A 144,179-nucleotide genomic window follows, 5' to 3' on the forward strand; every position below is an offset into this window, starting at 1 on the left:
CAGTTTCCACGGAGGACGCGCTAGCTGTGCAATGTCTGGACCCGGGGTGGACTACTCCTCTGTGCATCAGTTGTTGACATCTCTGCATTACTGACTTGTATACATGCGAGAGGAACGGCTACTGGCCTCACAATGGTCTGGACTCTCACATTATTAACCATATCCACTCTGCATCCATTGCACCTCACATTCATGTTTCGCTATAAGATGCTATTTTACACTTGATTTACGCCAATGATAAGAAAGTTTGTCGCTGCAATACTAAGTAGCCACCTCACTTTTATCTAAAGTTCCGTCGGAGATTGTTTTGAAGGGCTGAGCACATCGCTGTAATTATCATCACACTGGCGTGTGACGTGGTCACTGCCTGTGCAATGTGTGCCGCCATGCGCAGGTCAAAACAAACACTGTGATTAACCCTCATTCATTTATGGTAACACAATATTTTTTTAATTAATCACGTTAACGTTGACAGCCTACATAAGAGTTGTGTGGTTTTCTATTTACAAATTGCCGCACGCTCTAATCCAGAAAACGGCATAAACACAAGTTTTTAACATGTATTAAAGCAGGGGTCACCAACGCGGTGCCCGCGGGCACCAGGTCGCCCGTAAGGACCAGATGAGTAGCCCACTGGCCTGTTCTAAAAATAGCTCAAATAGCAGCACTTACCAATGAGCTGCCTCTATTTTTTACATTTTATTTATTTGCTAGAAAGCTGGTCTCGCTTTGCTCGACATTTTTAATTCTAAGAGAGACAAAACTCAAATAGAATTTGAAAATCCAAGAAAATATTTTAAAGACTTGGTCTTCACTAACTGACAAAGAAACAGATAACAGATTTGGTGTCCAGTTCAAAGTGTGACATGATTTATTTAAAAATTTGAGAGTTGACTTTTGTATTTTACGTGAGTTATTATTTGTACAAACATGGTGCAAAGTAATTCATGATTAGTGGCTAGCTAGTTAAAATGGGATATTGTGATTTCACAAGACTGTCTTAGAAGTGATCATTTGAAAATGTTCAATTTGAAAAATGTGCACTTAGAGAAAATATAAAAATAAAGTGTTGCATATTGATATTTATCTGTTTCTATATATATTTCTTGTGAGAAATTATTAAGATGATCAGTGTTTCCACAAAGATAAATATCATTAATTATTAATAATAACGTAGAGTTAAAGGTAAATTGAGCACATTGGCTATTTCTGGCAATTTATTTAAGTGTGTATCAAACTGGTAGCCCTTCACATTAATCAGTATCCAAGAAGTAGCTCTTGGTTTCAAAAAGGTTGGTGACCCCTGTATTAAAGTGACAAAAAAAGGACAGAGTGTCCTTTCGCTGGCAAGTGACTGGATTATGAGGGTCGACATCGGCAAACAGCTCTAGTTCCCCCGTGAGATCACCACCACTTCACTCCGCCCAGACATCGTGCTGTGGTCTGCTTCTACCAAGTCTGCCATGCTGATAGAGCTCACCATCCTCTGGGAGGAGGGAATCCAGGCAGCCTACGAGTGCAAAGCAGCCAAGTATGCAGAGCTGGCTGCTGAGTGCAGAGAGGCAGGCTGGTCCACTACCATCTACCCTTTGGAAGTAGGCTGTCGGGGCTTCGTGGGCACATCAACAACAAGGCTGCTCCGAGATATGGGAACGACTGGGGCTAAGCTCCAAAGGGAAACCAAGGCCCTTGCTGAGGAAGCAGAAAAGGGATGCTTCTGGTTGTGGCTGAGGAGGAGGGATAAGTACTGGGAGTCGAGGCAATAAGATGGGTCGGCTGCAGGGGGTGGCAGGGAGACGTCCCTGCCACCGCTCCACCACCAGGAGGTGTTCCAGGGTTAAAGAGAGCGAAACTCCAATGAGCGGTGGTCCCCGGCTGATGATCCTGCAGCTGACCCAAGGCGCTGTAGGAGGCGCGTCAGCCATACTTACCCAGCAGAAACAACATATCTGTACAATCAATTTTTATTAATGTCGTAATCAATGCCTGAGGCAATGCTAAGAAGATTTAGACAAACATAAAGAAACTACCAGGAAATGACACTATAAAAAGGAAGATAAGAGAGTTGCAAATAAATTGAAATCTAACATGATTCAAATGAGATTGAACAGCCCTAAACACATACTTTATTGACTCTTAAAACAATTTGGCCTGTAACTCCTGTCCAAAAATCCAACCTACAATGCCTCTGAATACTCCGGTTTTTAATATAAATGAAGTGTCTCAGTTATATGTAAATAGAGTTATCTGTGGGTTGAATAACTCAAATGTCAAGGACGTATTTTATATTGACACAATGTTTCTCAAAACTCATAAACAATTGCTCTTTGCTCCAATCACCAGCATCATTAATACATCTCTAATTGAAGGTACATTTCCAAACCCATGGAAAGCTACAGTTGTTACTACAATCTGTAAATCAGGAGACCCTGCAACAATCAATACCAACAGACCGATAAGCATTCTCCCTGCAGTTTCCAAAGTAACTGAAAAACTGGTGGCAGTCGCAGAGCAGTTCATTAAACTTTTGAATAAAAGTTCATACAACTTAAACCCAATGCAATTTGGCTTCAGAAAAAAAACATTCTACTGAGATGGCATGTTTTTTTGTGGAAAATTTAAAGTCTAAAATTGATAGCGGTGGTGTTAAAGGAGCTATTTTTCTTGACTTGAAGAAGTCGTTTAATACTGTGAAGTATCACATTTCATTAATTAAGCTGTATTATTTGAATTTGTGGGTAAATACATTGCAATGGAAAGTATCATATATTGTGCAGAGGAAACAATGTGTTAGAGTACACAGTACTACATCTGAAACGTCTGACTATGCTCTTGGTATACCGCAAGGTTAGGTTTTTGGACCATTTTTTTTCAGTCTGCACATTTTTTTACCTAAAAAAAATAGGTGTCCGTCAAACGTAAGTTTCCAAATGTATGCGGATGATGCTGTTGTGTATGTGCATGCAAAAACTAAATGCCAAGCTGCACATGATCTATCAACTGCTTTGTCCAAAGTATCAAACCAGTTGGATCTTTCTCATCTGCATCTTAATTTGTCAAAAACTGTTTGCATGTATTTTTCTATGAAGGCAAATACTAACATAACTCTTGATGTGTATATGTACATGGAACAAAGCTTGACATTTTAGAGGAGTTTAAATATCTAGGAATCATCATTGATTCACAGCTATGTTTTAGACAACAAGTAAAAAAACAACAACTGGGTAGTATATCTAAATGAAATGATCATGCCAGATATTACCTATACTGTGTAACAACTTGAGCATCGGCATGAAACTCCACATTAAAGCCTGTCAAAATTGCATACAAGCAAGCTCTAAAAGTCTGAGACCAAAACCCCAAGACACACCATCATTTTAACATCCTAAATACTAATGAATTGTTGAGTTGGGAAAATATAATAAATTATGCTGATGCTTCCTTAGTGTACCAGATTCTCCATTGACTATAGCTCCACCTCACGACACCTCTGTGTGTCACCAAAGTATCCACTGCATGCAGAAATGTGCGTAGGTTAAACATGAAGTTGGCGTTAGGCAACATTCCCACGTTCAGTTCACATGTCAACTCTGCCCTAAAAAAGGGCACACTCCAGGTTTTTGTTCGTACGCACACTTATTACATTAGGCCCCTGGTTATTTAAGGGAGAAGTGCTACGTTTAAATAATCCACAATAATGATTTTATTTTCCGTTAAAGAGGTCCTTCTCTAAATTTGTTCAAATCAAAAGACAGTAACTATAGTATCCCATTGGGATCCAATATAATTTTAAAAGCCCTTGAAATGAGCCCAAAAAGGTCCCTTTAAATTAAGCAATTAAAACTAATTATATACTGTAAATGGCAGCAAATTTTGTTCAGGAGATAATTGCAGTTCTGGCATGTTACGTTTTTGTGCCTTTATTTTGAAGAGCCCACTCTTATTCTGTTACTTCCTTTATTGCTGATACTTGACTTCCTGCTGCCGTTCTGTCTGACTTCAACAGCATACTCACGTTACTCCAGGACTGGTAAAACATGCTGACAAAGATATATTTATCATATTCTGTGTGAACATTTGTGAGAGGTTATTTTATTGTGCCTCGTGTTTGTGTTGTTTATATGTCACATTTAAGGAGAGTCACTCCGAGCTGTGTGTGGAAGCTAAGCTAACTAGCGGAGCAAACTTAGCGCCCTTGGAAGCGGAAGGAGGTAGGAGGAGACTAATGGTTTTATTTGTTGTAAAACAAGTGGTTCAATTCATTTAAAACAAACGGGAAAATGTCATTATTTTTATTTAAATAAGAGTTGTAACTTGTAATTAAGCTTAATACATGTGAAAATTCATTCTTTAAGTTTACTAAAAAGATTTGTTTATAAGTTTGAAAATGTAAACATGATTTATGTATTGTTTGTGGAAATATGGCATTTGTATTTTCTGTCCATCTTCATAGTTTTCACGGTGTCAAAATTGTGAGGAGAAAAGGAGGAGAGAATTAAAGTTGCACCAGTCGAAGCTCTCTGCATCTTGTGTCATTAATCCAAGTGGGCCGCTACATATACAACCTACAAGACTTCAGATTAAAAATATATAGTTTATACATTCAAATTAACACTTAATAGAGAAACATTTATGTCTGGCCCTGGCTCAACTCTTTTCCTTTTTATTTGTTTATTTGTATCATCGGTCAAACAGTATACGCCTTTGTCAAAACTGTTGTTACATTATTTGTCCACTAGATGTCAGTGACAATGCATGCCTTAATTTGTTCTGTTCTGTGAAGGGCTGATTGAGTCTAATGAAAACAAATATTTATAATACACCCATTTTCAATATTTAATCCGTCTTCTTAAGGTACGGGTGTCCAAATATTAAAAAAGATCAAAGAATGTGGGGGTATTTTGATATCTTTATTTTGCAAAAAGGCTAAAACAAATTCAATATGCTTGAAAGTTCTATATATTTAAAATGGAGAAAAAAAAACATCTTGTATCTGAGCTTAGTGTTATTGTTATCAACATTTCAACTGTTACTCTTTACATTGCACCTTTTTGCTTCCCCCCCCCCCCCCCAATTATTGTTGTTTTTGTTTTTAGTAGTGCTGTCAAACTATTAGTTTTTCAAACTCAGATTAATCATATTTTGATTTTTTTTAAATAGATTACATTTTATTAAAATATTGAGGTATTTTTTAAAGTCAATTTAAATGATGCGAGCAGGTAATTAACTACAAATAATGAATTATCTATTTACTTATTAAATTAATTTTATGAAATGTAATCATTTAAATCTTTCAGAAATGCTATAATTCAGATATGTTTCAGCCTATCCCAACTATACTTATAATTTTGTTGAAATTCACACTTTAGTCATGTCCCTCAGTTTTCACTCAGTGCTGTTATCCTAACACATATCCCCTCTCAAAAAGGGAAACCTCAACTGGAGGAGATAGAGAGAGTAGAGAGTAGAGAGATTGTATTATTCCGCACCTCTCCAGACCAGGGAAAGGACGAAAAAAATATTTGTTTATTTTTCAGTTTAGCTATAATATTTCAACCATTGTGGGGATGGGGGGCTAAAGTCCTAGCACACTCTTGTTACTTAAATTAATTTTTTATGTTATATGTTAATCTTTAATTTTTTTATTTCGTTAAATCACTGTAATGTGCTTCTTATTGTCAACATGCTATTAGTATAAATGCTATGTGGCTACAGTTCCTGTATTTGCTGAATCTATGCTAAAAACTCCCTCCTGTTCCTTTCAGTCCTGTTACCCAAATAAGTCATTTTCAGCCTCTTTGGAACCCTATATAAATAAAGCTTGCCTGCGCTTGGCCACTACATATTTTGAGTAGTTTATTATGTGTATTATCAGATTAAAAGTAAAAAACAAAAACAATTTAAGTTTATTTTGAGATGGACCGTTACAATAAGCAAATGATACAGATTTGATGGATTCACACAAAAACTAATCTCATCTGCTCCTGGCTCGGACGTATTTTAGAACCAATTATGACACAAAAAGTTACCCCACCCTGATCAAGATCTATTTCATCAACTACAGATTTGGAACATTGGACATGCCTGTAATGACAAAGGTTAAAATAGGTTTGCAATAAAAAAAATATAAGATTCATGAATTTAATGGCCACCAATGTTACCGGCTGGTAGTTTGCTGCAGTGACAAACTAAGTACTTTTTCACTTTCGATATAATACTGATATTGGACCTTTTAATATTGGCCGATTAAAATATTAAACAATATCAGCACAAATCATACGGCACACTTGTATTTTTTTGTCGTGTGAAATGTTAAAAAACGCTTGATTAATTTAGAAAAAATAAAGTATGAAAAACACTAACCCAGAGATGTCAAACGTACGGCCCGCGAACACGTTTAACCCGGCCCGCAGCCCGCAAGATGAATTCGTTAAGTATAAAAATGAGCTGCAATTTTTTAATAAAAGAAACTGCTGTTCTAAATGTGTCCACTGGATGTCACAATAGCAATTCAAATGTAACCCACATCAAACATCACACTGTTTAAAGATGACGTGTCAGCTGACTTTAAGCCCCTCTACATTGGCTGCAGATAATGCTGTAGCGATACACAATACCTTCTTTAATTATAAATTACCCACTCAAAGGGTAAAATAAAGAAACGTCAAGATGGCCATTATCTTTGAAGTTAGAGTTCCGTGCAGCGCTCGCATTTGGTTGATGGCGTAATGTGCACCCTGAACTCCATTGTAAATATGTGTGTTTCTTCATTTTTTGTTTGTTCTATTTTATTTTATGCTTAAATCTACCATGTTCACATTAGTTACATTTGTATATATATTACCTTGATTACGGCTATGGTCTCATTTTGATAATTGTTTTGTTTATGTTATAATTATATTTGAATGATAATAAATGAATGAGTGTGGATTTTACCAATGCGGCGGTTTGTAGAAACACCTGGTTACTTTTCCAAACACAATTTGAATGGTGAACATGCCAACATGAGAATGCAAAACACGAAGTCCTTAAAATTTAATGGCTTTGTAAAAACACTGAGACAAAGTCGAAGTTTATTGTGTTCTTTATTGAGTTTTTGAAACTGCACCATTTTTTCCCTCATAATTTTCAATTAACTTAAACTGCTTTGCTAAGAGGATTATTTGTAATATGTGCATTTTCAGAATGTGCTAGTTCTGTTTTTGGCCAAAGTAAGACAAAGAAAACAATTTCGAATTTGACTTTATTTTTAAATAATTTAGCCATGATTTTATCAGTCCGGTCCGAGTGGGAATAGATTTTCCTCCTTGCGGGCCCTAAGCTAAAAATAGTTTGACACCCCTGCACTAGCCTATTTGTTATTATCCATCTGGAATGGATTCATGTTCTCTTTAATCTTAAGTGGAGTGGTAATTGTTTTTGATGACACTAAGTTAATGCAATAAGTTGACTGAACCCTAGCGTAGGCCCCAGAGTCCACCCCACCAAAGGTAAGGTTACAGACAATAAATAAATGAACAAGTAGGCTAAATGTTTCAGTCATCGATAGTTTTACTCTCTCACCAAAAAGTTGTTGATGTTCTGGGCCCCTGTTCTGCTACTCCTACTCTTGGCCTCCTTTTCAACTCTTTTCTGGTGTCCGGACTTGTGTAATTTGGGGAGGGGGGGGGGCTTACCAACTAGGGCTGGGCAATATGGACCAAAACTCATATCCTGATATTTTGTGGCTGAATATCAATATACTATACAGTATATATCACAACATTTTTTTTTCTGAAACGTGAAATTAGACAAAGTCAAACCCAAATATGCGTGTCGAGTTGTTTTATTGACACAAATACTTAACATGAGGAATTTTCTGGAAATGTTAATGTTTCATGCATAGACAGTTGCATGCACAGAAAAATATTAAAAAGCCTTAACCCAATCAGTCAATCAATCAATGTTTATTGATATAGCCCTAAATCCCAAGTGTCTCAAAGGGCTGCACAAGCCACAACCACATCCGCGGTACAGAGCCCACATAAGGGCAAGGAAAAACTCACAACCCCAATGGGACGTCTCTAGGGGAGACCGGATGCAATGGACGTCGAGTGGGTCTGACATAATATTGTGAAAGTCCAGTCCATAGTGGATTTAACATAATAGTGAGAGTCCAGTCCATAGTGGGGCCATCAGGAGACCATCTCGAGCGGAGACGGGTCAGCAGCGCAGAGATGTCCCCAACCGATAATTAACAATAATATAATAATATAGTAAAGTTTAACCTTCAATCTTCTTTAACACAAACCTTTTGCTATGCTCAAATCCTCAGCTAATACCAAAAACAGAAAATAATAAAATATAGAATAAAGTCCCTGGCTTAAGAGGACATCAGCAGCAACTTGAAAACACAAAACCAGTGAAGTTGGCACATTGTGTAATTCGTAAATAAAAACAGAATACATCCATCCATCCATTTTCTACCGCTTATTCCCTTCGGGGTCGCGGGGGGTGCTGGATACAATGATTTGCAAATCCTTTTCAACTTATATTCATTTGAATAGACGGCCAAGACAAGATTAATGTTCGAACTGAGAAACTTAATTTTGTTTTGCAAATAATCATTTACTTAGAATTTAATGGCAGCAACACATTGCAAAGAAGTTGGCTCAGGGGCATTTTTACCACTGTGTTACATGGCCTTTCCTTTTAACAACACTCAGTAAATGTTTGGGAACTGAGGAGACCAATTTTTTAAGCTTTTCAGATGATGTCGGTTTTTGATGCAGTACCGCCTGAGGGATCGAAGGTCACGGGCATTCAATGTTACGTGCAGTGATTTCTCCAGATTCTCTGAACCCTTTGATGATATTACAGACCTTAGATGGTGAAATCCCTAAATTCCTTGCAATAGCTCGTTGAGAAATGTTGTTCTTAAACTGTTCGACAATGTGCTCACGCATTTGTTCACAAAGTGGTGACCCTCGCCCCATCCTTGTTTGTGAATGACTGAGCATTTCATGGAAGCTGCTTTTATACCCAATCATGGCACCCACTTGTTCCCAATTAGCCTGTTCACCTGTGGGATGTTCCAAATAAGTGTTTGATGAGCATTTCAGTCTTTTTGTGCCAGCTTTTTTGAAACATGTTGCAGGCATCAAATTCTAAATGAGCTAATATTTGCAAAAAATAACAAAGTTTTCCAATTTGAGCGTTAAGTATCTTGTCTTTGCAGTCTATTCAATTTAATATAGATTGAAAAGGATTTGCAAATCATTGTATTCTGTTTTTATTTACAATGTGCCAACTTAACTGGTTTTGGGTTTTGTAATTTACCTTTGACAATAATGTTTTTTTTTAGCTCAACATATTTAAAAGACCCTTAACATTTTAAGCCATGACACCAAGCAGTCAACTGCAGGATGATGTGTGGTAATTGACAATATTTCCACTGCAGCTAAACACCCTTTCAGATTGTGTGTACATTTGTTGTGGCAATGCTTCTTGAGCTATTTGGGACTGAGTCTCTGTCAGGTTTTAAATCCGTTTGTTCATTTACCGTTGTCACTGAGAGCATGTCTACAGAATATGTATATATCCTGACCAATTTTCTCTCAGCAGCAGGTGATAGCTTGCGTTTTCTTCCTGATCGTGGCAGTGACAAAACTGTGCCATGCACTTTATACTTACGAAAAATTGTCTGCACAGTTGCTCTTGGGACCTTAAGCTGCTTTGAAATGGCTCCAAGTGACTTTCCTGACTTGTTCAAGTCCACGATTAATTTTTTCAGATCTGTACTGAGTTCCTTTGACTTTCCCATTGTCGCGTTTGTAACCAAGTCTAATAACTGCATCACGTGAGACCGATTTAACCTCTGAAGGCCCAAGCTGTTTGTTTACATGCTTTTTTTATTTCTATTTGCTATTTGGGCTTATTGGACCCTAATTAGAAAAAAAACTAAGAATCATCTTTTTATATGATGTACTTAGTCCATAAGTAACAAACGTGTACTTCATGTGTAGTGACATGCTAATTCTATTCCATTGTATATTATATACTCTTCTGACACCACCAGATATCAGTATACGTGTCCACATAAGGGCCATAAGACCCCAATTCAGTAGTGTAGACAATTTTGGAAATAAGAGCTAAAAGGTGCTGTCCACGCATGTGGCCACTCAGGCCTTTAGAGGTTAAATGGGCTTATAGAAGTCAAAGGGTGTCGTCAATCACAATCACTCAAATGAAGTTAAGAGGCCATGCCATCACCAAAATTGATAATATATGTTGCTGTATGTATACTTTTGACCCAGCAGATTTGGCCACATTTTCAGTAGATCCATAATAAATTCATAAAAGAACCAAACTTCATGAATGCTTTTTGTGACCAACAAGTATGTGCTCCAATCACTCTATCACAAAAAATAAGAGTTGTAGAAATTATTGGAAACTCAAGACAGCCATGACATTATGTTTTTTTACAAGTACATGTAAACTTTTGACCATGACTGTATTTACACTAAGTTTGAATTTTGGCAAAAAAAAAGTCTTCTCCGTCGTTTTCAAGTGCAACCATCTCTTATTAGAATCACTTAAATTGCAACTTGCCACGCGGCTGTCGCGAACGTGCGTGGCCCCGAGTGATGCCGAGTGTTGCCGAGTGTTGCCGAGGCTTGAGTCAAACAGACCCGATCGCTGGCAATACTGCTGAGTTTTTTTTTATTGTGAGTGAAATTAATGGAAACAATTAGAACACATATACGTGATTTCCCAGCAAAAACGGGAAGGTTGACATATATGCTTCACACTCTCCTCGTACTGGAGTTCGTGTCAAATGAGCACGACTCTTACCCCGCCTCAGTGCGTGCATGAGGAGCAATGACGCAACACCCAGCGCAGACAGAATGTACAGAGAGACTTTTGCGTCAAGACATTAAGGATTACCGGTGCTTATATCGGAATAGCGGCATTGTCTCAAGTACATTTCTCTTTCTGAAAATAAAAGCCCCGATCGTAACTGGAGTCAACTGGTGCTCACTTAATTCCGATTAGGAAGAACCGTGGGAGGAACGAACCGCAGTTAAGGGGCCAATGGGATTATTGAATTGATTGATTGATTGATTGATTGAGACTTTAATTAGTAGGTTGCACAGTGAAGTACATATTCCGTACAATTGACCACTAAATGGTAACACCCGAATAAGTTTTTCAACTTGTTTAAGTCGGGTCCACTTAAATTGATTCATGATACAGATATATACTATCAGATATATACTATCATCATAATACAGTCATCACACAAGATAATCACATTGAATTATTTACATTATTTACAATCCGGGGTGTGGAGGGGGCGGGGTGGGAGGGTAGGTTTGGTTGTTATCATCAGTCAAAAATGATTAAAGTTAGAATATTGTTTGACTGGTGGCTTTTTTTTAAAATTCGGATTCATTCGTATGAATATATATTAGTTCAATGTAAGCATAATCATTTTGTCGTAGCTATACTGGAGTCTGTGTGTGGGCCCTATAGCGGGCCGTGGAGCCTTGGAATTGTCTTCACCTTTCTCCCCTATACAACGGCCCTGATGGAGACTTAGTATGTGTAAGTAATATGCAACTATAGTTATGTGATACTTGTTTATACTGACAAATGTGTCGTTTTAGACTGCAATATTGTTCAGTATTTACACTTATACGCACTTCTCCATTTTTTTTTCCTGGTGCGCCCCATTTCGCGCCCCACTCTCCGCCGCGACTGTAACCAGTATCACTTGTCTATAAAATTGTTATAAGTACACCTTTTTAGACACGTACTAATGAGGGATGAAAATATTTGTAATATATGATGTATAATATTAAAATTGTGTACATGTTTGAAATACCTTTAGCATATCAGTATGTGGAATTAAATTAAGGAATGGATTAAGTAAAGAAGTTAAACAATGTGCTGATATGATCCAATTTATAAGAGGTTGTTCAAATTAATAGTGCCTACAAAGTACAAAGAAGAAGAATTATGAGAAATACCTTAAACCTTATAGAAAATTGTATGTTTATCATGACTGACTTAATTATCTTCTACAATAACTGCTGTATTAATCATTCACTGATGTAATTGTGCTACAAAAAAAGTCAGTAAATTAATGTATGTATTTTTAAACGCTCTGAAGTGGGAAAGGTGTAGGATTAAATAAGCTTTGCTTCTCCCTACTCCTTTTCGGACATGATGTAAAGAGAAATTATATGAAATTGTGTGATGTATTATGCTGTAAGTGTGTTCATGTTCGAAATAAACGAAAGAAATAAAGAAAACTCAACTTACCCCTGGATAACGTACTATATCCTCATTAACATGAAATACAAACACAAAAGGAAATAAATATACGTAGATAATCTTACAACAAAGAATATATGTTTTAATATTGTTGTTAAGTCTGTAACTGAAAGTATTGCCTGAAATAAAAATAACAAAATATTTAAATCCTAAACTGTAAATATTTTTTTGACCGACTTAAACCATTTGATTATGAAAAAATACATGTAATAAACTCATTAAATAATAATACATTCAAAATTGACCAGCAACATTAATTCAGGAGCACAATATATCAAACATTTTAACCTCCAAAACAAAAAGGGAAAAAAAACTAAAAATAATTTGTGACGATTTTTTATTTTCAAATCAAAGTGGAAATGTCTACAATGAGAACGTTATGTAGTGTACCGCTTTTCGAAGCGGGGTTTGAAGCATGATACTGATAAAGCATGTTCCCCAGGTGTGACCCTGGCCTTTCATTGTCTATTAAAAAAATACAATACCAGGTATTATTTGTCTAATTTTAAAAAGGTAGATTAAAAAATGTTTTTCAAAAAGTAATCCCTCCCCTACTCTTATATTCGACTTTGACACTTATATGTGTGCTTAGAAATACTTTGAATTAAACCCTTGCTTCACGGTGGCAGAGGGGTTAGTGCATCTGCCTCACAATACGAAGGTCCTGAGTAGTCTTGGGTTCAATCCCGGGCTCGGGATCTTTCTGTGTGGAGTTTGCATGTTCTCCCCGTGACTGCGTGGGTTCCCTCCGGGTACTCCGGCTTCCTCCCACCTCCAAAGACATGCACCTGGGGATAAGTTGATTGGCAACACTAAATTGGCCCTAGTGTGTGGATGTTGTCTGTCTATCTGTGTTGGCCCTGCGATGAGGTGGCGACTTGTCCAGGGTGTACCCCGCCTTCCGCTCGATTGTAGCTGAGATAGGCTCCAGCACCCCCCGCGACCCCAAAAAGGGAATAAGCGGTAGGAAATGGATGGATGGATTTATTGACTGTACAATTTTTGCCAATTTGACAAATATGTCACATCTGACTTCCCGTAGCAGTTTTAAGGCTAAAAGCCTGATAGAGAAATTGTTCTGACTTTGTTTTGCATACATCGATCAAATACATATACTAATAACACTGTAAATGTAACATTTGACACCCTAAACATGTTTGAAAATAGTTTTAATGATTTTTTTAAAAAAGCCTTTGGAAATGAGCCAGTTTACCTGACACACCGCCATTTTGGGGCAGATACAGTATGTCCTATAGGATAGTCACATGACAACCACTCCAAAATGTTTTTTTTTAGCCTGTTTTATAAAATTTGATTAACAAACTATAGTAAGAATATTTGAATCGTGATACATGACACCCAATTAAAACACAAGAAGGGTAAATGTCTTTAAAATGAGCAACAAACATTTTTATTTTGGACACGCTGCCATTTTGGGGTAGCTACATCCTGGGATAATCACATGACAACGATCCCAAAAATGTTGTATATTAGCTTGTTTGACTGAATGAATATAGTACGAATAATTGAATAGTGATTTTTGACACCTAATTAAAGCATACATTTGGTTAAATAGCTTTAAAATGTTCTTTAATGGCAAAGCTTTTGGAAATGAGCTAGCTTACCTGACACACATCCATTTTGGGGTAGAAATCTCCTGAGACCAACCAATCCTAAATATTTTTCTAGCTTGTTTCATTTATATGAATGGGTTGAACACATTATTTAAGAACATTTGATTTGTGACACTTGACACACAATTAAAGCATACGAATGGTTAAATATCTTCAAAATACCTAATTCACTGCCATTTTGGGGAGTCTATATCCTGGGATAGTCACATGACAACCACTCCCAAATATTGGTTTAGCTTGTTTACATGAATTTTTTTCGGAAATATAGTAAGGACATTTGAGTTATGATACCCAATTAAAACACAAGAAAGGTAAAATGTCTTTAAAATGAGCATAACAAATAGTTTTGGACACACTGCCATTTTGGGGAAGCTATATCCTGAGATAATCACATGATAACTATCCCCAAAATGTTTTTATATTAGCTTGTTTGACTGAATGGATATAGTATGAATAATTGAATAATGATTCTTGACACCTAATTAAAGCATAAGGTTGGTTAAATGGCGTTAAAATGTTCTTTAATGGCAAAGCTTTTGGAAATGAGCTGGCTTACCTGACACCCATCCATCTTGGGGTAGAAATCTCCTGAGACCACCAATACAATCCTACATATGTTTCCCATGTGTTTCATTTATATGAATGGGTTGAAAACATTGTTTAAGAACATTTGATTTGTGACACTTGACACACAATTAAAGCATACGAATGGTTAAATATCTTCAAAATACCTAATTCACTGCCATTTTGGGGAGTCTATATCCTGGGATAGTCACATGACAACCATTCTGAAATATTGGTTTAGCTTGTTTACATGAATTCTTTTCGGAAATATAGTAAGGACATTTGAGTTGTGGTACCTGACACCCAATTAAAACACAAGAAAGGTAAAATGTCTTTAAAATGAGCATAACAAATAGTTTTGGACACAATGCCATTTTGGGGAGGCTATATCCTGAGATAATCACATGATAACTATCCCCAAAATGTTTTTATATTAGCTTGTTTGACTGAATGATATAGTATGAATAATTGAATAATGATTATTGACACCTAATTAAAGCATACGGTTGGTTAAATGGCGTTAAAATGTTCTTTAATGGCAAAGCTTTTGGAAATGAGCTGGCTTACCTGACACACATCCATCTTGGGGTAGAAATCTCCTGAGACCACCAACCAATCCTAAATATGTTTCCAATTTGTTTCATTTATATGAATGGGTTTAAAAAAATGTTTAAGAACATTTGAATTGTGACACTTGACACACAATTAAAGCATACGAATGGTTAAATATCTTCAAAATACCTAATTTACTGCCATTTTGGGGAGTCTATATCCTGGGATAGTCACATGACAACCACTCCAAAATATTGGTTTAGCTTGTTTACATGACTTGATTTAGGAAACATAGTAAGAACATTTGAGTTGTGATTGTTGACACCAATATACACAGTTGTTCCATTAATTACACATCCATCCATCTTCTACCGCTTATTCCCTTCGGGGTTGCGGGGGGGGGGGGGGGGGGGGGGGGGGGGGGGCGCTGGAGCCTATCTCAGCTACAATCGGGCGGAAGGCGGGGTACACCCTGGACAATTCGCCACCTCATCGCAGGGCCAACACAGATAGACAGACAACATTCCCACTCACACACTAGGGCCAATTTAGTGTTGCCAATCTACCTATGCCCAGGTACATGTCTTTAGAGGTGGGAGGAAGCCGGAGTACCCGGAGAGAACCCATGCAGTCACAGGGAGAACATGCAAACTCCACACAGAAAGATCCCGAGGCCGGATTGAAGTCACGACTACTCAGGACCTTCGTATTGTGAGGCAGACGCACTAACCCCTTCCAACGTGCTGCCCCATTAATTACACAGTTTTATTGAAATCAAATATTCGTAAGTCAAGCGATTTTTTGTTTGTTTTGTTTTTTTCTCCAACTTTATAAGCCCTCTGGTGCTCGAAAAAAAAATTGCATATTTGTTCGGCGTTCATTGAGTTGGACGCTACAATGTGGATGGTGTGAGTTTGAGGGGTGAGGCAGACGGACGTGAGGCCCTGGCAAGCTGCTGCTCCACATTGTGACGGTTCAGAGGTGACAGTGTGCTACACCCCCACTTCTACTAATACCACCTGCTAATCCATCTACAGGATTACTGTCCACTGTAATCACTCATCCTCCCCACTGACACACCTCAGTTCACGCTGCAACTCCTGACTCATTACACACACACATGCATGTACATACAGTAAATCTTGCGTAAGATATTTATTTAGGTCATAGCTTTAAGTAAAGTAAAACATTATTTTTACACCCCATTGCTTGGAGCATGATATACCCCTAACTGGTACATCAACAACAGTTTATGTCGAGGGGCTAGAAATGTACCAACAAACATACGCACGGTAGCCTGGTGTTGAGCAGGTCGGCCTCACAGTCAATAGGCCGAGGAAATGTATTCATTTATTGTGGGAATGTCAAAGAATGAAAGAGTTATGGTTGAAAACAACAAAAGAAGCAATCACATTCCTAAATATAAACATCCCAATGACACTGCAAACTTGTATTCTTAGTGATCTGCATCAATTTCAAAGGGGCGGTATAGCTCGGTTGGTAGAGTGGCCGTGCCAGCAACTTGAGGGTTCCAGGTTCGATCCCCACTTCTGCCATCCTAGTCACTGCCGTTGTGTCCTTGGGCAAGACACTTTACCCACCTGCTCCCAGTGCCACCCACACTGGTTTAAATGTAACTTAGATATTGGGTTTCACTATGTAAAGCGCTTTGAGTCACTAGAGAAAAAGCGCTATATAAATGTAACTCACTTGACAATTTAGTAACGTGTCATCAAAGAGTAAAAATTAATTTCTTTCAATATGCATCATAACAAAAAGGGTAATATTAAAAAAATGGATAGATGTTGATAGTCCAACTCATACTGACTGGTATACATAAGCTATAGAAATGATATTAGTAGAAAAAACTTCATTTAGTTTAGATAATAATGAGTCATGTATTGGAGTACGGGATCCATTATTCAAATTGGTTTTAACTATTAAATGAACCTTAAATATGACTTATTTTATCTTTGTGGAAAATATTGGACACAATGTGTTGTCAAGTTTATGAGATTATTGTTTGCTTATTGTTCATTTTATACATGTTTTAATTTTATTTCTTATAAATGGCTGTGATGGCAATGTAATTGATGGGTTTCTAATCACAGCTATGTTGGAATTCTGATTAATATTGATGCTGTTGTTGATATTATTCATTTTTGTTTGACTACTTTTGGATTGTTTTGTGTCATGTTTGTGTCTCCTCTCAATTGCTCTGTTGATTGTTATTCTGAATGATGCTGGACCGGGTTTGTTTTTTTGTTGGACTGATTAATAAAAATAAAATAAATAAATAAAATAAAATAAAATAGGCTGAGGGTTTGAGTCTGTATAGAGATTGTGTGTTCTCTCTGTACTTGCGGGTTAGCCGAAGAGTACGGGCGGGTGTACTGCCCCTTTTAAAAGTAAATACAAGGCCAATATTGCCTATACTGATTATTGATACAGTGGTACCTGTACCAGGGGAGCTCAAAATAAAATTTTGCTGAGGGCCCCATTTTGCCATGGGTGGCCCTGGCAAGGCTATTTGTGTTTTTTTTTTAGCAATGTAGCTGTGTAATGTTTCCAGAAACATTTCTACACCATGTCTTTCTACACTGTGGAATCTACAGCCTGTGTGATGTACATAATGTAAGTGATCATTATTCCTGCTAATCAAACACTACTGTAAAAACTGAAAAATCATACTGTGTACGGTCAGTGCCCTTGGTTGGATTTTATCAATATGTTTTTTGCATACAAGGTGCAATTCTAAATTTTTTTTGACATAAGTGTTTTATTTAAGACAGAATATGTAAGTGTGTGCACTTTATTAATATCCTTGTTGGAGTTTTTTTTATGTATTTGCATACAACGTGCAATGCTAAAAAAAAATTTGACAGAAGTGTTTTATTTGAGACAGAATATGTAAGTGTGTGCACTTTACTAATATCCTTGTTAGAGTTTTTTTTATGTATTTGCATACAAGGTGCAATGCTACATTTTTGTCAGGGGGAAATTCTGTGCCTCACGGGGGTCCTGACAGAAAATAATAGAGAAGCACTGCCGTATAGTGGGGCACTCTGAGCTGCTGGTGGCACCTGGTTTGCACTGGGGAGATTAAGGCAGAGTGTGTGCGTGTGTGCTGGGTGAGTGATTGGGATTGACAGCCGCCTCTGTGCTGCTGGCTGGCCTGTAGATTTAGCCGACCTGCTTTAGACACTCTAATCTGGATTAAGTGCAGCAGTGTGTCAGTAGGGACGGAAAATGGGAGTCTCCATCTTCTGCCCCTTCACCTCCTTCTTCTTCTTCTGTCCTCTCACCTCAGACCTGTGGCTTCCTTCTCCTTTTAGACGCTGATGTCAAAGTGTGGCTTTATTGTATAAAACATGTAGTTGAGTGTCTTAAATGAACACAAGCTGCTCCGTTTACACATGCAATCCCTTACTTGCATCAATATGCTGCTTTTAGTCCATCTTTAGGGGGGAGGGCATGCCGACAAGGATTAGAAGAGCTCAGGCTTCTTCCCCACTTCCCCATTTGTTGCTGTATATGCAGAATGAGCTGTTCTACTTACAGTATGTACAGTCATCGTACACCTTAGTGCTGTAGCCATGTGTGTCCCAAGGAAATAAAATATATCAATGCATTATATAATTCACTCTATTTAAATAAGTTAGAAACATATTGGCCCAATAAAACATTCTGGTTTGATATCTTGCAACAATACACATTTTCCCATCTTTTTCACTTTTTATTTTAAGTGTGGAATTGTATCTTAAAAATTTTGCTGCATTTTGGACACCCCAGATATAACAACATATTGGTGTACAAAATATTGTGCCGTTAAAAAAAAAGTACACAGTATGATTAAAGTAACCTTTAAACTCAAAATTGACATTTTCCTGGTCAATCATTTGATTATCCTTGAAAATACGCACATCTGAACTACATCCCCAAACACACAATTTTTGCCCATAAAGGATTTCATGTAAATCCGATGAACAAATATATGAAAATACACCCAAAAATACAAACACAACACACATGTATGGGTCTTCAATATTTAGATAAAGGACCCCCAAACTGGTGGAGAGATGGATCGGGTACTCACATTTTCGGTGAGTGACGTCGCGTCCGGAAAAGTCTGCTGCCGCGACGAAGCTAAGTACTATCTTTCTATCTGTGTGCTTCTATTTGTTTTACAGCTCTCTTTATTCCTCCTCAAACATATTTAGTATAGTTTTATCAAACTTACAAAGCACTTACTCTCTTTCTCACCGCCTCTCTCACAGCTAGCTAGCTGCTAAGCTAAGAAAGCTAAGCTAGTCGCGATCCAAATGAACTATGCTCCGAAGGCGTCTGCACCCTCATGCTGCTGCTTAAAAGAAACAATGTGAGTATGGCTCCCTGCTCTTCGGGCACCGCTCTAATGGATAGGTTGGCCCTACTAAAGAAACGTGTTCGCCAATTAGAGCAGAGTCATTTTGTAACTTTAGACACAGCGGAAATGTTTGCTAGCTTCAGCTGTAGCGAGCTGACTAGCCCAGCTTGTAGCACCTCTAAGTGGCCTACAAGCCACGGTGAACCATTTGAGATGCATAATAGATTTAGCCCTTTAGCGAGTCCTACACCCCAGTCTACCGTACACCACACTTTAGTCATAGGGCATTCCATCACCCGGAACATACAGCTTAGTAAACCAGCCATAATTAAGTGTATTCCCGGGGCCCAAGCACCCGACATTGAAGCTAATCTTAGGGAGCTGACTCGCAACAGGTAGTAAACACGTACGACAGGCTAATCGCACCACTAGCTACGCGAACATAGTTGTATACGTCGGCTCCAATGACACTAGGATGAGACAATCAGAGATTACAAAGAGGAACAAAGCTAGGACTTGTAATCTCGCTAGAAAGATGTCTCGGCATCGAGTACCTGTCTCTGGCCCCCTGCCTGCGAGAGGCAATGATGAGAGGTATTGCAGATTAGTCTCGCTTATCAAGTGGCTGGCGAGATTATGGAGCAAACAGGGACTAACGTTTATTGATAATTGGCCCTCTTTCTGGGGAAAACCGGACTTGCTGAGGAGGGACGGCCTTCACCCTAACCGGGAAGGCGCCGTCACTCTCCCCAGAAATATAGACCACTATTTGAGTCAAGCTTGACTAACTACACTCGAGCAAGCTCTGACAGAGGCAATTACAGTGGCCTGGTTGGGTGAGGAGTCAGTTAAGCTAGAACTAACCAGCGCCGGTCTGGAAAATTCCTGTACACATAGCGTTTCTCGTGGAATAATACATAAGTCACATAATGTTTTTTCTACAGTGACTGTGCTAAAGGTGAACATGCATTCATGTACTACCATATGAATTCCTAGATTATTTAAGGCGCACTACAAAAAATAAACGTAACGGTATTAATATCCGTACTACGGATACCATTAACAAAAATGCCTCAAAACAGTACACTACCTATAATAGTAGAGCCCAACCCAAAACAGCAGGTACGGTGCCCAGGTAACAAGGGACCACCCGCCCCAAGCAGCCAGACCCGCCAGCGACAGGAGCCCCACCGTGCCATACACATAGACATGCTATAGACAGACATGCCCAGCAGAGGACAAGGCATGGGAGAAGCAGGGGAAAGCCAGCTCCTAAACCAGCGAGAGACCACACTCAAAACGGGCAGAAAGACGGGATGCCCTGCCCTCACCTTAGCCCTAAACTAAGTAATAAATATAAATCATTTGAGGTGCTTACTATGAGGTCTGTCACAGAGCTACCTCTATATCTGGCTGTTATCTATCGCCCCCCTGGACCCTATTTGGAATTTTTTCAGTGAATTTTAGAGCTTGTCGCTGATCTAGTGACGCACGCAGATAATATAATTATAATAAGGGATTTTAGTATCCATATGAATACCCCATCAGACCCTCTGTGCGTGGCACTCCAAACAATCATTGATTACTGTGGTCTTACACAAATAATAAATGAAGCCATGCATCGCAACGGTAATACGATAGACCTAGTGCATGTCCGGGGTGTCACCACCTCCAAAGTTATGATACTCCTGTACACTAAAGTAATGTCCGATCATTACGTTATAAAATTTAAAGTGTTGACTCATTGTCAACAAGCTACTAATAACCAATGCTCTAGCAGCCGCAACATTAATGCTGTCACAACTATGACTCCTGCTGGCATGCTGCCTCCGGTAATCGAAAAATCTAATATATGTTCATCCAAAATGTAAAAATGAGTGGTTATTTGTGTGACGACAAATTGAACCGGAAGCAGTATTTCGGCTTTAGTTTTTAGCATAACGGTAACATCTTTGTTCAGCAGGAGTCCTATTGTCGTTTTTAAAAAAGTGTCATTAAACAGTTGTCCAACTTTTGTTTAGGTAATGAAAATAGAAAAAATGGCTGAAACTTGTGTTTTGATTTGCAATTAAGAATTCAAAATAGAATGAACGGCCATAATGAGATGAATAACATATACTTTTCGAAAAGTTCAATACGTTTGTCATGATTCTTCCTTGTGCTTTGTAAACACTTGTAAACACTTGTAAACACTTGTAGTTTGAACAGTTGAATGCTTTGATGTGAATCATATTAGTACATTGGTTGACATTTTGGATTAATCCATTCCATAATTTAGTTCCACACACATACTGATGTACTAAAGGTTCTAAGCGTTGTACGTGCATACAAATGTTTACAGTTAAATTTTTCTCTAAAGTTATATTTATCCTCTTTTGTTGAGAAAAATTGTTTTACATTTTTGGGTAGCAAGTAGTTTGCTTTGTACATAATTTGAGCTGTTTGCAAAATCACCAAATAATTTAATTTCGATATTCTCGATTCAATAAGCAAAGGCTTTGTATGTTCTCTATATCCAACATTACGTATTATTCCAACTGATCTTTTTTGTAACACCGTTAGTGAATGAAGTGCACATTTGTTGTTGTTTCCCCATATTTCTACACAATAACTCAGATATGGTAACACTAGCGAGCAGTAGATAATATGAAGTGATTTTTGGTCTATAACATACTTTGCTTTATTTATTGCTACATTATGTTGTGTATTTTTAACATGAGTGTCACGGCGCATGCGCAATCCCGCCAGTCATGCAATCCCGCAAGTCATCTGCTACATGCGCAGCCGGCCCCTCCGCTAGAAGCGCGCCGGGACACGCACCTGCAGGCAATAATCAATCTGCGCACCTGGGTCTGATGAGAGCAGACAGCATAAAGACCAGCGGACCCAAAGTTCCAGTGCCGGAACGTAGTTCACTCTTTGTAGTGAGCATCTTGTCTCTGGCTTCCCTCTGCGTACTTGCTCCCTCTGTGCTTTCCTTGTGCCGTGTCTTATGTCCTCTGTGTTCCCCGTAGTGTTCCCTCTGTTGCCCGTGATCGAGCTGTGTGCCTCGACTTCCCACCGGATTTTGGACTGCCTCCCTCGGTCCTCGACCCCCGCTTGGACACGGACCTCGTCGCCTCTCTCCAGCCCCCGACCTCTCGCTTGCCTATGGACTGCCTTCTTGCCTTACCACTTTGGTCTGACGAAGGATTCATCTGTTGGATGAATCCTTTGCACATACAACAAACTCTGGTAACATTTACATTGTTAATTCTACACATCGTCTTGCACCATTCACGTAGAGTAGCATACACACCCCAACTATTCATCAGTATCAATGAACCTATTGAACTGCTGTGGTGTCGCCTCCTTTCCCCGCCGTACGTAACAGTGAGATTTTCAGGTCATTTCCTCATCTGTTATTACACCCAGTCATTTGATTTATTTTACTCTTTCAATGTCTACACTGCAAAAAGACAGTGTTCAAGAACAAGAAAAAAAATTACAAAAATTATGGGTATTTTACTTGAACTAAGCAAAATTATCTGCCAATAGAACAAAAAAATTTGGCTTGTCATGACTTTCCAAAACAAGTAAAATTAGCTAACCTCAATAACCCAAAAATACCTTAAAATAAGTATATTCTCACTAATAACAACTGTACTACTATATGAATACGTGTATTTTCTATTGTTTCATTGAAAATAAAACAACAAAGTCCATTTGGCTGTCATTTGTTTTAGTTATGAGACACAATTGTGTCAAAGTCACGATTTTTTTTTTCATGCTTGAAATAAGAAATGATTACTTTAAAAAAGTAGTTTTATACTTGTGAGTGTTGATGACACAGATTTGCAACAGTTGATATTCTAGTTTCAAGCATGTTTTACTCAATATAGGTCATCAAATCTCAGCAACAAGCTGTAATATCTTACTGAGATCATTTAGGACCAAAACATTTAAAACAAGTAAAACACTCTAACATAAAATCTGCTTAGTGAGAAGAATGATCTTATCAGACAGAAAATAAGCAAATATCACCCTTATTTGAGATATTTAATCTTATAAGATTTCAGTTTTTGCAGTGTACCTCGTCCATTTGTATTTGTGTTTGACTTTCGCTTCTAATGTTACCAAATAGCAATATTTTAGTTTTACTGAGATTTTTGTCAAACCATCTTTTAAATGTGTTCATTTCTTCTGTTATTATTTGTATTAGCTTCTGTGTGTTCTCTTCTGAATAAAACACAGTCGTGTCGTCAGCAAATAGCACTCATTTGAAGTTATTTGTAACTTTACAAATGTCTTTTATATAAAGATTTAACAATTTTGGTCCTAGTGTTGATCCCTGGGGTACGACATAAGATATCTTCAGCTCTGTAAACATGTGTTCGCTTTGCTTCACTTATTGCTTCCTCTTGGTTAAGTAGCTTCTTACCCAGTTCAAGACCTGCGCTCTGATACCGTTCTAATTTATTAATTAAGACAAGTTTGCATGTTCTCCCCGTGATTGCGTGGGTTCCCTCCGGGTACTACGGCTTCCTCCCACCTCCAAAGACATGCACCTGGGGATAGGTTGATTGGCAACACTAAATTGGCCCTAGTGTGTGAATGTTGTCTGTCTATCTGTGTTGGCCATGCGATGAGGTGGCGATTTGTCCAGGGTGTACCCCGCCTTCCGCCCGAATGCAGCTGAGATAGGCTCCAGCACCCCCCGCGACCCCATATGGGACAAGCGGTAGAAAATGGATGGAAGATAAGTCAATATTTAATTAATTCAATATTTATTTACTTTGTTTTACTTGATTAATTTCTTATGATACACTTATGTCACGGTTATTAGTGCTGTATGTACACAATTATTACATTTTTTTGTTATCCATGTCTTTTAAAGTTTGACATTTGTGTAGCCTCTGGGATGACATGATTACACCTGTTTGCATTTGCACACTATGTAAAACCAGCAAGTCTCTACCGTCTTTGAAGAGTGTCTGCGATCACTGTGTGTACTGGTATTGTTTGTGAAGAACATTCAAATAAAAAGATTTGTAAAAAACAAACAATTTAAACTCAATTGATTTATTATGTTTTACCTGAAAAGTAAGTATCGTATCTCCAGATAAAGGGAGGAAAGACCGAGCAAACCGTTCAGCGGTGAAGCAAGAAAGGAAGACCAAAGGAAAGCGTTGCCACCGAAAGACATGAAAAAGGACTGTGTTGAGCAGGGGTCCCCAAACTATGGCCCGCGGGCCGGATCCGGCCCACCAGCATCCAAAATCCGGCCCGCGGGAAGTCCCAAGTTTAAAAAAAGAAATCAATTAAAAAAATTATTGAGCTGTTTGGCCACAATACCCAGCAATATGTTTGGAGGAGAAAATGTGAGGCCTGTAATCCCAGGAACACCATTCCTACCGTCAAGCATGGTGGTGGTAGTATTATGCTCTGGGCCTGTTTTGCTGCCAAAGGAACTGGTGCTTTACAGCGAGTAAATAAGACAATGAAAAAGGAGGATAACCTCCAAATTCTTCAGGACAACCTAAAATCATTAGCCCGGAGGTTGGGTCTTGGGTGCAGTTGGGTGTTCCAACAGGACAATGACCCCAAACACACGTCAAAAGTGGTAAATGAATGGCTAAATCAGGCTCGAATTAAGGTTTTAGAATGGCCTTCCCAAAGTCCTGACTTAAACGTGTGGACAATGCTGAAGAAACAAGTCCATGTCAGAAAACCAACACATTTAGCTGAACTGCACCAATTTTGTCAAGAGGAGTGGTCAAAAAGTCAATCAGAAGCTTGCCAGAAGCTTGTGGATGGCAACCAAAAGCGCCTTATTGCAGTGAAACTTGCCAAGGGACATGTAACCAAATATTAACATTGCTGTATGTATACTTTTGACCCAGCAGACATTTTCAGTAGACCCATAATAAATTGATAAAAGAACCAAACTTCATGAATGTTTTTTGTGACCAACAAGTATGTGCTCCAATCACTCTATCACAAAAAAATAAGATCGTAGGAATTATTGGAAACTCAAGACAGCCACGACATTGTTCTTTACAAGTGTATGTAAACTTTTGATCGCAACTGTATGTATGTGTATATATATATATATATATATATATATATATATATATATATATATATATATATATATATATATATATATATATATATATATATATATATGTATGTGTACAGCCCGGCCCCCGGGCAAATGTAAAAAAACTAAGACTTTAGCAGGGGTGAGAGTTTAAGAAGGAGGGAAGTGAGCAGATTGATCCGTATAGCGATAGTTATGAAATTTATATGAGGTAGAAAAGGAGTAGGATTAAATAAGCTCTCCTTCATCCTACTCCTTTTCGGACATGTTGTAAAGAAACATGATAATATGAATACTGAAATTGTATACATGTTCGAAATACACTTCATTGGTTGCTTGGCTGTAAACATGTCCACACTGATGGTGAAGTACTGATGAGTTCCGACCATGTGCCCGCCAAACTGTTGCGTGACGTAACGTGCGCGTGTATCAGTGGGCGGGGCTTACCAGAGCTACCGTTTGCTTTCCTCTAATTAGCAGCCCGAGCGCGCCGGGGGACCACAGTGGAGCGTCCTGTGCACGGCGTGAAGGCACCCGGGGGCCTCATTCGCCTACCTGACATCTTCTACACACTTGAGGACGAAGAAGAAGAATTTTTGGGTGATGCTCGGCGCGCCATCTTGCTCCGAGCAGAGCAAAATAAGTGTTGGTTTTTTTGCAGTTTTTGTGAGTTGTCCCAAGGGGGAATCCACTCCTTCCTGGCGTCTCGGCTGAGGGTCCTCGGCTGTCATCCCGCACACAAGAGAGGACCTCAAAGTTTGCAGCCACGATGATGTCCTACATCAAACAACCGCATTACACCATGAACGGCTTAAATTTGCCCGGCCCTGGCATGGATATGCTGCACACCACTGTTGCTTATCCTTGTAAGTATAACTCCATTTTTTTCCCCATTCGTTTGTTTGTTTGAAATATTTTTGCGTAACTTTAGCGGGTAAAAAAAAGAGGCTGGCACGCACCACTGTCCCTAAATATACTTATTTAAATGTATTTACACTTTTTAGAAATTACACTAGTGACTCATGTTTAAACAGACAATAAGTTGTTTTGAGATAACTTTTTAATGTTCATATTCTAAAAATAGAGTTACTAAAAAGGTGCAAACGTGCGTAATGTAAGTTGATGCTGATAACACAGAGATGACATGCAGGCTGTTTTTACCCCCTTTAAATATATTTATAACTTGCAACCATACTGCATTGGTTTTAGGATATTTGAATACCCAATTGAAGTATACAAAATGTTATTGCTGTACGTAATACATTATAATTTCTTATGTGACTTAAGTGGATGTTTACATTTCTATAGACATAGAGCTATATCTGGGGTGTCAAAACTGGGGCTACAGACTATAAAAATCAATGTATGCAAGGGCCATTTTCATATTTTTCACTGTTTACTCTTGTATTTGTCTTTGTAAGTTGTTGTTTGTTTTAAATAGTCTTTTTAGAAAACTATCTGCATGCTGGAAGCGGCCCCCCGGGCCACAATTTTTTTTTTTTAAAAAGTAAATGTAAACGTTGGGGAAAAATCAGTATAGAAATCCAAAATGTAAGGAGAACAAGTTAAGCTGTTGAAATGTTTTTTGGTTTTTTTTTAGACATACATTTCGAAATTAAAAGTATTTTCTGCATTTAGTAAACAATTTTAATAAACACAAAAACACAAAAATTGGGGGGAAAATAGAGCCACAATTCAAAATATAAAGAGAAAAAGTTAAATTGCTTAGTTTTTTGTCTTTTGTCAAAATGCCCCTGGCATCTTTAGATTTTTCTGTATTTATTATTACAGTGTTTTATCAATTTAATTATAATATTTATTTTATATTCATATTTATTTATATGTTTAATATGTTTATAAATATATTTATTTAAGTATTTTTTAAATTTATTTATGATGACCTTTATGCTCAAGCGAATCTTGTGATTGTTATATTGGTAAAGCAGGGGTTGTTCAAAGCACAGCTCTGGAAGGCATGCACGGCCCACAGTTTTTTTATGGCTCCAGAATACTACAAAATAAAACAGCAACAATAGGCGAAAAAAGAGCTTTATAATGTGAAGAGAAAAAGTTAACTTGTCGAATTGGTTTCAGGCGTCTTTTTTTATTTTTTGCAAAAAATATATATCACCCCCCCCCCCCCCCCCCCCCCCCCATCTTTGGACGTTTTCAGTAATTATTCTTGTATTTTATCAATATTTTATCAATTTTGTATTTATTTATTCACTTTCATTTATTTATATTTATCAGAAATATATTTTATAATTTATGGTGACCTCTACGCCTAAGCTAGGTAATTGGCGTGGCTCGACTGGTAGGGCGGCCGTGCCAGAAATTTAAGGGTTGCAGGTTTAATTCCATCCTCCAATTCCGCCATCTTAATCAAGACACTTCACCCACCTTGCTCCCAGTTGCACCTAAGTGCTCAAAGCACAGCGCGGGGGCCATTTATGGTATACAGTTATTTTTTTATGGCCCTAAATTACTACAAAAAATGTCCCGAAAAAAACCTAAAATTCATCAGAGAACTGGTATTGAATTGATTAAGAAGCAACATAACCAACAGTAAGCAAAATGTGAAGCTAGGCAAACACACATATACAATGCTAAATATATCTTGTGGTGTACCCCAGGGATCAATACTGGGACCAAATTTGTTCAATCTGTATATAAACATTTGTAAAGTTACACAATACTTTAAGTTAGTATTATTTGCAGACAAAGTAACTGTGTTTCTTTTTGTAAGAGAGAACACACAGACGCTAATATAACTAATAACAGAATAAATGAACATATTAAAGAGATGGTTTGACAAAAACAGACTATCAAAAGTGCAAATAGGCAGAGTAGACAGTAATAGAGTAAAATAAACCAATTTAATAGGTACAATAATAGATGATACAATTAACTAGAGGCCCTGCGATGAGGTGGCGACTTGTCCAGGGTGTACCCCACATTCCACCTGAATGCAGCTGAGATAGGCTCCAGCACCCCCCACGACCCTGAAAGGGACAAGCGGTAGAAAATGGATGGATGGAAAATGAACTGGAAATTTCAACATAAGGTGGCAAGATGTACTTTCAGAATAAATCTAAATACTGTATGTTCTGTACCAAAAATCACTCCATATTCTCTACTGCTCGCGAGTGTTACCGTATCTGAGTTATTGTAAAGAAATATGGGGAAATAACTACAAAAGTACACTTTATTTACTAACAGTGTTACATTTCTTTAAAATTACAATCTTAATCATCTCATTATGTGAACTACAACTTATTTAACTATTTAATGAGAACATTGTTATTTATAATTATGGATTTAAAGTGTGAACAAATGACAACAGGAAGTGGACAAATGTGTCTAGTAATTATTATGAAATGGAAAATGGGTATATCATTAAATAAGCTTTGCTTCTTCCTACTCCTTTTTGGACATGTTGTATTGATAAACTTGAAATACTGTATGTAATGTGTCATATTGTACCTGTACAGTATGCATGTTCGAAATGAACCTAAACTATAACCATAATATAAAGACACAACATTAAACCGTTGATGTGAAAACCCAAAGCCGACATTAAGTTTTTCTCAGTATATTGGACTGGTTTTAGCCTTGTGATGCCCTCCGTCTCGTTTGTACTTATTGTAATATTTTATAAATTTAATTATAGTATTTATTTATGATTTCAGTTTGGACACCTCCACGCCTAAGCCAGTCTTGTCATCTCTATAGTGGTATTGCAGGAGTGTTCAAAGCACAACTAGCACAGTATTTATGGCCAGCAGCTAATTTTTCTTACTGGCCTTAGATAGAAAAAACCCAGCAAAAATGGTTTAAAAATTATAATCTCTTAACAAATGTGTTATTTATTGAATGACATACTAATTTACTTTACTTATTTGAAAGGAATGATTAAGTGGCTCAGATTATTATACGTCAAATCGTAAATTAGATGTGTATTTTTTCCTCCTCTCCCTAATTTCTACCTCCTCAGGCTAATTTTCAAGACATTCAGATGGCTTGGCATGAAAGCGAGACAAAACCTTCTCCCCACAACTTCGTCACTTGACTTGTTCTGAAACAAACACTGTGAGGTGTTTGGCAACCCCCCAGGACAAATAATCAGAATTTGACTCTGCAAACTAAACTTGAACTAGCAAAGGTTTTCACTTGGTCTCTCTCTCTCTTTCTCTCTCTCCCCCACCCCTATCTCTTTCACTCTCTCTCTCTCTCTGACACCTTGGGTAGAATATTTGTGTATAAAGAGCAAATAGTCCCCCAAAGCAAAGTCACCAGGTTATTTCCAACTGTCTTAATTGTTTCTGCTTCCGACAACAAAGTGTATACTTTCAATAACATCTTTCCTGCGGGGGGACTTTTGGTCATTCTTTGTGTACCCCAAAGTTGTATTTTATTTTATTTTTTTACTCTGCAGCCACACCGAGAAAGCAGCGGAGGGAGCGGACCACCTTCACCAGAACACAACTGGACATCCTGGAGGCTCTGTTTTCGAAGACCCGCTACCCAGACATCTTCATGAGGGAGGAAGTAGCGCTCAAGATCAACTTGCCAGAGTCACGTGTGCAGGTATATGGAAATATAGGTGACAGGAAGTGTGGCCAAATTGTGGCCCGGGGGGCTATCTGTGGCTCACAGCTTGTTTTATGTCGGCCCGCGGCATATTGAAGGCTACAAACATTAAATGAAAACACTTTGTACACTAATAATCCAGATCCAATACTATTTTCAATTTAGTGATGATCAATCTATGCGAAGACGTCTGAACATAAAGTCTAATAATCTAAATATTCCAATAGTATAATTACAATGAATAAATAAAACAGCAAGAATGGAGAAACAAAGAGCAAAAACTCTTATTTAAAAAAAAATACCCCGTGCATATTTTGATTTTGCTGTAATAATTATAGTATTTTTTTTATCAATGGTGAAAATAATCAAATAATAAAACCATTTTAAAAAATGGTAATAATAATGGTCTAGTATTAATATCCCCCCACCCCCCAAAAAAACAAAAAACATGTTTTCATCTACTGAATACAATTAAATCTGATAAATACTTGTAAAATATGTATTTATGTTGTCATTATCAGTGGGTACGGAAAGTATTCGGACCCCTTTTAAATGTATCACTTTTTGTTTCATTGAAACCATTTGCTAAAATCAAAAAAGTGCATTTTATTTCTCATTATTGTGCACTCAGTACCCCAATTTTGATAGAAAAAAACTGAAATGTAGACATTTTTGTAAATGTATTAAAAATTAAATCTAAAAAACACGTACATATTCGTATGTATTCAGACCCTTTGCTCAATACTTTGTTGATGCACTTTTGGCAGCAATTACAGCCTCAAGCCTTTTTGAATATGATGCTACAAGCTTGGTACACCTATCTTTGGGCAGTTTTGCCCATTCCTTTTTGCAGCACCTGTCAAGCTCCATCAGTTTGGATGGGAAGTGTTGCAAATCATATTTAACTACACAAATCAAAATACTGTAGAGTAAAATTAGTAAAATAAACAGAAAAGAGGAAATATTCAATTTTTTGTGTGTTTTATGCATGTTTTTAAATATTTGTATAGAGTATGCATTTTTGCTTATGTGTTCAGACATTGGGAACAATGATAGTCTAATTAAACACAGTACTAATCATAGTTAATTATTAATTTGATAATAAATTAAATAATTAATTATTATACAAATGATTACAGTAAATCATTAAAGGATAAACAATAATAAGTACAAAACTGCACAAAACTAAATATATTGAAATCAGTAATATAGACTTAAAAGAAGAAATATTTTTTAAATAATATTTATTGTGTGTTTTGTGTTTATTTATTACATTAACATTTTTAAATTTTTTCGTAATCATATATGCATTTTTGCCTACATGTCCAAACATTAGGGACACTGCTAGTCTAATTTATAATACTAGTTGATTCATAATCATTCAATCATTCAACAATAGATAAAATAATGATTTAATAAACAAATTATTACAATTAAATACCATGCTAGTCTAATTTGTAATACCAGTTGATTCATGAGTATTTAATAATTTGATAATAAATAAAATAATGAATTATTACACACATTATTACAACTAAATGCTAAAAAAAAAACAATTATAATTACAAATAGTTACATATATAAATCAAAATATACTAAAATGAATAAATATTCATTAATATAAGTAAGTATATGTATTAAGTTTTAAATATTTAATTTTTCATGACTGTATAGAATATTCATTTTTGCCTATGTGGGTCTGGGACAAAAAATAAATATAAATATATGATATAGATATTATTTTCTTATTAAGTTTTAGTTATGAAGTTATGAATATTTACTTTTTACTTATATTTACAAACTTAATCGCCGTAAAAACAATAAAGATTGTAATTTATATTGTTTTCTTATATCATGTAAAATACAATACCATTTTTTAGTATGTCATGTTTCTAAATAGTTTAACTGTCAGCTATTAGGTCTGGGAAGTCTGGATCACGCTCCTCATTTCACATTTCAACATATACAGAGCATGGCTTGAAGTACAAATGATTAACGTACAAGGAATAACAATATTTATATGACGGTCCTATTTGTGCGTCCAGGTGTGGTTCAAAAACCGCCGTGCCAAATGCCGCCAGCAGCAGCAGCAGAGCAATGGCCAGTCCAAACCCCGCCCCCCCAAGAAGAAGGCCTCGCCGGTGCAGGAGCCCACCATCCCAGATCCCGTCCCCAACCCGTCCGGCTCATTCAGCCCCTCGCCGGTCCAGGTAGGCCCCAGCCTGGCCCAGGGTTCCGGTGGCGGAAACACGGCCGTGTCCATCTGGAGCCCGGCCATCTCGCCCCTCCCTGATCCCCTGGCCTCCTCCACCGCCCCCTGCATGCAGAGGCCCTCACCATACCCCATGAGCTACGGCCAGCCGTCCGCCTACAGCCAAGGCTACGCCAGCACCACTTCTTACTTCACGGGTCTGGACTGCAGCGCCTACCTGTCCCCCATGCACTCGCAGTTGTCGGGGACCGGGGGCGCCCTCAGCCCCATCACCGTGCCCTCCATGGGGGGCTCCCTCAGCCAGTCACCGGCCTCACTTTCTTCACAGGGCTATAGCACCGCCTCCTCCTTGGGCTTCACCTCTGTTGACTGCCTGGACTACAAGGACCAGCAGGCCTGGAAACTGGGCTTCACCACAATGGACTGCCTGGACCATAAGGACCAAAACTCCTGGAAGTTCCAGGTCCTCTAGAGAAGCTACGCCTCTTGGCATGCGTATATTGTTAGTTGCCAGGCGTGCGGCTTTCTTGTTTGTATGAGTTTGATGTTACTTTAAAAGGCCGCCATTTTAGAGGAGACGTTCACCTGAATACATTTGGACAACAAACGCCTTTCAAGAGTTTGTAGAAAAAGACTGCACATAGAGACACAGCTCTATGCTATTTTATTTATTTTGACTTATTTCTTTGGTTTGATGTCATTTGCTTGATGTTCTTAAGCGTTTGTGTTCAGTACAGCCAGTGTTAGCATGTAGCGGACCTTCTGTTTTAGCTGTGTGTCATATTAAAGCCATTTATTCTGGACACGTTTGTGCACTGATAATCCTTCGGAGATTTTAAACCGTACAGTACACTCGGAGTGGTTATGTGCTGATAGACAAAATATTAGATACAGCGCAACATGTTCAACCAAATACTGATATCGATCCGATACAATATCAGCACAAATGATACATACGTTTTACTTATTTTGTAGTGTGGAACATTAGAAAAGGCTCGATCAGGTGGTATGTTGCAACTGCATGCTGGTTTTATTCAGATAGTCTAAAATGGACTGTAAATGCTACTAATTAGTTGTATTTACACTTCTGAGTCTCATTTGCAAGTACGATATGCACTCATTTCAGTTTGTCCTAGGTGTGTTGCCGTAGTCAGGAAGTAGTTTTTGCCATTAAGCTGAATTTACCAGTCTTGTCTTTTGTTGAAAGTGTACAATGTACAATCGCCAATGCTAATTAGTAGCATATAGTACAGTATAGTCAATGTAAATTAGCGTCGAGCTAAAGACATTTCTCTTATGCTGAAATGTCACTGAGAAGTTTTTTTGAATCTCATGTAAGGTACATACATGACAAACTTTTTTTTGTGTATGTTCAGTTTTACACTGTTTTGAAGTTAGGACTCTTAAAAGGCTCTCAAATTAAAGACAACCTGAAGAGACGATAGCGGGAACAGAACAGACTGCTTGTATCGGAGTTTTTATATCGGAGATTTTAGATAGAGCCTTATAGAAGCGGTCGACCATTTTTGCTGACATAAAATCTGAGACCCAAAGTGGTCTTTTCTATGAAAGTCGACCAACACATGGAGTCTAGGTCCCACGTGTTCTTTTTGTCACTAAAAAGGGCCCTTTTAAATTGACTTACATTTTTTTTTAAATGTTATCTATAGATTTTAAGTTAACAAAACCTCAATCTACAGTAGTATCTACACCAAATTACTATACATTGAAAAACGGTAACACTTCTATTTTTGTAGTTCAATTCTGGCGACTGAGCTGACAGTTTATTTTAATCATAAAATGTACGGCTTTATTTTTGTTTTTGTTTTGTAGATTGAAAAACAATACCACTGTTATTTTTATGGTAAAATTTTTGCGAATGAGCTGCCGTTATTTTTTTTCACCATAAAATTTACGGGTCGTTTTTACAGTGCTTTGTAAAATGGTGAAACATACCACTTTTATTTTGACAATAAAATTCTGCCAAGTGAGCTGGCAGGTTGTTTTTTTTTACTGTAAAAATTAATAGTTGTTTTTACAGTGCACTGTTGTAAATGGAACAACGATACCAATGTTATTTTTACTGTAATATTCTGATGATTGCGCTGGCAGTTAGTTTTTTAACTGTAGAATCTACAGATTGTTGTTTTTCTGTTCTGCATTTCTGTAAATAGAAAAACAGGACCACTTTTATTTTTACAGTAAAATTCTGGCGATTGAACTGACTGTTTTTTACGGTAAAAACTAATCTACAGTCGTTTGTTTTACAGCGCATAACTGTAAATACGAAAAACCACAATGTTATCGCATTTTTACGGTGAAATTCTGCCGATTGAACTGTCTATTTTTTACTGACTTGTTCGAGCGCTTTTGTCAACATAAACGGGCCTATGTTGGGCCACAAATTTTATGTCACAGATTCCTCAACTAACAAAGGTTCAAATGTTATTTTTAAGATTGTTCACCAGCGTAAAAAAGACTAGCGCAAATCATGGTCGACGTTATTTTACCGTTATTAGCGCAAATCATTGTCAGAGTTATTTTACCGCTTATGTTGACGCAGGTTAGTGGGACGTCAATTTATTCTGCTGTATAAAACTAATTTGCTTTGTCAGCTATAGCACACATGTTTTGTTCAGATAGCTTAGCATATATTTATAGCATAACATTGGATTGGTTTTACCATCTTTAAATGTGTTTAAAAAAAGGCCCCAACGTTTAGACTTGCTCGTACAGTTTGTGACATAGAAGCGCTTCCAGATTGAGGTGGACTTTAGTCATAAGGCTGGCATGGTGCTTCACTTGGTCCGTCTTGGTTATTTTAGTTGATCTCATTCTGGTAGTGTCCCAATCCTCTTAGCCTCCCTTCAGCAATGCCCTAAGTGAATTAGTTGGGATTATTGCCCTATCCTCCACTCTTTCTGTCTCTCATCCATCCTTGTCACCCCCTCGCCTTCCTTTCTTGGCCGGGATTTTTTTTTGCCTCCTTCCTTCTCGTCTATCTTTGGCTTTCCGTCATGTCCCATTTTAATGTCCGTTCTTCTGATTGCATGCTTTATATGTTAGCTGACTGCAATCTCATGCTTCCATTCATTTTTCATTTAATTTACCATATATCAAGCCCAGTGGTTTGTCTACTTTCAGTCCTTTACAACAATCCCATACTGCGAGTCGTAAAATTTGGTAATCCCGGCATGACCCCATTACTGCCACGCAATCATCAAATTCATACAAGAACATTGTTTGTGCTGTTATGTGTTCCATCCATCCTTACAGTTTTAATTGTTTGGAAATATTTCATATTACTTGTTTAAAAGGCATTGATCTGTTGTTCATTTAAAATATGACACATATATGGAGTAGCTGCAAACAGATACTTGATGTAACCTTGTGTTATATATAAATAATAAAAGCAATTTCTATTTGTTGCTTTGTAATACTTTGATGATAAACTGCAAGTAGAGAAGTGGAGAGGCAGCACTCCAAAGCACTCCACACTGACCTAATCCCACTCTGCGCACACTGTAATCCCACCGCCCTCCCTCCCTTTGGTGTGATTGGTTAATCCCTGCATCTGTGCATCCTGATTGGTTAACCTCTCAGAGAGGGCACAGCACATTTGTAATCCCACTGCCACCACACAGGGACAGACATTTGTGCTATAATCCCCAGGAGGAGCAGATGTGATGGGGGAGGGACGCTGCTGTGCATAACAGGAGGAACTTTGTGTGCGTGTGTGTGTGTGTGTGTGTGAGAAGCAGAGAATCATGTTGGAAAAACAACAACATGTATCTTTTGCACTATTAAACCCAGTTAATATCCTAAACTGTTTAAAATGTTCTCATTTGAATATTTCATCATCAAAAATGCATTAACATATCAATTTCTACTACTAGTCTTTCTTGGCTGGTTAGCAGTCACACTCAACTATAATACATTTTACAGGGTGTCACTAAAGTCTGGACACTATAAAAAAAAACAAAAAAACATAGCATTTTTTTGTTATATACATACACTATATTGCCAAAAGTATTTGGCCACCTGCCTTGACTCACATATGAACTTGAAGTGCCATCCCATTCCTAACACACAGGGTTCAATATGATGTCGCTCCACCTTTTGCAGCTATTACAGCTTCAACTCTTCTGGGAAGGCTGTCCACAAGGTTGCGGAGTGTGTAAAATTCTTCAAAAGCGCATTGGTGAGGTCACACACTGATGTTGGTCGAGAAGGCCTTGCTCTCAGTCTCCGTTCTAATTCATCCCAAAAGTGTTCTATCGGGTTCAGGTCAGGACTCTGTGCAGGCCAGTCAAGTTCATCAACACCAGACTCTGTCATCCATGTCTTTATGGACCTTGCTTTGTGCACTGGTGACAGTCATGTTGGAAGAGAAAGGGGCCCGCTTCAAACTGTTCCCACAAGGTTGGGAGCATGGAATTGTCCAATATGTTTTGGTATCATGGATCATTCAAAGTTCCTTTCAGTGGAACTAAGGGACCAAGCCCAACTCCTGAAAAACAACCCCACACCATAATTCCTCCTCCACCAAATTTCACACTCGGCACAATGCAGTCGGAAATGTTATGTTCTCCTGGCAACCTCCAAACCCAGAATATTTAGCAGCGAGGAAATTTCACGACTGGATTTGTTGCACAGGTGGCATCCGTCCCACGCTGGAAATCACAGAGCTCCTGAGCGCGACCCTTTCTTTCACAAATGTTTGTAGAAATCAGTCTCCATGCCTAAGTTCTTGATTTTATACACCTGTAGCCGGGCCAGGTGATTAGGACACCTGATTCTGATCATTTGGATGGGTGGCCAAATACTTTTGGCAATATAGTGTATAATATAAATACATACGAGAGAATTGGTAATTATTATTTTTATTATTTTGATTTTATTTTTTACGAAAGCACTTTATTTGTATCATTATATATAATATCCAAATGATGTAATTATTTATTTTATTTTATGTAATTACAATTACTTTCCAAATAATTAAATATTTTGTTTACTATTTCCCATTTTTTGAATTTATTATAAATTCAATTGAATGAAATTGGAATACAGGAATGTATGTTGGGCCTACTGTATATTGTTTGTATAAAGTATGTCCAAACATTAGGGACACCATGTAGATAATATAATAACATCAAAATAAAACAAAACATTTTGTATTCATTTAATGTATAATATACAGTGAATATATGCTACATAAATAACTTCATTTGAAAAATGCAATTAAAACAATATTCATTATCACATTTTTTCATCATATGTAATATTTTATTTATTTATTAAATGTTTTAAGCTATCTGCTTAAAATTATACTTTTCAAGAAAGGCATTATTTAATGAGTTATACATTCTATTAAGATTGTTGTGTGTATACGGTATGTCCACACGTTAGGGACACAATGTAGGCACGCAACAGTGCAAAATAATAACAACAACACAATCACATGTTATCCAATTAAAAATACATTTAAATATGTATTTAGTATATAATATTAATGAAAAATAAATAATTAATACATATTTGTTAGTCATTCAATGTATTTAATTATTTTAATGTCTTTTTTTGTTTTATTAATACAATTAAATATAATATTTTCATTTATTTACTAAGCGCTTTTATTTTTTAAATGATTTAATTTTAATTACTTTTAAGTGATTATGTATTTAATTTGCCACTTATCAATTCATTAGTTATTAAATCAATATACGTCCAGACTCCAGACTTTAGAGGCACACTGTTCACGAGCAATAGTGCAATATAATAACAACAATAATATGACAGGACTATGTAGAGTAAAGTATTTTACAAAAGAAAGTACACTCGTCACGATTAAGCAACATTAGAGTAGTCATTGTACAGCTTGTATAGCGGTATTTTATTTATCATATATGCAATAAAAAAATATTCTCTAAACAACTATGACACAAGTGATTATAGCAAGTTAATTGTGGTACTGACTGCATGAGTGCTGGGAAGCTGCGGTTCAGTGAGGGAAACATGGATTCCATTCCAACATACTGTGACACTCTGAAGCAGTCAACTGTCAGGTTTCCAACAAGACAAGGTACATAAGCTGAAGTTGATAAAGTGGTCAAGCATGTCTCCTCCACACCTGAACTAAATGTTTTTAATAAGAAAAGAATAGCTAAACATATACTTACTATTTTCATCATCAAGCTGAGACTATACTGCCACTTGCTGGCCAGTAGTGGTTCTGGACAGATGGAAGATTTTCCCTGGTGGCCCATGACTCATGATGAAATTGGAGAAAAGATCCTCCTCTCTGCTTCGGGCAATTGGGAAACACAAAAAAAGGAAGAATAAAATATTATTTTTATATAATCTTGGCATGCATATAATAACAGCGACGTGCAACATACAGTGACATCAATTCTGCCAAAAGCAGCTTTTTTAATGCAGCCAGTGAAGTGAAGTGAAGTGAATTATATTTATATAGCGCTTTTCTCTAGTGACTCAAAGCGCTTTACATAGTGAAACTCAATATCTAAGTTACATTTAAACCAGTGTGGGTGGCACTGGGAGCAGGTGGGTAAAGTGTCTTGCCCAAGGACACAACGGCAGTGACTAGGATGGCGGAAGCGGGGATCGAACCTGCAACCCTCAAGTTGCTGGCACGGCCATTTTACCAACCGCTCTACCAACCGAGCTATACTGCCCCAATCTGTTCTTTCGGTGAGTGTCAGATGTACCTAATGATATAACTGGCAAATCGATATAACTTTTTAGAAAGTTAATTTCGAAATAGATTGCTTGGCCTCCGGCCAAATTCTTTGAACCCAATGTGGTACCCGAGTCAAAAAGTTTGTGAATCCCTGTAATAAACGCTTGTTATTTTCGGCTTGCTTCTCTGTTTCCGCCATACTGTTTCATGTTTCCTGTTAGTGAACTTTATGATGATGACTAACTTTGAGTGCATCCTCATTTTAATGACTATCATGTTAATGTATATTTTTATCTGATCCTAATTATTCTGCCCTCTGTTGAAACAATTGCAATGGCCCAAGAAATAATAAAAACAGGTTTCTTGTCTACGGACTATTTAGTTTCAATTTTGTAAAACTGCAAAACAGATACAAGAAATATTTTAGTATTTGTATTCATGTACAGACGGAAAATGGCATTTTAACTAAACAATTTTAACAAACCGAACAGATATGGGCCTACTAGCGTATGACACAGCAGAGAAAAAGACGTTTTTTTACAAAAATGACCAAAGTAATAGCAGTAGAGTTCACAATAGGTTTAGGCACTTACAGATTATGCCTTGCCAAAGATTTCCTTAAGTAAAATACAAAGTGTTTGGATGTAAACACTTGCAGCGCTGCTTTCAAAATGGCTAAATTAGAGGGGTTCGGATTTTTATACATTTCCCACAATGCATTGCTATTGGCCATATTAGAAGGCTTTGCTTGTATTACGCCCATTGTTGCTGATCATTCAAGTAGTGATACTAATAATGCCGACAATGTGTGCGATTGTCAACTACCACAATTGAGGTGGGAGAGATATTACTAGCTTTTATCGCATTCCTATGCTGTTGCAAGTTTTGTTGATTCTATGTAACTTGTTTATGTGTGCTATGACTATGAGGGTTTTTTCCTTGGCCTCAGTCTGGACCCCCTCCCTGGTGTTCAGCCTTTGACTGAATATTTTTTTACTCTCGAAGAACTTTAATAGTAGTTGTATTGATTAAAAGTAGTACTCACTTCTTCCATCCGGACTTTAGCCTCCACATACAAAAAAATAAACCTGAAGCGACATGAGAACATCATTCCCCCAATTCTGCCTTACAGTAACAGTGGGCTGAGATGACATTATATTAGTTATCCGTGATTTTCCAGGGTGTCAAATTTGAGTCAGATAGTTTGAGAGTGCATTACTCTAGCCTGGCTTGACGACACGATGTCCACTCAGTTTATAAAGACAAACATCAACGTCACAAACCCATCCACAAACAAAACGGCCATAGCTTTATAGACTGTTATTATTTTTGAAAGGCCTTCAAGGTGGCTGGTTTGAAAAATTAAGTAATTCCCAAAGTCTGGGTATGAGACATCAGGGAAGATGTTGTGTTCTCGATTCCACCCAGACTTGTTGATCTTGTACGGATTCTTGCATCAAATTACGGCTGATTTCTCCGTATAACGACGGAGAGACTTCTTATCTAATGACTCACAGTATTTCTACATCGTATCACAGCATGTATCACATGTTTTTTTCCACTGAATAGTTCGGAAATATTATGAGTTGCGCAATCTTGAACGATGACGCTGAACATTCAATATGGCTTTTGGCAATGAATCCGAAGCCCGCTATAGTAACAAGACAACATCAACGGGTCCCTTTTCTGTAATAGAGGCCGACTCGCAGGCTCGGAGAGAGCCACATGTCCAGACAAGTGTCAAGGGGGTCGTAAGGAAGTTGCCTTTGAGCGATCACCCGCTGCCTTCGTCTTCTTTTGACATCACGGAGCAATGGCTGCAATATCTTCCTTAAAGTGGAGTCTCGTGGGATGAGATTTTAGAAGAATTATGACTCATGACGCAAAACACCCTTTAATGGAAACACCTACAAGTCGCAAATGTACTTTATTAAAATGTTTAAAATATTGCTTTTTTTTTTGCGAAAAACTGCAATGGAAACGCAGCTATGGATGACTTGCTTGTCTGGGGAGACACTGTGGAAGAGCACGATCACAAGCTGACGTTGTTGCTGGACAAAGCAAAGGGGAGCAACTTCAAACTTAACAAGAACAAAAGTGTCATCAGGACAAATGAAATCAAATACACTGGACACACTCTCAGCGCCAATGGACTGAGACCTGATGAGGAAAAGGTGAGACTGGTGACACAAATCCCAGCTCCACAAAACAAACAGGAACTGCAGAGGTTCATGGGGAGGATCTAGTATCTCCAAAAGTTCATTCCAAACCTGTCAGAGCACAGTGCTCCGTTAAAGAAGCTGCTTGAAGAGGAAGTTGATTGGCATTGGGAAGAAGCACAAAAAAGGAGTTTTGAGCACCTTAACAGCTGGTCACAAACGCTCCAACACTAAAATTTTAGTATGTGGACAAACCTGTGACATTGTCATTAGATGCCAGCTCAGAAGGCATAGGAGCAGTTATTCTGCAGGATCAACAACCGAGAGTCTGTGAGGCCCAGGTCACTCACAGACTGCCAGTGCAGGTATGCACAAATTAAGAAAGAGCTGCTTGCTATTGTTTATGGCTGTGAAAAGTTCCACCAATATTTGTATCAAAAAAATGTCTTGTTTGAGGGTGACCACAAAGTATTTTTAAAAACCCTTTCACTAGGCTCCCACGAGGCTTCAGAGGATGCTACTTAGACTACAAAGATACAGTCTTAAAGTCAACTAGTGGCCCGTTAAAGAACTTCATATTGCAGATGCATTGAGTCGAGCATTCCTCAATGAGCAGAAAGAAAGTCTGTTGGAGATGGTATTAGAAGTGAATATCAGAAGAAAAACTGCAGAAGTTCAGAAGAAGTCCCAGAAATGCAGTTGCTGAAAGACATTACGCTGCAGGGTTGGCCAAATGAAAAAAGTGCAGTATCGATCTCTTACCGATCTCTTACCGATCCCTTACCGATCTCTTTCATTTTAAAGGATCTTAGTTGCTACTGTGTGTGGATTATTTCTCTAAATTCCCAGAAATTGCAAAATTGAGAGACGCAACCTGTAGCAGCGTCATAGTCACTCTGAAATCAATGTTTGCAAGGCATGGCGTTCCTGATGTGGTCATCTCAGATAATGGTCCTCAGTATGCCAGTGCTGAGTTCAAAGACTTTGCAGGAAAATTTAAATTCAAACATAATATATCTAGCACTTGTCACACTCAGCCAAATGGTCAAGTAGAAAAGGACTGTACAGACAATCAAAAATCTACTGAAAAAATCAGAGAGTAACGGCAACTCCTACATTTCACTACTGGAGTATCGCAACACACCACTGGAAGGTGTGGGATTATCAACGGCACAGCTGCTGATGGGATGACATCCATCCATCCATTTTTCTACCGCTTGTCCCTTTTTGGGGTCGCAGGGGGTGCTGGAGCCAATCTCAGCTGCATTCGGGCGGTAGGCGGGGTACACCCTGGACAAGTCGCCACCTCATCACAGGGCCAACACAGATAGACAGACAACATACACACTCACATTCACACACTAGGGCGAATTTAGTGTTGCCAATCAACCTATCCCCAGGTGCATGTCTTTGGAGGTGGGAGGAAGCCGGAGCACCCGGAGGGAACCCACGCAGTCACGGGGAGAACATGCAAACTCCACACAGAAAGACCCCGATCCTGAGGATTGAACCCAGGACCTTCGTATTGTAAGGCACAAGCACTAAACCCTTGTGCCACCATCTTGACAGCTGAAAGGAAATCTCCCAACCTCCACCTCACTGTTTACACTAGAGGGAGCTGTTTGTGTACAAAGTCAGATAAGAAGGAAGCAAGAGAAGCTAAAACTTGTAATTTGACAGGCAAACTAGGAGACTCTCTGACCTGGAGGCAGGTGAAAATGTAAGGATGCAAAGAGAAGAGATGTGGCAGCCAGCTGTGGTCATTATGGAACATGAGCAGCCGAGATCGTTTATTGTCCGTAAACCAGACGAAAGACTGTACAGGAGAAGAACAAAACATCTGTGGAAAACAAAAGAAAAATTATTTCTTGCCACCAGTGATCCGGACATTTGCATAAACACTGGTTCAGATTCACACACAGGTAGTTATTGCAAAAGTTTAGCAGAGCACATAGTTAGTACAAACACTTGTGGGCAATCTGAAACATTCTCAAATTACACCAGATGTGGTATACAAGATAGAATACCTGCTAAATACAGAGAGGATGAGTAGTCACACAAAACAAAGGTTTAGTGTTAGTTTGTTTGAGTGTTGTGGTGACAGATATTTGTACTAACATTGTCATAATTTGTTTTATTTACACTAGCAGTTTGTAATAGTTTCAGGGACAAGCGGTAGAAAATGGATGGATGTATGGAATACTTATTTGGGTATTTGTTAAAAGAGAAAAATGTTTAAGCAGTTGGGCACAATTTTAAAGAATAAGCTAACTTGATCCTCATGCATAGTTAATGAAGAAAAAAAGATGCATAAAAAGAAGGATGTGATGTAATAGGTTTATAAACCTTACAGCAGGGGTCACCAACGCGGTGCCCGCGGGCACCAGGTAGCCCGTAAGGACCAGATGAGTAGCCCGCTGGCCTGTTCTAAAAATAGCTCAAATAGCAGCACTTACCAGTGAGGTGCCTCTAATTTTTAAATTGTATTTATTTACTAGCAAGCTGGTCTCGCTTTGCTCGACATTTTTAATTCTAAGAGAGACAAAACTCAAATAGAATTTGAAAATCCAAGAAAATATTTTGAAGACTCTGTCTTCACTAACTGACAAAGAAACAGATAACAGATTTGGTGTCCAGTTCAAAGTGTGACATGATTTATTTAAAAATTTGAGAGTTGACTTTTGTATTTTACATGAATTATTTGTACAAACATGGTGCAAAGTAATTCATGATTTGTTAAAAAATGTTAGTGGCTAGCTAGTTGAAATGGGATATTGTGATTTCACAAGACTGTCTTAGAAGTGATCATTTGAAAATGTTCAATTTGAAAAATGTGCACTTAGAGAAAATATAAAAATAAAGTGTTGCATATTTATATTTATCTGTTTCTATATATATATTTATTGTGAGAAATCGTTAAGATGATCAGTGTTTCCACAAAGATAAATATCATTAATTATTAATAATAACATATAGTTAAAGGTAAATTGAGCAAATTGGCTATTTCTGGCAATTTATTTAAGTGTGTATCAAACTGGTAGCCCCTGCGATGAGGTGCCGACTTGTCCAGGTTGTACCCCGCCTTCCGCCCGATTGTAGCTGAGATAGGATTCAAAGTCCCCCGCGACCCCAAAGGGAATAAGCGGTAGAAAATGGATGGATGGAAACTGGTAGCCCTTCGCATTAATCAGTACCCAAGAAGTAGCTCTTGGTTTCAAAAAGGTTGGTGAACCCTGCCTTACAGGTACCCGTAGAAGAGCTGGATTACGGCTGTCGCAAAAACGAGACTTGAGTAGGTGGTTGCATTACATGGCTGTAGGTTTTAGATGGTGAATAAAGACTTCTAAAAGATACTCGATCGTCACGCCTCTTATATACAACATTTACCACACTGTGAAACACTCCCTGTCACTTTTCATGGACAAACCCTAAAAATAAAAACAGCCAGGTGGTCTCCCTTTCATGCATTTTGAAAATGTTTAACTTTTTCACATTAACAGTTGTTGGCTACAAAAACTAAGTTGGCATTTTAGATGTGTGATAAAAACATCATTGTTTTCTGTATGATTTATGAGCGGTAATTATTAGCACCCATTGGTCTACGGTGCATCCGGAAAATATCCACGGCGCTTCACTTTTTCCACATTGTATTTTGTTACAGCCTTATTCCAAAATGGAATAAATTAATTGTTGTCCTCAATTGTATACACAAGACCCCATAATGACAATTCGATTTTTTTTTTTCATTTTGCAAATTTACCAAAAATAAAGCAGAATAGTTGAAAATGATTGCTTTTGATGCACTTTTGGCAGCAATTACAGCTTCAAGTATTTTTGAATACGGTTCCACATTACCCCATAATGACAATATGATTTTTTTTTTAATTCAGCAAATTTACTAAAAATAAAAAAACTACAACAAATCATATGTACATAATTATTCACAGCCTTTGCTCAATACTTTGTTGATGCACCTTTGTAATTATAGCCTCAAGTCTCTTGAATACGATGCCACAAGCTTGGCACACCAATCTTTGGGCAGTTTTGCCATTTCTCTTTACCCATTCTTCTTTGCTGCATCTCTCAAGCTCCATCAAGTTGGATGAGAAGTGTTGGTTTACATCCAGGATGTCTCTGTACATTGCTGCATTCATCTTTCTCTCTATCTTGACTAGTCTCCCAGTTCCTGCGGCTTAACAATATCCACACAGCACGATGCTGCCACCACCATGCTTCAATGTAGGGATGTTATTGGCCTGGTGATAAGCGGTGCGGGGTTTCTCCAAACATGACATCTGGCATTTTGTTTCTCATGGTCTGAGAGCCTTTCAGGTGCATTTTGGCACACATTTTACTAAGAAACGGCTTCCGTCTGGCCACTCTACTAAACAGGTCTGATTGGTGGATTGCTGCAGAGATGCTTGTCCTTCTGGAAGGTTCTCCTCTTTACACAGAGGAATGATGTGGTTCTGACAGTGACCATTGAGAGGTGCAGCAAAGAGGAATGGGTAAAGAGAAATGGCAAAACTGCCCAAAGATAGGTGTGCCAAGCTTGTGGCATCGTATTCAAAAAAACTTGAGACTATAATTGCTGCCAAAGGTGCATCAACAGGGCAGCGCGGTACATGTGCCTCACAATACGAAAGGTTGGGTTTGATCCCCGGGCTCGGGGTCTTTCTGTGTAGAGTTTGCATGTTCTCCCCGTGACTGCGTGGGTTCCCTTCGGGTACTCCGGTTTCGTCCCACCTCCAAAGACATGCACCTGGTGATAGGTTGATTGGCAACACTAAATTGGCCCTAGTGTGTGAATGTGAGTGTGAATGTTGTCTATCTATCTGTGTTGGCCCTGCGAAGAGATGGTGACTTGTCCAGGGTGTACTCCACATTCTGCCCGAGTGCAGCTGGGATAGGCTTGAACACCGCCGCGACCCTGAGAAAAACAAGCAGTAGAAAATGGCTGGGAAGACTTGTTCATCTGATCTTTTATTTTTAACAAATTAGCTAAAATGTCTAAAAAAAAAAAAGTTCACATTGTGATTATGGGGTATATTGTCTGTAGAATTATGAGGACAAAATATTCCATTTTGGAGTAAGTACGTAACATAACAAAATGTGGAAAAAATAAAGCGTTTTAAATACTTTCCGGATGCACTATACTGTAAATATATAGAAGGCACTTGCCATCGTTTTTAGGTGGCCTCCCTAATTTATTGGTTGTACCCTCCCTGTGCCCTCCTACCTCAACATAGTCTGGATCCGACCCTGTATTGCTGGAGGCTTTACTGTCTTTTTCAATATCATTGTTCACATAGTTTGATAAGACAAATGTTAATATGTGAAAACTGATCGAAATACGACAATCAAATTAATGAAATAACAACACTAGGGGATGGGCGGATTGTTCCAAATATTGACAGCGGTGCCAGTATCGGATCAACACTAACGTAACAAGATCCATATTTTTTAGTTATATTATAAGTTTATTGCCACAAATGTGTGTTTTTGTCAAGTTGATATTGCTAATTTTGATAGTGTTATATTTATATATTATATGTCCTGTGACTACCTGGCCCCCAGTCAGTTATAGGATTGGCTCCAGCTCAACAGACTGTCACCCTGTCCAAAATGTGGGCCGCAGAATATTGTCGAAATAAAATCACACAAAAAAACAACAAAAAAGTAAAAAACATAGAAAACTTTAAAGAAATCATGAAAAAAATATGTAATGTTATGAGAAAAAGATGATATTTTGATACTAATAATATAGTTTGTCACCAATGACACAAAGCTGACACAAATGTGTGTCTTTAAATACATATAATGTCTGTTTTTTACAAAATAACAAATACAAAAATGGCCCTCAGATGCTTTGACTTTTCAGTAAAGTATGCCCCTTGGTGGAAAAGGTTTGCAACGCTCTACCCCAGGGGTGTCAAACGTACGGCCCGCGGGCCGGATCTAGGCCCGCAAACAGCTTTTGTCCGGCCCGCGGGATGAGTTTGCCAAGTATAAAAATGAGCCGAAATTTTTGAATGAACGAAACAGCTGTTCTAAATGTGTCCACTGGATGTCGCAATAGCAATTATTTGTATCTTTGTAGGTTATGCTACATCCATCCATCCATTTTCTACCGCTTATTCCCTTTGGGGTTGCGGGGGGCGCTGGAGCCTAACTCAGCTACAATCGTATGTAAAAAAAAACAAAAAAACACATGATGTTAGTGCACCAGTCAAGGAAAATGAGCAAACTACATAAATAACATCCTGTAATTTTATTTTGATATATTTTTTTTTATCTTGATGGATTGAAAATTGAAGTGAAGTGAATTATATTTATATAGTGCTTTTCTCTAGTGACTCAAAGCACTTTTACATAGTGAAACCCAATATCTAAGTTACATTTAAACCAGTGTGGGTGGCACTGGGAGCAGGTGGGTAAAGTGTCTTGCCCAAGGACACAACGGCAGTGACTAGGATGGCGGAAGCGAGGATCAAACCTGGAGCCCTCAAGTTGCTGGCACGGCCACTCTACCAACCGAGCTATAATAAATTAACACCAATTAGTTGACTAATGAACATTATCACATAATTTATTCAGTATAAATAACGACAAATAAAGATAGAATACTAATAACCGCAACATGTAAGTGTAAAAAAACAAAAACAACAACATTATGATTTGTACATTTTCAGAATGTGCTTGTTCTATTTTTAAACAAAGAAAAGTATGGAGTTAAATTACTGCCAACGTCCTGCGTCTGTGGACTTTTGGCAGTAATTTAACTCCATAGAAAACAATCTGAAGTTGTCTTTATTTTTAAGTTATCGTGCCGTGATTTTACAAGTCCGGCCCACTTGGGAGTAGATTTTTCTCCATGTGGCCCCCAATCTAAAATGAGTTTGACACCCCTGCTCTACCCTAATGAGTCATAACGCCATTAAATACTACAATACATTTAATATGTATTTATTTGAATTAGGACAATGCATACTCATCAACATAGAGCAACAATGTAAATATGCTGGAGTTAGCACAATAGTTAATTTTCATCCGTTGTCCCAATAAGTTTAAGGTTCAAGGGTTTTATTCGTCACATGCAGAGTACACCACAGTGAAATGCTTTTTTCCATGCTCTTCAGATATTGCGTACAGTGGGATCCAAACACTAGTTGCTGAATCTAATAGACTAAATACAAAAAATACAACAATTTGAATAGCTCTGATGTACATTAATTACAAGACAATAAGTTGCACAATAAGTCCCAGTAGTTATGGTAGAAGTATCAGTACAAGTAAAAGTACAGTAGTCACATACAGTACCAGTGCAATATCAAATAGTATAACAGTATATACAGTATACACAGTATATACAGTATAGGAAGTTGTAAGTTATTCTTTCTTTGTACTTTTTTCGTCATTGTCTTTCCCTGCGTTCCATTCTGATTGTAATAAATGATCGACAGTGCAAAGTAAAAAGTATCGGTATATGTGATACCTGCACTTATTTGGTATCGGGTCGATACGAGAATTGCAGTATCGCCCCAGCCCGGCTGTGTGCTAGCAGTATCTGTGGGCGTGTTGACGGATAGCAGTGGCAGCTGACTCAATACTTGCCAAACTGCGGACTGTCCAGCTCACTACTTCCGTGACGCCCGACACGGTAAATCTATACGTTTGATCACTAATAAGCAATAGAGAACTAGAGAAGTTAGCTAAGTAAAAGCGTTAGTCCGATTCAACCGACAAGGTTGCGCCCCCGGCCAGTTAGCTATCTTATTAGCTTTGTGTTAGCTAAAATTAGCTACGAACGTCGCTGCTGTACGTCGGCTCCGTCCTCTATAACAACACTCTTAAACGGAAATATCTTTATAATGTTTTATCACGACCCACGTCGTGTGTTTCGCCATCGAGTTAATTTGATAAAACTAGACAACACAATATTAGTGACAACTTGACGACCCAGGACAAACGTTTACATCCTGGTAACATTTTGTAATGTGATACACATGTTTTAAAAACTTACTGTTGCCCGGTTTGAGAGCTTTTGGGGAGCCATAAACAAGTTATGCAACTACGCAAACTTTAAACAATTGTTCCGTCTTTGTATTCATGGGTGTGGCCGCGTTTTCCCCATCCAAGATATATTTTAATATTATAATGGCCGTGTCATATGCAGCATTGAACTGTAGTGGTGGCCAAAGTGCGGCCCGCCGGCTGTTTGTAGCTCGCAGCTTGTTTTCGATTGGCTCTTGGCACAATTTTTAAAAGTAGTTTGAATTTGTTTTGATAATATAATTAATATTATCAAAATAAATTCAAACTACTTTAATATTCGTCATCGGATGAGTATGACGATTCTCCTGGTAGGAGTGTATCCCTTTATGTAGGATGCCTGTGCGTGACTTTGTTTTACGTGGGGAGACTGGTGCACAGACAGTCACCACACGGTTTTTGACAGAATCGGGTCAGGGTCCAGTGGCATGGAGTCCAAGACGACTGGGGGCCCTTTTCTGCTGCAGCCTTCTTCCGCCATCGCAGCCGTTAGACTTAGACTTAGACTTCCTTTTTATTGTCATTCGAATTTGAACTTTACAGCACAAATAAGAATGACATTTCTTTACATAAGCTCATGGTAGTGCAGGATAAAAAAGCAATAAGGTGCATATATAAATAAATAAATATATACAAATAATATATAGATATATATATATATATATATATATAAAATATATAAATATATATAAATAAATAAATAGATTACTGTACAGATAAATATATTGCACTTTTTCCACATGCGTCCACGTTTATGGATGTATGTTATATTGTCTTTTTTATTCCAGCGAGTTAATCCATTTTGGGGGGATTTGAGGGTATAATTTAATTATCATGCGTTAAAGAGTCTTAAGGCTTAAGGGAAGAAGCTGTTACAGAACCTGGTGGTTCTGCTTCGAAGGCTGCGGAACCTCTTTCTAGAGTCCAACAGTGAAAACAGTCCTTGGTGGGGGTGGGAGGAGTCTTTGCAGATTTTCTGAGCCCTGGGCAGGCAGCGGCTTTTTGCGATCTCCTGGATAGGAGGAAGAGGAGTCCTGATGATCTTTTCCGCCGTCCTCACCACTCTCTGGAGAGACTTCCAGTGGTGAGGACGGCGGAAAAGATCATCAGGACGTTGTGGTAGTTCTTAAATCTACCGTCTTCCGCCTGCTCCGCCGTTGAGGTCTTCACCGTATCCCTGGCTAGGGGGCAGTCAGGTACTAGGCCTTTGCCAAGGGCCACCTGGGGTAACAGTAGTACAATAATGGAAATGTCAGTACCTTTGTCACATTTTAACACTGCCTCTGTACTGTTCGTGACGTGTCTTGAATTCATAGACTAGGACAGATGCGGCCATATTGCTAGCAGCTGCTCTTTGGCAGTAGGTTTTGCAGACTAATGGTGTTTGGTTGGTGTGAGTTTTTTAATCCAAACCAAAGCGAAACATAGGAGCTTCTCTTCTCACTTTTTTGATACCAATTCATCTTTGTGTTTTGTTGGCATATAGAGAACATATAAACCCTTTATTTATTAAATCACAATTGTTGAAATTCAACGATTTGGTGCATTTGCAAACAGCTAAAATGATGTATAAAGCAAACTATAACCTGCTGCCCAATAATGTACAACAATTCTTCTCAACAAAAAAGGAGAAACCTTAGAGGAAAATCTAATTTAAAACATTTGTATGCTCGTACAACACTTAAAACCTTTAGCATATCTGTATGTGGAATTAAATTATGGAATGGATTAACCAAATGTATTTAAAAAAAAGCACCAATATGATTCAGTTTATGAGACTGTTCAAACTACAAGTGTTCACAAAGTACACATAACAAGAATTATGATGAACATCTTGAACCCTTTTTTTAATTTTTTATTATTGAGACAAATATTATTAATGTATTTAATATTTGTTTGCTTACTATAGTATGTTATTTATTTGTTCACTGTTCTGTTACAGAGAACAAGGAAATTGGATACATTTGCGATGGTATGAAAAGGGGTAGGATTCAATAAGCTCTGCTTCTTCCTACACCTTTTCGGACATGCTGTAATGAAACAACTGGAGCTGTTTGATGCATTACATTGTATTGTATGCGTGTTCGAAAGAAACTGAATTAGAAACTGAAATGAACTGGTTTACCTTCCTTTTATGCTCTCTATCTGTTCTAGTAGCAGTACATTGTTGACATCAAAACTCCCGCCGGCTCTCGCTGTAAAATTATTTAATGTAACGTAAAAATGCTGCAGTTACATGAGCCACAGCCTAAACATTAACATTATTATATAAACAACAGAAAATTATATTGTACAAAAAATGTTTTATGTCGTAGTACTTCAGTATATCGCTGTAACACAAAGCTACGATATGGAAGTTGCCTTCATCTTAGCCTACCGTGACCAACATTTTGATTTAAATACGTTTTTGTGGGATGTTTGAATTGTGCATAAAGTTGCGTTTCCTCAAAATCGACAGGTCTATGACTAATTTTCAAAACATAAAATAATGACTTGCAAATATGGCCCAGGAATTAGTCCAAGATAACGTCTTTCAACCTTTTGTCACTTAATTGTGTCATTTCCAGCCACACTAAAATTGAATCTTAACTTAGGATGTCCCAATTCAATATTGATATTATTGGATATTTGTTCACCATCAGCATAACACATAACAGTGTTTCCCACAGGGCAGGCATCTATTTGTGGTGGTGTGGTAGGGGGGTGGCGGCGGCAGCGGCGATGACCAAGAAGAACGCGGAGTTGGAATATAATTACAACACTTTATGTACATATTTATTTACAGATTTGAACAATTAACATTAACAATCACTGAAATATATTTATTAATTGTGGTTCTTACAAAAAATATATCTTATAAAATATAAAAGCTAAAATGTCTCTTAAAGCTCTGCCCCTTTAATTAGTGCATACTAAATCATTTAACTTTAGCCTACTACTACAACCATATTATTTACCAGCAACACAAAGTGAAACAGAGGCTGAGGTGTATGTTTTGTCGTGGTCCTCTCTATAAGAATATAAATTAGGACCCTTTTCATGAGAAAAGTGCATTTCTGATCTGACCCTGCTTTATTTTTCAGTGTTTGCTGAGTCTCACCTGTTCCCTCCGCCCTAATTTTTCTACTTGCCCGACTTCTCAAATCTACTTGCCCCAATATTTTTACTTGTCCTGCCTAGGTTTTTTTCTGTCTGTGTAGTGCTCATGGCTTATATCTTACTAAAATCCTTCCCGTTGACTATTTACAACACTACACAGTATTTATTATTATTATTATCTATAATTACATTTAAATGGCATTGCATACATGTAAAATTAAATGCTATTTCACATTATTTGACCAGTAGCAGTTACACTCATCTGAACAGGTCAGCCATCTGTTTAAAGCCCGATCACAGTTGAAATCTTGAAATGAAGGGCCTTTAATGGCCAAAACATTAACCTGGACAACATTTTAACAGCTGGTTGGCTCAGATTTTATTATTTTCATTGCATTCACATGCTGCAGTGGACAGTGGACAATTTAGCTTCAGTATTAATGTAGTATTTGAAGCACCGTCTCCACGTGTGTTTATTGACGACAGGGTTATAACCTGGACACGTTAGCTCGTCGGTATGAAAACAGGTGATTGTTATTACGTCCCTCTGCCCCGGACCTCAAGTCAAACAGCGGCGGTGTTAATGAAGCAGCGTCAGGCTGCTCACCGTCAGTGAAACGCTCGGTGAAATCGCGGATTAACGTTAAATATATGACGAGCCGCGAGCGATGCAGCTATAACCTATCTACCATAACCTATATTACCCTCGTATTTTGATCCCGTCCGTCCGTCTTCGTCTTCTTCGTCTTCTTCTTCTGGCCCACCAGGTGAATTAAGTGCTATTGGCGAAGTTACAATGCATAGTAGGCTACCGCCACCTACTGCACCGGAGTTGTAACTACAAGGTACATTCACAGACAGTCCCATTGCTTTTATGAGCGGTAGAGCGAGTCAAAAGCCGAAAAATCAATTTGTGGCGGACGTAATTCTTTCGTGGCGGGCCGCCACAAATAAATGAATGTGTGGGAAACACTGCATAAGTACTGTATCACATTATATCGGCTTGCATGTAAAATCTCCGATACAAGCAGTACTGCAGTGTGTTTACTTGTGCAAAGCTGGACAGCCAGTTAACATCTTAATGTACTCCAATAAGCACACAAGGTTGGTCTTTCGTGTATTTAAGACACATCATTTACAAAAGGTAAACATGGTAGGCTACTAGGAACTAGCAGCTACACAACAGCTAAGCACACAACAGCACACAAGCTAGACATAGCTAATTAGTGTTCTCAATTGCAGTCTAAAACAGCACATTTGTCAATATAATATCATATAATTATGGCTGCATATTACTTTCAGATGCAAAGTTTCCAAGGCAGGAGGAGCATATTAGAAAGTATCCAGTAACACGTGTGCCGCATCATTCCGCTTATAAATAAATAAATTATTGTGGCCACTAGGAGTCGCCATAAAATAATTACCACTCCCCCACAATGTAAAAATGTCATAAGTCCATTCTAGATGGTTCATAATAAATAGGTTAGTATTTTGTATACCTATTCTCTTTAATTTTACCCGATCAAGCCATTTCTAACATTCCACACTACAATATAATAAAAGTATGTAAGACTATCATATCAGATCATAGGGCTGCATGATTCTGGCCAAAATAAAAATCAAGATTATTTTTATCAATTTTGAAATCACGATTATTTATTTGTAAAACATATTTTTATTGAACTTTGTATTTAAAAAAAAACTATGTGATCTGGGCTTTCATTTCAAAATGAAACTTAACATATCATTTATCAGTTATAAAATAGAATTTACAAAAGAAAAAGAGCTAACTCAAAATAAATATGCCATTGCAGAGTGCCATCTTAAAGTGCAAACAAGTGAAAGATTATGCACAAAACGCACATACTCCAATGAACACACTGTACTGCTCACAGTAGTATAGGACATGTATTTGCCAAATAAAACGGTATTACATTAATTATTTATGCGTGTCGGATGGATATGGGGTCCCTCGGTGCACGGTTGACGTTCCAGTAGTCTGTACGTCGGGTCTTTGCGCCGGTGGCGGGCGGACGGCTCTGTGAGCAACCTTAACTCTCTTTGGATTATTAGCTTCATGTCGCGGGCAAACAATGGCAGTTGAGGAAAGAAGGGAAGTGTTTTTAATGCTTAACCTGTCGTCACAACTCAAAAATGTGTTTAAATGTGCACACCAATGCAGATTTGCCGGGCATCTTGGTTTATACTTTCCGGGTTTGCGGGAACAAGCGGCTGGATTCCTAGAGAACGATGAGGCGTGCGGGCGTGTTCCGGGGTTAAAATGTGGGTCACTCTACGGGAGAGAAGGGCACCATTGTAATCATGCATTTATTTTTCGGAATATTTTTGGGAGCTACAGGTGGCCGGCAGTCACCCTCTCACTCACTCTTATTCGCTCACATGCGTCCACTGTCTTTCGGTTGCCCCCTGGTGGTTGGCTGACTGTTGTGGAGCCTGCTTATTAAATGTTAATATCGCCAGCAATCACCCTCATTTAATTGTTGTGGACAAAATCTTGATCACGATTAAAATTTGATTAATTGTGCAACCCTATCGGATCAATACCGGTATTAGCCAACATATAAGGCTCAAAATATCAGTGAATAAGCTGTTTTGGGACACCCCTACTTTACTAACTTTTACTAACTCAAACTTTAGCCTGGGAGGTAAAACATTTGTGTATATTTTGTACTTTGAAACATCGAACTGGCCAAAATCACATGGATCACAATTTAAACGTATTGTTTACTATTTCACTTCATATGCATGACATTAACATATGGTTTCTGCGTTTGTGTTTCACAGCTGACTGAAGATGTTTGCCAGAAAGTTAATTGGTGGCCTGATTAATGTCATCGGGTAATAACCTGCAAATATAAACTAATTCAAAAGCCAAAACATGCAGTTTGTAGTGTCAACTTCTCACTTTGATTTGATCATTGCAGGAACATCGACCCAGCCCAGTTTATTCCCTCTGATCCTGTGAGTGACAGCCATTTCATTTTGAACTCATTCTGCAAATTGCTGCACAGTTACTTCAGATGATATTAATGCATATCATGTTGCAGCCTCCACCCCGCAGACCTCTTGCATATGCCGAGCAGCATGAGAGTGATGAGGAGAAACAGTTCCGCAGGGTTTTCCAGCAGTTGGCTGGAGATGTGAGTGTGTTACTGATTACTATCCATTTGTTTCACTGTACTCATATCTACTCTACTCTTATTTACTGTATCAATTCGGGCTGCACAGTTCTGAGACTTTTATTGCAGTATATATAAATATGTTAAGTCAAGCTGGACAATATGTTTAAGTGGCTCTTACGCTTTTAAATGTTAAATAGAACCAAATTCAAGGCCATGATTAGGGAGGGTTGAATAGTGTTGCTTTAAGACATTACTTGCACAATAACCCCTTAGCTTTTCGGTCCGGTTCCTGCTGTTTACATCTTTGCCATTATGGTACTGAGTATTTATTCCTACAGTAGCCAAGCACAGGTTTTTGAGAAATCATACGTTTTTTTTCCAGTCTTACTCTGAAACAGTTAACATGTCCCACACAATCAACACCGTAACGCACCTGGGGATGTAACGACATCAAAATTACATATCACGGTTATTGTGACCAAAATTTTCACGGTTATCATTATTATCGCGGCCTTGTTAAATGTGCTCAAAAAGTAATTATACACATACTGAAATCTTCTAATCAAGTTTTATTTTAAAAAAAAAAATGGTAGAAAATGGATGGATGGAAAATCAAAAAAGACTGCTTTCTTGGCAGAAAAAACATAACATTTTGATTAAGCTTCATAAGAACCATATTATTTTTATTTGAGTGTTCAAATAAGTTAATCTTCTTCCATTTTTAGTTGTACACATTTTAAAATTGTTTTTGATAAATGCAAATTAGTTTAAGTCACTTTGCTTCATTTCCGGTTAATGTGACAACACACAAGTTCGCTTCCTGTAAAGGAGTAGGATCACATAAGCTTTGCTTCTTCCTACTCCTTTTCGGGCATGTTGTGAAGAGAAATGAAAAATATGTGATTTACCATCTTAAAACTGTATATTGTACATGTCCGTTATAAAGTTTGAAGACACCTCTTTCTGTCAAGTATAGATTGATCATTTTGTGCTAAGACATCGCAGCATTTATGTTCAATGTGAATATTCTATCTCAGTTGTTCAGACAGTAATATGTTTATACATGTTTAGATGGGAATGTGACGTTTTCTAATGGGGAAAGATGTTAATGTTTCTTATGTTCACGTTAGCATTTAAGGTAGCTAGCAAGCTAACGCTAGTCAGTACTTAAGTTTATCAGTATAGTTATCAATCACAGGTTTTTGCGAATTTTAATTCAATACGGTAATACTAACCGTGGGGAGTTTTACCTATTACCGTTTATTGATACATCCTTACTAACAGCACAGTAAGGGCAATGTCGCCTTATCTTAATGCTTTTATATATTTTATTAGTAGAGCTGTGCCGATCGATCTCTCACCGATCAGTATCAGACGATTTTCTTGAAAAAGTATGTGATCATCATTGCTGATTAATGGCTTTCAATGCCGATCACAAACGTTGTGCACTTCTTGCTACTATTGTAGTTATTTTTGTCACCCGGCTGACAAGCTAGCAGCTAATTATGTGTCTGCATACACAGTGTGGAGTTGCTCCCCTAAGTTCATAATAATCATCTCCATTATGGCAAATAAATATAAAAAGGCCAGCTTTCCATTTTGTTGGTGTGTACAAACGAATCGATTGATGACTGACCCTTGACTGCTTTAAAGAGACTGCAACCAGGACATTAAAACAGGTGTGCCAGCCTTTACTTAATTTGCAGCCCAAACTAGTTTTGTGAGTGATTAGTGCAGACAAGGCTTCTTTACCTTGTGACCTTTTTTGTTGACGATAACACACAACTGCTAGTGCAAGGAGGACCTTGGCTTACAAATGTTTATAATTCTCTAACCTTTAGTGTACATTGAACACTGCATGCACACGGGCACAATGTTTGTTTTATTTTTTGACAGGACATGGAAGTGAGCCCAACTGAACTGATGAACATTCTAAACAAAATCATTGGCAAACGTGAGTTCACATTGTCTTGTACAGTTTTGCACGCATTGTTACACTTTTTCGTTTTATCTCCTGCCCCACTCATTTTTTCTCTGTCTGTTGTAAAGCAAACTCGTATAGTATAATATTACACAGAGGAAAAATTCAATTTACAATCTCTCTGTTTCAGATGGAGACCTCAAGACGGATGGTTTTACAATTGAGTCTTGCAGGAGCATGGTGGCAGTCATGGATGTATCTTTCTATTGTTAGCGGGCTTATTTGTTGTGTTCCACAGATTGTTAATGTAGAACCCGTTTGATTCGTTCACGCTTTTGTCGACATGATATTTTGAACCCAAAGGGGTGATTTTCTATGAACAGGGTTTCCACTGGTCTTTAAAAAGCATTAGAAGTCATTAAATGGATTCTGTGAAAATTAAGGCCTTAAATGGCATTAAAAAGCATTACATTTGTTGTCCACAGGCATTAAGGAATGCAATACAATTGTAGGCCTGGGCTGATAGTCAATAAGTCAATAAATGGAACGATAAATGAAAATTACCTCAATAACTTTGCCGTCCTGAATAATTGCTACGTTTTCGTCTCTGGCTTTCAAACTGCATACAAGATGCATCACTCTGAGCACCTGAGCATGTTTATTCGACAGTAGAATGACATGAACAAAGTAAGCCTCTTTTTAGTCATCCACAATCTTTGTTTCGGTACGTGCAGGCAGGACCTACTTGCAATTCTCTACCACACATTTTCCTGTGTGTAGTAACGGTAGCGACACTGATTTTAATATTAGAGCTGGAAGTAATCATTTTGAAACAACGGTCACTTTTAAAGTATGCATTGCTTTGAAAATATAGAAAGAGAAGTTCATGAAGGTGGGCTGTGTCAACCTCTTAAATTGTCATAATAAACTGGCCAATCACAGTTCTTTTTTTTCCAGCTTTATTTGAACAATAATATGTACATTAAATTCAAACAATCGAAACTCAGAACAGAAGTAAACATGTCTCTATACATTTTTTCAAAATATGTACATAGAAAAATGTAAACAAAACTACCATAAGGAAAGAATACACAAAATGAACATGAAACATATGCAAGGGATAACAGAAGGCAACAAAAAAGTATTAATGTGTAAATATACATATATATATATCCATCCATCCATCCATCCATTTTCTACCGCTTATTCCCTTTTGGGGTCGCGAGGGGCGCTGGAGCCTATCTCAGCTACAATCGGGCGGAAGGCGGGATATATATATCTATATATAGATATATATATATATATATATAAACACATATACATACATATATGTATATATATAAACACATATATACATACATATATATACACATACATATACATACATATATGTATATATATATAAACACATATATACATACATATATACACACACATATATATATGTATATATATATATATATATATATATATATATGTGTGTATATATATATATATATATATATATATATATATATATATATATACAGGTAAAAGCCAGTAAATTAGAATATTTTGAAAAACTTGATTTATTTCAGTAATTGCATTCAAAAGGTGTAACTTGTACATTATATTTATTCGTTGCACACAGACTGATGCATTCAAATGTTTATTTCATTTAATTTTGATGATTTGAAGTGGCAACAAATGAAAATCCAAAATTCCGTGTGTCACAAAATTAGAATATTACTTAAGGCTAATACAAAAAAGGGATTTTTAGAAATGTTGGCCAACTGAAAAGTATGAAAATGAAAAATATGAGCATGTGCAATACTCAATACTTGGTTGGAGCTCCTTTTGCCTCAATTACTGCGTTAATGCGGCGTGGCATGGAGTCGATGAGTTTCTGGCACTGCTCAGGTGTTATGAGAGCCCAGGTTGCTCTGATAGTGGCCTTCAACTCTTCTGCGTTTTTGGGTCTGGCATTCTGCATCTTCCTTTTCACAATACCCCACAGATCTTCTATGGGGCTAAGGTCAGGGGAGTTGGCGGGCCAATTTAGAACAGAAATGCCATGGTCCGTAAACCAGGCACGGGTAGATTTTGCGCTGTGTGCAGGCACCAAGTCCTGTTGGAACTTGAAATCTCCATCTCCATAGAGCAGGTCAGCAGCAGGAAGCATGAAGTGCTCTAAAACTTGCTGGTAGACGGCTGCGTTGACCCTGGATCTCAGGAAACAGAGTGGACCGACACCAGCAGATGACATGGCACCCCAAACCATCACCCAACCATGCAAATTTTGCATTTCCTTTGGAAATCGAGGTCCCAGAGTCTGGAGGAAGACAGGAGAGGCACAGGATCCACGTTGCCTGAAGTCTAGTGTAAAGTTTCCACCATCAGTGATGGTTTGGGGTGCCATGTCATCTGCTGGTGTCGGTCCACTCTGTTTCCTGAGATCCAGGGTCAACGCAGCCGTCTACCAGCAAGTTTTAGAGCACTTCATGCTTCCTGCTGCTGACCTGCTCTATGGAGATGGAGATTTCAAGTTCCAACAGGACTTGGCGCCTGCACACAGCGCAAAATCTACCCGTGCCTGGTTTACGGACCATGGTACTTCTGTTCTAAATTGGCCCGCCAACTCCCCTGACCTTAGCCCCATAGAAAATCTGTGGGGTATTGTGAAAAGGAAGATGCAGAATGCCAGACCCAAAAACGCAGAAGAGTTGAAGGCCACTATCAGAGCAACCTGGGCTCTCATAACACCTGAGCAGTGCCAGAAACTCATCGACTCCATGCCACGCCGCATTAACGCAGTAATTGAGGCAAAAGGAGCTCCAACCAAGTATTGAGTATTGTACATGCTCATATTTTTCATTTTCATACTTTTCAGTTGGCCAACATTTCTAAAAATCCCTTTTTTGTATTAGCCTTAAGTAATATTCTAATTTTGTGACACACGGAATTTTGGATTTTCATTTGTTGCCACTTCAAATCATCAAAATTAAATGAAATAAACATTTGAATGCATCAGTCTGTGTGCAATGAATAAATATAATGTACAAGTTACACCTTTTGAATGCAATTACTGAAATAAATCAAGTTTTTCAAAATATTCTAATTTACTGGCTTTTACCTGTATATATATGTATATGTGTGTGTATATATATGTATGTATATATATAAATAAATGATAAATGGGTTGTACTTGTATAGCGCTTTTCTACCTTCAAGGTACTCAAAGCGCTTTTACACTACTTCCACATTTACCCATTCACACACTGGTGGAGGGAGCTGCCATGCAAGGCGCTAACCAGCACCCATCAGGAGCAAGGGTGAAGTGTCTTGCTCAGGACACAACAGACATGACGAGGTTGGTACTAGGTGGGGATTGAACCAGGGACCCTCGGGTCGCGCACGGCCACTCTTCCACTGCGCCACGCCGTCCCATATATATATATATATATATGTATGTATGTATGTATGTATGTATGTATGTATGTATGTATGTATGTATGTATGTATGTATGTATATATATATGTATATATACACGTGTGTGTATATATATATGTATGTGTGTGTGTGTGTGTGTGTATAAATGGATGGTATGGCAGGCCATCAAAAACACTTAACAAAACTCCCATAGCAGTTCTGTTAAAAAAAAAAAAAAAAGAGTATAAAATACCATGTGAAAACATATGAATCCAGGAAGGTAAACGTTATCAAATCTCTTATTATACCCACTCTTCTTATGTCAAGTGTGCATCTGCAATTAATTTAACTTATATTTTGGTTATGTTGACAATCACTTGTGTAGCCATTTTAAAGGAGATTACTCTTCGTAACCTTGACCTCTTAGTATCTTTGAATAGGCAAAGAAGTAAAGCTTAGTGTCGAGTGTTACAGGGTGAGGTACGCGGTCTGATATGCGCCTTAGGCAAATAGAGCAGAGAATGTGACTAACGCTGTTTCAAGTTGTTAACCTTAATGCTATTGTAGAGCGACAGCACTGGAAAACTTGGCTTCCATGAATTCAAACATCTCTGGAATAACATCAAAAAATGGCAGGCAAGTATAGCGCACTCGATGTATTTGTTGTGCATGGGTGTTTCCATTCTGCACTGCACTGCAGTTGCATTCCTGTGGTCATGTTTAATCCCTTACCAGTGAGTCATAGAAGAGAACCCTGTTGTTGAGCAACAATGTCAGCAGAGTTAGTCTTTCTAGAATGGCATTGTGCCAGTGTAGAGAGTATTTAAAGGAGAACAGCACTTTTTGAGGGAATTTTTGCCTATTGTTCACAGTCCTTATGAGTGACAAAAAGACAAAAATATTTTTTTTGCATTTTAATTTGTAATATTCGGCTCGTTCTAGGTGGCTAGCAATGCAGCTAATGGGATCAATCTATTTTGCCTCTAAATCACTTCGAAAATGCATCTAAAAACCGCTAACAATATCTCATTTACGTTTGTAACTTGTATAATAACCAAGCTGTAGCGACATTGTTATTGTAAGAGCAAACACTGAGGAACTCTTTTTCTAGTTTAGTAACACATTGCCTTGCGACAGCATGCTACGGCATTAGCCTTAAGCTAGCTACAGCAAGAGGTAAGCTAGATACCGCGTCAACAGCTGAATGGCTTTGGTTTTTGTAATGCACAACAATGCGATAGGACACCAATGTGTACTGACTAAAAAACATGAACAATCATATTACAGTATCTGTAAAGTATTAGCCCACATTTCATGTTTTGTTTGTACACAGCTAGCTTGACAGCATATGCACTGTAGTTGTAATAACGAGCAGGACGTGTTTGATGTATCATGATCAATATTATAGTGACTTACTCGATGGACAGTTGTTTGTTTGGTCAACTGGAAATGTGTTTCTTTTCATTTTGGATAATCTCGCCATTTCGGACGGCATAGCTTGGCTCCAAGCTCCACATTTACAGTGTCAAGTCAAGCCGACCCAACTCTCTCGGCTTCCGTCTACTCCAACGTTTCAAATTCTTTTAGTGCTCGCTTCTATAAGTTCATCCTCCGTATATTCAGATTCATAAAGATAATGTTGTGAATCCTCATTTGTCCAAAAATAGTTGTCTGTTACCAAGTCTGCCATGATTAAAACACACACACGCTTTGGTTCTGGGAATAGGAACACACTTTTGTTGCCGGATGTCGGAAGTGCACTGCTATCGAATCGGAAATAAATGCGTTGAAGAAAGAAGTTCTGGTAATGCTTATGACCAAAATACGGTAAATATTGAACATATTACATACTGTTATGAACGTGTCATAACATATACATTATATATAAAGACTTGCAGTGTGTACACAACAGATAGGGGGTTTTAAAGTTGTTTTAGAGGCTACAATGGTGACTCCCAGTAGTCGCATTTTGCAAGGTTTTTTTAATCGTCTTTAAAATGCTAAAAAAAAAATGTGTGTAGTCCCCCTAATGATTGTGAATGATAGGCAAAATTCCCCAAACAGTGCAGTTCCCCTTTACTACAATTAAATGTGTTTTAATTTCATGTACACAAAGTCCCATGATACTTTGAAACACATGCCATCCCTTTAACATACTAATAATAAAACAACGTTTGAAGGAATATTGGAATATTTAATCAAATTCTAAAAAATCATGTTCAGCAGCAGCATCCCTGTTAGTTTAATTGAGAACTACCGGTACTTTTTACAAATTTTTAAACATTTTAAATATATCTAAAACCACAATATTATTTTATCTTATTGTTTTTTCACCTTGAAAAGATACAGTAATGTGCCAAATTCTGTACCTGGATACTTCCAAAATCAACTTCCTCATGCTTGTTTTTTTCCAGGGAATATACAGGGACCATGATTCAGACGGCTCCGGTTATATTTGTGCACAGGAGCTGCCAGATGCTTTCAGAGCTGCTGGTGAGTTTAGATTCTGCCATATTGATATTTAAGAGTCTTGGAAATTGACTGATGTCAATTTTCATTAATTAATCTGTTCCAAAAGATCAGACTAGAACGTATTGGTATGAAAGCTGAAGCAATTTTCCCATTAAAACATAAGGTAAATTTGATTCCAGTAAGCTCTCCTTTATCGCTAGGAATTGGTAGGCCTGGGCCGATATTCGATAAGTCAATTAACCGACGATAAATGAAAATTAAAGTCGGTAAGTTTTCCAGCGTCAATAAATCGTCATGTGCATGCTTCAAGAACGTTCACGCTTTTCGTCGCTTTTAGCGGCTACGTGCGTTTGTAGCATAGCGGAATGAAAAGAAGGGGGTGAATGATCTTGTCCTCATTAAGTGCCTTTGACTCTTTGTTCAGTGATGTGCAACCTTGAGACCTCCGAATTCGGGAGATTTGGGGGGGGGGGGGGGGGGGTGTATATATTTTCAAGTATTTCTTATATATATATATCTTCATCCATCCATCCATTTTCTACCGCTTATTCACTTCGGGGGCGCTGGAGCCTATCTCAGCTGCAATCGGGCGGAAGGCATATATATATATATATATATATATATATATATACATATATATATATATACATATATACTGTGTATATATATTTATATATATATATGTATGTATATATATATATATATATATATATATATATTTAAAACCCGTTAATGAATGAGTGAGTATGTCCGATCGTCCACCGTGTTCAATGGAGAAGTCTGATCTACAAAATTTGTAGGCAGCATATCCCTTCCCCTTCGAACTGTCCTGGATGAACTGAAATTATTCATTATCATTTTGGAACTTGCAAGCATACGTCTTCTTCTTACTCGTCGTTGCCATGTCTCTTCTTCGTTTTTCTGCTTCGTCTCTGTTATGTTTTTGGACATTACTACTTCCCGTAGTTTTGAAGCAATGCATGATGGGAATCCGGATGTTGTGTGTCAGTGTATTAACGTGCCGGCTGGAGTAAACACACGCTGAGAAATAGTTCCGTGCCTGTCTACTTTATGGGTTATAGATAAACCTATGGATAACAGAGACATATATAATAGTCTCCTTTTCAGGTGAGAGAGGACGCTAAAGGCAGTGCCTTTAAGGCACGCCCCCAATATTGTTGTCCGAGTGGAAATCGGGAGAATGGTTGCCCTGAGAGATTTTCGGGAGGGGCACTGAAATTCAGGAGTGTCCCGGGAAAATCGGGAGGGTTGGCAAGTATGGATGTGGGCCGCAGGCGGGCTAGCATCAAAAAGTGCAACTAGTTAGCATTTAGCAGCTAACATGGACAAAATTGACACAAAACCAAATGCCACCACACCAGTGTAGGTATAGTTTACTTTAAATGTGCGCGACTACAACAACGGCCACTTAAAATACAACCACTCGACAGTCCATACTCACTTTGCACTCACTTTGCATTTGGTGAAGAAGCCAGGTGACAGGTCAGTGTAAACAAAACGGTGCAAAGTAGTGTGCGCTCACAGACGTACAGTACTTCGCGAAAGACATGCTGCCATTTAATAGCATTTTGTCAAAGTGCTGTCATGTTTGCCTATGACCTGTTAATACATTTGTTTAAACTGTATGTTTATTTTGTTACTTTAAACTTTTGTTTTTGAAGGTCCTAACTTGATTGTCAGGTCAGCAATGTACAACTCTGCCTCTGCCTACATGTTCAATATTGAAGGGCAACTTTGTTTCTCAATACTTTATTTAGCTATTTTATTTATTGTTATGATTGTGTATTTTTGAGCCCCGCTACACTTTCCTTAATATAGTTTATTAATTAATAAATTATTAATTAATTATATAAGTGCAAATGTTTGCTAACAAAGTATACTGTATTATTTGTTAGTTGTCTTTAACTTGGAGAATTTAACCTTTTCATTTCAATTACAACGTTAAAATACACAATAAATACAAGTTTATTGCATTTGAAAGGATATTCATGTATTATTATTATGTATTATCATTAAATCAATGGTTAATTTGGTCTCATAAATATAATGGCAATAATATCGTTTAAAGGCAATTATTTGTATGTCAATATATCAGCAAGCAGAGTTTGTTATTGGCACAGACCTATCCAGGCATGACCGTGTTAAATTAATTCCCGCAAAATACTAATTATTATTTATAAGTTGAATATTTCCACAACAGGCACATACAACATGTTTACAACCTTCTAAATAAGGGTTTTAACATCATGAGAGACTTCAAATAACACCTTCATTGTTACCTTTACACTTCATCCATCCATCCATCCATCTTCTTCCGCTTATCCGAGGTCGGGTCGCGGGGGCCGCAGCTTAAGCAGGGAAGCCCAGACTTCCCTCTCCCCAGCCACTTCGTCCAGCTCTTCCTGTGGGACCCCGAGGCGTTCCCAGGCCAGCTGGGAGACATAGTCTTCCCAACGTGTCCTGGGTCTTCCCCGCGGCCTCCTACCGGTCGGACGTGCCCTAAACACCTCCCTAGGGAGGCGTTCGGGTGGCATCCTGACCAGATGCCCGAACCACCTCATCTGGCTCCTCTCGATGTGGAGGAGTTCAAGTACCTTTACACTTGTTTTACCTAATATAGGAATACTGCCTGAAGCTGAGCCTCGATACTGATCAGCATGCTCTGATGGGTTTGGTCTCATCCAGTGACTAATACTGTAGTATTGATATTTTTAGGTAATTTAGCCATTTGTATGCTTGAAAATGCCTATTTTAAACCAGAAATAGGTATTATATGTGATGGTGAAAGCTGCAAACTTTGTGGCGAGGGAAGACTGCAATTCGTTCCAGACACCCCAAATTCATGTAGAAAACAATGTCAAATACTGTATTCATTAGGGGTGCACAATATTTGTCATGCCTATATAAGAATTTATGATAACCAATTCATAAAAAAAGGCTCCAATCAGGCGAGATTACCTGTACTTGGCTGTAGGTGTGTAAAGGTGAGCAAGTCAAGCGCTCCTTCTCTCCTACTCGCCATGCTGTAAGCCTGTCGTAAACTTCCTCTGAGCTTATTGTAAACATGTTGATCGTGTTGGACGTCTTCACTGATTTAGAGCAATAATTTTTGCTTACTGTTTGTACCAAATGTTCTCCAAACATTGCGCTAGAAAGGATTTGTCATCGTGCTTCAACACATCAAACCTTATCAGCCATTTGAAATGTCAATATCGCTGCAACGTTGTTTTGAAAGCTCAAAAAGACGCCTGCTGTTAAAGTAACTACCCCAAAACAAGCCACAAAGAAAGGTCTGGGGCGTATTTCTACCGCTGCAGTGTTTAAAAAGTACAACGGGGTTGCCAGTCTTTCTTATCTTCTGGTGTGCACAAACTACTTTAGAGTTAAATCTTTTTTTTTTTCAATAATAGGTTGAAATAAATGATCAGTTTTGGTTTTTAGAAGCAGAAAGGTATCCGTATCGATTTGGAAAAAAAATATTGTGCATCCCTATTACATAAACATGAGGAAGAAAATGTATAATTTAACATTTTATTTACTTTCACTTTTATTGAAAATTCTTCTTAGCAAAAAGAATGAGCTGTGAGTGAGTAGGGAAGGCGAAATCCATGCAAATGCCTTCATACTTTGCTGCAAGTTCTTTGTGAATTCAACAGGTTTCTCACCTTCTTAATAAAAGTGCTAGCAGACGCAACTTTTTTGGCCCCATGGCTGATTATTTTGCAGTCATACTCAATAAAAAAAACACAGACTGCGTGACCAAGGCGTGGGATTGTTTTTTTGGCCACTTGATTCTGTGGAATGGTACGCAAGTTTTGGTCATAGGATAATTTAGACGGTGTATGAAAACCAAGGCAACATTTTGTTGAAAAGTAAGGTGTTTGAAAACCGGTATGCCTGCCAAATAACAGTAATTACAAAAGCCTGTTAAAACAACATGGTTTGTTTCTTCCCAGCTTTCCTTTTGTGTTCTTTGATTTAATTTGAGTAAATGTCATTAAAAATAGTTCAAAGGAACCTGTGATGAATTATGTCTTTTCTGACTCATAAATGTTACAATGTTGGATACTGGTGTTAAACAATGCCAATGCATCAAATCATATGTTCATGCATTTTTGTCTGAGCTTGCACACAGTTTGAGATGCCTTTGTTTGCGGGTTTTTGCAGTCCGGCTACATTGTGACGTCACAGCGAGGTGGACGTACTTATTTAGACATTAAGTAAACCTCTCAGCTAGACCTCTGGAGAATAAAGTAATATTTTCATCTAATCGTGGCATGCACATAACACTGTCGTGCGACACGTCGTGACATAAATGCTGTTAAAAACAGCTTTTTTTATACAGGTCTCAATCCATCGGAGAGTGTGCAAGTTAACTTAATGTGACCAGGTGACTCCATATAATGTTTATAAAGTTTATTTTTGATGGTATCTAGGGGAAAAAAAATTGGCGACAACTTCAAGATATATATTTAACTGTGTACATTATCAAAATATAAATGATGATACTTATGGAGATAAGGGTGTAGTTTAATTTGCAGACAGACTCAAAAAACGGGTTATAAATGTGACTGTGCAGCAAAATTTACACACAATTTACATCAAAGCAAATCCAATTCATATGATCTAGAGTACAAGGAGGCGTTTACATTGTAGATTAAAATCATCATAAGACCCCTTTAAGCCAGTAAAACGGTCACAGTGTTAAAATGTTCGCCTTTTCTTCAGGGTTTCCTCTCAGTGAGCAGCTGTTCCAGATGCTAATTCGCAGATACAGTGACGAGAGCGGAAACATGGATTTCGACAACTACATAGGCTGTCTCGTAAGGCTGGATGCCATGTGTCGTAAGTTTTTATACCCGGCGTCACTGTGCTTTTCCATCGTGTGATCCCTGCGCTGAATGACTGATTTAGTTTTGACATTGTTCGTTTCATCTTACTCAGGTGCCTTTAAAACACTGGATAAGGATAACAATGGGACTATCAAAGTCAACGTTCAGGAGGTAATCAAAGCTTACTTTTGTTAACTATTTTTAGTTTGATCTGATACTCAAAGTTATCTCTGTATGCTTTTGTCTTTACAGTGGCTTCAACTGACCATGTATTCTTGAGTTCAGAAGAATATTCCTGCTTGGAATCTTTGTTTTTAGATGTTACTTCTATATACATTTTATGCACCTCTTATCAACTTCACTTTCTTTCTTTTTTTATTTCTCCCACTCATTTGTCTGTGAATGTTATTTTCAGATCAATGCATGATCACCAGAGCATTGCTCTGCAACAGCTGTGCCACACTACTAAGATATAAACAATGTAGTCAACCCAGGGAAGCACAAACAGTTTGCTGAAGACAACTTAGTTTGCCAATGTGATTGCGTGTTAAGTTTGTGCCACAATCACTTTTAATCTGCACCCAAGTCAAAATGAAATGTGAAGAGGGTGTCCAGTACATGCGGCATGGCGTAGTGGGTAGAGCAACTGTGCCAGAAACCTGAGGGTTGCAGGTTCGCTCCCCGCCTCTTACCATCCGAATATCGCTGCCGTTGTGTCCTTGGTCGGGACACTTCACCCTTTGCCCCCGGTGCCACTCACACCGGTGAATTGAATGATGAATAATAGGTGGTGGTCGGAGGGGCCGTTGGCGCAAATTGCAGCCACGCTTCCGTCAGTCTACCCCAGGGCAGCTGTGGCTATGAAAGTAGCTTACCACCACCAGGTGTGAATGAATGATGGGTTCTACATGTAAAGCGACTTTGGGTACTTAGAAAAGCGCTATATACCGGTAAATCCCAGGTATTATTACATGCACATGAATTTCATAAACACTGTAAAATGTCAAGTAGCAGGTCATGAAATTTTCATTTTATTCAACAAATTTAAGGTTTTCAGTTTAAAATGTGTACGTTCCACTTTTTAAAAACTTTTTTCCATTGTATGTCACGAGACATAAAGCTGTCGATTTTAGTACACTTCATTTTTAATTCATTTTTAATTTGTGACAAAGCGGCATGGTTTGAAGTATAGCAATAAGGTGGAAAAATGCATGAGCCTATTTCAATATCAAATCTGATTACTATCTTTGGTCACAAACTCAAATCCTAGTCCACTGTGATCTTATTACTAAAAAGTGCCTGCTTAAGTGGGCATCAACATACATGATTGTCAGTTTAAAATTTGAGACCCAAATTAGCAATTTCTATGAAAAAATGGTCAGTTTATGTTGACGTGTTGCAGCATTCTTAGTTTTTTGGGATATGAATATTAAAACAGCTGACGTTTCCATTCAATTCCAATTCTTATGGGCATGATTCTATTGAAAATCAGGTCTTGATTCAACACGATTCTCAATTCTAATTGATTCTCACAATATATATTTTCTGGTATATAAACAACAATAAAACCTTTTTAAAAACAGGTCACAAAAGCTCCCGTTGACTGCAGTACGCAACTATTTTAAATAGGATTATAAAATATAATGATAAATAAATTGACCATCCTGCTTCTGTCTCTTGTAAAGTAATTCACAAGCAATAATGGATTTTAGTTTGGATTTTGGCTATGTCGACAACCACTTAGGTTGACGTCAATGAGCTATCAGAGGGATGTTGACTTAAACAGGTTCCACTGCATAGAATAAAGTGTTATAAAAAGTATATACATCAATTCATAGAGAGTACAATGTAATGTAATGTCACCTCATATTCATAGTTTTAATAGTTAATTGACTGAAAGAGTTTGTTGTATAACCAAGCCGTTTCACACGTGGTTTTAATTTGTTTAAAGATAAAAAGACATGGGATTTTTTTTTTTTGACATGTTGACAATGTGCCATTTTCTGTTCAGCATTAATGCGACACCTTACCGCTTTTTATGTGTACTATTTGTTACCTGCACATTTGGTGGATAGTCTCCACCAGCATAGTATGTGAAATCATTATAGGTGGCCACATTTGTATGCCACTAATGCATGCTGGCAATAATTAAGGTGCCTTTTTCAAAGTTTGTTATTGTAGATGTCGCCCATTTAAACTGCTTGAGAAAATATGTATTTGTGCTGTGTTGGGAATAAAGAAGGTGTGGTCATCATGTTTGGGTTAATTTAACTTATTTATGGAATACTGTGGCAGATATAAACTACTGCTGAATTAACTGTACTGTTTAAATATGCATAGGGGCAAAACAAGCGGTAATGGCCCCCCGGGCCTCACTTTGGACATTCATGTTATTAACAGGCAGTGTGATACAGGGGCCTTATCAGCGCTTAGCTATTTTTTTACTGGAGCTCGGCATATAATGATGGAATTATTAGGAAATACTCTGTATAAAAATCTTAAAGTGGACCTCGCATATTTAGATTTTTCACTGTGGATACCCGTAGCTTAGCATATATACGCCCTATTAGTTTTTTTGTGGCATTTCTAATGTACAGTATGTATGAAAAAGGCCTCTGCATCTCTTTTGTATGCATCACAACGTTGATTATTGAAAAAAATGTGGATATTGGCTCTATATATTTTTTAGTTTAGCAATATTTGCTATACGGTCCCTTTGACTACAAATCCAATGTATTCACATTTTCCATCCGTAACTATAAAGTCTCTCCACCCTTGATTCCTGTCACGTTCGGAAGTTGTTCTCCCTTCAAAAGAAGCCAAATCCAATGTATTCACATTTTCCATAGATAACTATTTTAAAGTCTATCCACCTTCGCTTCCTGTCACTTTCGGAAGTTGTTATCCCTTCAAAAGAAGAGCATGTGTTAATATCAGGAAAGAAAAGCAACATAGATAAATAAAGGTTAACAAATACGAAATGTTGTGCCCATTTTGTCCGTTTAATAATACATAATAAGGGTTGTTTAGTAATATACATGTATTTGAGCTTTAAACCAGGATTATTTTATTTTGCCGACTTCTCTTGACCTAGTTGCCGGACATGGAGTCTGCGTGTGCGGGGGGCGGGGGGAGTCTTTTCCGCTAGCTTTACACAAGCTAGCTTGTTGATAAGGACATACTTAAGGACCAAATCTAAACTTTTTTTTTTAAATCTCGCAGGTGCGTCCATAATTTTCGTACATATGTGTTTGTAATTTAAATGTTGTAATGGTGGAATAACGTCAACATTGTATCATTTTAGCCTGTTCTCACATTGCCATTAGCTTCGGCTTACAGCATAGCGACCAAAACCGGGCTTGAGCTGGTTCTGTATCAATGCTACTATGTTCAAGCTAACACTGACAAGTAAAAGTATATTGGAATATGTTAGAAATGTGTTTAAAAATGTTTGTTTGGTACGTACTTTTTAACTAATGGCACACTGTGCGCTAACCAAAATGTAGCATTAGCTTGCTACAAAGGGGGCTAGCCGAGTTGAAATTGCGCTACGTAAAAACTCATGTTTGGCCCCCAAAAAGTATACCAGCTGATAAATGCTAATGTTGACCTGATATCAGTGCGGGAAAAGTATGTTTCTGTACAATACAGTATGTAAATGAGTTACATTTGTTAACTAGGATATCACATCTGGATTTTACAGTAGCACTCCTATTGTGCATATGGCGAACTACTTTCACTGTTAAGTGTTGCTAGTCCTTAATAAACGGTGTTAATGCAAGTCTATGTCTGTGTTTTTCAAGCTGTTTTTGAGGCAAGGCAAGTTTTTTTTCATAAAAAATTCCAGAGGCACACCACGTTAAAAACGTTAAAAAACTGAAACTCCACCAGGTCGTCGTGCCTTATTTTGAGTTTTTTGGTGTTTTCCTGTGTAGTGTTTTTGTCTTGCGCTGTTATTTTGGTGGCCCTTCCTGGATTGTTGGTGTTTTCCTGTAGCAGTTTCATGTCTTAATTTGAGCGCTATTCCCCGCGCCTGCTTTGTTTTAGCAAGCAAGGCTATTTTAGTTAAAGTTAAAGTACCAATGATTGTCACACACACACTAGGTGTGGCGAAATTATTCTCTGCATTTGACCCATCACCCTTGATCACCCCCTGGGAGGTGAGGGGAGCAGTGGGCAGCAGCGGTGGCTGCGCCCGGGAATCATTTTTGGTGATTTAACCCCCAATTCCAACCCTTGATGCTGAGTGCCAAGCAGGGAGGTAATGGGTCCCATTTTTATAGTCTTTGTTGCTATTCTTCTTTGTGTGGACATTGTTGATTGTCATGTCATGTACGGATGTACTTTGTGGAGACCGTAAGTTTTTGCTGTCGTCCAGCATTCTGTTTCTGTTTACTTTGTAGCCAGTTCAGTTTTTACTTTTGTTTTGCATAGCCATCCCTATGCTTCATTGCCTTTTCCTTTTCCTTTTATTCATTTTTGGTTTAAGCATTACATACCTTTTTACCTGCCCAGTGCCTCCCGCTGTGGTCTGCATATTGGGATCACAACAAACCATTTTCGTCTCACCCGACACATTACGACTTTTACAAAGCAATTAACTACCTGCTGCCACCTATTGATATGGAGTATTGTATGGTTACCCTGTCGAGCTCTTCACAGCAAAGACACTTAGTAACAACACATTATTTGCAGATTATAATAATTGATTTGCAAAAAATATTTTTTGGACCAATTGGGTTAGGTTGCATAATTTCCCACGGCACACCAGACAATATCTCACGGCACACTAGTGCGCTGTGGTTAAAAAACACTGGTCTATTCAATCATCGGCTTTTTAGCGCATATTGCGAAAGTAGCACCATTTTTTTTAGCAACCACGCAAGTAGCTGTATTGCTGTATAACAATTGCAATGTGATTGTCAACTGCTTGCCTCCTCTAGTAATAGAAGCCAAGAGTTTGGGAAAGAGCTAGACGCTGTTTGCGGAGGATGTCTTCAACATTACTTTACAACCAGGACAGTGCCATACGCTTCAAGAAAAGAAAAGCCCGTTTCACATTCAGCGAAGTCCACATACTTTTGGATGAAGTGCGGAAACATCGCTCTGTGGTTGTGGGTATGTGCTTTAATTTAGCTTTAAACTTCAGAAAAGTGTACGGAAAATGTTGAATGCTTCAAGCGTATAAACTGATAAGTATTTTTGTTTCACACATAAGGCAAATTCAACCGTGGCGTGCCGACAGACATGAAGAAGCGCACTTGGGCAGAAATCACGGCCCGCGTCAATGAAATTGGCGAATGCCAGCGAGAGGTCATCGAGGTCATCAAGAAATGGTCCGACCTAAAGTGTGACACGAAGCGGAAGGTGGCCGCCATGCGGTCGGGCAAAGTGCCAAACCGTGGCCTCAACTCTCGCCTCTCCAAAGACCTGAATCAAACTGAGAAAATAGTACACCAGATCCTGGAGATGGATCAGGAAGATGAGATCAGCAGTGACTTTGGTCCCTTGGGCGATGATGACGACGTGCCAGAGGAAGAAGAAATGGAAGACGAGGACATGGTTGGAATGCAGAGTTCTCCCAACGGTACGGATGTGTTGTCTGTCTCCACTAACGTCCTATTCTTCTAGTAGAAATGCAAACTTTTATTTTTATCAAATGTAAACTACCACATTAAAATGTGTTCTGTAGAGCAGGTGAGAGTGAAACCTGCAAAGTATAGGTGGGTGATACTGCAAATGTTATAATATAATAGTTATTGCTGTTTATTACGCATACTTGTTTCAGCAAAATATCGAAAATAGTGCAAAAATAAGTGAAAAGAAGCGAAAACTATTTGCTTATAATGCCCAAAGTCCACCTGTGTTCAAAACCTTATTCCCTGAGTTTATGGCTGCAATTATATATCGGTTAATTTTTTATTAAAAAACTTTCATTTACATTCTGCTGCTTTGATTAATCACTTGAGTGTAACTAATAAAAACTGATCCAATCTGGACCGCATGGAGTGCCCGGAACAGCAGAGTGTTTAAAAAAAAAAAAAGGTGTCATTTTATTAAGGCACACATATTAAAAGTGCATTTTCAATGTTGATGTGAATGTTTTTAGAAAAAAAATGAAGGTTATGGCTTGCGGAAAAATATTGATCAACTATTTTTCTTTAAATATGCATAGAAGCTATAAAGTGTTTTATTTGATTGAACAAACTGGTCGATAGATTACTCAATAATTTAAATAATTGATGCAGCCCTACCAGAGTTTGTTACTAATATAACAATATAAACAAAATAGAGAACAGGAAAATGACAATCTCATCATGCTAGTATTAATTCAGTGCTAATACCATCTTCAATGCTATCGCTATTTGGATATATCCCACCCACTTCCACTCTGCATAACAGATACATACTGTATGCACTGTATATGTTGTCTGATAATATGTCAACATTTTGACTATATATATGTGTGTAGGCAGCACGGTGGTGAGTGTGAATGTTGTTTGTCTATCTGTGTTGGCCCTGCAATTGGGTGGCGACTTGTCCAGGGTGTACGTTGCCTTCCGCCCGAATGCAGCTGGGATAGGCTCCAGCACCCCCATATACAGTATATATACATGACACTGGACAGTCCGGTTATAAATGCTTACTTACAAACTTCATTTCCAGTCATACAATAAATTGTTATTCATGTATATCATGGAGTTTGTATTTTATAGTTATTATTTGACTGAAATAAGAGTTAATTTCAGAATTATTTTTTCTTGCAGGGGACATGTCACAACCTGCGTTTGATCTGCAGTTTGAATTACCCACTACAGACGGTGAGTTGTTAAGATACAACACATTTGGATTTCCACAAATAGATTTGCTCTTGTTCATGAACACCGATGGTGTGTTCCATTAACCTTGGATGTTGGAAGTCGGAGCTAGGATTGACGTCACAGCCGAGTTATGAGCGTTACAGTTACGAGGTCGAAAATCAAGATAGCCACATTCATGAAAGATATTCTTGCGCTTGCCTTATCTGAATATAAACAACTTATTTAAAAATGTGCGCTTTTTCTGCAATCTTCAAACACAGTGGAGGAAGAGGAAACAGACGCTATTGCTAGTAATGTAGGACAAATAAAACACAGGAAAACATTTTATTTACACTACAGTAACATTACCATATATATACAGTAAACGTCCAACAATACATCGTATACAGTATGGCTGATTTAGTACGACAACAAATACTCAGAAGGGCTGATAACAGATATTACATAAGCTTCTATTATTGCAGCCATCTTTGAAGTCAACTCGGTGGTTGTGAGAACTCTCCGACTTTCCAAGTACCGGTAGGAATTCAGTTGAAACCTCCAACTAGGAACTCGTAAATTCTGACTTCCCAGTACATATGGAGCGCATCAGTATTGTCTGAGAGTGTAGTTTGTCATTTTATGCACCAAATGCCTCATCTAAAATAATGTCTCCCCCAAATTTGCCCACGTTTAAGGGGAACTGCACTTTTTGGGGGGAATTGTGCCTATTGTTCACAATCATTATGAGAGACAAAAACACATGTCTTTTTTTTAGGATTCTAAAGATGATATAAAAAAACACTTGCAAAATGCTAACAATGGGAGTCACCATTGTAGCCTTCAAAGCCCTCTAAAACAACTTCAAAACCCTCCAACGTTTTATATACACACTGCAAGTATATACAGTATATAGTTTAGTAACAGACACGTTCATAACAATATGTATTGTGTTCAATATTTACCATATTTGGTCATTTTATGCATTACCGGAACTTCTTTCCTCAGCGTGTTTACAGTATTTCCGTTCCGACTTCCGGCAACAAATGTGTGTTCCTACTTCTGGAAACAAACGCAAGTATGTTGTAATGAATGAATGCTTTATTTCAAACAACATGTGAATACTACATTACACTTGAAGCAGTATCTGATAAAACCAATTTGTGTGTTTAGAAAGGAGTAGGAAGAAGCATTAGCTTATTAATTCCTGCTCCTTCTCCATTTAGTACCTACCTAGTACCTAGTACTACCTACCTAGTACTATATCTAGGTAGGTACTACTACCCACTACGGCATGGCGTAGTGGGTAGAGCAACCGTGCCAGAAACCTGAGGGTTGCAGGTTCGCTCACCGCCTCTTACCATCCAAAAAATCGCTGCCGTTGTGTCCTTGGGCGGGACACTTCACCCTTTGCCCCCGGTGCCACTCACACCGGTGAATTGAATGATGAATGATAGGTGGTGGTCGGAGGGGCCGTTGGCGCAAATTGCAGCCACGCTTCTGTCAGTCTACCCCAGGGCAGCTGTGGCTATGAAAGTAGCTTACCACCACCAGGTGTGAATGAATGATGGGTTCTACATGTAAAGCGACTTTGGGTACTTAGAAAACCGCTATATAAATTTCAGTTATTATTAGTTATTATATCTATATCTGACTTTTTGTGTCGATTTTATTCTTTCCTATTTTAATACTCTCCACCAAAAACAACAATCACCAACTAACAACCACACCATAAATGATTGTGTCAAAATAAATAACATAAATAGAGAACAGCAAGTTTTTCAAAATGTGAGAACCCTAGTGTTAGCCATACCCCTCTTCTTCCCTGTACTTTGTAAATACCATCTGTCTGTACCACTGTTTGAATTTGCTCATGGTTGGACATTGTCTGAGCTCCTCTGCTCGTCTGTTCCACAGTTTCAGTCCACATATTAAAATGCAATAAATATGTTTTTAAAGTCGAGCGTGCATGCAGATGAATCAGATTGAGTTCCCCCCTCAGATCATATACCCCTTCTCTCAGAAAAAAACATGCTTGAATATTTACTCGTATGTTGTTTATTGCCCTGTACATAATTTGTGCTGTTTGGAAGTGTACCAGATCAATGAGTTTCAGTATTTTAGATTTTAAGAATAAGAGGTTTGTGTGCTCTCTGTACCCAGTGTTATAAATGATCCTGATAGCTCTTTTTTGCAGAATCCACAGTGGTTGGAGTGTAGATTAATAGGTGTTGCCCCAAATCTCTGCACAGTAACTCAAATACGATAAGATCCGTGAATTGTAGAGAATACGGAATGAATTGTGGTCCAGGAAGTGTTTTGCCTTCCTTAGTACTGAGATGCTACTTGACAGTTTGCCTCAAACATGCTTAATGTGAGGTTTCCATGTTATTTTTTTGTCCATTATTACTCCTACAAATGTATTATCATGTACCCTTGTAATGTCAACACCATTTACCTGCATTATTGGTTGAGTGTTCATTTTACAGTTCCCAAATAACATGAATTGAGTTTCGTTTAAATTAAGAGATCATTTGTTTCTATCAAACCACCTCTTTATTTTACAAATGTATTCAGTGATACACCCCAGAGGCTCTTGTGAATCATTCCCTGAGCAAAACATGTTTGTGTCGTCTGCAAATAGAACCAATTTCAATACAATAGAGACGTTACATATGTCATTTATAAACAGTTTGGGCCCCAGCACTGATCCCTAGGGGACACAATGTCCAAACACAATTAGCGATAGTCTCCCAACTTGACAAATTGACTGTTGTCCTTTAAATACCTCTCAACCCAATGCAAAACTATCCCTCTGATCCCGTACTGTTCCAGTGTATTGATTAAAAAGTCATGATTGAGTGTGTCAAAGGCTTTCCTAAGATCGATGTATATTCCAAATTGCATATTGTTTATCTTCTATAACGTTAGTGATTACTTCTATTGATTCCATTAGTGCCAGTGATGTTGAACTGTTTGATCTGAACCTGTACTGATTGTCAGTGAGTAATTTGGGACGGCGTGGCGCAGTGGAAGAGTGGCCGTGCGCAACCCGAGGGTCCCTGGTTCAATCCCCACCTAGTACCAACCTCGTCATGTCCGTTGTGTCCTGAGCAAGACACTTCACCCTTGCTCCTGATGGGTGCTGGTTAGCGCCTTGCATGGCAGCTCCCTCCATCAGTGTGTGAATGTGTGTGTGAATGGGTAAATGTGGAAGTAGTGTCAAAGCGCTTTGAGTACCTTGAAGGTAGAAAAGCGCTATACAAGTACAACCCATTTATCATTTATTATCATTTAATTTATGTTTGACTATGAATTTTTCTAATCGATTATTGAATACTATTTTTAGAATTTTTGAAAATGTGTTAGTAATGAGACGAGTCTGTAATTTGTGAATTGATGTCCATCTCCAGATTTATACAGCGGTACAACTTTAGCCATTTTCTTTTTACTTGGAAATTTGCCAGTTTGGAATGATAAATTACAGATGAAAATTAGCGGTTCAGAAATGCCCTCAATGACTTTTTTCACGATTTTCATATCAATGTTATTGTCATCAGTCAGTGTTTTAACTTTCAATTTATTTGAAATGAATGGGTAAATGTGGAAGTAGTGTCAAAGCGCTTTGAGTACCTTGAAGGTAGAAAAGCGCTATACAAGTACAACCCATTTATCATTTATTTACAATGTCAATTATTTCTTTCTCTTCCACTGCTGTGAGGAATATTGAGTTAGTGTTTCTCTCTGTAAGATTATCATTCCAATGCTGTGATGACAAGGGATCAGTATTTTTTTCAGCCAGGTTTGGTCCAAAACTCACAAAGAACTGGTTAAAGCTACCGGTACTCACTATGTCGTCCATAGTTTCCTTTCTGATATCGTTATCTATGAAATACTGACGGTAGCTTTGCGGGCAGCACGGTGGCGAGGGGGGAAGTCCTGGGTTCGATCCTGCGCTCGGGATCTTTCTGTGTGGAGTTTGCATGTTCTCATGGATGGATGGATGGATGGATGATAGTATGCTTTTTTACTTTTCCTTATAAGACTGATCAAATTATTCTTATATTTTTTGTAATTATTTTCAGTCTCTTTAGTTCTGTCTTTCATAAATTCTCTATAGAGTATATTTTTCTTTGTACAGGCAATCTATAACCCCTTAGTGATCAATGGTCGATCTGAGTATTTACGTATGTTTCCTACTATATTGTTTTATAGGACAGTTTTATAATATAATGATGTAAATATGCTTAAAAATGTGTTGTATGCCTTATCAATATCACTTTCCTTCTACACTGCATCCCACTTTTGTGCACATAGGTCATTTCTCAGTGCCTTCATAGTTTCATCTGTCCTTGTGTTGTCTTTTCATAAGTCTGATTTCCTTTAAATTCACCATCATAAACTGTGAAGACTGGCAAGTGGTCACTGATGTCAATGATCAGTGACCACTGATCATTAGTGAAGATGTTGTCGATTAACGTGGAACAATGAGGTGTGATTCTGCTAGGTCTGTAGATTTTTGGATAAAGGCTCATACTGTATATTGTATTTATGAATTCATATGTTAGTTTGTGCTTGCTCAGATTCAAAAGATCAATATTGAGGTCACCACAAATGAAAATGACTTTTTGATTAACCTTTGAAAAAGATGCCTCAATCCAATCATTAAATGATTATATGCTAAAATCTTGTGCCCTGTATACTGTATACAGCAGATTATTATATTTTTGTTTTTTACCCTCTACAGATTTCAGTGGTTATACATTCAAACAAATTGTCCACAGAAGTTGACATTGTTCCCAGTACCGTATAGTTCAAGTCTTTGTCCACATATACAGCCACACCTCCTCCGCTTTAGTTCTTTCTGTTGATGTGATTGAGTTCATATCCATCCAGCTGGAAATCCATTCCTTTTTCAGCGTTAATCCATGTTTCTGATATGGCAATAATCTTGAATGGTTTTGTAAATCTATTCAAATTATCCTTAATGTTACTAAAATTTGCGTACATGCTTCTGCTGTTTAAATGGATTATTTAAAGTTTTTTATCCGTTTTAATAGTTTGATTGTACTGTTAGTCCATATAGTAACAGCAATTATCAGTAACGTTGGAAAATCTATTATTGTCTTGATCTATATAATTTTCTTTATGGTCTGTATATTGAAAAGTTTTCAGTTCCATATTGTCGAGATCAAAAGTCCCTTGAGTTGTGTCGTCATGGTTTCCAGGTGAAGGTGTGTGATATATTTCCGATGGTGTCATGATCGTGTGTGGAATGGGTAATACCTTACAATCAGGTTCATGATGCTTGCTGGTACCTGTACAGCTCCTCATGTTTATGATGACGACAGTTTTGCTTGCTCTGGAGTTTCATTCAGCTTGATCAGTACTTTATAATTGCTTGTCCATGTGCTTTAAATTTTCGCTTGTTTTTTCAGAAGGCATGTTTTTCTGGCAATATCGGAGTTGCGTTTTGTGAGGCGCTTGTTAATGAATACAGTTGTTCCTTTAAGCTTCCTTCCCTGCTTCAATGGTGCAGACTTGTATTTTCTTTTTGTAAATCTCATAACGACTGATGTATTTCCGTCACTTTTACGGGGCAGAGGGTGGCAGTCCTCTATGTTTGAGTGGAGGAATGCAGTCACCTGTTTCTTTGCCGATCTGTCATCCTGCTCACCGGGCTCCCCCGCGTTGTCAGTGGTCACCGCCCGGGCGTATGACCGGGGTTTAATGCAGATCCCAGTCACAATTACATCGTTGAACCTCCCTGCTGTCAGTGTAACCATGCCTGTGTGGAATTGTTCATGGTGCTGTTAAAGCTAATGTATAGTCCCTGTGCTGAATGTTGCCGTAAATGTGTGTAAGATACTGATCAATTGTTTTACTATTTTAAGTAGGTTCTCAATGATTGTTTTAATTGTATATTGTTTGCTCCTGGCGATCGACATCTTGCCCAAGGACAATGGTTTGAAACTGGCTGTGTAGCTAAAACTTGCACATTTACAGCAATGTTGATCAATGTGCGTTGTCCCTGTTCAAATAAAATGAAAATACAAATAGAGTATTGCTCCAGGTCCACTAGACGTCCTTCCTTCTCGATGTGCTGGATCCTGAGGATCTTCACTTCTTCCAACAGTTCCAGGAGGCCTTTCTGCTGCTGTTTAACCACAGAAATCTCTTTGGCCTAAAACTCTATGGTGTTATAAAGTTCGCCTCCCTCCCTCAGCTGACATTACCTTCTTCGGCGGCATGCTGCTGCTAGGTAACACAACCAATCAGCTGTAAGCCTAGCCACCGGCTAGCTGACTTGCAAACTTTGCAACTGGCGTTCCGCTTCACTCTGTGTTCCAAAATCAGCGTCGTCAAAATTGATGAAAGTGTGCAAAAAACGCTGCTGTACGTGTTGTTTTTGCTGTGTCGTCAAATGTATTTGCTGCGAGCGTGTTTGCTGCGGGTTGTTGAGCGTCAAACAGGAATCATGGCAGACTTGTTAACGAAAACGACTATTATTTGGCAAATGAGGATTTATACCCTTATCTTTTTGAACCTGAATATACGCAGGATGAACTGCTGGTTATAGAAGCGAGCACGAACAGAGGGTGAAACGTTGGCTGAAACGGAAGCCGAGTCATGACTTGGCGATGTAAATGTGGAACTTGGAGCCAAACTATGCTGACATACCGTAAATGGCGCGCCTACCCGAAGTCAACTTGAAAAAACTTCCCCGGCCTGCTGGACCAAACAGACAACTATTATTACTATTACTATTATAACAGTCACTATAGTATTGATCATGAACACATCATGCTCGTTATTACAACTACAGTACATACAGTGTCAAGCTAGCTGTGTACAAACAAAACATGAAATGTGGGCATTAGCCCACATATTACATACTGTAATATGATTGTTCATGTTTTTCAGTCAGTAGAGATGGGTGTCTTATCGCATTGTGTTGTGCAATACTAACTCAAAAGCTTATCAGCCGCTGACCCAAAAGCTACCTAACCTCGTGCCATAGCTATCTTATGGCTACTGCCGTAGCATGCCGTCGCAAGACGATGTCTTACTACACCAGATAAGGAGTTCCTCAATGTTTGCTCTTACAAAAACAATGTTGCTACAGCTTAGTTGTTATGGAACATAAAAAAGTATCAGCATTTGTATGACCAATCGGAGCAATATGTACAATAAAAATGATTAGTTTCAGCTCCAACAACAATGTGTACGTCACTTTTGTCGCCATTGTTTACTGCAACTACCACTATGGGTGTCGTGATCCGATATTGATATCATATTTTGGTCCAATATCAGCAAAAAAAGCATGTATTGTTTGGATCTATCCATCCATCTTCCGCTTATCTCTCTGATATAAGCTCCAATGCAAGCAGCCCTGCAGCATGTTAATTTGTACAAAGCTGGCCTGCCAAGTAGCATCTAAATGTCCTCCAATAAGCACCCAAGAGGCCTCAAAGTTTTCTGTAGTGTGTGGTTTGTGTTTCCACCGCATTTCACTGTTCAGGGTGGTTATACAAATTAGGCTGATGAAGTATGGATGAGTGGTACATATAAAGTGCATCCAGAAAGTATTCACAGTGCTTCACTTTTTCCACATCTTGTTTTGTACAGCCTTATTCCAAAATGGAATAAATGAATGTTTCCTTTGCTCAATACTTTGTTGTAGGCCCGGGCGATATGGCCTAAAAATAAAACTTTTTTGATTTTACAAATAAATTAATAAATACAAATGAAAGAGGTCATTCTACAACTTTTGCTTTTTTATTTATTTATCAAAAACTAGTGGTTTTTGAACTACCACTACTATTGACTAGTGATGCAGAAAAAATTCAGTTGCCGAAAAAAAGACTTTGCTCACCGAAACTGAATGTTGTGATGAAGTATCAACTTCCGCTGGCGGGCTGCGTCTTTCCCCGTGCACATGAATGATGTAGCTCGCCCAAAGCTGTCAAAAATTTGCATACGGGTTGCACTGCTGTTTAGACTAAAGTCACATTTGAAAAGATCAGATTCCAATCGGATTCGGACTACCTCCTGATGTGGCCTGAATCTGATACAAAAAGATAAGATTTGAAGCGTTTAGGCTGGCAAAAAAATCTGTTCTGTGTCACTTGAGGGCAAACAAATCAGATTTGGTTTGCAGTGTAAACTGGGTCAGATATTAACAGTATATTAGCAAGTACAATAATAAATGTATTTATCATTTTCATATGATCATTTATATGCCAAAGTAATATAAGAATAGTATTCTTCCATCTGCTCCTTTCTGATCATGGAAATGTATAAGAAACAAAAAAACAATGAAAGTGTCAACTGTATATGGCTTGTATATATGCATTTTCATGAAAGGAATAAAAAGAAATGATGATGATGATGATGATATATCATGATAAATATCGTTATCACAATAGGTGATAAAGATTTTGGCTAAATCGCCCCTTCCTAACAACTGTTGCACAAATGAACAGGAGTGGTATTTTTTTTTAAAATTTCCAATCAAAAAGGGGACCAACATAAAACATTGTGAAGCGCACCTTTGGCGTACTTAAAATTTGGTTCCGATGTCTGGATCGCGCTCTGGAGAATCACTTCTTAGCCCAAAAAAGGTGGCACGGATTATAGTTGTGTGCTACATGTTTCACAACATAGCAAAACACCACAGGTTGGGGCATGATGCCATGCATGTGCAGTGTATAAGTGTCTCCATGGTGACAGTCCTTAGTAAATGCAAAAAAAACCTCTTAAACGCTGCACCACTTTTGCACTGGTTATCAATCTTCATAGATCACCCACACACGCCCACGTAATATACATGCTTTTTTTGTTTACTATTCAGCACTTCTTTGGATCTTAGTAGATCAGTCCCTAAATGTCAATAAACAAGTGTCTATTTGGTTTCCCTTGACTCAAGATGCTAATGTTTCATTGGCAGAGTGGGAAGATGACCCGAAAGATGACGCGCTGCCTTCAATTCCCGCATCTAAGCCGACAGGGGATCACAAAGGAAACAACGGCCTCCAGAGACCAGGACAATCTCATATTCCCTCAGGCGGGTCAACATCCACGTCCTCGCACTCGACGACACAGTCCACCATCAACGCGCGAGAAAGCATGCTACAGAACGCCTCGCTCAGCCTCCAGGAGCAGCACGCCACTAACATCTTGATGGAGACAGTTTCCCGCTCTCTGGAGCTGCTGTCCGAGTCGGTGCAGCAACTGGCGGAGACTCAGCAGGAATTTGTGCGCGAGTCCCTGCGGCTCCAACGGGAGACTGTCCAGGTTCTTCGAGACTTCACAGGTGGCGCCATCACTCTCATGCATGACAAGCTAAACGGGCGACCTGCAGTATAGCATGAAGGTGCCAGCCGGGCGTGTTGGAGTTGAAGACCTGACTTTAAACGTGGCCTTCAGCCACTGAAACCTTCTAATTCCTTTTGGATTTTACACTGGTTACTGTTCTTTTCGACAGTACTCTTCCGTGGTTGTGCTTTAAAACAAAAAATCATGATATAGTAATAAATATAGTTGGGTTTTTTTTGCTACTGAGAGTGAAACCTCCTGTCAGTGCATCATTGTAAAGCATGCACCACTTATTTTTAAATATCATTTTTTATATATGTATAACTTTTCCATAGTTTTATTGCTGACATTCAAGAATGGGTCATTGAATTTGCAGTTTGTGTCCATAATTGTTCCCTTCCGTCTGTCTATTTAGAGCAGGGGTGTCCATAGTGTTTTTTATTGGCATATTTAAGAAAATAAATTTTTATTGAAATGTATTACACTACTATGCTTTTTGACCTTTAACACAAAGCTGTTTTGTTGGGCAAACCTAGCATATGTTGACCTACAGTTTTAGCATCTTATGTACAAAAAATGGCCCCTGCATCCTTTAATTTGTATGTATGAAAAGGTTTGGACACCCCCGGTATAGAGTTTCACTTGTACTGTAATATTGATTAGTTTTCTGCTACTGACCATTATATGGTCTATATATATATGAAAGCTATACGTTGAAAATGTTGGTTGTTGTATGAGTCATGTTTTTTTTAACATCGTGTATACTGCATATAAATTCAGAATAACATTTAAAATTTTCTCTTAATGTTAAATAAACCAAACACGTTTAAACATAAGAAGTAAAAGTTGTAAATATGTTTTAGTTACTTTTTGTAAAATAAGTCGTATCATTTTAACAACCACAGACACTTGAAGAGTGACAATTTCCTCATTAATATATCGGGGTGATGTTTTTACCTGCACTAGGGGTGTCCAAAGTGTGGTCAAATACGGGCCGTTTTTAGCCCGAAACTTGTTTTTGTAAAAATAAAATGTTATTGTGAAAATAAAATTAATCATTAACTAAAAAAGCTCTCAAAGACTACAGAGGCATCTCTCAATAGTAAAACAATCTAGAGAAAAAAATCCCTAAAAATGATTTTGTGACCTCTACAGGAGTGTACAAGGCAGCTGATTTAAATCCAATAAATATATAATCAAATTAAATCTTTCTTAAATCTAAAAGACATTTGCAAAATGCCAAATAAAATAAATGTTAGAATATAAAATCTAATGAAAATATTGTTCTTATATAAAAAGTAACAGCAAATGAAATAGATATGAAAATATAGTAGAATTAGAAATATTTCTTAATAATTAAAACATTTTTACATAAATGAAGAAAATGTAAAACAACCAAATTATTACAATATTAAAATGTAATACCATTTCATGAAAATATACTTTAATAAAAAAAAAACCTTTAATAAAAAAAAAAAATTACATGCAATTTGAAAATAATTACAATAACGGCAATTAAACACAATGGATATTAAAATATCAACTGGAATATTTTTTTCATAATAAAAAAATGACAAAAAAGCCAAATAAATATTTTAAATATAACACAATTTATTTAACTTTTTTTAATAGAAAATATAAATGAGTAATTACATAAAAATGGCAATTATTAAATTGCTTCTCGTTCCCATGGGGTTGAGTTTTTTTCTTGCCCTGATGTGGGATCTGAGCCGAAGATGTCGTGGCTTGTGCAGCCCTTTGAGATATTTGTGATTAAGGGCTATATAAGTACACTTTGATTGATGATTAATTGATTCGCACACAATTATTTTTTATTGATTAAATATTATATTAATATAAATACATATTTACATATTTATGTACAATTGGAAAACAATTGTTACATAAATAAATGAAAACAATGTCAAAAATAGAATTTTAAAATATAGTAACAGTTAAAATATTTTTTAATAAGAAATAAATTACACAAAATAAAAAAAACCCCCATCAAATTCGATAAATATTAAAATATAAGAAATACAAATATTTGTTCATATACAAAAAATTGTTTATATAAAGTAAAAATAGATGAACGTTTAATAAAACTCTTAAGGAGTGTTTGGCAACTGAATCAAACCCTCAATCCCAGGTTTTTCAGCCATCACAATAATGGTGACGTCATACACTCGTGCCACTCTTTATTATTGATGTTTTTGATGAAGATGTCGATTGTTATGGTTTCTACTAAACATAAACAAAATACAATTTGCAATCAAATAAACAATGAAACCATATGAAATCCATCTAAAACACAGATGAACGTCATTAATTATTTCAAATAAAGATGACCTCGAGATGACTGATCTATAAACTTGAAATAGTGTAAAATAAAAGAGAAAAAAATTAATTTGTGGCAATTCTCGCCGATTACTAAATATGTCTATGTTCATTGAACGCACCAGCCGCTGTATAGAAGTTAAGAGTCGGTTCTATCATCTTTAGACAGATTCTTCTAGCAGGTGTTGTCATTCCTATAGTTTCCTAAAATCAGCAGTAGAGAGCGCTGTCTGATTATAAAAGTAGCTCACAGAAGCGATGCAGTTACAATTTAGCTACTGTACAGGGTGAACCTAAATTAGTAACCATAATTTTACATTGAATCATTTATAAGTGAATAAGTAATTAATACAAAAAGTATATGAAACCATTTTTTTATTTTTATCATTTAATTGTTTATGCTTTTTTGGCCATGTGTCCAGACCTTGACTCCGCCTCCTTCACACCAGCCGGGGATTAAGGTCCTGTGTCCACAGATTGAAAGCCAAGAGCGCTGAGCAACAAGCTAAAAACTGCCAGCTAATTGTCCAGCACGACTTTTAAGCGGAAGGGGGTTGAATGTTTACCAACGTACTCTCGCACAGCCCCACCTTTTGATACACACAACATTAATGACAATGGATTAGATTATAACGATGTTGTATAAATAGCACGGTGGCACGGTGACACAGGGGTTAGTGCGTGTGCCTCACAATACGAAGGTCCTCCTGAGTAGTCCTGAGTCCAATCCCGGCCTCGGGATCTTTCTGTGTGGAGTTTACATGTCCTCCCCGTGACTGCGTGGGTTCCCTCCGGGTACTCCGGCTTCCTCCCACCTCCAAAGACATGCACCTGGGGATAGGTTGATTGGCAACACTAAATTGGCCCTAGTGTGTGAATGTTGTCTGTTTATCTGTGTTGGCCCTGCGATGAGGTGGAGACTTGTCCAGGGTGTACCCGCCTTCCGCCCAAATGCAGCTGAGATAGGCTCAATTAACACCCCCGCGACTCCAAAAGGGACAAGCAGTAGAAAATGGATGGATGGATGAACAGCAACAGGTGCATGTTCATTATGTGCCTTGTGCCATCAGTCACTACACAACACTGGTATAGATAGATGAAAGAAAATAAATAATATGTGTTGTTTTAGGAGGTTTGTGCTCTCCAACTGTTTGTGAGACCGTGAACGCAACAGGCTGAGCGGCTGTGTGGAGTTGACAGGTAAGCTTGTACAAACCCCGTTTCCATATGAGTTGGGAAATTGTGTTATTATTATTAGCCTTTATTTAACCAGGTAAAATCCCATTGAGATCAAAGATCTCTTTTCCAAGGGAGACCTGGCCAAGAGGGCAGCAGCAAGGTTACATTAAAAACAGTAAACAAATACATAAAACATGACATTTACAACATTAAATGTAAATATATTGTACATGTTAGATGTAAATATAAACGGAATACAAAGATTTGCAAATCATTTTCAACCCATATTCAGTTGAATATGCTACAAAGACAACATATTTGATGTTCAAACTGATAAACATTTTATTTTTTTGCAAATAATCATTAACTTTAGAATTTGATGCCAGCAACACGTGACAAAGAAGTTGGGAAAGGTGGCAATAAATACTGATAAAGTTGAGGAATACTCATCAAACACTTATTTGGAACATCCCACAGGTGAACAGGCAAATTGGGAACAGGTGGGTGCCATGATTGGGTATAAAAGTAGATTCCATGAAATGCTCAGTCATTCACAAACAAGGATGGGGCTAGGGTCACCACTTTGTCAACAAATGCGTGAGCAAATTGTTGAACAGTTTAAGAAAAACCTTTCTCAACCAGCTATTGCAAGGAATTTAGGGATTTCACCATCTACGGTCCATGATATCATCAAAGGGTTCAGAGAATCTGGAGAAATCACTGCAGGTAAGCAGCTAAGCCCGTGAAAGTCGATCCCTCAGGCTGTACTGCATCAACAAGCGACATCAGTGTGTAAAGGATATCACCACATGGGCTCAGGAACACTTCAGAAACCCACTGTCAGTAACTACAGTTGGTCGCTACATCTGTAAGTGCAAGTTAAAACTCTCCTATGAAAGGCAAAAACCGTTTATCAACAACACCCAGAAACGCCGTCGGCTTCGCTGGGCCTGAGCTCATCTAAGATGGACTGATACAAAGTGGAAAAGTGTTCTGTGGTCTGACGAGTCCACATTTGAAATTGTTTTTGGAAACTGTGGACATCGTGTCCTCTGGACCAAAGAGGAAAAGAATCATCCGGATAGTTATAGGCGCAAAGTTAAAAAGCCAGCATGTGTGATGGTATGGGGGTGTATTAGTGCCCAAGACATGGGTAACTTACACATCTGTGAAGGCATCATTAATGCTGAAAGGTACATAAAGGTTTTGGAGCAACATATGTTGCCATCCAAGCAACGCTACCATGGACGCCCCTGCTTATTTCAGCAAGACAATGACAAGCCACGTGTTACATCAACGTGGCTTCATAGTAAAAGAGTGCGGGTACTAGACTGGCCTGCCTGTAGTCCAGATCTGTCTCCCATTGAAGATGTGTGGCGCATTATGAAGCCTAAAATACCACAACGGAAACCCCCGGACTGTTGAACAACTTAAGCTGTACATTAAGCAAGGATGGGAAAGAATTCCACCTGAGAAGCTTAAAAAATGTGTCTCCTCAGTTCCCAAACGTTTACTGAGTGTTGTTAAAAGGAAAGGCCATGTAACACAGTGGTGAACATGCCTTTTTCCAACTACTTTGGCACGTGTTGCAGCCATGAAATTCTAAGTTAATTATTATTTGCAAAAAAAAAAAAAGTTTATGAGTTTGAACATCAAATATCTTGTCTTTGTAGTGCATTCAATTGAATATGGGTTGAAAATGATTTGCAAATCATTGTATTCCGTTTATATTTACATCTAACACCATTTCCCAACTCATATGGAAACGGGGTTTGTAAATGTAATGCACGAACGAACAAACTAGATCATTCGACTATGTGCAAAACTTGATTTTGCATGTGAGCCTGAATTGATTAACGTGGACCCCGACTTAAACAAGGCGAAAAACTTATTCGGGTGTTACCATTTAGTGGTCAATTGTACGAAATATGTACTTCACTGTGCAATCTACTAATAACAGTGTCAATCAATCAATCAATGCTAGCAAGACAACAGCTATTAAAGATCCACTAAAAACAACATGGCTGAAACAGAGAAGCAGGTACGAAGTAAAAAACGTCTATTTTATAATACTGTAATGTCTATTCCTTTCCCTCCCTGTCAGAAAATGGGGACATTATAACACAGGAAGTGAGCAAACCTTCAAATGATAATATGTAAACATAATTATTGTAAGTGTCAACATGTTAAACACAAATATCAGTTTTGTTTTGACATGGAAAAAGGAATAGGAATAAACACACAAATGTAACCATGTGACGTTACTTAACTTAACTTGTTAACCAGCATGTTCCAAAATAGTTATATTCAGACCCTTCTGGTGACTTTGACTGATTTTGGAGACGTTTGGGTATTAGCTTGATTGCTTTCTTTGTCGCGAGTGAACAATGACAATTAAAAACAGGAAGGTGCTGCTATTGGACATAATTAGTTTAATGTTTTAAAACAACAGTCTTTGTTAATGCAAACGTTGTTCTGAAATGTGAGGAGAATGCTTTGTAAAAACAACAATTATGGATATTAGCCGATGATGCCATTTGGCCTCTTTAAGCCATTTTTGGGGTCAGCCAATAGCTGCTTGTCTTACTGAGGAGTTGGCAACACTGGTTCAAAAGAAACAAACAAACAACAAAAAAATCACACAGCCATGTAACGTATGAGAAACTGTTTGGCGCGGCTGTCATGTGACAGTCATGTGATAATCCCAGGATCTAGATTCCCCAAAATGGCAGCCTTTCATGTAAAATGGCTCCTTTGCAAAAACACTTTTCTTTGCCTTCAAAGCTAATTTTAAAGCTATTTAACAAATGTAATGCTTTAGTAGAGTGTGAAATATTAGAATTGTATCTGTTTTTACTATATTTCAGTCCCTCAAAGATTTTTGCAGGCTTTTTTTGTGATTGTTGGGGCCGAAAATCCCTGAATGTGTCAGGACGTGGACTATGGAGTGATTGTTTTCCCGAGATGCAAGTGAACTTGGATCGGACATGGCTTGAAGGTGGGTACATGATTTATTTTAAACACTAACAAACTACAAAACAGAAGCAAACAAAAGGCGCACACAATGGCGGAGGTAAAAAACTTGGCAAATGAAAACAAAACTTGCACAAAGGCAAAAACTGTGAACACGAAATAAAAACACTTACTGTGGCATGGGACTTTGAACATGGCTTGATACGAGAGGATAGCAGGGTTAGAAAAGATATGACACCAGCACGAACAACAGAAAATGAAAAGCTTAAATAACACAGACATGATTAACAACAGGTGCGTGACTCAAAACAGGTGCGTGACATGACAGGTGAAAACTAATGGGTTGCTATGGAAACAAAAACAATGAAGCGTAAACAGAAACTAAAGAGTCCAATAACTAAACAAAACAAAACATGACTAAAACAAAACATGATTACACAGACATGACAGAATGCACAGCAGCTTTTTCAAAAAGTTGTGGTAAGAGTTGCTTTATTTTGAAACTTATTTTTTTTTCTTCAATTGCATTGAATTAACTTTGGATTTTATGAATGTGTTATCATTGAATTTTTGTTCAATCATGTGCTTTTTTCTCAACAAACATGGGAAAACAAGTACTCTATTAATGTTTTGTTCATTTCTATACGACACAGACATAAACGTACACACTAGATCAGTGGTTCTCAACCTTTTTTCAGTGATGTACCCGCTGTGAACATTTTTTTTGATTCAAGTACACCCTAATCAGAGCAAAGCATTTTTGGTTGAAAAAAAGAGATAAAGAAGTAAAATACAGCACTATGTCATCGGTTTCTGATTTATTAAATTGTATAGTAGTGCAAAATATTGCTCATTTGTTGTGGTCTTTCTTGAACTATTTGGAAAAAAAGATATAAAAATAACTAAAAACTTGTTGAAAAATAAACAAGTGATTCAATTATAAATAAAGATTTCTACACATAGAAGTAATCATCAACTTAAAGTGCCCTCTTTGGGGATTGTAATAGAGATCCATCTGGATTCATGAACTTAATTCTAAACATTTCTTCACAAAAAAAGAAATCTTTAACATCAATATTTATGGAACATGTCCACAAAAAATCTAGCTGTCAACACTGAATATTGCATTTCTTTTCACAGTTCTTTTTGACAGACATTTTAGTGAGAAACCTGAGCTTGTGCTTCACTGAGTTTATGAACTTGCATTCATATTTTGTTGAAGTATTATTCAATAAATATATTTATAAAGGATTTTTGAATTGTTGCTATTTTTAGAATATTAAAAAAAAATCTCACATACCCCTTGGCATACCTTCAAGTACCCCCAGGGGTACGCCTACCCCCATTTGAGAACCACTGCACTAGATCATAGGCGCCGATCTACATTTCTGCCAGTGGGTGCTCGGTGTGTGTGTGTATTTAAAAAAAATAGACGTTCAGCGAAGTTAATATCCCATATAATTTGTGGCTTTAATATTTTGTAAAACGGCCCAAACTCGCTACAAAATTAACTACAACAAGATTAATTTTTCAAAAATGATTTTAAATATTGAAAGTTGCCATCAATCCCACGTGGGTGCTCGGCATTGTCCGTGGGTGCTCGGGCCCCGAAGCACCCACGGGATCGGCGCCTATGCACTAGATACCAGTAAAAGCACATACTCAGCGCTCATTGTAAAATTACTGCACTGTTTTTATTCATTATAACTACTAATAGTAATAAATAAACATTATTATAGAAAGAAACCACCAACGTTTTCCTTATTGTCCGCTGTATGCTCTGTCGTCCACAAGTTGCAGACATTCTCTATGTTTGTTTAACGCTTGAAAAGTGTTTATCCATCTTAAACATTAATTTATCTTCCAACACATATGTTGTGAACTATTGAGAGCAAAATATAGTGCAATTGTGTGTTGGTAAAGGAGAGGCAATGAGATTATCATCACACTTCAACATCTCTAACATGTAAATGCTGACTCTTTGCGAGGTGAGCATTGCGAATTAAAATATGCTCTTAATTGTTTTACGCTGGATAAAAAAGGGTTAAATAATATATAAATACATGTAAACTAGAAAGTGAGCATGACAGTGTGTTGCTGAATGTTTACTATATTCCCCGGAAGGTTAAGCACTGTACTGTATACAGGAACAGGAAGTATATCTGAGGTACGCGGGAGGACGACAATTGTTTGAGCAATAGAGTTGATATATTGTTACATGTTGTTGTTCCTGCTTCGTCGACACAAGAAATGAGACAAATTCGATTGGCGAAAATTACGCTGATTGGTCAAAAATGTGCAGGGCATTGGACACAGTTGGGGGGGCCGCACATAACTTATGGGGATTGGTTGAATTCACAGGAATTGGCGAGATGGGGACATTGCAAAATGTTGAGAGGAACAAATGTTTCTTCAATCAATTCATATACAGTATATGCACAAGTAAGCACGTCATCTCTATTTAAATTATGAAATGATGAATATGTCATACTCATCATTTCAGCGGATGTTTTTGAAAGAAGGTAAATAAAATGGTCCTCGTGTAAACTGGAGCCTCTGTGTTTGTTATTTTGTAGTTTCATACAGTATAGGCGACATTTATAAATCCTCGGTTACACTTTTTTAAATAGATTCAATCTTGCACATGGAAAGTTGAAGTGAGGGCATTAGTTGATATAACACTCCCGTCAGGGGGTTCATTAATCCAGCACAACAGCGGCGCATGGACTTCATTTATAAGTAAAGGTAAGACCATAATAACGTTTTTTTTAATTAAATGTGCTTTTTTGTGTGCTACAGTTTGTATGTGTAAAGTTAAAGTTAAGTTAAAGTACCAATGATTGTCACACACACACTAGGTGTGGTGAAATTTGTCCTCTGCATTTGACCCATCCCCTTGTTCACCCCCTGGGAGGTGAGGGGAGCAGTGGGCAGCAGCGGCGCCGCGCCCGGGAATAATTTTTGGTGATTAAACCCCCAATTCCAACCCTTGATGTTGAGTGCCAAGCAGGGAAGAATGCTGGTATGAGCTTTTAAACATAACCCGTTAACTGCTGCCAATCAAATGGTGAATAAGATACTCTTTAGGGTTCATATGTTTGTAAATCTGACTGTGATGAAGTCAGTGCCTCACCAGCCATCAACCTCACCGCACGTCACTGGAGTATGATAAGCTGTACAATTATGTATGTATAAGTATGATAAGTATGAACTTAGTATGATTCTCTTTATAGATGGGAGTATTTTTTTGGTTCATTTTTTTTCTTCCTTTAAATTTTTTTTCATATATTTAAAAAAATACATATTTTTTGTAGTACCATTAATTTTTTCCCCTGTACTTATTCTTTTAATATATGACATTCATTGTGATTATTTCTTTATATAAGAGGGCGATGTTAAATGACAAAATATTGCATAATTTTGTGTAACCATTGCAGTAAAGTAATCTACAAAAATCGGGTTGCTAGCCTCAAAATTTCTATGGAAAGCTTGATTTGCCGTATTTGTTACAGTAGCAAAAATTCTAATAAGACACACAATAAATGACTGTTTCAATGATTTTCCCTTACTATTTGACCTTTGTTCAATTCAAAGTACATTTGTGCTAAAAACAGTGTGAGCGTTTGTGTGTGGCAGCAACGTTTTGATATTCTAATAGAAAAGAAAAGGATAGGATATACTTGATTTATCCCACAACATGAATTATTTAACATCTATTATTGTAATATGCCTACTGAAATAGATGATTGGCAAATTACAATGTGTCAGACTACCAACGACCAGAATATGAATTGTAGAGTACAAATTGAAACTGTAATGATGTGTGAATGTGTGAAATGTTTAGGAAATGGTTTACGATGTAAGAATGTAAAAAATGTATCAATGTTGTACTTTATTATCTTACTTGTACTGTATTGGGGCCCCTGCTTATAAGATATTACAGTTTTCTAGGAGTGTATGGACCTTTTTTAATGATTGTAAATAAATAAAGAGAATTGAACAATGGGGAAAGTATGTGGTTGCAGTGCAGATATAAAAAGTCCACAAAAAATAAGGTCAAAATACATAAAATTAGATGGAATCATCAAAGAAAACAAATGGCATATAAAACACTAAAAGAGCACAAAGCTGAGCTGCCACATCATCCATCCATCCATTTTTTACCGCTTGTCCCTTTTTGGGGTCGCGGGGGGTGCTGGAGCCTATCTCAGCTTCAACCGGGTGGAAGGCGGGGTACACCCTGGACAAGTCGCCACCTCATCACAGGGCCAACACAGATAGACAGACAACATTCACACTCACATTCACACACTAGGGCCAATTTAGTGTTGCCAATCATTGCCTCCCTGTGCCAAGCAGGGAGGCAATGGGTCCCATTTTTTGTAGTCTTTGGTATGACTCGATTTGAACTCACAACCTCCCAGTCTCAGGGCGGACACTCTAACCACAAGGCCACTGAGCTGGGGTGTCAAAAAAAAAATCTAATTTCGAATAAACCGCGATTGTTATTTGTAACGATTCTTAATCGATTAAAATTTTGTAAAAAATTATACTTTTTTTTTTTTTTAATCTGTCCTGTACAGCCACTCAGTCAAATCCTATCATTAAAGTATGGCCATATTTGCTGTACAGATTTACTTTAGAAAAGAGAAGTGGGGACGCCGTGGCAAGGTTGGGAGAGTGGCCGTGCCAGCAACCTAAAGGTTCCTGGTTCAATCTCCACCTTCTACCAACCTCGTCACGTCCGTTGTGTCCTTGAGCAAGACACTTCACCCTTGCTCCTGATGGGTCGTGGTTAGGGCCTTGCATGGCAGCTCCCGCCATCAGTGTGTGAATGTGTGTGTGAATGAGTGAATGTGGAAATACTGTCAAAGCGCTTTGAGTACCTTGAAGGTAGAAAAGCACTATACAAGTATAACTTGTTTACCATTTAAGTGTTGAGTAGCATTTTGGTAAATAAAAACAGTTTTCTTTTAAGTAATGATATAAAAATGCATCCGAGCTGTTAATCTATGTTATAGAGGAATGTAGTTAATTATAGAACTGGCACCCCATCCATCCATCCATTTCTACCGCTTATTCCCTTCGGGGTCGCGGGGGGCGCTGGAGCCTATCTCAGCTACAATCGGGCGGAAGGCGGGGTACACCCTGGACAAGTCGCCACCTCATCACACCCAATCTTCTTAAAACAGTATTGATTTTGAATCAAGAATCAATTCTGAATCAAGTCGTTACTAGGGGTGTGGGAATAAATTGATTCGATTTCGAATCGCGATTCTCACGTTGTGCGATTCAGAATCGATTCTCATTTTTTAAAAATCGATTATTTTATTTTTTTATTTAAAAAAAAAAAAAAAGATTTTTTTTATTTTTTTATTAATCAATCCAACAAAACAATACACAGCAATACCATAACAATGCAATCCAATTCCAAAACCAAACCCGACCCAGCAACACTCAGAACTGCAATAAACAGAGCAATTGAGAGGAGACACAAACACGACACAGAACAATCCAAAAGTAGTGAAACAAAAATGAATATTATCAACAACAGTATCAATATTAGTTACAATTTCAACATAGCAGTGATTAAAAATCCCTCATTGACATTATCATTAGACATTTATAAATGAATAAAAAAATAAACAGTGTCACAGTGGCTTACACTTACATCGCATCTCATAAGCTTGACAACACACTGTGTCCAATATTTTCACAAAGATAAAATAAGTCATATTTTTGGTTAATTTAATAGTTCAAACAAATTTACCTTATTGCAATCAGTTGATAAAACATTGTCCTTTACAATTATAAAAGCTTTTTACAAAAATCTACTAGTCTGCTTGCATGTCAGCAGACTGGGGTAGATCCTGCTGAAATCCTATGTATTGAATGAATAGAGAATCCTTTTGAATCGGTAAAAAATCGTTTTTGAATCGAGAATCGTGTTGAATTGAAAAAAAAAATCGATTTTGAATGGAATCCTGACCCCAAGAATCAATATTGAATCAAATCGTGGGACACCCAAAGATTCACAGTTCTAGTCGTTACCCACAAGAATCGAACCGAATCGTGTGGTCCCCAAAGATTCACAGCCCTAATCAATAATACATATTGCAAGAAAAGGAAGCGAATGGTGATAATGCACGTGGAGGTTGCCAAACTACACCCTATAGCACCTGATGTATATCTGTAGGGCGTGTGCACGGGTGTCAGCTGAGCAGATGGACAGTGTTGTCATGTGTACGACTTGCGAGGAAGTGTGACAAGAGCGCGTGCCACGGGGGCATGGGAACCGGAGAGGAGTCATGTCATCCCCCCACGGACCTCGCCTGACAAAGGCCAGCCGGCATCTGCCTCTTTCTCCGAGCTCACCGAGAACAGCTTGAAAACCTTCTCCCAAAGGACACGTGAAGGAAAAAGGAGGAGCTGCGGCACATCTGACCCACTACGGCCCCCCGAGGACGAGTGGGCCTGCTGTGGTGGCTGCCGACTTTACTGTCTGATGCTGGGACAATAGCTGCTGCTTTTGCCGTCTCGTGGTCCATGATGTTCTGTGTGTGCGTGTCATTTGGTTTAATGGTGGATCTCATTAAGATGCGAGACGATAGAGGACATTGAAGTCAATGGGGGTACTAAAGATTTGAGGCCCAGCAGTGGCTAACACTGTACAGGATCCCTTGTCTTTATACTGTCATTTGTGTAAAACCACTAAAGATATTTACTTCTCATTTCCTTGGACCAGCTGTTTCCTTTTCCTTCACACCTGTTTGTCTTTTTTATTTATTATTGTTAATTATTTGCAATTGTTTTCATTTGTTTTATGCAATTATTAGTGCTGTCAAATTAAAATTATTTTTTTAATCTGATTAATCATACTTTTGAATTTATATTATTCATGATCAATTAATCAATCAAAGTTGACTTATACAGCCCTAAATCACGAGTGTCTCAAAGGGCTGCACAAGCCACAACGACATCCTTGGCTCAGATCCCACATCAGGGCAAGGAAAAACTCAACCCAATGGGCTACAATGAGAAACCTTGAAGGGCACCGCAGATGTGGGGACCGCCACCCCCTCTGGGCGACCGGTGCAATGTACGCCGAGTGGATCTAGTTAATAGAGTGAGAGTCCAGTCCATAGTGGATCTAACATAAAAGTGTGAGAGTCCAGTCCATAGTGGATCTAACATAAAAGTGTGAGAGTCCAGTCCATAGTGGATCTAACATAAAAGTGTGAGAGTCCAGTCCATAGTGGATCTAACATAATAGTGTGAGAGTCCAGTCCATAGTGGATCTAACATAATAGTGTGAGAGTCCAGTCCATTGTGGATCTAACATAATAGTGTGAGAGTCCAGTCCATAGTGGATCTAACATAAAAGTGTGAGAGTCCAGTCCATAGTGGATCTAACATAATAGTGTGAGAGTCCAGTCCATAGTGGATCTAACATAATAGTGTGAGAGTCCAGTCCATAGTGGATCTAACATAATAGTGTGAGAGTCCAGTACATAGTGGATCTAACATAAAAGTGTGAGAGTCCAGTCCATAGTGGATCTAACATAATAGTGAGAGTCCAGTCCATAGTGGATCTAACATAATAGTGAGAGTCCAGTCCATAGTGGATCTAACATAATAGTGTGAGAGTCCAGTCTATAGTGGATCTAACATAATAGTGTGAGAGTCCAGTACATAGTGGATCTAACATAATAATGTGAGAGTCCAGTCCATAGTGGATCTAACATAAAAGTGTGAGAGTCTAGTCCATAGTGGATCTAACATAATAGTGTGAGAGTCCAGTCCATAGTGGATCTAACATAATAGTGTGAGAGTCCAGTCCATAGTGGATCTAACATAATAGTGTGAGAGTCCAGTCCATAGTGGATCTAACATAATAGTGTGAGAGTCCAGTCCATAGTGGATCTAACATAATAGTGTGAGAGTCCAGTCAATAGTGGATCTAACATAATAGTGTGAGAGTCCAGTCCATAGTGGATCTAACATAATAGTGTGAGAGTCCAGTCCATAGTGGATCTAACATAATAGTGTGAGTCCAGTCCATAGTGGATCTAACATAATAGTGTGAGAGTCCAGTCCATAGTGGATCTAACATAAAAGTGTGAGAGTCCAGTCCATAGTGGATCTAACATAATAGTGTGAGAGTCCAGTCCATAGTGGATCTAACATAATAGTGTGAGAGTCCAGTCCATAGTGGATCTAACATAAAAGTGTGAGAGTCCAGTCCATAGTGGATCTAACATAAAAGTGTGAGAGTCCAGTCCATAGTGGATCTAACATAATAGTGTGAGAGTCCAGTCCATAGTGGATCTAACATAAAAGTGTGAGAGTCCAGTCCATAGTGGATCTAACATAAAAGTGTGAGAGTCCAGTCCATAGTGGATCTAACATAATAGTGTGAGAGTCCAGTCGATAGTGGATCTAACATAAAAGTGTGAGAGTCCAGTCCATAGTGTATCTAACATAATAGTGTGAGAGTCCAGTCCATAGTGGATCTAACATAATAGTGTGAGAGTCCAGTACATAGTGGATCTAACATAAAAGTGTGAGATTCCAGTCCATAGTGGATCTAACATAATAGTGAGAGTCCAGTCCATAGTGGATCTAACATAATAGTGAGAGTCCAGTCCATAGTGGATCTAACATAATAGTGTGAGAGTCCAGTCCATAGTGGATCTAACATAAAAGTGTGAGAGTCCAGTCCATAGTGGATCTAACATAATAGTGTGAGAGTCCAGTCCATAGTGGATCTAACATAATAGTGTGAGAGTCCAGTCCATAGTGGATCTAACATAATAGTGTGAGAGTCCAGTACATAGTGGATCTAACATAAAAGTGTGAGAGTCCAGTCCATAGTGGATCTAACATAATAGTGAGAGTCCAGTCCATAGTGGATCTAACATAATAGTGAGAGTCCAGTCCATAGTGGATCTAACATAATAGTGTGAGAGTCCAGTCCATAGTGGATCTAACATAATAGTGTGAGAGTCCAGTCCATAGTGGATCTAACATAATAGTGTGAGAGTCTAGTCCATAGTGGATCTAACATAATAGTGTGAGAGTCCAGTCCATAGTGGATCTAACATAAAAGTGTGAGAGTCCAGTCCATAGTGGATCTAACATAAAAGTGTGAGAGTCCAGTCCATAGTGGATCTAACATAATAGTGTGAGAGTCCAGTCCATAGTGGATCTAACATAAAAGTGTGAGAGTCCAGTCCATAGTGGATCTAACATAATAGTGTGAGAGTCCAGTCCATAGTGGATCTAACATAAAAGTGTGAGAGTCCAGTCCATAGTGGATCTAACATAAAAGTGTGAGAGTCCAGTCCATAGTGGATCTAACATAATAGTGTGAGAGTCCAGTCCATAGTGGATCTAACATAAAAGTGTGAGAGTCCAGTCCATAGTGGATCTAACATAAAAGTGTGAGAGTCCAGTCCATAGTGGATCTAACATAATAGTGTGAGAGTCCAGTCGATAGTGGATCTAACATAAAAGTGTGAGAGTCCAGTCCATAGTGTATCTAACATAATAGTGTGAGAGTCCAGTCCATAGTGGATCTAACATAATAGTGTGAGAGTCCAGTACATAGTGGATCTAACATAAAAGTGTGAGATTCCAGTCCATAGTGGATCTAACATAATAGTGAGAGTCCAGTCCATAGTGGATCTAACATAATAGTGAGAGTCCAGTCCATAGTGGATCTAACATAATAGTGTGAGAGTCCAGTCCATAGTGGATCTAACATAAAAGTGTGAGAGTCCAGTCCATAGTGGATCTAACATAATAGTGTGAGAGTCCAGTCCATAGTGGATCTAACATAATAGTGTGAGAGTCCAGTCCATAGTGGATCTAACATAATAGTGTGAGAGTCCAGTACATAGTGGATCTAACATAAAAGTGTGAGAGTCCAGTCCATAGTGGATCTAACATAATAGTGAGAGTCCAGTCCATAGTGGATCTAACATAATAGTGAGAGTCCAGTCCATAGTGGATCTAACATAATAGTGTGAGAGTCCAGTCCATAGTGGATCTAACATAATAGTGTGAGAGTCCAGTCCATAGTGGATCTAACATAATAGTGTGAGAGTCTAGTCCATAGTGGATCTAACATAATAGTGTGAGAGTCCAGTCCATAGTGGATCTAACATAAAAGTGTGAGAGTCCAGTCCATAGTGGATCTAACATAAAAGTGTGAGAGTCCAGTCCATAGTGGATCTAACATAATAGTGTGAGAGTCCAGTCCATAGTGGATCTAACATAAAAGTGTGAGAGTCCAGTCCATAGTGGATCTAACATAATAGTGTGAGAGTCCAGTCCATAGTGGGGCCAGCAGTGGATCATCTTGAGTGGAGACAAGTCAGCAGCGCAGAGACGTCCCCAACTGATGCACAGATGAGTGGTCCACCTCGGGTCCTGACTTTGAACAGCTGGCGCATCATCTGTGGTTACCTAATCTGTGCCCCCTTCCCACCTCTCCACGTACAGATCACAGGTTATTATTTGCTCGCATAATTTAAATTAACTTAAAAAGAGCCCAAAATGTGGACACAAGTGCAATCATATTGTCAGAATGTCACACAGGAACATCTTTTTAAATCTTTAACTTGAATGCACGTAATTCATTTGATCAAAATTTGCTAAAAGTTTGATCTAGAGTCCCAAAATTTGCCACTGAGTGAGTGAGCACACCAGTCCGGGTCTCCTCACTCATCTTTGCACAGTGGTAGGTGGGGTCAAAATAAATTGTGTGATTAATCTGGTTGTATACATGGGGATATATTTTGCGATCAATTACATGAACTTTAAAAGGCCCACAGAAAAACGTACTTAAATGCTATGATTCTTTTTACATTTCAAAAATATTTAATTAGAAAATGTTATATGTAAAAAATATATATTTTATTTAAGTGTACTGTATTTTGAATATTTATTTGAGTTAGGTACCATTTTTAATTTTTTTTAATTTCATGTAGTTCTATTTTTCTTTAGTATAGTTAAGAAATATTTGTAATTGTATTGTATTATGTATACTTATATCATTTTTTTGTCTTATTTTCATTCATTTAATTGATGTAAATCTTAATTACATTTTTCTTTTTACAATCAAGAAATATTTTTATTTCATTTATTATGTTTTGAATGTGTATTTATTGTATGTGCCTTTTTGTAACAACCCCCCTTCCAACAATGACAATGATGGACTCTGTGTAATACGATTTTTTTCAACTTCTGTGTTTTTATTCTTACTACCCTGCCTTACCATAGTCATTATGTTTTTACGCACATAAAAACATAAAAACCTTTAAGTATTTAGGTATAAATATTTTTAAGAATTCTGCTAGTAAGACGGTTCAAACAATTGCAATGACAAATAAAGAAATCCAATTTACCCTCTTTTGCAAATTTTAAAAATGTATGTTATTTATGTAATTTTTAATTCAATAAATATTTTTATTTATTTGTATTTTCTTTTAAATATTTATTTAATTTATTAGCCTTTTTGCCTTATTTTTTATTTATTCTTTAAAAATGATTATCATTCAATGGCTTCCCTAAACACAAGCTTTCTAGAACTGCATCGTGTCACATGGCCTTCGTAGCACAAGAGAATTTGGACTAAACACACAAATGTCTAAAGGCAGCAGATGCATAAACGACCCAGACGCTCCTGATGCAGCTCCCGCAGCAGATGGGAGGTGAAAGGAGGAGTCAGGAGGATGGAGGCCATGCAAACATTGAAGAAAAGGAGAGGTCACAGGTCAACTTGGGCAATAGAAGGAGGGAGGAAACATGAAGAAGGACAAATCGATAAGATTTTTTTCCTCCTTTAATATAAGCCTCTTTCTGACAGATGTCTACAATTTAATTCACGCTCACCTGCTATTTTTAAGCTTTTAAACTTTCTGGAAAAGTCATCTAAAATAGTACAAATGTAAGTCAAAAACACTTTTAATCACATAAAAAAAAGTTGATGTTGAGGTTTTTTTTTTAATTATCAGGAAGATGAAATAGAAGACAGTTGCTAGGCAGTACAATAATATTTTACGGGCAGTTGCAGCGAATAACAACTTGTTAATTTATGTCTGAAGAACAAATGTAAAAGAACGAATACAGCTGCCTATTCAGACCCCCACCCACCCCAGCTAGACTGGATAAAGCTGCCCCCTGCCTTCCAGCTATGCAGGAAGCTACAATGGATTGTTCAACCTCTGCTGCATTCATTAACCTGCTGCACACCAGGACCGTGTGGCAGTTAGGGCGATACCGCAAATGTTGGTATCGTTCTCATACTAAGTAGATACAAGTATGGCCAATATACCAGTGGTGAATGGTGATAAATAGTGCGCCAATATTAGGAATTATGATGTCATATGGATACAATAAAGGGCTCCCCTTTGAGTTCCCTTCCCTCAACCTCCTTTGAGCTCACAGAATAAACAAACATGGCGTTAAACACTCGGGACTTCTTTACTCCTTCAGAGGAAGACATCCCATATAGATGGGAATAAAAACACAATCTTTACTGCTGATTGATGGATGTGGCATAGCCCTACCATAGTGATGTTATCGTTGCTAGGTTCTGTGTTGGTCTTGATGCAGAGACGGCAGGCAATGTGCAAGTGAAAATGTATTTAATGACAAAAAAATAGTGCAGCAGCGAAGCATGAGTTACCTTTGACTCCATTTCACCACTCAAACGACACACTGTAAAAAAGTGACATGATGTCAGATGAGGCTGCACAAATCTTCAATGTTTACTTACAAACTCGGAAAAATAATATTGATATCACGTGCTGTGCATCTGTGTAAATATTCACATTTCTGTCAGAGTATGTTGGTGACGAACCCCAAGATGCAGAGATGGCAGGCTTTGTCCAGGAAAACATGATTTAATTTAACACTATAGCAAAAAAACAAACAAAAGGGTACAAACAAAAGGCGCGCACAAGGCGGAGAACAAACTTGGCTATGAACTAAAATAGCACAAAGGCTAACTGTCGACAAGAAACAAAAACACTTACTTGTGACACGAAGGAACTATGACATGAGCTAGTGATGGGTCCGGCAACACCGATGCATCGGCGCATGCGTCGAGCTCATAGAGCAAAACCCTGTGTCGGTGCGCGTACCGCTTTTAGAAAGTCACGTGACTGATCATGAGCTGTTTTGGTCACGTGACCGATACGCGAACTGTGTCGCACTGACGCCTCCTCTGTGACCTGTGAGCGGGTCTTTTCTACAGCCGGAGAAATAATAACTAAGAAGAGAAAGCGTCTAAAATTGAATACGTTGGAAAAACTGTTTTTTTTTAAATAAAAATGTGTAAAAAAAAAAAAGATAATTTCCCAGTCCACAAGCATCCTCATTCACAACACGTTCTCTTAGATTTCCATGTTATGATACATGTTCACATTATTTATTAACTGTATCTGAAAAAGATAAAAAATATATTTTTATTTAAATGAAGTTATGAAATAAAATAAAATAAATGAAATATAATGACTTGGTTTATATTATTGTATATACTAGGTCATAAAATCAGTGTCAGTTGAGTCGGTCCATAGTTGCCTGTAGGGATTTTTAATGTCCAGCAGATGTCAGTATTTAGTGACACAGTATTGACACAGTATCAATACAGTTTTGCAATGTGTCGAAACGCTTCATGACGCCTCATCAACCCATCACTAACATGAGCAGAGTGAACAAAAGTGGACAGAGCTACAACGACAAGTATCATGACAGGTAGTAGTGACAATAATCCAGCACTGACTGGAGAGGAAGGCAGGTTCAAATAGCAGCTGGCTGATTGACACTAGGTGTGGCCAGGTGCCAATCAGCCATAGCTGAGGGGACAAAGCACTCAGGGAGATAATCAGGAAATAACCAAAATAAGAGCGCTGACAGGAAACAAAGACAGGAAAAACCAAAACCTAACTGAACTGTCAGTGACAAACCTGACAATTTCAGCCTATAAGAATTCCATTTCCAACAACAGAAAACATGTAAGTTGTAGATGGTTTTTTTTTAGGTTTTAGCTGCGCATATGCCAACATTAGCCCTGTTATAATGAAAGTGACTGTCAAATGTGCATCTTTTGCAGTGCATGTTGTAGTATTTCTCTCTCTCACACACACACCAACTACAGTTGTAGTGTAAGTACCATTAAAAATAGCTAGTAAATAAATCAGAAGTTACTCACCATTTAGTTGAGTTGAGTTTGAGTTTATTTGGAACATGCAAGCATACAAAATGATACATCACAATTTCCAGTTTCTCTTTTGAACATGTTCGAAAAGGAGTAGGAAGAAGCAGAGCTTATTTAATCCTACCCCTTTTCTTTTACATAACAGTTGCTAAAACTTTTGTTCACTTCCTGTTCTCAATTTATTCACAATGTACTCCATAAGTAATCTCAATGAAAATAAATAATAATTGGTGGAGTACCGTATTTTTCGGACTATAAGTCGCAGTTTTTTTCGTAGTTTGGCCGGGGGTGCGACTTATAGTCAGGAGCGACTTATGTGTGAAATTGTTAACACATTACCGTAAAATATCAAATAATATTATTTAGCTCATTCCCATAAGAGACTAGACGTATAAGATTTCATGGGATTTAGCGATTAGGAGTGACAGATTGTTTGGTAAACGTATAGCATGTTCTATATGTTATAGTTATTTGAATGACTCTTACCATAATATTTTACGTTAACATACCAGGCACGTTCTCAGTTGGTTATTTATGCCTCATATAACGTACACTTATTCAGCCTGTTGTTCACTATTCTTTATTTATTTTAAATTGCCTTTCAAATGTCTATTCTTGGTGTTGGGTTTTATCAAATAAATTTCCCCCCAAAATGCGACTTACACTCCAGTGCGACTTATATATGTTTTTTTCCTTCTTTATTATGCATTTTCGGCCGGTGCGACTTATACTCCGGTGCGACTTATACTAAAATACGGTAAGTTATATTTCATATGATGAGATGAGTAAGATTATTTTGAGAATGAATGAATGGATGGATGAAATAAATTCAGAATGTTTATCATGGTTCTTCCATCCATCATGTATATGGATGGATGGAAGTACTTTGTACTTTGTAAACACTTTAAGTTTGAAGTTACTCAGTACTTGAGTAGTTTTTTTCACTGAATACTTACTTAATTGCATGGAACACTCCTTTTTACTTTTATTTGAGTCATAATACCTTAAAGTAACAGTACTCCTACTTGAGTGCAATTTTTGGCTACTCTAACCACCTCTGGTTGAAAGTTCATGTGTAGCTTGAAGACACGCAAACAACAGTTGAGGTGAGTTTAACCTCCACCACCTCCCGCATGCGACAGGTGCTGCAACGGCCTGCCCACCCGTCTCCTCCCTGAAAAATTGGATTTGATGTGTGTGTGTGTGTGTGTGTGCGTGTGTGTGTGTGGGTGTTGGGGGTGGAGGCTTAAGGAAGACAATAGCAGGGTTTGGCGCCCCACACGAGCGGCCATGTGCCGTTCATTATCATACAGCTGTTCGCATGAGGGTCAGACAAAGGCAACATGATAGTCCAAACGCTGCAGGATATCCCCCACCTCACGCACACACACACGCTCACTCAAGAGGCCTGAATAGCCCCCAGACTCACAATAAGGACCTTCCCCAACCACCCGCTCCCAACCACACGCGTCGGCCCAATTAGAATGTTGAGTGCAAAAGAAAGTGGGGGTGCGTTCTATTCTTCCTCCTCGCTTGTCTATATGATCTTTGTGTTCTTGCTCCACTAAACTACACGACGCAACCTCTGTTTGATACATTTTTTTTTTGCAGTTTCTTACATGCAATTGAAAGTATAAAGCCCTGCTTCATCAGATGATGGAGTTCTTGAACTCACAACTTGTTTTATTTAAATTTTCAGTTGCATTAAAGTACACCATGTGGTTATATTTGCACAATTCAAACTGTTGGAAGTGGAGCAGGAAAAAGCTGAGCTATTTAACCTTTGCCCTGTTTCCATACCTCAGAACTTACTAAATGTGTGTCAATTGTTTGTGTTTGCATGTAACCATTTTCCAATAAAAGGATAAAAGAATAGAGAATGTGTTGCAATAGATGGATGGCTAATGCAATGATTAAGGGGGTAAAACAAGTAAGTATTTTTATATACATAACTAAACAATTTTTTATAATAATAAATACAATAATTAAAAAAAAAAAGTTTATTAAATATAACATTTTCTAAATGAAAAAAAAATTGATTTATCTACAATAAAAAATAAATAAATACATACAGTAGTAAAAATTGACAGGAACATTGTACAATAGACAACTTAATTCAAAATATAAAATAAGTAATTAAATGACAAAAAAAATTATAAATAAATGTATGAATAAATTCAGATACATAATAAATAATACTTTAATTAAATGGCAACAAAATTAATCAGTACTGGAGTAGAAACTGACAAAACATTGTGTTATAGACAAATAAATACAGTATGCGTAATAAATAACACTTTAGTGAAATGACAAAAAAATTAAATACAGGCGTAAAGCAGACAAAAACATGCAAAGCATATGAAATGCACATTATTTTATAAATAAATTACAAACTGGAAATTCCAGAGAAACTGGAAATTGTGATGTATCATGTTGTATGCTTGCATGTTCGAAATAAACTCAAACTCAAACAAAAACATAAACAGCATATGTATTAATTAAATGACAAAAAAAACCCTCTGATAAAAACATTGTAGAATAGATAAATAAATACAGCATATGTATAAACAATAACTTAATTAAAACACAAAAAAGAATAAATACAGGAAGAAAATCTGACATAATCATTGTATGATAGAGAAATACATATGATTATATCGTAACAGGGCAGCACGGTGGAAAAGGGGTTAGTGCGTCTGCCTCACAATACGAAGGTCCTGAGCAGTCCTGAGTTCAATCCCGGGCTCAGGATCTTTCTGTGTGGAGTTTGCATGTTCTCCCCGTGACTGCGTGGGTTCCCTCGGGGTACTCCGGCTTCCTCCCACCTCCAAAAACATGCACCTGGGGATAGGTTGATTGGCAACACTAAATTGGCCCTAGTGTGTGAATGTGAGTGTGAATGTTGTCTGACTATCTGTGTTGGCCCTGCGATGAGGTGGTGACTTGTCCAGAGTGTACGCCGCCTTCCGCCCGATTGTAGCTGAGATAGGCTCCAGCACCCCCCGCGACCCCGAAGGGAATAAGCGGTAGAAAATGGATGGATGGATGGATATATCGTAACAATAACACATCCAATAAATGACAACAACATGAACAAATACATGGGTAAAAACTGACAGCAACAATGTGTAATAGACAAATACATACAGCATATGTAATAAATAGTACCTTAATAAATGACAAAAAATTATATATATGATAGTACTGTTATAGTAGTAGTAGTAGTAGTATTAATAGTAGTAGTAACATTAGTAGTAGTAGTAATAATAGTATTAGTAATAGTAGCCTCAAGTCTTCATGATCTCTTATTTGTTATAAAAACACACATATAGTCTTTAAATTGTATTAAACAAACATTATCTTGACAAACACTTTTTCATAATTCTTTATTTTCTTTTTCTTTCTTTAGTTTATTTAGAACATGAACACACTTACAGCATAATACATCACACAATTTCATATCATTTCATTTTACATCATGCCCGAAAAGGAGTAGGAAGAAGCAAAGCTTATTTAATCCTACCCCTTTCCCACTTCAGAGCGTTTATATAGAATCATTTACTGACCTTTTTATATAATAAAATAACATCTATGAATTAGTATACACAACAGTTTTGTAATATTTAATTAATTAATTCAGTCATTATTAACATACTGAGACGAATAATTCACCTCTTTCTTCTTCCATAATGTATTTCCGAATAAAATATTTATATTTGTCTGCCACTGACATTTGCCGACGTGTTTATGTTGGTCAGCACACAAGGTTTACTGTCTTTTTTTCACTGATAGTGTTTTTTGTCCATAGTTTTAAGATTGTGTACTTTATTTGACAAGCCCAGAACGCATCACAGTTACATTACAACAACATTTTAACTTGGATTGATATTGATGATATCCAATACCGATTGGCTGAGTATTACCGATGCAGATACTGCCTACTTAAAGTTTACCAAGACAATGTTGTGATTTTGCCTTGAATTTCTTGCAAACATTTACCTGTTAACAATTTAACAATATATAAATACGATAATGATGTTATTCAATGACAAATGTTGAATATGTCCAAAACAAATCAACCATTACTACTGTAACAAAACGAAAACCAACACAACATTAAAACAACAGTGGTTTTCATACACCCCACTTTTTATTTGATTTTGTTTTCGACAAGATGGTGCCTCTGTTTTAGTATATCTTCTCAGTAATTGTACAATTAAACATTGCACGTAACAAATTGGTCCCTTTGCTAGTGTATTATTCCCAAACAAAGAATCCCAAGTGTTGTTGACTGCAAAATAATCCACTATGGTGCCAGCACTTCGATAAAGAAGGTGAGAAACACTTCTGAATTCAAGAAATACCTTGTAACAAAGTACGAAGGTAGTGTCCTTGTGGCTCTCTAACAAGAATCTTCAATAAAATAAAAGTGAAATTGTTTACATATAGTTCACTTTCTTTTCTGTATTTAAAACTATTTTAATTTTGAACTAAATTATTCTCTATAAAATCTGTTGATGTTCATATTTTTGGGTGTCCAGAATTTAAGTAGATGCTAAAAAAGGAATGGCTTTTGACCTGAAGGATATAAACTAAATTATATCAACCGAACCAAGAAGAACAGAGGGTGAATAGCTGTGTACGTGATGAAGAACTTAAACTACAAAGTGGTAAAAAACATGTCATTAGCTATTGATAATATCTTAGAATGTATAACCAGTCAAATATGTCATGAAAAAAGCAAAAACGTACTGATCAGTTGTATATGTAGATCACCTAAGTCAAACAATGATACGTTTGAGAACTGGATTAAGGCAACTTTTACTGAAATCAGTCAAAAATTAACTTTCTTATGCGGAGACTTCAACATTGACCTCTTGAACACTAACAACAAAAGCCCATAGATGACTTTATTGACACAATGTACAGCCTGAGTTTATATCCTAAAATCACAATGCCAAGCAGAATCTCAGGACACAGCGCTACACTTATTGATAATATTTTTACTAATGATTTTGATAATAATACCACAAGTGGTCTGCTAATATCCGACATCAGTGATCATCTGCCAGTTTTCATAATCTATGACGGAAACTACAAGAAGGGGAACATTGATGACAATAAGACATTTCATAGAATATACACATAACAAAGTATGACAGCTTTCAAGAATGATCTGAGAAATCAAAGTTGGGACAATGTATACAGTGAAAATCATGTAGATGATGCTGTGGTATTTAAAAAAAAATGCTTTCGAGATGCTTTATGAAAAACACTGTCCATTGAAACAACTTAGTAAGAAGCAAAACAACAACAACAATCAACCATGGATGACAGAAGGACTGAAAAATGCAGATATGAATGAAGTAGTTGAAAGCTTTGTGAACATTAGACCAAATCTGTAGTAAAAGATTCCAGATCCCGAGTCTGTTCAGAACTTGAATGACACTATAGACAGAAATCCCCACTCAATGTTTCTCGAAGGTGTGACAAAAGAGGAAATAATCAATATTGTGAAAACATGTAAATCCAAGACGTCAACTGATTGTAACGAGATTGATATGGAAACGATAAAAAAGGTTATTGAAGAGATTTCAGAACCTATAACATACATCAGCAACCTATCATATCAAACAGACTAATTCCCAGGCAAAATGAAAGTAGCAAAAGTCGAACCAATTTATAAGACTGGAGACAAACACCAGTTTACAAACTACAGACCTGTTTCTCTACTTACATAATTTTCTAAAACATTTTTAAAATTGTTTACCAACAGATTGGACAAGTTCATGAATAAAAACGAAACACTCACAGACAACCAATACAGATACAGAGCCAACATTTCAACATCAATGGCATTAATCGAAATAACGGAAGAGATTACCAATGCAATAGATAGCAAAAAAGGTGCTGTTGCAATATTTATAGATTTAACAAAAACATTTGACACAATCAGTCATGATAGCTTTAATAAACAAATTAGAACGGTATGGAATCAGAGGGTTGGTCTTGAACTGGATAAGAACCTTCTTAATCAACAGGAAGCAATACGTGAAGATAGGCGAACACACTTCCACAGAGCTGAAATTATTCTGTGGCATACCGCAGGGATCAACACTACGACGAAAATGTTTCAATCTTTATATAAACGACTTATGTAAAGTTACAAAGTACTTAAAGTTAGTATTATTTGCAGATGATACAACTGTGTTTTGTTCAGGAGAGAACAGACAGAAGCTAATACAAATAATAACAGAAGAAATGCACGAATTAAAAAGATGGTTTGACAAAAACAGACTATCTTTGAATCTCAGTAAAACTAAAAGAATGCAATTAGGTAACAGTAGAAGGGAAAGTCAAACACAAATAGATAGAGTAGACTTTGAAAGGGTGAAAGAAAACACAGTGTGAGTGTAATAACAGATGATAAAATTAACTGGAAACCTCATGCAAAAAATATACAACATAAAGTAGCAAGAAACACGTCAATAATGAATAAAGCAAAACATGTTCTGGACCAAAAATCTCTTCATATTCTCAACTAATAACTAGTGTTACCATATCTGAGTTATTTTATTGTGTAGAAATATGGGTAAACAATTACAAATGTGCACTTCATTCACTAACGGTGTTACAAAAAAGATCAATTAGAATAAGACATAATGTTGGATATAGAGAACATAGAAACCCTTCACCTATTAAATCAAGAATATTGAAATTTAATGATTTGATGCATTTGCAAACAGCTAAAATTATGTACAAAGCAAACTATAACCTGCTACCCAAAAAACAACAACAATTTTTCTAAACAAAAGAAGAGAAATATAATCTTAGAGGAAAATCTAATTCAAACCATTTGTATGCACGTACAACACTTAGGACCTTTAGCATATCAGTATGTGGAATTAAATTATGGAATGTATTATACAAAGAAATCAAACAAAGCACCAACATGATTGAGTTTATAAGACTGTTCAAACTGCAAGTGTTCACAAAGTACAAAGAAGAACAAATATAATGAACATCTTGAAACTTTAAAAAAAATTAGATAATGATTATTTATGTATTTACTATTTGTTTACTTACTTATGGTATATTTATAGATTTATTATTCATGTATTCATTGTTCTGTTACAAACAGAGAACAAGGAAATGGGATAAAACTGCTATGATATGAAAAGAGATAGGATGAAATAAGTTCTGCTTCTTCCTGCTCCTTTTCGGACGTGCTGCAATGAAACAACTGGATATATGGGAGGCGTCCGGGTGTCATCCTGACCAGGTGCCCGAACCACCTCATCTGGCTCCTCTCGATGTGGAGGAGCAGCGTTTTTACTCTGAGCTCCTCATGACCATAGGTGAGGATGGGAACGTAGATCGACCCGTGAATTGAGAGCTTTGCCTTCCGGCTCAGCTCCTTTTTTACCACAATGAATCGATACAGCGTTCGCATTACTGAAGACGCCGCACCGATCCGCCTGTCGATCTCACGATCCACTCTCCAAGACTTCGAGGTACTTGAACTCCTCCACTTGGGGCAAGATCTCCTGTGTTGTGGCATAACATATTTGTGTTGTGGTTTTATGCTGTTGTGGCATAACATTGTTTTGTTGTGGCTTTATGTTGTTGTGTTGTGGCTAAGGAAGTCCGATAATGGCTTTTTGCCTATATCCGATATTCCGATATTGACCAACTCTTTAATTACCGATACCGATCGATACCGATATCAACCGATATATACAGTCGTGGAATTAACACATTATTATGCCTAATTTGGACAACCAAGTATGGTGAAGATAAGGTACTTTTGAAAAAAATGTATAAAATAAAATAAGATAAATAAATTAAAAACATTTTCTTGAATAAAAAAGAAAGTAAAACAATATAAAAACAGTTACATTGAACCTAGTAATTAATGAAAATTAGTACAATTAACTGTTAAAGGTTAGTACTATTAGTGGACCAGCAGCACGCACAATCATGTGTGCTTACGGACTGTATCCCTTGCAGACTGTATTGATATATATTGATATATAATGTAGGAACCAGAATATTAATAACAGAAAGAAACAACCCTTTTGTGTGAATGAGTGTGAATGGGGGAGGAAGGTTTTTTGGGTTGGTGCACTAATTGTAAGTGTATTTTGTGTTTTTTATGTTGATTTAATAATACAAAATAAAAAAACGATACCGATAATAAAAAACCGATACCGATAATTTCCGATATTACATTTTAAAGCATTTATCGCCCATAATATCGGCAGGCCGATATTATCGGACATCTCTAGTTGTGGCGATTACAATTTTTGTGGCTAAAAGTTGTTGTGTTGAGGCTTTATGTCATTGTGTTTTAGTGTTTGCATTTGTTGTGGATTTATGTTGTGTTGTGACTTTGTTACTGTGTTGTGGCTTCATGTGGTTGCGTCGTGGCTAAAAGCCATTGTGTGGTTGCTTAATGCTGTTGTGTTGTCGCTTCAGGTTGTTTTGTCGTGGCTGAAAGTTGTTATGCCGTGGCTTTATGTTGCTGTGTTGTGGCTTTTCAATCGTGTTGTGATTGAAAGTTGTTGTGTTTTGGCTTAAATTTGTCGTTGACTATATTCTCTAAAGCAGTGATTCTCAAAGTGCGGTACATGCACCTAGTGGTACACAAAATAAGTTTGTAAATATCTACTGTATATGGAGTGTCATTGTCGATTATGTTTGTGCATTGTGTGGAGTGGCCAAAAATATTAGATATAGATGCCTTGTTTTTAATGAATACTCAGGTCTACTACGCTACTGTATCTTAATGTTGGTCACCATGGTACTTGGAGAGCCAAGTTTTTTTCTGAGGTGGTACTTGGTGAAAGTGTGGAAGAGAACTGAAAAATATCCATCTTGTCTTGCCAGTGTCGATACTGATACTACCATTTGGTATGGGTTAGGGCAGGGGTAGGGATCCTATGGCTCTAGAGCCAGATGTGGCTCTTTTGATGACTGCATCTGGCTCTCAGATAAATCTTACCTGGCATTGCTTAACACGGTAAGTAATGAATAATTCCGCTGATAATCACAGTGCTAAAAATAACCACGTATCAACCAGACTACAAAGCCATCAGCAAAACCATGCCGCACCAGAAGTCGCATTAATGGTAAGAAGTATTTTATTTATTATTGGTTAGCTTCAGAATAACAATGTTATTAAAAAGAATAAGAAACCTATTATACTCTAAAAATGTTGGTCTAACTTAAAAATGCACACATTTAGTTGTATTCAGTGTTAAAAAATTGTATACGGCTCTCACGGAAATACGTTTTAAAATATTTGGCTTTCATGGCTCTCTCAGCCAAAAAGGTTCCGGACCCCTGGGTTAGGGTTAACCCTAACCCTTAAATGTGTACTATATTTAACTTTTTAATTCATCTTAGTTTCGTACTGCTGCGTTTCGTCAAACAAAAATGTTCTTTTTACCTTCAAAAAATGTTTTGCTTCGTAGTGCGAGTCAGTCCAGCTGGAGGTCCGACTCCCCTGAGGTCTGCGAGGCTCCTCCCCCTCTGATTGCGTCATCATCGGAGGATATAAATGCTTCTTCTCTCAGCACCAAACAAAGTAGAAGACAGACTGAAAAACAAGGGCAAGAAGACAAGAAGCCGGCAGCAAAAAGGATAGGGAAAAGTTATAATAAACATTTCGAGGATAATTCTTAATTTTTTGGCGGACTTTTTGAGGATTATTGCGGGTGCCGAATGCGCTCGTTGACGTAAAAGTGGACAGCAGAAGAAATGTCGCAAACACACCTGAGATACCTGATGGCTTTGGCCTTAGTCCACGTGGTAAGTGCGCCTATTTTCTCCATTCAATCAACAGTTTTATTTTTCAATTTTTAATGTGTTTTGTTTGTCACCGCAGGTGTTCTCCTCGGGGGTGTTCGAGTTGAAAATTAACTCGTTCCACACGGCGCAGCGCATCTGCCGGAGACACAGAGACTGCCACATTTTTTTCAGAATATGCCTCAAGCACCCGGAGGACGTGATATCGGCAGAACCACCGTGCACCTTTGGGACCGGACAAACCAACGTCATCAGGGCCGATCACACCTCCATCTCCAGCAGCGCCGCCATCAGGGTGCCTTTCCACTTCAAATGGCCGGTAAATGCCACACCAATTATGATATTGTAAAAGTATATATGTTCATTTATGCATCTATTTGCCGATACCACGTAAAAACGGAACCTCAATTGACGATGCTGATAACGATATCAACATTACATTAAAAAAAAGGTATATAACTACAGTATTCCCTTATTTTCCACGTTGAGCAAAATAGTACTAAAGTGTACAATATAAAGTTACAGACATTATGTGTCATGTTTAAGGCTAAAAGTAAAACATTACCAGCAAATGTTTGTCATCACTTCTGAGAATGAAGAGCATAGAAGAAAAGGTCATTTCCAACATCAGTATTCAAGGACAACTTTAAAACAAATGTGCATATCAGTGGTGGGGGTTAAACTATGGAATTCTCTTTACAATGAGATAAAAGATTGTAAAAATATATTCCAATTGAAAAAATATATAAAGACAGAATAATAAGATCATATGGACAGCCATAAGTGTTTACATTTTGCTTTATATTTATTATTTTACTTATTTTTTGCCTGGTTTTGTATTTGTTTTGTATCATCCCGTTACTTCCTTTGTTTTTTTGTTCGGTTTGTACTTCATGAAGTTTTGCACTTGTTGTGTTTTTTTGTTTGTTTACGTTATATTTGGATGTAATTGTTGGTTTATATGATATCATTAAGTAAGACTACATATTATATTGAAGGGGGCAGGAAAATATAAGATTTTTCTTCATCCTGCTCCTTCTCAGCCATTGGTGTGTAAATGTATAATTGAGGTATAATTGTCTATCGATCAAAGATGCACATCAATGAAGGAGATAAATAAAATTGAAATGAAATGAATAAGTTAAAAAATGTGGATATTTAAACACATTTTACATAGATTTGTAGACTAAATCAGTTGTCCAAACTTGTCAACCCAGGGGCCGCATTGGGCTGAATAAATGTGTCCAGAGGCAAAATATATATTAAACAATAAGTCAATATATGTTATATATTAAAGTTAAAGTACCAATGATTGTCACACACACATTAAGTGTGGTGAAATTATCCTCTGCATTTGACCCATCGCCCTCACCCCCTGGGAGGTGAGGGGAGCAGTGAGCAGCAGCGATGGCCGTGCCCGGGGAATCATTTTTGGTGATCTAACCCCCAATTCCAACCTTTGATGCTGAGTGCCAAGTAGGGAGGTAATATTAAGTCAATACATATTATATAATAAGTTAAAAAAATAAATACATACATATATATATATATATATATATATATATATATATATACATATATATATATACATACATACATACATACATACATACATACATATATATATATATATATATATAAAAATCTCCTGATGATTGAGGGAACCCCCTCATGAAACAGGCCTGTAGAGATGAAATAGTCTTGTGATTTTTTTCCCACACATACATATATATATATATATATATATATATATATACAGTACAGGCCAAAGGTTTGGACACACCTTCTCATTCAATGCGTTTTCTTTATTTTCATGACTATTTACTAGGGATGTCCCGATCCAGGTTTTTGCACTTCCGATCCGATACCGATATTGTTTTTGCATTTCCGATCCGATACCGATACTGACCGATACCGATACTGGCCTATCCGAGCATGTATTAAAGTTTAAAGTTATTTAGCCTACTTAGTTGTCAGAATCATGTTGAAAAGGGTTTTAGTACTCTTGATAACAACTAGCCAGCTGAATTAGGGGAGTTTGAATAATACACAATGGTTGGTAACAAGAAACTGACCTGTTTATTCAAGGATAAACACAAAATTGACAAAATTATACACGACAAACAGAAATGGCATCATTGAACTAGGGCTGGGCGATATGGCCTTTTTTTAATATTGCGATATTTTAAGGCCATATTGCGATACACAATATATATCTCGATATTTTGCCTTAGCCTTGAATGAACACTTGATGCATATAATCACAGCAGTATGATGATTCTATGTGTTTTGATTGATTGAGTGAGACTTTTATTAGTAGGTTGCACAGTGAAGTACATATTCCGTACAATTGACCACTAAATGGTAACACCCCAATAAGTTTTTCAACTTGTTTAAGTCGGGGTCCACTTAAATTGATTCATGATACAGATATATACTATCAGATATATACTATCATAATACAGTCATCACACAAGATAATCACATTGAATTATTTACATTATTTATAATCCAGGGTGTGGAGGGGGGGCGCCGAATGTAAGTGTCAAAAAGACAGCCAAAAGAGTTTGATATGAGAATAAATCTAAAGTTAAAATATAGGGTAGAAATGCACCTATTTGCAGGAAATGTAGTCTTGATTTTTAAAATGTTCTTTCAAGGCTTGCATGTCTACATTAAAACATTCTTCTTCATACTGCATTAATATATGCTACTTTTAAACTTTCATGCAGAGATTTTTTTTAAATGTCTCAAAAAAAAAATCACTGTTGACAGCTAGATTTTTGTGGACATGTTCCATAAATATTGATGTTAAAGATTTTTTTTTTTGTGAATTAATGTTTGGAATTAAGTTCAAGAATCCAGATGGATCTCTATTACAATCCCCAAAGAGGGCACTTTAAGTTGATGATTACTTCTGTGTAGAAATCTTTATTTATAATTGAATCACTTGTTTATTTTTCAACAAGTTTTTAGTTATTTGTATATCTTTTTTTCCAAATAGTTAAAGAAAGACCACAACAAATGAGCACTATTTTACACTGTTATACAATTTAATAAATCAGAAACTGATGACATAGTGCTGTATTTTACTTCTTTATCTCTTTTTTTCAACCAAAAATGCTTTGTTCTGATTAGGGGGTACTTGAATTAAAAAAATGTTCACAGGGGTACATCACTGAAAAAAGGTTGAGAACCACTGTATTAGAGGGAGCGTTGCTCGCACGGCTGCGCTAGCATCACAGCTAACGTTAGCCATGCTGCTACCTCTCTGCTCGGGCAGGACGTATACGTATGTGACGTATGACGTGACAGTATGTGACGTGTGTAAGAAGGTGCGTTGCTGTCTGTGAGAAGCACAGACACAGGAAAGAGTGAAAAGAGCCTGTCGTGTAATGCCAGCAGCTAAATGCAACAGCGTGAGAGTTCACAGACCTGTGGATGTGTTGAAGGTGTGCTGGAAAATGCGGAACGGAATTTACGGAGCAGCAGAAAAGTGGAATGTATTATTTAAATAGCTGCGTTGGAAAACACGGACCGGAGTTTTTTTTTAACTGGATCTGGATCGGCATTTTCCCATGCCTTGCCGATACGCAACTTTTGGCAAATATCGGCAGCCGATCCGATCCAAATCTACTATTTACATTGTAGATTTTAACTGAAGGCATCAAAACTATGAATGAACACATGTGGAGTTATGTAAAAAAAAGGTGAAATAACTGAAAACATGTTTTGTATTCTAGTTTCTTTAAAATAGCCACCCTTTGATTGATGACTGCTTTGCACACTCTTGGCATTCTTTCGATGAGCTTCAAGCACTCCTGTGAAGTGAAAACCATTTCAGGTGACTGCCTCTTGAAGCTCATCGAGAGAATGCCAAGAGTGTGCGAAAAAGTAATCAGAGCAAAGGGTGGCTATTTTGAAGAAACTAGAATATAAAACATGTATTCAGTTATTTCACCTTTTTTGTTAAGTACATGACTCCACATGTGTTCATTCATAGTTTTGATGCCTTCAGTAACAATCTACAATGTAAATAGTCATGAAATTAAAGAAAATGTATTGAATGAGAAGGTGTGTCCAAACTTTTGGCCTGTACTGTGTATATATACAAATATTGTATAATATATATTAATAAATATATAAGTTAATGCTGTTTGTACTTCAAAGTGCAATTTAGCTGAATTACTCGCAATGACTACAAGATAGTGGCAAGGTTGTATCCTGGTAGAAAGTTGGAGGCACACCACTGGCCGTATTCCTTATTCAACTTGTGACGTCTCATGGGCCAAAAGGGACACCCCTGGTCTGAATTAACCATTTAAACATTCATATTTTCATGACAAAATAACACAAATCACCTACATTGTTATCAACGCAAGTAATTGCTCATTTTGTGTTGTTAATTGGTTCCGAAAAGAAAGAATGATCATTTTTAAATGAAATATTTTCATAATTAGAGCATGAAAAAATGGTTACTGACATTCTAAATACTGATTTTAACATATTATAGCCCTTGAAATAACACAACTTTGCACATTAACACAACTTTGCACATTTTTTTACCCCAAATAGTACACTTTAGAAAAAGTTATTCAATGTTTTTATTAGTGTGCGTCTAAAGTATGATACTTTTCAAACACATTTATAAACACTTCCTATTTTTTTAAACACTTCATGCACATGCAATTTTAGCATAAAACTCAAACCTTAATGTACTGAAAGTGGCAAAGTAACAATGTACACTACTGTAATAAATATAGGACATAAATAAGACATTTATAAAATCTTCATTGTAAATTCACAGCAAATTAATGGCTTGCATTACTTTCACATTAATATTTACAGTATTTTACAGTGAAATAACAGGTAATTGCTGTGAAATATAAGGGTATTGTATTTTTTTGATTACAGTATTATTATTATTTTTTAAATGTTAAACGCGGTCAAATCCTGGTATTTTTTTTTTACAGTGTACTGTATAGTAATTTAGACACACTCTTAAACTAACCTGTGAAAATACTGCAGCTTGTTTAATGATAATCTGCTGTGTAATACAGTACAGTCCTTAGATTGGTTACCGGTATATTAAGTTAATATTAGCTATTTTTATGCTTAAATGCTTTCTCTAGTCCAAAAATATACATCAATGTTCTTAAATATGCATATTTCTGACTAATAATAGGTTATATTAGCTTAATTTTGATCAATATGTATTAGAAGGAATAATGCTGCTCGGTTTACATATGCCCCACTTTTGGTATGATTCGCTTTGCCATGGAAACATTTTGCCTAAATTATGCCCTGATTTTTGCATATGGCCTTGGTTATTGTATGGTGCAATGATGGAATCGAATATCCAAACAAAGACACAGGGTGACTCAGTCACAAAATAAGGCGCAACAAATGTGCAAATAGAGAAGTACCATGATGTAATTTTTGATAAATGTATTTGGTAAAAATGCGATAGAGTAAAGCCTGCAATTCGAAGCACGATGTGTTGAAAACCAAATCGTATAAAATAAAAAAAAACAAAGCTTTCCAGTGAGAAATCGTGTAAATTTAATTAATTTGTGAAAGACATTGAAAAGTGAGAACACAAAACGCACTTAATAGAGAATAATTCTAGTTTTACACACAGTAAACAATTTGAAATGCAATTAGATGACAAATGAAATGGATTAATAAATATTTATCGCAGATTCTTGTTGGTGGCACTTTGCTACAAGGTCATTCTCAAATTCAATTCTTTTTTATCAAAGTAATGGCACTCGCAACTTTATTTGGCCCTATGCTGCCTTATTTAGAGAGGGACTTACCGATGCGTTGGATTCTTTGTTTGTGAACTCAACTCCGCAAAGGGACTGGTTTGTTTTAGGCAAAATCGGGGGAAAATGTTTCTTGGCAAAGCGAATCATACTAATATTACATGCAAATGTTTGATCAAAATAAAGCCTGTAGTGCAGAAGCGAATAACAAAATGTAAAATGGATGAGTCAGCAAAGCACACACAAACAATTGTGACTGGGTTTTTGGATTTAAAGAAATATATTGACCATATCACGTTATAGTACAAGTGTGACACTATCACGTTTTTGTTTGCAGGGGACCTTTTCGTTGATTATCGAGGCCTGGAACGCAGAATCCCCGACTGAATACACAGGTACCAGTTTGGTGTGCACTCGATTGAACGAACAAGAACGACGTGTTAAGCGTTGCGACTTTTCCACGCAGATAACCAAAACAACCTGGTGAATCGCCTGGCCACCAGGAGGAGGCTCGCCATCGGTGAGGATTGGTCGCAGGACGTGCATTTCGGCGAACAAAGTGAACTGCGATACTCCTACCACGTCTTCTGCGACGAGTACTACTTCGGAGACGGCTGCGCGGAATACTGCAGGCCGAGGGACGACACGCTGGGACACTACACTTGTGACGAGGAGGGCAACCGTATCTGCCTGGAAGGATGGAAAGGAAACTACTGCTCTGAACGTATGTCCGACACTCACACACCATTTTACTTATATACAGTTTATTATATCATTGTTTCATTATTGTACTGATTTTCTTAGTGAGGGACGCATACAGAAATATTAAAGGATTGGGGTCACTATGAAAGCATTTTTTACGTAAAAAATGCTAAAAGCCATCTATTGTAGGTTATTGGCATTGTCATTATAGTGACAAAGAAAACAGTTTTTAGTGTTGTTGGTAATAATATATTTAATTGTACCCCGCCTACCGCCTAAATGCAGCTCAGATAGGCTACGCAACCCTGAAAGGGACAAGCGGTAGAAAATGGATGGATGGAATATTAATGATAACCATATCTTTAATAGAAAAATGGCGGAAAATAGCCCCACTTTGGACACCTCTGGCTAATTCTATTCCGCACGATTGCAGTGTCCCTGCAAAAATGCATATACCAGTTGATTGGACAACTATTATAACAATTATTAAACTGCAACAGTGACAAAAGTTATATTCTTTATGTATAGTCTACTTATGTATTTAATTTTTTGAAACTTAGTATAGAATAATACACGTCTTAATTATAATCAAATTGAATAATTGTAAAATATTTTAATGTACAATTTTTATTATAATTTTTAAATTAAAATAATTGTATAGTTTTATATAAAATGTATTAAAAGTATTACATTTGTTATTTATTACCTAATTATTTATTAAATAAAAAGTTTTTTGCACAAATAATGTGCGCAGTATATTATATGTCGAATTCTATAATGTCAAATTAAAGTTGTTTAATGCCATATTTTATGTTGTATTTTGATGTGTTTATTTATAGTACACTCTGTATGTGATGATGCTGTGTTTGGAATACGTTTAAAAAGGTGTACAATTTTTAAGAAATACCTCTTAGTTTTGACATACTTCTGAATAAATACCCCACAGTACTGCGATATTTACTACGAATGAGTTTAAAGGATTTAAACTGTATTTATACTAAAGCTTCAGAAACTAAAAGCAGGATCTAGAAGTGAAATGTTAATTTAAGATTAACCTAGCGGTAATTAATCGACTAATTAATTGATCTCCTGCATATGCATGTGCGCTGGGCATTTTGTGTCCCATCTGCCTTGTGTAGACTGGTCCAATGGGAGTAAAAGATTGATGCAGACGCACATTTTTCAAGGTGTTTGCGTGCTGTCAGCAGATGAAAAAGAAAAAAGAAGCCACACCCCCGACTCTGCGTCCCCCCCAGGCAGTGTGCCTACCAGCTGCTTGGCTTAATACTTAACCAACAGTGAAGTCTGTTGGGGGGGTAGTGTATGTGAAGGCGTGTTCATTGTAATCACACACCCTCTCCCCCCAGCCATCTGCTCGGCGGACTGCAGCGAGAGGCACGGCTACTGCGAGGCCCCCGGGGGTTGCACATGCCGCATGGGATGGCAGGGACCCTCCTGTAAGGAGTGCGTCCGGTACCCGGGCTGCCTGCATGGGACCTGCAGCCAGCCGTGGCAGTGTAACTGCCGAGAGGGCTGGGGGGGCCTATTCTGTGACCAGGACCTCAACTACTGCACCAACCACAAGCCTTGCGCCAACGGGGCCACCTGCACCAACACGGGCCAAGGCAGCTACACGTGCGCCTGCAGGCCGGGCTTCGGCGGCACAAACTGTGAACTGGAAACCAACGAGTGTGACAGCAACCCCTGCAAGAACGGAGGAAGCTGCAATGTGAGTACAACACATGCTTAAATAACCAAATAATAGTTTGTTTTGCACACAAACTATTCATATTACCGTACTCCCAAACATGCATGCCTCCTTTACTCAAGCCAGTTGTGCACCCAGAAAAAGACTTGTTTTTGATATTTATGTTGTATTTGCCACCAAAGACCTCCTGTGTCCAACAACATACTCAAGCGACAGAAAATGGATGGATGGATGGATAATATAATATTATGAACACCAATGTGAAAATCAGGCTGATAGCAGCCACTGTAATGATAAGTGTTACCAGTAGAAGGCAGTCTTGCATCAGAAATATGTGTTGACTGGAGGTGAACACAAGAAAAAGACTACCCAAGTAGTTGGCGCTGAAAACATTTTTAACTCGGCATAGTTAGACACAGTTTGTTGTTTTAATAATGAGGAATACAACATTACACCCATGGTATTGATACTACGGATATTTGGGTCGCCTCTTTATTCCATATTTGATATAGCCTAACATCTACGTCACAATATATTCCATCTTATTGATATAACAATATATATCGTGATATATTTTTTGGCATATAAATGATATTAGAATCATTTCAAAACGTGTTACAAAGTCTCTCAATATGACTGCTAACGTATGCGATAAAATATTGTGTCATTTTCAGTTGCATTATTGACTCAAAACTATGATTAATCTACTTGCTAATTTACTGTTAATATCTGGTTACTTTCTGTTGTAACATGTTTCAATCTACACTTCCGTTAAAATGTAATAAGCACTTATTCTTCTGTGGTTTTGATCATTTACGTTAGTTTTGGGTGTTGATGGGGCAGGATTGGTCATGCGAATACTGACACTGAAACATTTCAGGATCATTAAATGATGACTTTTTTAATCACAAGTGTAATTTGAGAATGTCAATTAATATTTAAATTGAATCATTTCCTTATTCCCATACAACATTTATAATAAAGGCAATATCTGCAAATTAACTCAACAAAAGCAACAATTACTACTGGCTCTTATTTTCTGAGTTTGTAAACAATAACAAAAACAACCCAAATACAATACAAATATACTGATACTTTACTTGGTAACATTACTGTCAATTAGGGCTGCAACTAACGATTAATTTGATAATCTAATAATCTGTCGATTATTACTTCGATTAATCGATTAATAATCGGATAAAAGAGACAAGGTACATTTCTATCCTTTCCAGTATTTTATTGAAAAAAAAAACAGCATACTGGCACCATACTTATTTTGATTTTTGTTTCTCAGCTGTTTGTACATGTTGCAGTTTATAAATAAAGGTTTATAAAAAAAAATATTCAAAAATAAAAATTTCCTCTGCGCATGCGCATAGATCCAACGAATCGATGACTAAATTAATCTCCAACTATTTTTATAATCGATTTAATCGATTAGTTGTTGCAGCCCTACTGTCAATATTTGTTTCTATCCGCCCACCTTGTTTACATTCAAGAGCTGTAGCTTAGCAGTTAGCTATGCTTTTTTTGTATCCTCCAACGGTGTGTAGTGTAGGTATAGCATGTTTATTGTACTCTAGTCCTCCAGTGATAATGATTCTTGTAAGAAACAGTTTACTTGCTACTGTGGAAGCGTGGATTAGTGATTTAGAAGCTGTGGAGGGACATTAGCCACTAACTTGCTACATTGCGCCTTTGTTCCCTTGTCGGTACACAGCTAGAATGTGTCATCAACATGCAATATTCCAACATAACGATAGTATTAAAAGCTCTATCGTCTGCCATATTTATACCATTTGTACCGTATAATGTATATACTGCGCATCCTTTATCCTAACAAATGTTTTTGTTTGTTGTCAGGACCTGGAAAATGACTACTCGTGCACCTGCCCGCAAGGCTTCTACGGTAAAAACTGTGAAATCATCGCGATGACGTGTGCGGACGGTCCCTGCTTCAATGGGGGGACGTGTGTGGAGGCCATGACGGGGGGTTACACTTGCCGCTGTCCGTCCAGCTACACCGGTTCCAACTGTGAAAAGAAGCTGGATCGCTGCAGCAACCGGCCCTGTTTAAATGGTAGGTTAGCAGCCCCTTTTAGACCTTTAATTTACAATTATAGATTCATGAGTTTGTTCTTTTTAATCTGTACAAAGAGTCGACTTTCAGTTCTTGAATGACCCCTCTGAATTTTTGTTGCATAAATTCCTTTAATACTGAAACCATGTACAATTTTACTACAAAAATAACATGCAATCCGATTTATTACTAATGTATAGAACATACATTATATCAAATGTTTTTAATTTTTATGGCTTATTATTGTCAACATAGTAACATTTTATTTTAAAGTACAAAACCAAATAACCCTCAATGTGACAAAAATATCTGTGATACAAACTTTTATGCACTGTTTGCAAGATGCACCATACAGTTGTAATCTAGCAGAGGTTGTCAAATGTGAATTCCATGGACCAGTCCGGGCTAAATTAAAGACCTAAGCCACAGGTATCATACTCAAGGCCCGGGGATCATTTTAATATGGCCTCTCACATCATTTTTATGTGGTCCATCACTTTATTTCATGTTGTCTGCCACATTATTTTATGCTATCCGCCACATTATTTTATATTGTTCGCCACGTTTTGTTATGTTGTCGGCTAAATTTTTTCAAGTTGTCCGCCACATTATTTTAATGCTGTCTGCCACATTATTTATGTGGTACACTACATTATTTTATGTTGTCCGCCACGTGATTTTATGTGGTCCGCCACATTATCTACCGGTATGTGGTCTGCCACATTATTTTAAGTTGTCCGCCACATTATTTTATGTGGTCCGCCACATTATTTTAAGTTGTCTGCCACATGTTTTTTTGGTTGTCCACCACATTGTTTTAGGTTGTCCGCCACATTATTTATGTAGTCCGCCACATTATTTTTTGTGGTCCGCCACGTTATTCTATGTGGTCTGCCACATTATTTTATGTTGTCCGCCACATTATTTTATGTTCTCCGCCACCTTATTTTATGTGGTCCGCCACATTGTTCAATGTGGTCTGCCACATTATTTTAAGTTGTCCGCCACATTATTTTAAGTTGTCCGCCACATTATGTGGTGTGCCACGTTATTTTATATTGTCCGCCACATTATTTTATGTTGTCCGCCACATTATTTTATGTTCTCCGCCACATTATTTTATGTTCTCCGCCACCTTATTTTATGTGGTCCGCCACATTATTTTAAGTTGTCCGCCACATGTTTTTTTGGTTGTCCACCACATTGTTTTAGGTTGTCCGCCACATTATTTATGTGGTCCGCCACATTATTTTTTGTGGTCCGCCACGTTATTCTATGTGGTCTGCCACATTATTCTATGTGGTCTGCCACATTATTTTATGTTGTCCGCCACATTATTTTATGTTCTCCGCCACCTTATTTTATGTGGTCTGCCACGTTATTCTATGTGGTCTGCCACATTATTCTATGTGGTCTGCCACATTATTTTATGTTGTCCGCCACATTATTTTATGTTCTCCGCCACCTTATTTTATGTGGTCCGCCACATTGTTCAATGTGGTCTGCCACATTATTTTAAGTTGTCCGCCACATTATGTGGTCCGCCACGTTATTTTATATTGTCCGCCACATTATTTTATGTTCTCCGCCACGTTATTTTATGTGGTCTGCCACATTATTTTAAGTTGTCTGTCACATTATTTTATGTTGTCCGCCACATTATTTTATGTTGTCCGCCACATTATTTTATGTTGTCCGCCACATTATTTTATGTTCTCCGCCACGTTATTTTATGTTCTCCGCCACATTATTCAATGTGGTCTGCCACATTATTTTAAGTTGTCCGCCACATTATTTTATGTTCTCCGCCACGTTATTTTATGTGGTCTGCCACATTATTTTAAATTGTCCGTCACATTATTTTATGTTGTCCGCAACATTATTTTATGTTCTACGCCACGTTATTTCATGTGGTCCGCCACATTATTTTAATGCTGTCTGCCAGATTATTTTATGCTGTAAGCCACATTATTTTATGCTGTACGCGACATTATTTATGTGGTCCACCACATTATTTTATGTTGTCCGCTACGTTTTATTTTGGTTGTCCGCCACATTATTTTATGTTCTCCTCCACGTTATTTTAATACTGTCTGCCACATTATTTTATGCTGTGCGCCACATTATTTATGAGGTCCACCACATTATTTTATGTTCTCCGGCACATTATTTTATGTGGTCTGCCACATTATTTTTAAGTTGTCCGCCACATTATTTTATGTGGTCCGCCACGTTATTTCATGTTGTCCACCACATTATTTTATGTGGTCTGCCTTGTGATTTTTTTGTGGTCCGTCACATCATTTTATGTGGTCTGCCTTGTCATTTACATGGTACGCCACATTATTTGACATGGCCCTCCACAATAATTTATTTGGTCTGCACACTTTAATATTTACAAATTATGCAACAAGGTCTTGTTACCTTGATTTACGATTTCAGAGCAAGTTGTGTTAGTAAAACATACAATAATCAAAAAAGGTTGTTTAAGAAAACTGTGTAACGGAGCAATTACCGTATTTTTCGGACTATAAGTCGCAGTTTTTTTCATAGTTTGGCCGGGCTCCAGTGTGATTTATATATGTTTTTTTCCTTTTTTATTATGCATTTTCGGCAGGTGCGACTTATACTCCGGTGCGACTTATACTCCGAAAAATACGGTATATATTTATTTATACTCATAAATATTTACTGTTACAAGCAGCCATAATTGCTACGTGGCCCTCGATTAAAAACGACTTTGATACGGCCTAGGCAGAATCTTTTTTTTGAGGGCCTCCCCATTTCAAAATTAATGTGAAACGATTCTTTGTACTTTTTTAAAATCAAACGTGAATTTATTTTGACGCATGTTTTGTACTAAATACAAAATAACAAGAATTTGAGTGTAGTGTAATCCATTACCAGCCCAGCACCAATGGACAATGCAAATATTTTGGGACAATTGCAACTATATTTTTTATCAGTGACAGAGCAGAAATGGGCCAGAAATATGGTTGCAGTAAATGTCATTCAGTAAATGACATTTTATATGTGCTTACTCACACAAACTGGGGCCTCGCCATGTTTGTCCCTGGTCTGCTTGATGCTGAAACAAGTGTTTCCCCTTCAGGTGGTGAGTGTCTGGACCTCGGCCAGAGCGTCCTCTGCCGCTGTCAAGCGGGCTTCACCGGCGCCAACTGCCAAGCCAACATTGACGACTGCGCCTCAAACCCTTGCCAGAACGCTGGGACGTGTCAGGACAGCGTGAATGACTACACCTGCTCCTGCACCCTGGGGTACACCGGCAAGAACTGCAGCGTTCGCTCGGACGCGTGCGGCGCTCGTCCGTGCCAGAACGGGGGCACTTGCTTCACGCACTTCACCGGACCCGTTTGCCAGTGCCCTAAAGGCTTCATGGGTCCTAGTTGCGAGTTCACTCTCCAGCCTAGTTTCAAGCCCGCTCTACGCCAAACCTCCCAGCCCTCCTCGGCCACACTCAGCATCTCCTGCGTCCTGGCCGTTCTGGTTGTGGCACTGGTCGCGGGTATCATCCTCCTGAGGAGGCGCCGGAGGTTTCAAGGGAGGAAGCAGCTGAGCGACATTGCAGTTTACAACGACCTGGAGACGGTCAACAACCTGGGAGGAAGCGAGAGAGACTCCTTCCTGGGTCCAAACGGCCTGTTCAAGATCAGCAACAGCACGGCCCGCCTCAGCCTGGCGCTCTGCCCAGAGGGAAGGTCAGGGTTTAGGCACAATCCAGTGGAGAGCGGCCTGGTCAGAGAGGACTTCATGTGGCGGGACGAGGCCGGACTGGGTTCTGGAGCTGCCGGGCTGAGATGAGCTCAGCAGGAGAAGCAAATATTAGCACTTGTTGCTCCTCTTTCTTCATGCACTGTGACACGAGGAGCAAAACACCACAAATAGCAAGAAAAAGATTATTGGAAGAATATTACAGAGCGCATTCAGACCCAAAGAGACCAATATCGATATTAATATCCACCTTTCTTCGGACCTGCAGCTGTTGGGGAGTAACCACCCTCGCACACACTTTAACGGCATCGTCAAAGTGTGTGTGAGTGCGGTTGTTATTCCACAACTCGAACCAAATACTGACAATACTCAAGCCGCTTTGGAAAACTTGTCCCAATGACTTTGTTATCATCTGTAATATTATTTCCTGTCTTAAATTGTTTTTTCTACACCGTTTTTTTTTTTGCCTTTCAATCTTCCTTTGCCCATTTTTTCCTTATTGTGCGCACCATCATTTTTTATCCTTTATATTATTTATTTATTTGAAAACCTAGATTTAGCGCTCCACAGAAATATATTTATACAATGCTGAATGAAAACTTTGGGCTGTTGGAAGATAAAATATCCCAAAGTTGTAAAGGGCAGAGATATGAGGATGAATAATTGCCCTGTCATGTGCCATTTTTTTGTGTTCATACCAAAGTTTGTGTGATGTTATGTGTTGTCATTGCTATTTAAGTTGATCATATTGTTTTTTTTTCTTGTGGAATAAAGACTAATACTTAATTAAATCTTGCTATATATTTTTTTACCCCTAATGACAGTTAGGGTTTTGACAGTTGTCAAAACGATTGATACTTTGATACCAAGTATATCCCGACATGCAAAAAATACATCAACACCAGTTTTCTTCAGTATCGCCAGTACCGTTTGTCATTTGTCTCCTGTTCCTGCTTCCTAAAAGTAGAATTTACCATGAACTATAATGATCTAACTCAAATCCTTCAGAAATGTGTCATGTCTGTATTAACATGTTTTGTTTTAAGTCATGTTTTGTTTAGTTTCTGTCTTTTCACTCCCTTGTCTGGTCACCACAGCAACCATTAGTTTTCACCTGTCACGTCACGCACCTGTTTCACGTTTTAACTCACACACACCTGTCACCAATCATGTCACTGTTATTTAAGCATACCTTGTTCATCACTTGTCCTGCCTGCATTGTCGTCATGTCACTCCGGTTTATGTCTCGTTTTGACAAAGTAAGTTTCCATGTCCATGTCCTAGTTTTTGTTAATTAGTAGCTTCATATGTTTTAGGCACACTTGCCTTTTTTTTGGTTGTATCTTTGTGTTTTGTGGTAGTGACTGTTTAATGTCAATAAATCCAAGCCTACCTTTACGCTGTCGTCCGGAGCCGTCTATTTTGCGTTGGAAGAACAACCCCGCAGCTAGCTGCGACCCCCACGTGACAGAATGCAGGCAGCAGACGTTCTTCCGCACACCGGCCACGAGGAGGTGATGAAGACGCGCTGGCAAAGCTGGAAGCCAACCAGAAAGGCTTTTTCTCGCCAGCATGACGCGTCGTTCCCCCAAAACCCTCCCACGGACAACAAGATTCCCCAAGCAGCTCATTTTTCCTTGCCGCCGCAGGAGACCTGTGCTGATGACGTCATCCCGCCCACTGGTGATGACGTCAGAAACCAAGATTTTTTTTTTTTTTAGATTCTATTTACGCCCTCTGTCAGCCGCCCACCAAGGACTTCGTTTCAAAAAATAATCCTTTTGAGAAATTTTTTTCTAAATTTAGATTTTTTCAGACCCAGTCTAAAGTGGGGGTGGTGAATAGATTTTCTGGACAATTTAATGGGGAGGATTCTGCCCCCCTCCATACCTCCCCCCACCCACCCTTAAAGAGAGTTCCAGACCGCAGGGAGCGCGTCTGGTATCCGCTCCTTGAGGGGGGGGCTAGGGCTGGGAACTGCACTGGTGGGGTGACTCAGCTTAACCATGTCAAGCCACAGCCTCCCTCACGGCCGCCACCACCAGTCTTTTACCATGCCAAGCCGCAACCCCCAGCTAGACCACCTCCACCTGCACCAGTAGCTCCACGACGCCAAGCTCCGGTACCAGCTCCACGACGCCAAGCTCCGGTACCAGCTCCACGACGCCAAGCTCCGGTACCAGCTCCACGACGCCAAGCTTCGGTACCAGCTCCACGACGCCAAGCTCCGGTACCAGCTCAACGACGCCAAGCTCCGGTACCAGCTCCACGACGCCAAGCTCCGGTACCAGCTCCACGACGCCAAGCTCCGGTACCAGCTCAACAAGTCCAAGACCAAGACCCTCCACGCCAAGACCAAGACCCGCCATGCCAAGACCAAGACCAAGACCAAGACCCGCCATACCAAGACAAAGACCCGCAATGCCAAGACCAAGACCAAGACCCGCCATGCCAAGACCAAGACCAAGACCCGCCATGCCAAGACCTAGACCAAGACCAAGACCCGCCATGCCAAGACCAAGACCCGCCATGCCAAGACCAAGACCCGCCATGCCAAGACCAAGACCCGCCATTCCAAGACCAAGACCTGCCATGCCAAGACCAAGACCCACGCCAAGACCAAGACCTATACCAAGACCCACGCCGAGCTTCGCCGCCTGACACGCCACGCCGAGCTTCGCCGCCTGACGCGCCACGCCGAGCTTCGCCGCCTGACTCACCACGCCAAGCCACGCCTGCCACGATGACGACGCGCCTGCCTCCTCGTCGGCCACGGATATGGCCGCTACCTGGTCGCCCGCCACGCCAAGTGCGCCCACCTCCCAGTCGGCCACGAATGTGGCCATTCCCTGGGCGCCCGCCTCGCCTGCTGCAGCGGCGTTCCACTCGCCGCCGCCACCTAACTCTGCCCCGGTGGATACGGGGACACGTGGTCTGGCGACCCACCGCCATGTCCCCCTCCCGCCCTCCAATGACTTTTGTTAAGTTTTTTTTCTTGGACATCTGGTATCTGTCCTTAAGGGAGGGGCTCTGTCATGTCTGTATTAACATGTTTTGTTTTAAGTCATGTTTTGTTTAGTTTCTGTCTTTTCACTCCCTTGTCTGGTCACCATAGCAACCATTAGTTTTCACCTGTCACGTCACGCACCTGTTTCACGTTTTGACTCACACACACCTGTCACCAATCATGTCACTGTTATTTAAGCGTTCATCACTCGTCCTGCCTGCATTGTCGTCATGTCACTCCGGTTTATGTCTCGTTTTGACAAAGTAAGTTTCCATGTCCATGTCCTAGTTTTTGTTAATTAGTAGCTTCATATGTTTTAGGCACACTTGCCTTTTTTTTTGGTTGTATCTTTGTGTTTTGTGGTAGTGACTGTTTAATGTCAATAAATCCAAGCCTACCTTCACGCTGTCGTCCGGAGCCGTCTATTTTGCGTTGGAAGAACAACCCCGCAGCTAGCTGCGACCCCCACGTGACAAAATGTACTATTTTATACATATGCGTGCTACTCCTTATACTAACTAAACTTCAGTTTTATTTTACTTTAAAAAATGTTATACAGTAATGTCGTGTGTATTGATGCTAATTGGTTCTGGGCTTGACTGTGGCAACATTGAATTTCCGCGCAGTAGTAATTATTAGTTATAAATTAAATATTTTCATAGATAGAACATAAAAAAATGTTAATGACCTGCTAAATATGATTTTCAACTTTATTAGAACCCTAGACATGAAATAACACCCACATAGTCACCTTTCACTCGTTTATTCCAATATCGTAGTGCTGCATGAGGCTGAGCCAATCAGTGGCCACAATACTAAAAAAGCACGCTCTGGTTGGTTTGGTCTCATTGGTAGTCCAATACTACTGTAGTATTGGTATTTTTAGTTCATCTGGCCATTTTTTGCTTACTTTAGGCCAAAAATACATAGAATATGCTTTAAAATACGACTGAGGGAAGCTGCAAAAATCACGTTTAATCTCAGTCCTGTTACCACATTTTTGTCGTTGCCATTTTTATTTTCTAAATATTTTTTGTTGTAGAATCACTGTATTGTGCTTAGCATTTATGCCATGTGGTTCTACAGCTAATTATTTGCTTAAAAACAAAGGTTGGACATTTAAAACAGTTATGACCTTTGGTCGTTTGGTTTGCCTCTACCAGTGTGTGCATGATGGGAGTTTGGTCTTGTTTTGACCTGTCGTCATTGGGCTTACGTTGCTTAAAACACAAATAACTGATTAACATTAACACAACTGATTAACATCAATGTTGAATTTTCAGTTAAAATGTTATGGGCTGCAGGGGATTGAGGAAAGGTGATGGCTGTTGTCGTGCCTTATAAACTGTACAAAACATATTTCCGTACACTGGGGGACAAAGTAGCTGGCTGATGATGTAGGCGGTTACAATTAAATCTATTGTCAAAGAATAATAGATTTTTCCCTGTTAATTATTGTTTTGTTTGTTTTTGCAATAAAGGTAATTGATGCATACATTTTCATTCTCTTGAAACATTAGGCAAATGCTGGATGTAAAATGATATGTTGAATGCATATCTTTAATCATCCCTAGATTACAGTTACGTATTACCCATGTGTTTTTTTTCAAACAGAAACCCAGTCATCAAGTGATTCCTGTGGTCGCTGCAAGTCTGTTTCCTGGACGATATCAATCTCTTAAAGTAATGTTTATTAACTAGCAATATTGCAATCAGTAGCCTGAATAAAATATAACTTGGCCTTTGTTTTTCAGTGGACATTTCCTGTGGAAGAGCGATGGGTTTGTCCGGTAAACGTAGGTGCTCACTGTATCTTAGAGGTCAGTGCCTGTTATATTTTCTTTAGATCAATTTCTGGCATGTATTAATTAGGCATTTCTGCTGACCTGATGCAACCAATTAATCTTCATAAAGTAAATATGTCAGGTTGTGATAAAAAAAATAACATTTAATGAGTAAAAAAATATACAGGTTGTCAACATGTCAGAGAGGACTCTGACCATAATTGATCCACTGGGAAAAACGAGGACCACAAGTGGAAGATCCTACGAAATTGGAGGTAACGGCTTGTGAAAGTTAAACTGTCAAAACTAAGGTCAAATGTTAAAATGGCCTTTACAGATTTTAAAGCTTTGTCTAGTTTGTGTGAGGAAAATATTTTATACCTTGCCAATGCGTCTTGAACAATAATTAGGAACTTCTTGAAGATGAAAGGCCAAGGAGACAAGTGGACTGCTCTAACTGTTTCTCACCAGAATCAGCAAGACTGAGTAGCTGCGAGATGTTGGTGTTGAAGGTAAATATTTCAATTAGGGAAGTTTGTAGAAAACTGTTTCATCTCCCCTTGTCAGCCAATTATATGTAACTAAATGCATACATTGTTATTTTGCAGTTTGCTGAAGAGTTTCTGCACCACCACAGTGTCTTAAGCACCAAAACTGACGCGGCAGCTGTTTTGGAGGCTAAGTTGGAAGTAGCAAGTTCCCTCCTAAAGGCCAATATGTAATATATAGTCCCTGAACCCACTGCTGAGTCCTAAAATCCCCCCACAAATAATACTTCATTGCTTTTTTTGCTTCATCCTCTGCAGATTTTGTTTCGTTTTTTTTTAGGGCGCATCGGTGAGACCACACTCCACACCACACCAAGCTGGCAAAAACATAACCTCATTGAAGAAAGTAATAAATGCAATTCCACAGTGGGAGGGTGTTTTGATATCTAAATCGGCGTTCCAAAACCTAAAGTTGCACTCTTTTTTACGTGGCTGAGTAATTTGATAAACCCCTCAATCGAATTACGCAACTGGTTGCTTTTTCAATTAATCAATCAAAGTTTACTTATATAGCCCTTAATCACAAATGTCTCAAAGGGCTGCACACATGAGGGCAAAAAAACCCTCTAACCAATAGGAACAACGAGAAACCTTGGAAGGGACCGCAGATGTGGAGACCCCCCCTTGGGTGACCGGTGCAATGGATGCCGAGTTTATACAGGTAATAACGTGAAAGTTCAGTTCATAATGAGGCCAGCAGTGGATCCTCTTGTATGTAGTCAAGTCAGCAGCACAGAGATGTCACCAACTGATGCATAGAGCAGTGGTCCATCCCGTTCTATCAACTGGTCTTAAAAGGGGCCTATTTAAAGGCTAGGGTGTATAAATGAATTTTAACTTACTTACTTATTGCCCTTTATGCCTCCATTGGCATGTAGGGCAGCAGCGAATGCCCTGCACGTCTGTCGTTCCTGGGACAATTTCTGAATAGTATCCTGTGTATGATTCAGGTCTTTCAATTTTCTTTCTGCTGTTCTGCGCCAGGTGTTTGTGGGTCATCCCTGCTTTCTCCTTTCTTCAGGTGTTTGTATGAAAGACTGAGAGTTTATTGAGGTCTTTCTCCGTCATTCTCCAGCACTCCGAGCCATATAGCAAGGTGGAGAGGACACAGCTCTGGTATAGTCTCAATTTTGTTTTTGTACTATACAGTTGTGATTTCCATACATTGTTCAACATTCTGAAGGACATGTTGGCTATGTTTTGGCGGTTTCTAATGTCATTTTCTGCTCCCCCATCACATCTGATAATGCTGCCAAGGTACTTGAATTCCTCTGTAGCCATATTTTCCATGTACTTGTACTGCTAAAGGATTCAGGTTATTTAAAGTCATTACTTCTGTTTTGCCTTCATTGATCTTGAGGTCAACTTATTGTGCAAACTCACACAAGTGTGTCGTCTTTGCTCGCATGTGCTGGTGTTTATGTGAGAGTAATGCAAAATCATCCGCAAAACCGAGGTCTTCCAACGTGGAGAAAATTGACCATCTGATACCTCTCGGGTGATCTTCAGACGTTCGCCTCATGACCCAGTCAATGGTGATTATGAAGAGAAGCGCAGACATGACACTTCCGTGTCTAACTCTTGACTTAACTTCAAACTTTATACTATTTCTCACACTGCATTAAAAGTTGGAGTTAAAGCTCTTTATAGATAACACAATATCCTGTGGTATCCCATACGATCGAAGTATTCGCCACGAGCTCTCTCTATGGATGCTGTCGAACGCCTTCTCAAAATCGACAAAATTGATACAAATCTGTCTCTGCCATTCTGTGCAATGCTCCATGATATTGCGCAGTTTAAATATTTGGTTGAAACCCTGCTCGTTCACCTCTGAGCTGTTGGTCTACTGCGTCTGTCATATGCTGAACAATGATCTTCGAATAAATCTTACTTGGAATTGACAGGGGAGCGATTCCTGTCCAGGAGATTTGCAGTTTCCTAAAGACATAATTACAGAAATTATTTCATCTTTGGATGGAGAGTCAATGTTTATGTCGAGATCCTCTTCTGCTTTATGTGTTACTGCCTCTGTTAGTGGTGTTCGTCTTTTCACAACCTCACTGAAATGCTCTGCCCACCGGGCATCTGTTTCTGTATCTGTTGTAAGAATCTGGCCACGTGTGTTAATGATTGGTGCATCATTTGCTCCTCTATACTTCCCACTAATTATTTTGGTGAGCTCATAAACTTCCCCGTGTTCTCCTTTCTTTACTGCATCGTCTGCTTGCGCTGCGAGACCATCAAGGAATTTCTTTTGATCTGTTCTTGCCTTTTTCTTTACTGACACGTTCACTTCTTGGTACTGGTGGTTGTAATTCTGTTTTAACCTTTCGGACTTTGAGTTAATTACGATTATCTCGGAAGTGAAAACCAGTGGTGGTCTACCAAACTAAGATGGCTGATGTGTACAGCAAGCATTGCGCAAACTATCTGAGTACAAAAGAGGCTTAAATATTCCTGCAAAAAGCAGATATGAGCAAAACAAAATACAAAATCCAATGGAATGGATCCCTATACTTTATCAAAAAAAGATTTGTCGAGTGATATCAAGGATTACACGTCGATCGCCTTCCCAGACATATCTAACAATTGTGCTCCAGACGCCATTCTACACGACAAAACGGATGAAAACTTGGAAAAGCATGGAGGTCTACAACTTCTTTGTGTGTGGCTGCGTCAAGGAAATTGGTATCAAAACTCTCCCAGATAAATATGCATAATGTTTGCTCGGGTAAAGTTGCATTTCATGATTTAATTTTGTGTCTACTGCCATGTTTGTTGTTGTTGCACCCGCCGTTTAGAAGTAGCGTGTTTTTCCCCGTCTTTATCAAAATATAACTATAGATGTAAACATTGTGTATGTGCTGAAAGCTTCATTTATGATTGTTGCCTTTGGTAAAAGCTTAACCCTTATAGGTTTTGCTCACATTTGCTTTCTTTTATTTAGACTCGCCGAGTTGATGCTTTTTGAAACACTTGTAGCAAACATGTGTTTAAGAAATACAAATACAAAGCCTGTTTCCATATGAGTTGGGAAATTGTGTTAGATGTAAATATAAATGGAATACAATGATTTACAAATCCTTTTCAACTCATATTTAATTGAATGCACTACAAAGACAAGATATTTGATGTTCAAACTCATAAACTTTATTTTTGTTTTGCAAATAATAATTAACTTAGAATTTCATGGCTGCAACACGTGCCAAAGTAGTTGGGAAAGGGCATGTTCACCACTGTGTTACATCACCTTTTCTTTTAACAACACTCAATAAAGGATTGGGAACTGAGGAAACTAATTGTTGAAGCTTTGAAAGTGGAATTTTTTCCCATTCTTGTTTTCTGTAGAGCTTCAGTCGTTCAACAGTCCGGGGTCTCCGCTGTCGTATTTTACGCTTCATAATGCGCCACACATTTTCGATGGGAGACAGGTCTGGACTGCAGGCGGGCCAGGAAAGTACCCGCAGTCTTTTTTTACGAAGCCACGATGTTGTAACACGTGCTGAATGTGGCTTGGCATTGTCTTGCTGAAATAAGCAGGGGCGTCCATGAAAAAGACGGCGCTTAGATGGCAGCATATGTTGTTCCAAAACCTGTATGTACCATTCAGCATTAATGGTGCCTTCACAGATGTGTAAGTTACCCATGCCTTGGGCACTAATGCACCCCCATACCATCACAGATGCTGGCTTTTGAACTTTGCGTCGATAACAGTCTGGATGGTTCGCTTCCCCTTTGGTCCGGATGACACGATGTCGAATATTTCCAAAAACAATTTGAAATATGGACTCGTCAGACCACAGAACACTTTTCCACTTTGCATCAGTCCATCTTAGATGATCTCGGGCCCAGAGAAGCCGGCGGCGTTTCTGGATGTTGTTGATAAATGGCTTTCCCTTTGCATAGTAGAGCTTTAAGGGACGGCGTGGCGCAGTGGAAGAGTGGCCGTGCGCAACCCGAGGGTCCCTGGTTCAATCCCCACCTAGTACCAACCTCGTCATGTCCGTTGTGTCCTGAGCAAGACACTTCACCCTTGCTCCTGATGGGTGCTGGTTAGCGCCTTGCATGGCAGCTCCCTCCATGTGTGTGTGAATGGGTAAATGTGGAAGTAGTGTCAAAGCGCTTTGAGTACCTTGAAGGTAGAAAAGCGCTATACAAGTACAACCCATTTATCATTTATTTATCATTTAACTTGCACTTACAGATGTAGCGACAAACTGTATATAGTGACAGTGGTTTTCTGAAGTGTTCCTGAGCCCATGTGGTGATATATTTTAGAGATTGATGTCGGTTTTTGATACAGTGCTGTCTGAGGGATCGAAGGTCACGGTCATTCAGTGTTGGTTTCCGGCCATGCCGCTTACGTGGAGTGCTTTCTCCAGATTCTCTGAACCTTTTGATGATATTATGGACCGTAGATGTTGAAATCCTTAAATTTCTTGCAATTGCACTTTGAGAAACGTTGTTCTTAAACTGTTTGACTATTTGCTCACGCAGTTGTGGACAAAGGGGTGTACCTCACCCCATCCTTTCTTGTGAAAGACTGTGGATTTTTTGGGAAGCTGTTTTTATACCCAATCATGGCACCCACCTGTTCCCAATTAGCCTGCACACCTGTGGGATGTTCCAAATAAGTGTTTGATGAGCATTCCTCAACTTTATCAGTATTTATTGCCACCTTTCCCAACTTCTTTGTCACGTGTTGCTGGCATCAAATTCTAAATGTATTGATTATTTGCAAAAAAAAAAAAAAGTATATCAGTTTGAACATCAAATATGTTGTCTTTGTAGCATATTTAACTGAATATGGGTTGAAAATGATTTGCAAATCATTGTATTCTGTTTATATGTACATCTAACACAATTTCCCAACTCATATGGAAACGGGGTTTGTAACATCAAGATAATACTTAAATGGGAAATAATGAACGTTATCATCTAGCCATCCATTTTCTACCGCTTGTCCCTTATGTGGTCACGGGGGGCGCTGGAGCCTATCTCAGCTGCATTCGAGCAGAAGGCGGGGTACACCATGGACAAGTTGCCACCTCATCACAGGGCCAACACAGATAGACAACATTCACACTCACATTCACACACTAGGGCCAATTTAGTGTTGCCAATCAACCTATCCCCAGGTGCGAGTCTTTGGAGGTGGGAGGAGGGAACCCACGCATTCACGGGGAGAACATGTGAACTCCACACACAGAAAGACCCCGGGAACGAACCCAGGACCTTCGTATTGTGAGGTACATGCACCGTCCCATTGTGCCGTTATATCAAACATGTATCAAATAAACCTTTAACGAATTGATCACTGCAAACCTGTGCATTCTTCAACTCTGCTCCCTTGGACTAGAGTGCGTGCTAATTTTCTAGTCAGGGTATTGTAAAATCTTGCACTCTTCCGCCCTTTTTGATTACCTCTCGAGGAACTCTGAAGAAACGTTTAAACTTTTTGCAAATTCAACGATTCCTACAGCTGAGAACAATACAAGCATAAGGCATTTTTTCTTCGAGAAAGGTTAAATGGTGCCTAGTACCCATTGAGAACAGAGCTAGCTAGACCACCAGGCTTATTAAATGGACGGGACATGAGCCGGACATTCATCCATCTATCCATTTTTTACCGTTTGTCCCTTTCGGACAAGCATAAGGCCTTTTTTCTGTGAGAAAGGTTAAATGGTGCCTAGTACCCATTGAGAACAGAGCTAGCTTGACCACCACGCATACTAAATGTGCGGGACTTAAACCGGAAATCCATCCAGTCATCCATTTTCTACCGGTTGTCCCTTTCGGACAAGGATAAGGCATTTTTTCTTCGAGAAAGGTTAAATGATGCCTAGTACCCATTGAGAACAGAGCTAGCTTGACCACCACACATATTAAATGGGTGGGACTTGAGCCGGACATCTATCCATCCATCCATTTCCTACCGCTTGTCCCTTTCGGACAAGCATAAGGCATTTTTTCTTCCAGAAAGATTAAATGGTGCCTAGTACCCATTGAGAACAGAGCTCGCTTGACTACCATGCATATTTAATGGACGGGACATGAGCCGGACATCCATCCATCCATCCAATTTTTACCGTTTGTCCCTTTCGGACAAGCATAAGGCCTTTTTTCTGTGAGAAAGGTTAAATGGTGCCTAGTACCCATTGAGAACAGAGCTAGCTTGACCACCACGCATACTAAATGGGCGGGACTTAAACCGGAAATCCATCCAGTCATCCATTTTCTACCGGTTGTCCCTTTCGGACAAGGATAAGGCATTTTTTCTTCGAGAAAGGTTAAATGATGCCTAGTACCCATTGAGAACAGAGCTAGCTTGACCACCACACATATTAAATGGGCGGGACTTGAGCCGGACATCTATCCATCCATCCATTTTCTACCGCTTGTCCCTTTCGGACAAGCATAAGGCATTTTTTCTTCCAGAAAGATTAAATGGTGCCTAGTACCCATTGAGAACAGAGCTCGCTTGACTACCACGCATATTTAATGGTCGGGACTTGAGCCGTACATCCATCCATTTTCTACCGCTTGTCCCTTTTGGACAAGCATAAGGCATTTTTTTTTGAGAAAGGTTAAATCGTGCCTAGTACCCATTGAGAACAGAGGTAGCTTGACTACCACGCATATTAAATGGAGGGACTTAAGCCGGACATCCATCCAGCCATCCATTTTCTACGGATTGTCCCTTTCGGACATGCTGTCAGTAAAATCCAAGCAATTCTTAACCTGGGGCTGCATCACTTCAAACACAATATAAGTGTATGTGAACCCCTGTCACATCCTGATTGTAGAACTTCAAAATATAAGCCTCACTTTGTTTTAAACATAGTTTTCTCATAATAAAAACAAATACTATGTTTTTTTTAATCTGATGCAGCTTGACTGATAGCGTCAACAGCCAATGAAATTTGGGGAGGCACACACAGGAGAACGATATATCACCCCAGTCCGGTCCACGCATATCTCTGCCAGACCGACACTGAAGTGGACGCAAGCATGTGTGGGCTTTTTGGATGGTTTGCGATAGTACAACGTTAGACAAAGACAGGTTAGGATAATGGCTTGTATACATACTTACATATATGAGAGGTCTTACATGTTTACTTTATGAGACGGAAAGAGGCTCCAGTCGATCTGTCGCCTCCCCGTATCCACTTGTGCTGGTAAAAAAAAAAAGAGTCAGTCAGCCCAGTCCCGAGCAGTCATGGCAGCAGACCGGACACGGACAACACTTGAAGAAAATGACGACGTTCACCGAACAGAGGAAGGATTTCAGGAGCAGGCTGGCCATGTACCCAAGAGACATGGCCGGGTCACGGTCAAGTACAACCGGAAAGAGCTGCAGAGGCGGCTCGACGTCGAGAAGTGGATCGATGAGAGCCTGGATGTGCTCTACGCTGGTCAGGTGGGTCCAAATACGATAATTTCTGCAAATAACAATAAATATGCTTTATTTATAGCTTCATTAAACAAAAAAAACAACATATGTTTTTACTAAAACCACCCCCTACATGAGTGTTTTTCAACCACTGTGCCGTGTGCCGTGAGATTATGTAATTTCACCTAATTGGGTTAAAAATATTTTTTGCAAATCAGTAATTATAATCTGCAAATAATGAGTTGTTGTTGTTGAGTGTCTGTGCTGTCTAGAGCTCGGCAGAATAACCGTGTAATACTGTTCCACATCAGTAGGTGGCAGCAGGTAGCTAATTGCTTTGTAGATGTCGGGAACATAGTGTGTCGTGATCGCAATATGCAGGAGGCAGCGTGTAGGTAAAAAGGTATCTAACACTTAAACCAAAAATAAACAAAAGGCGAGTGCCGCTAAGAAAAGGCATTGAAGCTTAGGGATGGCTATGCAAAACTAAACTAAAACTGAACTGGCTACAAAGTAAACAAAAACAGAATGCTGGACGACAGCAAAGACTTACAGCGTGCGGAGCAGACGGCGTCCACAAAGTACATCCGTACATGACATGACAATCAACAATGTCCCCACAAAGAAGGAAAGCGTCCGCACAACTTAAATAGTCTTGATTGCGAAAACAAAGCCGGTGTGGACAATAGCGTTCAAGGAAGACATGAAATTGCTACAGGAAAATACCAACAAAAGAGGAAAAAAGCCACCAAAAAAGGAGCGCAAGACAATAACTAAAACACTACACACCAAAATAAGTCAGGGTGTGATGTGACCGGTCGTGACAGCACACCTACTTTGAGACAAGAGCTATATTGATGCATGGTTGGTTATGGTTTGAATTCATATCCAACAATTGCGAGAACAACTTTTTATTGTCAACTGAGTTTAATTTTTTTATGTTTCATGCTGGTGGTGTGTCTCAGAATTTTTTCTATGAAATAAATGTGCCTTGGCTCAGAAAAAGGTTGAAAAACACTGCCTTACATAAACTCTCAAAACGTCAGTTTCGTCCTTTAATCCTCACATTTAACAATACATTATAAAGCAACACTGAGTATACCAAGTCAAGTATTGGTGGGCGATACTACGACATTTGGTATGGATCTGATACCAAGTAAATACAGGGATAGTATTGTTGATGTGGATATCATCATACACTGTGGGACTTCAATTTACGAGCTTAATTGGTTATGTGATGGAGCTCTTAACCCAAAACACTTGTATATCAAATCAACGTCTCCCATTGAAATTAATTGAAATCAAATTGGGGCTCGGCCACTCCAATACAACACATTTTTAAGGTGTAACATGCCTTTTAAAAAGAAAAACAAACTTTTAGATTAGGAATGCGCCGATTGATCGGCCACCAATCAGTATCGGCCGATTTTCGTGATAAAGCTCAATGCCGATTAATGCATTTTATTGCGGTTCACGAACGCCGATCCCCTTTGGCTGACACTGTATTTATTTTTAGTCCCCTGGCTGACAAGCAGTTAACAAGTAATTATGTATGTCTTTTAGTGTCGTACCGATCCCAATATTTTGGTACCGGTACCAAAATTATTTCGATACTTTTCTAAATAAAGGGGACCATAAAAAATAGCATTATTGGCTTTATTCTATCCAAAAATCTTACGGTATATCAAACATATGTTTCTTATTGCAACTTTGTCCTTAAATAAAATAGTGAACATACAAGACAACTTGTCTTTTAGTAGTCAGTAAGCAAACAGAGGCTCCTAATTTAGCTGCTGACATATGCAGTAACATATTGTCTCATTTTCCATTCTATTATTTTGTCAAAATTATTAAGGACGATTGGTAGAAAATTAATTATGGGGGTACTTTTTAGAGGCCGTATAATACCGAATATGATTCATTAGTATCGCGGTACTATACTAATACCGGTATACCGTACAATCCTTAAAGTGAATACTTCAGGGCCAGCTTCTACGTCCCAGCCTCAACCGAACTCTACCTCCAGCGGCCCGCAGGTATATTGAGTTTAAGATTCCTTATATAGAAGAATTGAATAAATTAGTTAATGTTGAACATCACTTTTATCTTTATTGGAGACCCTTGTTGACAAAGACGACGATGAGCGGGATGAGGGGAACGTAGAGCCATGTGGACGGCGCCTTCGTACATTACTGTCAGGTTTTTTTTTACAATTCAGTAGCATTTCTCACCTTCTTTAACAAACTGCTTCCACTCGCTACTTTGCATGACATAGTTTTCCTTCAGTTCAAGTTCAGTGCTCTTATTTTGTTATGTGGGTTTCCTGTTTCGTGTTGAATGTATTCCCTTTACTACAGTCTGAAGTAGGGCTGCAAGATTTTGGCCAAAAATAAAATCAAATTTTTTTTCTCTGAAAACTCAATTTTCAATTACTTTTATTGCTATTTTATTATATCACTTTATTTATTTTTGTGTTTTGAGTGCGTATTGGCTATGTGCGAACATGATTAAAGGCAGTTTAATAACATATTTGGTCCCTAGTAGGTTATTTTGCTGTAGTACTAAGAAAAAAGAGACTGACTCTCCAACATGTGGCATATTTCATCAAAAACTAAATCTTACGAAAAATAGGGCATACAAAAACGGAGGTTCCACTGTAAAATAAAGCATTTTGTCATTGATCA

The 144,179-nt window shown here is 38.2% G+C and overlaps 5 protein-coding genes and 2 long non-coding RNA genes across 8 annotated transcripts in view; 6 read left to right on the forward strand and 1 right to left on the reverse strand.

The window, feature by feature from the left end:
* Window positions 1-25,993: 25,993 nt before the first annotated feature.
* crx (cone-rod homeobox) lies at window positions 25,994-34,269 on the forward strand. The gene is made up of 3 exons (XM_061963246.1): window positions 25,994-26,382; window positions 29,952-30,103; window positions 32,152-34,269. The coding sequence occupies exons 1-3, from the start codon at window positions 26,286-26,288 to the stop codon at window positions 32,788-32,790; spliced, it is 888 nt and encodes a 295-aa protein (XP_061819230.1). The 5' UTR covers window positions 25,994-26,285; the 3' UTR covers window positions 32,791-34,269.
* On the reverse strand, window positions 28,378-43,117 carry LOC133607346 (uncharacterized). The gene is made up of 3 exons (XR_009815407.2): window positions 42,880-43,117; window positions 38,498-38,619; window positions 28,378-28,518 (listed from the first exon to the last, which is right to left on the reverse strand). It is a non-coding gene; the product is annotated as an uncharacterized lncRNA (long non-coding RNA).
* A 5,602-nt stretch (window positions 43,118-48,719) lies between these two features.
* On the forward strand, window positions 48,720-70,380 carry capns1a (calpain, small subunit 1 a). Its single transcript, XM_061963247.1, has 11 exons — window positions 48,720-48,837; window positions 55,134-55,187; window positions 55,274-55,310; window positions 55,397-55,489; window positions 57,368-57,425; window positions 57,583-57,647; window positions 61,369-61,437; window positions 63,216-63,294; window positions 68,023-68,139; window positions 68,239-68,297; window positions 68,379-70,380. The coding sequence occupies exons 2-11, from the start codon at window positions 55,144-55,146 to the stop codon at window positions 68,403-68,405; spliced, it is 648 nt and encodes a 215-aa protein (XP_061819231.1). The 5' UTR covers window positions 48,720-48,837; window positions 55,134-55,143; the 3' UTR covers window positions 68,406-70,380.
* An 840-nt stretch (window positions 70,381-71,220) lies between these two features.
* Window positions 71,221-84,967, forward strand: LOC133607343 (uncharacterized). The gene is made up of 5 exons (XM_061961871.2): window positions 71,221-71,348; window positions 73,070-73,244; window positions 73,345-73,713; window positions 74,894-74,947; window positions 83,877-84,967. Exons 2-5 carry the CDS (start codon window positions 73,118-73,120, stop codon window positions 84,293-84,295), a joined length of 969 nt encoding a protein of 322 aa, XP_061817855.1. The 5' UTR covers window positions 71,221-71,348; window positions 73,070-73,117; the 3' UTR covers window positions 84,296-84,967.
* Window positions 84,968-114,557: 29,590 nt separating this feature from the next.
* Window positions 114,558-129,551, forward strand: dlb (deltaB). Its single transcript, XM_061961870.2, has 7 exons — window positions 114,558-114,773; window positions 114,850-115,089; window positions 120,876-120,933; window positions 121,005-121,262; window positions 122,608-122,969; window positions 124,812-125,028; window positions 128,141-129,551. The coding sequence occupies exons 1-7, from the start codon at window positions 114,723-114,725 to the stop codon at window positions 128,848-128,850; spliced, it is 1,896 nt and encodes a 631-aa protein (XP_061817854.1). The 5' UTR covers window positions 114,558-114,722; the 3' UTR covers window positions 128,851-129,551.
* A 3,970-nt stretch (window positions 129,552-133,521) lies between these two features.
* Window positions 133,522-134,001, forward strand: LOC133607087 (uncharacterized). Its single transcript, XR_009815373.1, has 3 exons — window positions 133,522-133,587; window positions 133,739-133,826; window positions 133,962-134,001. It is a non-coding gene; the product is annotated as an uncharacterized lncRNA (long non-coding RNA).
* Window positions 134,002-141,043: 7,042 nt separating this feature from the next.
* ppp1r14aa (protein phosphatase 1, regulatory (inhibitor) subunit 14Aa) overlaps window positions 141,044-144,179 on the forward strand; it is an 18,943-nt gene continuing 15,807 nt past the window's right edge. Inside the window, exon 1 of one of the 2 annotated variants that reach the window (XM_061961868.2) lies at window positions 141,044-141,522. In XM_061961868.2, the coding sequence (XP_061817852.1) occupies window positions 141,322-141,522 (201 nt within the window). In that variant the 5' untranslated portion in view covers window positions 141,044-141,321. The remainder of the gene's footprint in view (window positions 141,523-144,179) is intronic. The other variant, XM_061961869.2, reaches the window with a different exon arrangement.

The sequence above is a fragment of the Nerophis lumbriciformis genome, linkage group LG09 (genome assembly GCF_033978685.3).
Source record: "Nerophis lumbriciformis linkage group LG09, RoL_Nlum_v2.1, whole genome shotgun sequence".
NCBI lineage: Eukaryota > Metazoa > Chordata > Actinopteri > Syngnathiformes > Syngnathidae > Nerophis > Nerophis lumbriciformis.

Bases quoted from the DNA above. Each gene is read 5' to 3' on its own strand.
- crx (XM_061963246.1), top strand. From the start codon at position 26,286: ATGATGTCCTACATCAAACAACCGCATTACACCATGAACGGCTTAAAT. The intron at 26,383-29,951 runs GTAAGTATAACT...TTTACTCTGCAG, and splicing joins CACCACTGTTGCTTATCCTT to CCACACCGAGAAAGCAGCGG. The intron at 30,104-32,151 runs GTATATGGAAAT...TTGTGCGTCCAG, and splicing joins TGCCAGAGTCACGTGTGCAG to GTGTGGTTCAAAAACCGCCG.
- LOC133607343 (XM_061961871.2), top strand. From the start codon at position 73,118: ATGTCTTCAACATTACTTTACAACCAGGACAGTGCCATACGCTTCAAG. The intron at 73,245-73,344 runs GTATGTGCTTTA...TTCACACATAAG, and splicing joins ACATCGCTCTGTGGTTGTGG to GCAAATTCAACCGTGGCGTG. The intron at 74,948-83,876 runs GTGAGTTGTTAA...TTTCATTGGCAG, and splicing joins TGAATTACCCACTACAGACG to AGTGGGAAGATGACCCGAAA.
- capns1a (XM_061963247.1), top strand. From the start codon at position 55,144: ATGTTTGCCAGAAAGTTAATTGGTGGCCTGATTAATGTCATCGG. The intron at 57,426-57,582 runs GTGAGTTCACAT...TCTCTGTTTCAG, and splicing joins AAACAAAATCATTGGCAAAC to ATGGAGACCTCAAGACGGAT. The intron at 68,140-68,238 runs GTAAGTTTTTAT...CATCTTACTCAG, and splicing joins AAGGCTGGATGCCATGTGTC to GTGCCTTTAAAACACTGGAT.
- dlb (XM_061961870.2), top strand. From the start codon at position 114,723: ATGTCGCAAACACACCTGAGATACCTGATGGCTTTGGCCTTAGTCCAC. The intron at 120,934-121,004 runs GTACCAGTTTGG...TTTTCCACGCAG, and splicing joins ATCCCCGACTGAATACACAG to ATAACCAAAACAACCTGGTG. The intron at 121,263-122,607 runs GTATGTCCGACA...CTCTCCCCCCAG, and splicing joins AGGAAACTACTGCTCTGAAC to CCATCTGCTCGGCGGACTGC.